Here is a 144,179-nt window from a genome sequence, read left to right as displayed (position 1 = left end):
CAGAATCCTCTGTGGCAGAATCTGTTTCCAGAGACCCGCTGTGCGGCATGGGCTCAGAAGGCGGCCGCTGTAATTGGAGGCGCAGAAGCAAGACAGCGACGGCGGGCAGCTCCAGAGAAAGCAATATGGTGGCAGCTCGGAGACGCAGCGGGGTTTGAGAGCTTTTCTTTTATTGTTATGAGCTGTTTGTTTCAGGTGGGAAAGACTTAAGCATGCTTAACTGTTGATGGAACAGAGGGGGAGAGGCGGGACGCACAGAGAAAGAGGAGGAAAGTGAATGGAATGAGGTCGTGAGGTGAAAGGAAGGACGGGAATCAAAGGCTCGAAGGGCAAGCTAAGATTTCACCCTATTTTAGCTCACAGAATGGTTTATAAATCTGACTTAATGTTGTGCGAATAGTCAGTCACTCGTTTCAACACTATTCTCAATGAGTTCATTCTTTTCCCACTTATATAAATTGCTCCTTTCATCACAAACGAAATTTTCATATATTCATGAGCCTGTTTCTAGATTCTTCTATTGCATAACCTCTTTATCTATTCCTTATTCAATATTAAATTGATAAAATTACTATAGTTTTATATATCATTTTGATAACTGGTAGGACAAAACCTTTCTCCTCATTGCACCCTTTTTTAAAAATTTCAAAATTATTTCATGTATGTCACGTGCTTTACTTTACTTTTTAGGTTTATTTCCAGGATGTTTTATCTTTTTGTTGCTATTCAGAATTTTCCATTATATTTTCTAATTTTTGTTTGTTGAGATGGGGAGGGTTATAGACTTTATGGTATTGATCCCTTTATGGAATTTTCATGAGTTTTTCCATTTGCTCATTTCTGTGGAGTTTGGTTTTTTTTTATAGCAGATTTTCTCTTTTCAATAATTTCTATCTAATTTATTTCTAGTTAACTTTATTAGCTAGACCCTGCTATCCTATCCTCTGCGATGGAGATCTGCATGCAGGCGGACTGGGGGGAGTGCTCCTGGAATGAACACTGTGGAGGGGAGAGAGGGGGACGAGATGGGCAGATAGAGAAGCGGGATGTGATGGAATGAGCATCAAGTCCTGAGCAACTCCCGTGGACTCTAAAGCTTAGAGGATCCTTCCGAGCTTTGGCAGGGGACCCGGGACTCCCAGTACCTGGATGCTGGCTGTCCCTGAAGGGGGCATGGCCTTAGGCCAGGTGACTCACGTCCAATGATGCAATTCCTGAGGGGAGCTGAGGGCTGCGGGCTGTTGACCAGGCGGCACCCCCGCAACCTTCCGGCAGCAGGGAAGTGAGTGCGCCGTCTGAAGTGGGGTCTGGGTACCACATTACAGCATTCGCTACACTCTTCACATGAAACACGGGGACATTTTTGTGTTGTGTTTTGATTATGGTCAGGGATTAACTGCCTTCCACGTTTAGGGACAAACTACTGCTAACACTTACCTGCACATTTGTGCTACCTTTTGTGTTGGCAATTAAACACAATTTCCCCTTTAAGCTTCTCACCTCTACCATCCCTCCATCCCCCCCCAACCCCGCCCCACGCTGCACCCACCCACTGTAACAGCTAGAAGCCTGGGAACTACGTTTGCCAGAATCTCTACCAGGAGGTTCCAGTTTAGGTTCCTCTAATGAGAAGCACCTGCCTAGGGTTTGGAGGCGAGAAAAGCAGTGGAGGCCATTTTATTGTTCCTCGGGCAGCGGTAGGCAGATGCGTGGGTTTCGGCAGAGATATCGCAGCAGCCCCTGGCATCTTCCTGTGCATATTCTGCCTCAGTTTGCACAGCATCATCCAGCCCAGTGGTTTTCAAAGCACCATCAGCATCACCTGGGAACTTGCGACAATGCAAATTCTTGGACCGACTCCAGACCTACGCATCCAGGAGCTCTGGAGGTGAGTGTTTTACTGAGCCCCCTAGTTGACTCTACACGCGAAGCTGATAACCGCTGAAGCCTGCTTTAAAACAACAGATCAGGGCCGAGTTTGCAAACTGGGTTGGTTATCAGAATTAACGGGAGTGATTCTGAGAACTACAGATTCCTGGATCCCACCACCTGCCTTCCATAAACAAGACTCTCCAGGAAAACGGCCTCTGACTCTGTATTCTTACAAGTATCCCCAGGTGATTCTGATTGTTAGTCCAATGTGGGAAGTTGGTCCAGTATTGCTTGGTGGCCTCCCAGTTTCTTGTTGAAACAACATTCCCTTTTCCTTACAGTTACAAAGGAAGAGAAAAACAATTTTATTTTAGTGAAAAGACTGTGACTTGTTTGGAAAAGTGTGAGCACTCAGCATAAAATCCCTTTTTAAAACTTTTACATTCTACAGTTCTGTATTTCTGAGCATGATCCAAGGATGGCTTTCATCATAGTCACTGTTGAAATGGCAGAGACGTGGGCTCCATTCAGACTTGTTGAACTGGATCTCTGGGCACGGGGCATGTTCAACACATATGTCAACACAAAAATTTGAGAGCCACCAAGCAGTTTTTCCCTAGTCTATTCTATACCATACTGGAATGTGTCACCAGATGTGCCGTCTATACTACAGGGGCAAGTGATAAAGGGAGACCTACAAAGAGGACTGAAACTAGCTCTGGGCCTCAGTTTCTTCCTGGGTGAGTGAGGGTGTGGAAATAGATTATCTCTAATTTCTCCTCCTGATCTAAAGTGCTGTGATCAGATTGTGCATTTATCAACCTACACACACAGCCACTTCCAGGAACCATAAACAACGTTATATGGTTTTCCTGGGGCCTCCTGCTTGACCCCATCATTTATTGCATTGACTAGAGGCAAATATTTCAATTTTATCACCCTTGTTGGTGCAAAACAAGGGGACAGAGTCAGAGAGGAGTGCTTCAAATATTTTGTTCATTCTTTAATCCATTTCTTACAAATTTGTTATTTTTTACTCAAAATATTGAAAATGATAATCATATTCTTAGATAATATTAGATGACTGAAATAGATTTTACTTTCAAATGAAAATAGTAAATACTTAAAGAAAACATCAAAAAGTCAATAATATCCAGGGACCGGCCCGGTGGCTTAGCTGTTAAGTGCGTGCGCTCCGCTGCTGGCAACCCGGGGTTCGGATCCCAGGCGCGCACCAACGCACTGCTTGTCCGGCCATGCTGAGGCCGCGTTCCACATGCAGCAACTAGAAGGATGTGCAACTAAGACATACAACTATCTACTGGGGCTTTGGGGAAGAAAAAAAGGAGGAGGATTGGCAATAGATGTTAGCTCAGAGCCAGTCTTCCTCAGCAAAAAGAGGAGGATTAGCATGGATGTTAGCTCAGGGCTGATCTCCCTCACAAAAAAAAAAAAAAAAAGTCAATAATATCCAAAAACATCCCATTTTATCTCAGTCTAATCTTATTCATAAATATTCTTTATTGTACAAATACAAGATATTAATATTCTATTAATTGCTAACGTGATTACATGTTTAACCATTGACGATGTTTATTTGACGTTAAAATGTGTCTTCTTAGCCTATGAATTAGTGATGATAAACCATCTAGACACTTAAAGGGAAACTAAAACCATGTGGAGAAGCATCTGGCACCATGTCTTGCATTGGTATTCAGTAAATGTTTCTTGAATGGTGATTAGGTAATCCACAAATTATTTCTGACATAAATAATGAATTTTCTTGTGTGTGAGGAAGATCAGCCCTGAGCTAACATCCATGCCAATCCTCCTCTTTTATTTGCTGAGGAAGACTAGCCCTGGGTTAACATCTGTGCCCATCTTCTTCCACTTTATATGGGAGGCTGCCACAGCATGGCCTGACAAGCAGTGCATCAGTGCGCATCTGGGATCCAAACACCGGCCGCCAGCAGCAGAGCACACGCACTTAACCGCTACGCCACAGAGCAGGCCCCACAAATAATGATTTTTAAAACCACTATTTGCATGATTTGAATAATGAACAGTAAATATTTTTATGGGCTTACAGAGGCTTCAGTTTTCTTTGTCTATGATTTTAATGTATCTTAAAATAACTTCCCATTGCCCTGAAATTACTCTTGATAAGTTAAAAGTTCTTAAGGATATGAAAGTGGCAACTGTGGGATTGCAGAAACCACATTATTTCTCTTTAATGGAATTTTGGTGCATGCAGGGACCATCTTTGAAGAAGGATGTATCAGGAAAAAATTGGGTAAAGATAAAATTTAGCAACCATCCAAAATTGATTAAAAGTTTTCATGTTGTTTTGTCATTTAATCCGGAATGATTTGCTGACTTTTCCTGTCAGTTTTTAAGATGCTCCCAAAAGCTAATTTAATAGTCACCTTATGTCTGGACTATTGCAGTCTGGTAATGTGTTATGAGCTAACGACAAGGGAAGGGCAAAGCCATGGCTAATGGTCATGGTCCAATGAATACAAGTCTATTCATCTTCAGGGCTCAGAACAGGATCCATCTGTTTAGTCAGATATTTTTTCCTAAATTAAGGAGAAGTCAGTCAGTTTCTTAATTTCAAAATTGCATCATTTCATTTTATTTTGACAGTTTTACTTTTATATTCATAGTTCCAGGGATGTTTGATATTGGTCCATTTTTAGAAATAAAAGTCTGTAGTGATTATGTTTTTGGCCTTTGAGTAGATTTCATTTTTTTACTGCTAAAAATAATACTGGTGCAATAAAATGTATAGTTTGTAGAAAACATGCCAAACATTTTAAAATGTATTTTTTGTAAATTATTCAATATGAAAATTCCTTGCTGTCTGTAAGAATTTATTCACAAATTTGCATTAGAAATGTTAATGAGGGGGCTGGTCTGGTGGCCTAGTGGTTAAGTTCACAGGCTCTGCTTCAGTGGCCTGGGGTTCGCAGGTTCAGATCCTAGACGCAGACCTATACATCACTTATCAAGCCATGCTGTGGCAGGCATCCCACATATAAAGTAGAGGAAGATGGACACGGATGTTAGCCCAGGGCCAATCTTTCTCAGCAAAAAGAGGATTGGCAACAGATGTTAGTTCAGGGCTAATCTTCCTCACCAAAAAAGAGAGAGAGAGAGAGAAAGAAATGTTAATGTGCTAAGCAGAAAGAGTCCTAATAAGACCTTTGACATTGTGCAACTCATTTTTTTAAAGAATGAAAGTTATTTTATATAAAAAAATTAAATTCCTGACCTAAGTTATATCTGAATATGATTAAACCATGCACAAAGAAAAAATAGATTTTACTTTTGACTAAAACTTTGAAATGATTTGTGTGAATCTGAAAAACACATCAGACTTGACTACAAAATCAAATGTTCCTTGCTAATATTTTGCTGAAAGAAAAAGGGTCTTTGTAAACTATCAAGGTTCCTAGAGAATTGAAAGATCAGTGATACCACCTAAAGAATAATGAATTGGCATGATCAGAGTAAGATGTGCTTGATTCTGACGCTGAGTTATGAGACAGACAGACAGCCCCAAGAACTGGGTTTCGTCCTAAGTTGCAGACTCATTTCAGGTAGAAACATAGGTCAGACATACTACTCTAATGATTATGGTGGACAAGCTTTTTCTGAATCAGGAAGAGTGGTGGTGGACCATCAGATTATTATATATTCTCTCATTGTATTGCCTCATCCTAAAAACTGCTTTCCTCCCATATTTGAATCCAGAATAAAAGTTTTAAAAGCAAGAAGAATCAGCATAGAAAGTATTTTGAGGAAAACTTCAAAGCTCTGTATTTACTTCTCACATCTATAATAAAATAAAAACATATCATAGTTTCTTAATCTTCCTTTCCATTTTGGAGTTTTCGTAGTACTCAAGGTGTGAAACTAAAAACACTCCACATACCTAAATTAATAAAAGAATAAGAAAACTTAGTTCCTCCAGCAAAAATGAATCATTTTTAAACATTCTCTTTCCAAAACGATTGCCTTAGACTGGTGGTTCAGAGTCTGGTCGCGGGACCAGCAGCAGCATCACCTTAGTGCTTGTTATAAATGCAGATTCTCAGGTCCCACTCAGACCTACTGAATCAGAAACTGTCAGAGCGGAGCCCGTCAGTCTGAGTTGTGACAGGCTCCCATGTAATTCTGATGCCTACTGAAGTTCAAGAACAACTGCCTTAGACTGGGGAACATAAATTAACAGAGCTGAAATAGGCCTGAATTTCCGGGGAGGCTCATTGATTCTCATTGGATCTCAGTCCTGCCTACTGGTCCCACCTGGGGATGTTTTCAAGACCTCAACCCAGATCGATTGAATCAGAATCTCTGTCTTAGCGTCAGCATTTTGCAGAGCTCGCTCGTGGTTCTAATGAGCAGCAGGATCTGGAGACGCCGTTATGGGTTTCGAGAACTTGTTCTATAGGTCAGCCGCTTGCTGCGTCTTCAGCATCGACTAACGTGTGGTTATTCCTGTCGCCCTTTTCTGTTGCCCCTGCTTCCCTGCTTTTCCTCGTGACCCCGTTAGCTGAAGCTACAGAGAGCCAAAGAAAGCATGGAGCAGCTGCCAGAGTAGTTTATATACGATTTGCTCCCATTTTGGAAATTTTTATATTCGATTTAAAAATCAGCCCACTATCCCTTGGATTATTAGACAGACTCCACTACTGTTCTCCTTGCTCTTAATCTTATCCCTTTTTAACCCATTATCCACATTGTAATCACCATTATATTTATAAAATGCAAATCTGATCATGTCCAATCTCTTAAAAATGGCTTGCAAGGCTCTGCTAAGCTCCTGCTTCATCTATCCACAATTCCCCTCTCCAAATTCCTTCTATGCTGTAGCCATACTAAATGTTTAGTTTAGTATGTTGTCTGAACCCCGCTTGTTTTCTCTTTCCTCCTGTCAGCAGAACACACGTTATTCTCTCTACTTGGAACATTACTCCCTGACCTCCCCATCACTCATTCATCCAAGTCTTGATATGGTTTCTTCCGAGAAAACTTAACTGCTCTTCCGTGCTTGAGATGACACTCTCTGAGGTGCCTTAGAACCTTACGGCACTTGGCTCTAGCTTGCTTACTTATCTAAAATTCCTGGTGGACTGAAAAATTATAGAAGGTATTGTTCATATATTTGTTGTTAAATTTTCACTCCGATATCTAGTACAGAGACTACATGATGTGTTTTCAGCAAACTTTTATTGAGTAAATGAAAGGATGAATTTAAAACAACCTCAAGACAGATAACATAACCAAATAGCAAATTAAACGTAAAGAAGAAATGAACCAAAGAAAAAACCAAAAAGGTAACGTAGAGTCGGGAGTGAAAGATGTGCATTAAATGTGCTCTGAAAGAGACAGGGCCCAGGTGACTGATCTCCAGGGTAAGCGTTCTTTTTCTTACACCATCCTGACACTTTAATCCTTTTCTTTCCATCTTGAGTGAAGTAACTCTCTTCTGGGAGAACATTTTGGAGATGCCATTGTCTTATTAAAGGGAAGCCCATATCTCTTAGTTAACATTTCCATACTACGTTCCTCGAGCACTAGATTCACAAGATTTTAACAGACATTTCACACAAAAACGTTCTCTTGTCAAAAAGTTTGGGAGGTACTAGGGTAAATTAAGTTAAGCAGCTTTCTTTAGTGCAGACACATCCAGAATCTTTATTATGCTAATTTACTCTGTATAAATCTCCAAAAGAGAAAGATAGTAACCATTTCTGTGGAATTTTGGGAGGTGACATCTTGCAGAATTTATTGTCAATTTATCGAAACAGTTTGAGAAACATTAGTTTAAAAGTATCAGTAAATTTTTCACTCCAAGTAAGTGCAGGGAAAAAGGAGAGGAGTGTGTTGCAGAAAAATTTCCTCCATCTCTCAGGAAACTAATTGAGCAGAATGATTTTCTGAACTATGTGAACTTTGTGATCTCAAAAAAAGAAAATCTATATATAAAATGGTTTATTTTTTATGTATTTTTATATTTTCAAGGTTATTTAAAAGTATGCATTAAATGCATACAGTGTGCAATTGACAAGTATAAGATGTTGATCTTTCTGTAACTACACACTCTTGTTGAGCATACAGTTCACTGTGGCACATAGTGCTCTGAATTGTAAAGACTACAAATGCATAACAGTTCAGAGAAAATGTTAGCAATGCCGGATGAAGTAGACAAGGAAAAGAGAAAGATACAGGAGGGACCTAAATGGGCCCTGAGGGAAAACAATATGGGACGTTTATGGAGTCTTGGAACTCTGGTTCAGATCATATTGAACAGTGGAAAGAGGCACCATTCTTTCCAAAGTTAGGCTTTGCATGTCAGTGGGTGGACATAGTGGGCACCCTACCCCGTGTATGCATTTACATGTAGGAGCCTCCTGGGAGAAGAGGCGCTGACACCTCGATCACTAAGCTTTAGAGGCCTCAAAGCCTATCTAATTGACCGGAGTGGAACCGGCGGAGTGAAGCTCGTTCTCCAACTTGAGCTCCTGCAAAGGAACTCACTTCGTCAGGGAAGCTGGACCAGAGAACTGCACTTAGTGCCAAGGTCTAAGTTATCTTAGGAAAGTGACTTTTCAGGCACATCGTGCACTTTCTAAGCAGCCATTCTGGCACTGAAGGGAAATATAGAGACTGACAGTTGACAGGTTTGTGCCATAGGAAAGAGCCACTAAAGAGCTCTGATACCTGGGGCCATGGAAGTCTTTAGTGTAGGACCCCTAACTGGGCTTAGTTTAGAAGGGCCTAGTGGATACTGTGTGTGTGTGTGTGCAAGTGTGCACATGTGTTCATGCCTCATCACTACTACTTCCATTGGGGAAATGTTCCTCTTCCATTCAGTGTGGTTCTGAGGGGACCTGTCAATCACATAGTCCCACCATCTGCTAGCCATAGGGATGGGCTCCAGATCTGGCCTAGTTCATCAGGATAAGCTATCTCCCTAATCAACCAGTGTGATAGTCCAAGGGGTGGACATGCAACTCAAGGAGGACCTCGCTGAGTCCTTCATGAGATTAGATAGACACTGGGAAAGAGAGAGGCTCTCTTTCTTTTGGTTCATAAACTATGGAGATATTGACCTGAGGCTGACAGCAGTCATCTTTCCTCCATGTGGAAATGCTTGTGTGAGAAGGACGTCATCACATAGTGGGAAGCAGAGCCCAGACGTAGAGAAACTGAGTCTGACAGCTTTGTTAGAAACCTGGATTGAAATGTGCTCAGTCTATTCCATGCTTGGACTTCTCAGGAATATGAGTCAATCTTTATTTATTTACTTACTAATTTGCTTACTTACTGAAGCCGGCTTGAATTAGCTTTTGGTTTCTTTTAGAGAGGGGCTTTTATTAACGGATAGACCATTCTTCTTTTCACAAGAAGGAGGCAAGGAATGGACGAGGCCACTGGCAGACATTTTCATCAGAATCTTGGGGAGCATGGCACTAGGCAATTCAGGAAGAGCTGGTTGATGTTTAGTGAGCCACAGACTTGAAGAATTGGTAGGGCCTCCAGCAAAGTTATCAGTGACATTTTATCCCAGTTGCACCACTGGGAAGAAGAGCAATCAGTCACTGGCAATGCCACATGGGCCATGGTCAGCTGATGGAAGAAAGGGGTTTGGAAATGGAGTTTGACCTCCAGGAGCTTTATTTGAGGTATTGCTCCCTTGGAGTCTGAGGTATAAGACCAATAAGAAATATTTCATAATTCACCACAAGCAAATATTGGAAATTTCTAGAAAAGGGAAGTTCTTACAAGTACTGGAATTTTTGTAAGCTAAGTTGGTAGAGGCTTATAGCTATTGTGATTCAAGGTACAGTTTTAAGTGTAACCCCAGACTACTCGTATCGAGAAAGAAGTGAGGAGAGGTCATTCCAGAGAAAGGGGACTATTGACAGTGGAACCCTGGCATATTCATAAGGCTTTGAGAAGACGAGACTGACAAGACAAGGTGAAATTTTGGAGGGGGTTGTGAGAAATAAGGCTGGCTAGTTATAAGAAGGCTGGGTTAAGGTGCAGCTTGTCAGAGAAGTTTAAATTGGGTATGAAGTAGGAGGTAAGAGGAGGGTTTTTATATCACCAAATATATGAATTTAGCATCACCTGTTTAACTTGCTTGCAATATACATACAATTATACTTATTTTCCAGTTAGTTTGAGTTTTCAAGTTTCCTTGTATAGCCTACCTCTATCTCCCTTTTTTAGATGTCCCCCTACACTACTGCCCGAATCCCACATGGAATTGTCCGAGAACCAAGGGGCTTGGTACAAAGCAGATTAGTTCTGCTTCCAAACACCAGACAGGAAGAGAGAACTATCAAGTCAGATTAGTCCACATCCTCCACAGGCATCTCTCACTGTAGAGGCTGTCTCTCCCCTCCTGCAGGCGTGCCCTTACTGGTCCAGACACCTGCACAGGCTGGAGTGGTGACCTTCTTTCAGCTTCAGGGATACAGATCTTAGATTAATATTTATTTTCTCAGACACTGTTTCCTAAAACAGGACACCGTACCACAGTGGCTGGGTCTAAACTCGTGCTGACTCACAAGGAAGCAAGAGCACAGAGATGTTCTTAGAGGGTAAACTCAAAATTCCGCAAGCTCTGCCTCCTGGCAGCTGATCATGAAGTAAACTTTACGGCTCTGCTGAAAATTAGCTACAAGTTTAACAATGCTGAGTGTTCTGGAGGATGTGAATAAACTTCAGGTTTTATAACATGCCGGTAGGAGTACAAACTGCAACACCCACCTTGAACAACAGTTTCACATCCAGCCAAGTGCCAGATGTGAATATGCTGATACTCCATAATTCTACTCCCAAAGTATGTGCTCAAGTTGGGCATGTTCACAGCGGTATTGGAAAAAGAAGGGGAAATGACCGAAATGTCCAGCAATGGAAAATGACTGCATAAATTATGATATGATCATACGATGGATTAAAATTCAACATTGAAAATAAATGAACAAGGGCTACACATGTCAACATGGATAAATCTCACAAACGATGTTGAACAACAAAAGCAAGTCTTAGAAGAACACGTGCAGTTTGAGGCCATATATCATTCTAAAGGTATGAAAAATGAACCAATATATAGTTAAAGGATACGTACATGCGTGGTAAATTAATAAGGAAACAGGAAATGATAAACACACCTTCAGGATCCTGGCTAACTCTGGAGGGGATGCAGAGAGCTGTGACCAGAGACAGGCATATGGGGGCTCCAAAGAACTTTGTGCCTCATAGAGAACACAAGTGTTTGTTTTATTCTTCTTTAAACCACACATGTACATGATATGTTTTGTGCACACCCATATACATACAAACACATCTGATTTCATAATTAAAAATTTTCTAAAGAATCATTGAAGTGGGCCCTCTAGTTATATAAGTGCAAGCCCAGTCGGTGGGTAACTCTTCAGGGCTCTCTCTTGACTCCCCGGCTTGCAAAACTCCAGGGAGGTGAAGAGCTGTTTGCATAAGAATCTCAGGGGCTTTCTGAGAGAGGAGAGACCAGAAGGCCAACTCCTTCCAGCTGTTCTCTGCGAACTACCACAGACGTTGGTGCGAACGTCGTTAGACACGGGGACAGCTTCCTCACGCGGAAGCCTTCCTGTGGGTGACCACCAGCCGCGTCTACTCCCAGTGGTTTCACCTCCCAGTCTCTCTCCGCGGCGACCATGGCTCCAGAGTGTAGCCTCTCATGTACCCGTCTTCTCTACACCATTGAGCGTGTCTACTCTTCCAACTTCTTTTCTCCTTCTCTCTTCCTTCACCTACTTCCTGATTTTTTTTACCTTTGGGCTCTACTTCCCAAATTCTGAAAGCTCAAAGTAATAGGGAAGAGATGGAGGGGGAAGAAGAGAAAAGAGAAGGAGACACTTCCAAAAACTGTTCTAAACATACTCATTGAGCCCCCCTGGGTGTTGGGGTGGTGGGGGGAGCCTCCATTATCAAATAAGTATAGCAAATGTAAAAAATGTTGGGTCTTCAAACACATGGATAAAGAGAACAGATTAGTGGTTACCAGAGGGGAAGGGGGTTGTGGGGATGGGCGAAAGGGGTAAAGGGGCACATATATATGGTGATGGATAAAATTTAGACTGTTGGTGGTGAGCATGATGCAGTCTGTACAGAAGCTGATAAATAATAATGTACACCTGAAATTACACAACGTTATAAACCATTATGACATCAATAAAATAATTTTAAAAAATAAAAATAAAAATGTTTTATCTTGTTTTGTAGCAGAACTTATCAAAGTCTTTAGAACTCTAAGAGGAGGATATAGTCTTGTTTATTTCCAAATTTGTTTGACAAAAATATTTCCCTGTTTTCCAAATGCCTATCTTGGGCAATACTATGTTCAGTGGAAAAATTATGAGAAATACTGAGCTTGAATTATAACCAAGAATGTTCTCATAGTAAAAAGAGAAGTTAAATATTATACTTTTTCTACATTAAATATTGGTAATAAAACATTTTAATTGAATTCTCCTACTTTGTACAATGGATTCTTTGTTGATACTGATTTAACAAATGCTCTATGGTAAACATTGCAGTTTAGTGAATAACCACCTTTTAAAAATGTTACATTTTGCTTTCTCCCCTAGTACTGAATGAGTCTCTACTCTGTATTAGATACTATCTTAGTGCTAGGGACACAATAGTGAACAATATAGACATAATTCCTGCCTTCATGGAGCTTATAGGTAAGAAAAAAATCGTTAGTAATTAGTCATCTCTCTATTAAATGTCCTTAATATAATAGCGAAATAAGAAACAAAGTTTTAAGGCCATTTTAATGTGATTTTTAGTTCCAAATATTTTTTTTCCAAGTTATTGCGACTCTATTCAAGTAAGAGCCTGAATTGGTTACCTGGGTATTCATTATTTGAGTTCCCCATGGTAAAAATATTGCACAGGGAGGAAAAAGTCATCATCTGATGAAATACGTTTAGAGCTTTTGCTTCAGTAGCCCCTGCTCAGACACCCCTCCTCTATTATGGGGAGTACATTATGTCTACATGACAGAAACATCTTTGCTCATCCAGGCTTTTAATTATTATATTTGCATGTTATGTCCTGATGTTCTATGCAAATATGATTCAAATCAACTATGAAGTAAAATTACCAATGTCATTGAGAATATAAGGTTTAATGCAATTGATGAAAATAATATTGGAAAAATACTATAATCAAATCCCTTAAAGAAATGAAGATCTGGCAGAGTAAGGATTGTTAACAAATAAGAAAAATATTTATAAGAATGATAACAAAATAGATATTCAGAGGTGAATCATTGAGAGAAGTGCTTGAGAAATTTGGTCAGCTCTCAAATATATTTTCAGAAATACCTCTTTATGATCATTCCATAACAGCCAAATATGAAGGCAGTCATACTCTATCACATTTTTTTGAAGGTTATTACACCAAAAGAGTCAACTTGCTTTACTCTTTGTTCAACAAATTAAAGCACAATTGAAATTGTAATCTAAATTTTATTAAACATACGTATTTTTAGAATTTTAAATTTCATTTGTCAAGAAAACATCCAGTCAACCTTGTTTATCATTACTTATTATGGATTTTTCTTCTTATTTTAAAAGGATTCACTTTAGGGCCAGCCCTGTGGCTTAGGGGTTAAGTGCATGCTACTGGCGGCCTGGGTTCGGATCCCAGGCATGCACCGACGCACTGCTTCTCCGGCCGTGCTGAGGCGGCGTCCCACATACAGCAACTAGAAGGATGTGCAGCTATGACATACAACTATCTACTGGGGCTTTGGGGAGGAAAAAAAGGAGGAGGATTGGCAATAGATGTTAGCTCAGAGCCGATCTTCCTCAGCAAAAAAAGAGGAGGATTAGCATGGATGTTAGCTCAGGGCTGATCTCCTTCACCAAAAAAAAAAAAAAAAAAAAAAAAGATTCACTTTAAAAGCCTTTTTCACTGTCAATTATTCTCAAATACTGAAGATTTCCTACACTGGTATTCTAGTTTAAATATATATCTAAAAGTCATACTGAAGTTTAGAGCCCTATTTTCTCAGTAAATGAGTTCGTGATTCTGGTTTGGGGAATCGGAATTAGCTGACTTAGCCGTGTGCCTGAGATTGTTAAAATATTGGAGCTTTCATCTTTAATAGGAGGGTGTTTGGCTCCAAGTACCATGCTCTTGACCCCAGAGCAATGAGAACAGCGAATCTCTGTGGTGGGCGGGCAGCGTAACGGCTCCCCAAGGATGTCTGTGTTCCAATCCCTGGACCCAGTGGATGCATTACTTTACATGGTAAAAGGAACTTTGCACATGTGATTACATTAAGCATCTTAAAACGAGGGTGACTATCCTGGATTATCCAGGTGGGCCCAGTGTAGTCACCAGGGTCCTTATAAGAGGGAGGCAGGAGGGTCAGGACATTTATGGAAAATGTAAGCATGGAAGCTGAGGGCAGAGAGAAGAGGTTAGGCTGCAGGTTCTGAAGATGGAGGAAGGGGTCGTGAGGCGAGGAGTGTAGGCAGCCTCCAGAAGCTGGAAAGGCAAGGAAATAGATTCTCCCCTAGAGCCTCCAGGTGACACACAGTCCTGTGGACCCATTTTGGACTTCTGACCTCCAGAATTGTGAGGGAATATATCTGTATTGCTTGAAGCCACTAATTTGGCGGTAATTTGCTATAGAAGCAAGAGGAAACCAATATAATGTCGTACGGAATTTTTCTGTTTCCTGCTCTGCTGAAAACTCAAGGAAAACATCATTCCCCATCCAGTTCCCTTTCAGAAGGAGCTTGGCAAGGAACAGAGAAATGGCTTTCCTTTTCTAACGGTTCCTTTTATGGGTCAGTTTGAAAGTCTTTTCGCCCATGAGGCTTTAAGTCCATCCCCTGGCCTCTCATATCAGGTTACTTTTATTTACAGTGACCGTAGGTCAATTCTGAATGTGCAATGGGGTGAAAGTAATACTTATGCTAGGAAGACAGGGATAAACTGGAACTGTGCTGGGACGGACGGTCACCCTACTTAAATTCCACTGCAGTACTCATTTCATTTTGCTTTTGAATTACAATTAAACACTTAGTTGTCTGTCTCCCCTATCTCCCTCCTCCTTCTGCCAGACCTAAGAGAAGTTTTCCTCGTCGTCTCTATTCTCCATAATTTGTTCGTTACCATCATTGCCATCATCATCATCGTTATCATCACCATCACTATTGTGATCATTATAATAGCTAACACTTCCATCAGACCTACTACATATCGGGCACATTGTGCATGTTACATGTAATAACTGAATCCTTGCAACAACTGTGGAGGATGGCACGAATGTTACGCTCATTTTATAGAGGAATTATTGAGGCATGGACAGGCTCATTAACATGCTCAGGGTCACACAGTGGGAGGTGGCAAGACCGGGGTTCGGTTTCAGACAGTTTGGCTTCTTTGTCACTATTTCTTCCCCAAACAGGACTTTTCACAGAGAAGGTGCACCTAGTCATTTGAAAAGTAAAGGACACCTATGTTCACAAACTTACACCCCTATTTCTAAATATTAATGGATAGGAACGTTTAGGAAATAAACAATAATTTCAATATAATAATTTGTGTTCTATCTAAACCTCAATGGAAAATTTTAAAAATAGCTATTCACCCAAAATGTTGTCCTTGGTCTTTTGAGACCTTAATTAAAATTATTAGAATTGATTTGGGGGAAATAGGATTATTGGAAGGAACATATGCGTTTTTATTTATTTTTTCCAGTTTTATTGAGATGTATATAATGGACATACAGCACTGTGTAAGTTTAAGGCGTACAACATAATGATTAGACTTACATATATTGTCAAATGATTACCACAACAACTTTAGTCAATGTCTATCATCTCATAGTGATACAAAAAACAAGAAAAGGAAAAAAATGTTTTGTTTTTCCCTTGTGATGAGAACTCTTAGCCACTAACTATACTCTTGACAACTATACTCTTAACAACTATCAAATATACCGTTTAGGAGTGTTAACTTTAGTGACCACGTTGTACATTGCATGCCTAGTAATTTTGTTTATCTTATAACTGAAAGTTGGTACCTTTTGGCCAGCTTCATCCAATTCCCCTTTCCCCCACCCCCACTTTTGGTACCCACAACTCTTGTTAACCACAAATCTAGTCTCTTTTTCTATGAGGTTTTTTTTTTTTTAGATTCCACATGTAAGTGAGATCATACAGTATTTGTTTTTCTCTGTCGACTTATTTCACTTAGCATAATGCCCTCAAGATCCATCCAAGTTGTCACAAATGGCAGGATTTCCTTCTCTTTTATGACCAAATAATATTCCATTGTGTATATGTATATATGTCATCAATGGACACTTAGGTTGTTTCTATGTCTTGGCTATTGTAAATAATGCTATGAACATGGGGGTGCAGATATCTCTTCCACATAGTCTTTTCATTTCCTTTGGCTATATTTCCAGAAGTGAAATTGCTGGGTCATATCATAGTTCTATTTTTAATTTTTTGAGGAATCTCCACACTGTTTTCCATAGTGGCTGCACCAATTTACAATCCCACCAACAGTGCACAAGGGTTCCTTTTTCTCCACATCTTTTCCAGCATTCGTTATCTCTTGTCTTTTTGATCATGGCTATTTTTTTTTTTTTGAGGAAGATCGGCCCTGTGCTAACATCTGTAGCCAATCTTCCTCCTTTTTTTTTTCTTTTTTATCCCCAAAGCCCCAGTACTTAGTTGTGTATCACAGTTGTAGAGTTGTAGCTCCTCTATGTGGGAAGCCGCCTCAGCATGGCTTGACGAACAGAGAGTAAGTCCATGCCCAGGATCCGAACTGGCGAACCCCGGGCCACCGAAACGGAATGCGCAAACTTAACTGCTGTACCACCAGGCCGGCCGGATGATGGCTATTTTAACATGTGCAAAATAATATCTCATCGTGGTTTTGATTTGTATTTGCCTGATGATTAGTGATATTGAGCACCTTTTCACATATCTATGGTATGGACAATTCATATATCTTCTTTGGAAAAATGTCTGATCAGGTCCTTTGCCTATTTTTTCATTGATTCTCTGGATTTTTTTACTAATGAGTTGTATGAGTTCTTTACATATTTTGGATATTAACCCCTTATCAGATATATGCTTTGCAAATATTTTTTCCCATTCCTGAGGTTGTCTTTTCATTTTGTTGATCATTTCCTTTGCTGTGCTGAGGCTTTATAGTTTGATGTAGTCCCACTTGTTTATTTTTTATTTTGTTGCTTCTGCTTTAGCTATCATATCCAAAAAATCATTGCCAAGACCCATGTCAAAAATCTTTTTTCCTATATTTTCTTCTAGGAGTTTTATTGTTTCTAGTCTTACGATTAAGTCTTTAATCTATTGGGAGTTAATTTTTGTGTATGGTGAAAAATAGTGATCCAGTTTCATTCTTTTGCATGTGGCTGTCCAGTTCCCAGCACTATTTATTGAAGAGACTGTCATTTCTCAATTGCGTATTCTTGGTTCCTTTGTTATAAATTAATTGACCATACATATATGAATTTATTTCTAGGCTCTCTATTCTGTCCCATTGACCTATGTGTCTGTTTTTATGCCAATACCCTGCTGCTTTGATTACTAAAGCTTTGTAATACAGTTGGAAATCAGCAAGCATAATGCTGCCAGCTTTGTTCTTCTTTCCCAAGACTGCTTTGACTATTCAGGGTCTTTCGTGGGTCCATTCAAATTTTAGAATTGTTTGCTATATTTCTCTGAAAAATGCCATTGGAATTTTGATAGCGATTGCATTGAATGTGTAGATTGCTTGGGGAGTATGGACATTTTAACAATATTAATTCTTCTAATCCATGAGCATGGAATAGCTTTCCATTTGTTTGTATCATCTTCAATTTCTTTCATCAACGTCTTATAGTTTTCAATGTACAGGTATTTCACATCCTTGGTTAGAATTATTCCTAGGTATTTTATTCTTTTTGATGCAATTGTAAATGAGATTGTTTTCTTAATTTCCTTATCTGCTGGTTCACTATTAGTGTATAGAAATGCAACAGATTTTTATATATTGATTTTGTATCCTGCAACTTTACTGAATTCGTTTATTAGTTCTAACAGTTTTTTGATGGAGTCTTTAGGGTTTTCTATGTATAAATTCATGTCATCTACAAATAGTGACAGTTTTAATTCTTTCCAATTTGGATGCATTTTATTTCTTTTTCTTGGCTAATTGCTTTGGCTAGGTCTTCCAATACTATATTGAATGAAAGTGGTGTGAGTGGGCATCCTTGTCTTGTTCTTGAGCTTAGAGGAAAAGCTTTCAGCTTTTCACTGTTGAGTATGACATTAGCTGTGGGCTAGTCATACACAGTCTTTATTAGGTTGAGGTACGTTTAGCTATACTCACTTTGTTGAGAGTTTTCATCATGAACAGATGTTGAATTTTGTCAAATTCTTTTTGTGCACCTATTGAGATGATTGTATTATTTTTTTCTTTCATTCTATTTGTGTGATATTTTATGTTGATTAATTTGTGTATGGTAACCGACCTTGCAAACCAAGTATAAATACCATTTGATCATGGTGAATGATCCTTTTAATGTGCTGCTCACTTCAGTTTGTTAGTTTTATTGAGAACTTTTGCATCTATATCTATATTCATCATGGATATTGACCTGTAGTTTTCTTTTCTTGTAGTGCCATTTTCAGACTTTGGGTCAGGGTAATGCTGCCCTTGTTAAATGAGTTTAGGAGCGTTCTCTCCTCTTTGATTTTTTTGGAAGAGTTTGAGAAAGTTTGGTATTAATTCTTCTTTAAATGTTTGGCAAAATTCACCAATGAAACCATTTGGTCCTGGGCTTTTATTCATTGGGAGATTTTTGATTACTGATTCAATCTCCTTTATAGTAGTTGGTCTATTTTGATTTTCTATTTCTTCCTGATTCAATCTTGGTAGGTTGTATGATTCTAAGAATTTTTACATTTCTTCTAGGTTGTCCAGTTTGTTGGAATATAGATGTTATGATTCTTTGTATTTCTGTGGTATCAGTTGTAATGTCTTCTTTTTCATTTATAATTTTGTTGATTTGAGTTCTCTCTCTTTTTTCCTTGGTTAGTTTGGCTAGAAGTTTGTCAATTTTGTTTATTTTTTCAAAGAACCAACTCTTAATTTTGTTAATCTTTTTTATTGTTTTCCTGTTCTCAATTTCATCTCTTTTTGCTTAATCTTTATTATTTACTTTCTTCTGCTAACTTTTGGGTCAGTTTGTTCTTTTTCTAGTTTCTTGAGGCATATAATTAGATTTTTTATTTGAGATCTTTCTTCTTTCTTAATGTAAGTGTTTATTGCTATGAACTTCGCTCTTAGAACTGCTTTTTCTGCATCCTGTATGTTTTGCTATATTGCTTCCATTTTCATTTGTCTCAAGATACTTTTTTATTTCCTCTTTAATTTCTTCTTTGACTCATTGGTTGTTCAGGAGAGTTTTATTTAATTTCCATGTGTTTGTGAGTTTTCCAGTTTTCTTCCTGTTATTGATTTCTACTTTTATACCATTGTGATAAGAAAAGATATTTGATATGATTTCAATCTTCCTGAATTTGCTAGGAATTGTTTTGTGGCCTAACATATGGTCTATCCTAGAAAATGTTCCATGTCTACTTGAGAAGAGTGTGTATTCTGCTATTGTCAGATAGAATGTTCTGTATATGTCTGTTGGGTCAGTTTGGTCTATAGTGTTGTTCAAATCTACTGTTTCCTTATTGATCTCTGTCTGGATGATCTATCCATTGTTAAAAGTGGGTTATTAAAATCTTCAACTAATGTTGTATTGCTGTTTATTTCTCCGTATAGCTTTGTTTTTGCTTTATACCTTTAAGCATTCTGATGTTGGGTATATAAATATTTATAATTTTTATGTCTTCTTAATGGATTGACACCTTTATTATTATAAAATGACCTTCTTTGTCTCTTTTTACCATTTTTAGTTTAAAGTATATTTTGTCTTATATAAGTATAGCTAGCAGTCCTTTTTTTTTTTGGTTACCATTTGCTTGAAATATCTTTTTCCATCCCTTCACTCTCAGTCTATGTGTGTCTTTAAGGCTAGCGTGAGACTCTTATAGGCAGCATATTATTGGATCCTTTTTTATCCATTCAATCTTTCTATGTCTTTTTATTGGAGAATTTAATCCATTTACATTTAAAGTAATTATTGATAGGTAAGGACTTACTATTGCCATTTTGTTAATTGTTTTCTGGCTGTTTTATAGATCCACTGTTCCTTGTTTCTTACCCTGCTGTCTTTCTTTCTGTTTTGATGTCTTTTGACATCAATATGCTTTGACTTCTGTATCATGTTTTTTATATAATAACTACTGATTTTTCTCTTGTGGTTATCATGAAGCTTACATAAAATATCTTAAAATTATAATGCCCTATTTTAAACTGATAACAACTTAACTTCAATAACAGTTCTAAACTTTACACTTTTACTTCTCCTCCTCCTGACAATTTAGGTTATTGATGTTACGGTTAACATATATTTTATATTGTGCAATCAATAACATATTTTTGTAGCTATGGTTATTTTTATTGTGTTTGTTTTTTAACTTTTAAACAAGAGTTGTAAGTGATTTATGCACCACTATTACCATATTACAGAATCTAACTTTTACTATATATTTACCATTACCAATGAGTTTTATTCTATCTTCTTATGTTTTTATGATGTTAATTATAGTTCTTTTACTTCCACGCAGAGAACTCCCTTTAGCATTTCTGGTAAGGCAGGACTAGTGGTAATAATGTCATTCAGCTTTTGTTTGTTCCAGAAAGTCTTCTCTTCTCCTTCTTTTCTGAAGGACAGCCTTTCTGGGTACAGAATTTTTGGTTGACAGTTTTTTCTTTCAATATTTTCAATATGTCATCCCATTCTCTCCTGGCCTGAAAAGTTTCTGTTTAGAAATCCACTGATAGTCTTATCGGGGTTTTCTTGTATGTAACTTCTCTCTTTTCTCTTGCTGCTTTCTAAATTGCATCTTTGTCTGTGACTTTTGACAATTTAATTATAATGTGTCTCAAAATAGCCCTGTTCGGGTCAATCTGTTTGAGGCCCTGTGGGCCTCATGGGTTAGGATGTCTGTTTCTTTCCCCAGGTTTGGGAAGTTTTCAGCCATTACTGCTTTAAATATACTTTCTTTCCCTTTCTCTTTTTCTTCTCCTTCTGGAATTCCCATAAAGCAGATATTGTTTCTTTTGATTATGTCCCAAAAGTCCCATAGGCTTTCTTCACTCTTCTTTATTTTCTTCTTTTGCTTTTCTAACTGGATAATATCAAATATCCTATCTTCAATGTCACTGATTATTTTTCCTGCATGGTTGAGTCTGCTTTTGAAGCTCTCTATTGGTTTCTTCAGTTTAGTGGTTGTATTTTTCAGCTTTAGAATTTCTTTTTTTTTTATGCTTTCAATTTCTTTGTTGAACTTCTCATTTTGTTTATACTTTTCCTAATTTTATTTAATTGTCTGTCTGTGTGTTCTTGCAGTTCACTAAACTTCTTTAAGAGAATTATTCTGTCTTCTTTGACAGTTCATAGATCTCCATTTCTTTGGGGTAAGTTATTGAAGCTTTATTAGTTTTTCTTGGTAGTGTTACATTTACTTGATTTTTTTGTAATCTTTGAGTCTCTTTATTGGTATCTGCACCATTTGAGTAAGTGGTCTTCTCCTCCAGATTTTACAGTTTGGTTTTCTGAATATGTCTGTCGGTAACATCATTGGGCAGGTGGGGCTTACTGTTAGGGTCTATTTTTGGGCAAGGCCACTGTCTGAGCTCTGAGGTTGGGGGTGGGGGGTGCCGCTGGCTGATGGATAGGACTACTGGCTTGGTTCTCTGCCCAAGCAAGGCTGTAGAATGAGCTCTGCAGTTGCCTGGGTTCTCTGGTCAGGCTCACTAGATGTCAGACTGAGTACTATCCCTAGCCATAGGTGGGGCTACGAATTATCTTCTCTGTCCTGGTGGAGCAGCAGAACAGGTCCTAGGGCTTGCATGCCTCATTGTTTGGGGACCTGAATCAGGCCAGACTGCACTGAATTCCCTGGCCAGACAGGTCACTGATTTTGCTCTGCAGATGGGGAAGGCAACAGGCTGTGCTTTCTGTTCAAGTGCCTCTGTAAGCAGTGGTGATGGATGGGCTATGCAGCTTCCAATGTGCTCTGGTTAGGTTCCCTGGTTGGGGGAGCTGAAGGCTGTATTCAGCAATGGGAGGGGTTATGAATTAGTTTCCCTGCCTAGGTGGGATAGAGGAACCAGCTTCAAGTTCAGCAGGGCTCTTTGTGGTCTTGCCTCAAGTCCAACCCACTCCCCGATTTCCCTGGCTGCATGATACCCTGGCTTTGCTCTGCAGCTGATCAGCTCTGCCTGCCCAACTCTGTGCTCAAGTATTGCTGAACTAGGCAGTTTCCAGGTGTTTCCAATCTGGCTTTTGGGGTTTGGAGGGGCCCAGAGGGGCTAGGAGGGGCCAGGAGGGGCCTGAAGCTACACTCAGCAGTGGAATGAGCTATGACTCAGCTCCCCTGGCTGGGTGGAGGCAGATCAGGCTCCAGGGTTGGCAAAACTCTTCATTTGAGGACCCGAATTAGGCAGACCTGCACGCTACTGAATTCCTTGGTTAGACTGTGCCGCTGTCTTGGCTGTGCAGTGGAGCAAAGATGCTGGCTGGGACTACTACTTGGGTGCTGCAGGTAGGAACTTGGTCTGTCAAGATCCAAATGCTGGTTGTTGCAAGCCCCTCCCCCTTCTCCAGCACAATTGGATTCCCAGTGGTCAAGGCCAGAAGATTCCCCTGCAATCCTTGTGGCGTGAGACCAGAGTTGAGGCTCCCAAGAAACAACCCACAATGCTGGGTGGCTGGATGTCCAGCATAGGCTCTCTTTTCCCACTAGAGGAACCATAGGCTCAAGGGAAATCTCTCAGCATAATGCTGCACAGGCCCAGGGAAGGGGCAATATGGCCAGTGTGTAGCCACTCTTCTTACCCTTCTATGTGGCCTGTCTTGGTCTCCGTGGTGCAGGGGGTGCTTCAGCCTCACCCCGTGTTCTAGGATTCTCTCAGTGGTGTCTTGTCCATGAATAGTTGTTAGTCGTTCTTCTTGAGCAAAGTCAGGAATGACCTATGTCACCATCTTGGTGACGTCTCTCCTAATTCATACTTTTATTTAGTGTTTTCTCTTATAAATATTTTATACAATAAATATATTTAAATTGTGTATAATATGTTATGTAATGAATATATAATATAGGTATATTAATTTATATTATGTGCATTATATTAAAAATTCTGTCAAAATAGATTAATATTTAGTATATTACTATAGCTGATGGTACTCACATTCTTGCTTCCATCAGTTATCTAGACAATGAAACCAACTCAGTGATTGCTGAATCTGAGAGTTTTCAGTTCTCATCTCTTTGTTATTATACCCTCTAAATTTGGAATGAGAAAATTGGACCCCTTGCTTGCTGGGCTTGAAGGAACTGTTGTTGCCGTTGTCAATTTGTAGCAGTAGATGCTGTTTTGAGGCACACTATTAAATGACACCACTTAGTGGCAACTCATTAGTACCAGGACACTAGATGCTGAAATAGTGGTACCCACAGGTCCCAAGGTAATGCTGATTCTCAAGCATATGAGATGAGTAGAACACTCATAAAATTATCTTTTAAAACTTTAGGCTAATGTGATACCCTCCTTTCTAAGAATGTGAAACCTTTTCACATATAGATAAGAAAACCTGATATTCTGTTTCAGTACACAGTTCAACACTGGGAAACAGGAAGGGCAGATTCTTCCTCAGCTTTTCTCCCCTACCACTTACCCCCTTACCACAAGAATAACAGCAGAATCTTTTCACCTTTTGTGGTTCTGTAGGTGAATCATTCTTAGCTATGTTACTGGAAGGAGATAGTTCACCATGATCTCATTTCATGCTTTCAACATTCCGTGATGTATCAGTTGATTCAGGAAATACATACAGAAAATCTGGTCATGAAGTGAGGAATACCAGCTTTTTTTTTTATTTTTATGTATTTATTAATTTATTTTTGCTGAGGAAGTTTCTCCCTGAACTGACATCTGTTGCCAATCCTCCTCTTTTGCTTGAGGAAGATTCACCCTGAGCTAACATCTGTGCCAATCTTCCCCTATTTTGTATGTGGGTCACTGCCATAGCATGGCCTCTGACTAGTGGTGTAGGTCTACCCCCAGGAACTGAACCCAGGCTGCTGAAGTGCAATGTGCTGAACCTAATGACTAGGCCACAGGGCCAGCCCCCTTTATTTTTGTTTTTAAAGGATATTATTCCTGCTTGGATATAACTTCTTTTTCAACTTTCCTGTATATATGGATTCATGAGGGATAATGCTAGCTAGCCAAAGTGCTAGGTAGGGCCATGGAGATGATTAACTTTGCTCTACTTTCAATCTAGATAGAAACTCCAAGTACAAATTTATGTTAGCATGATTAGCTGATTGATGCCTTTGGTATCCATGATCTAATATGGTCAATCAACTACTTAGTTATTCTATTCTGCCAGAGTCCACAAGAGCACCAGAGAGCAATGCAGGTGATGGTCCTTCCCCAAGGAAGATGATTCTTTCAATCTTGGAGCTAAAGCAAATTCAAAACCATCAGCAATTTGATAGTTCATGCATATGCATGACCTGTGTGAGCCTATCAGTAGTGATACTCTTGGAGGAGCATTTTTCCTAACCATGTTCTGTGGAACACTCACCACCTAAGAAGCTCCAGCAAGAAATGCTGCACACTGCATTCCTGTCTTCTTAAGTATTCACTGTGCACTGTTATTTACTAACAGCTGAAGATTCCTGCAATAAAGCAACCTGTTTAATTTTGTATACTTCATCCAACTTTGCTCAGAGTTATTCTTACAGACTGCTCCTCTCTCTCTCTATTTTTTTTTTTTTTTTGAGTAAACACCATTAACATTCTTTGGGAAATAGTATTCAAAGATCATGTTTGGGGAATACTGCTTGTGGCCATTTAAAAGTTAATCATATCTAAAGTAAAATTGGCCTTGCTAAGTTAGAAAGCTTCTATATTGATTTAAAATTATTTTACCTTGGCTTTTTAATTCTCTGACAAGATAGAGTTCTTTTAGTTACATTAAGTGTTATTAACCCCATTGTGTAATACTTAGAATAAAGAAGAAAATTGGAGTGTCCTAGTACAATAGGATGATGGACAAAAATTAGGAATTCTAAATCCTGGCTGTGTGCTAAAGAAGGCTGAAACTTTGCTTGGGAATTTAGGACTTGGTCAGCTGTCATGCTGGACACACTTCGGTCCACTGCACTCCTCAGTTCATAGAAGCTGAAAGCATGGTTAGTCTAATCCAAAAGTTAATCCCAATTGGCAGTAAGAGCTCTCCAGGAATTCTGGGCCTGACTCCTTATTCTCCAAGTCCCTGGACCAGATGCAAGACCAATGGGGAGTAGTGACTCAAGAAGATGATGATGAGGTTGGCAGTATCACATGTAAGTCAGGAGGAGAAAGCGTCCAGGTGGGTGTGCCTGACAATGTGATGTGCAATGTGCTGAATACACCATGGAAAGACTATGTGTGAGCAGAGAGCCAAAAGATGCCCCAGGGACTCTGAGAAGCCAAGTGAGTCAATTATGTGTACAAGAAGAGGACGGTTAGGTCACAGGGAGTATTCGATTGTAGGCTAGAGCTGCTTGGTAATAAAAACTGTAAATTTACAACAGACATGACAGCGGTATTTATCACACTTTCAGCATTTGGAAATGCTTGCTATTAGCATGAAAATTACAGCTCTGACCAGAAATTACCACTATTTGCATATAGTGCAGTTATTGAAGTTGTAGTCTTCTTGCAACACTTCCCATTTTATTGTCTTCTTCTTTGGCATGAAGTTAGGAAACTTCTTGGCTCTAATTCTCCAAAAGCCAGTAAACTCTTATTGAGAAACTACCACGTGCAGAAAAACTTGCCAGACAACACAGGGGAGATAACGATGTGGAATGAACTCTGCTCTCAAGAAGTTTATCCTTAGTAAACTTCAATTTGGGTGTGACTTAAATCTTTCAAGATTCTGAAATGCTTCACTTTGTTTAACAAATACTTATTTATCACTTATTATGCACTATGCACCAATCTAAGTTCTTTAAAAATATTCACTTATTTAGTCTTCATAACAATCCTATGAGTAAGATTCTACTAATATCTGCATTTTACAGATGAGGAGACTGAGGGACAGAAAGGGAAACTAATTTGCCCAATGTCGTATACTTAATAAGAGATGGAGATGGGATTTGAACCCAGGCATTTTGGCTCAAGACTCTATGCTCCAAATCACAGTGTTCTAATGCTTCTCAAAGATATGAAATGTGTGTTAATTCTGGTGAATCCCCCCCTTCCGGTGACCTATGCCAGATCAGAAGAGTTTTAAAGTGAGGGAGTGACATTCACACAAGCATACCTGGATAACTGATTTAACAAAGTGTCCAACAAAAGTAGCTGAAACTTGGCTGGCTTTTGAACAAATTGAGATACTGTAACTCAACCTCAAATGAGACTCATTTTCTATTTCCTTGAAGTACCAAAATTCTTTGTCCTATCTGCAAGCAGACTGACTATTTTGAAGTGGCTTTTTCTTACCTAGTTGAAATTCGACTGTAATATGTAGTCATTTCAATCAAAACAGTTAATTCGAATGTATTCACAGAAACAGACAAGTTGCTGGTTAGATTTATATTGGTGATAGGTTATCCTGAGATTATAGTATCAGAATCCATCATGATTACCAAGTAGCTTTGCCTTCATTACATCCAGAATAAGGAAAAGTGAGTAGGACACTCAATTGGGGAAGCTCTTGACACGGAAATAGCTGTGTTTATCCCTTCCAAGAATATAAAAAGAGGCTGTGCTCAAGTTAATTGGAAGAAGAGTCTTGAGATGCCTCAAGAAAGCATCTCCTCAGGTTTAGTCTCCAGCTTTCACAGTATTGAAATGCCATAAAGCCCTGGCAATGTTAAGGTTTATTTCCATTGTCCCTGAGGTCTCCAAGTGAAGTTCTTCAAAGTCTCAGTTCTTCCCAAATGGAGTCAGAAGAGAGAAAAGGAGAGACTCTCGCCCATCCCCAACTTGAGTGACCTCTTTCACATGCCACTCCACCCTAGTCACACAGGATGAGCCGATCTTTGGTTGATTATGGGTGGAAGGAGAAAGGCAAAGGGTTTAGGAACTGTAGCTTCAGTTGGATGAGGGTGGGAGGAACACATACAAGAGCACGCACCTGTACGTTACTGCTGAGTTGAATTTTATAGGTTTTCTGAGGCTCCTCAAGATAATCTGCTTGCAGAGAAGACAATGTGCTCACTTAGGTTGCAGTAAAAGAAGGACAGTTAGGAGGTTTTCTACGTATTACAACATTCTAGCTCCCTTCTTTTAGTTTTTTGATTAATGTGTATGCTGAGATTTAGTTGATTACCTCTTTTTCTCTGCCAAAACTCTTGAAAGAGTTACATATACTTTTTTTACACTTCCTAGCACTTCTCTTGAGCAATCTGGTTTCCACCACCACCACTCCACTGCCCCTGCTCCCCTCCAAGGTCTAGCGTAAGGATGGGGGCTGCTAATCACCAATGCTTCCTTCCTAAAGCACACTCTTTTCTTGGTGTCCATAGTGGTTCTCCTCCTACTATTCATGGCATTCCTGCTAAGTTTCTTTGGAAATGCTTCCTCTCCCAGCCAATCCTTTAAAGTTAGTGCTTCTCAGGATTCTGTCTAGGCTTATCTTTTCACTTTACACACTTTTTCTGGATGAATTCATTCACTTCCATGGCTTTAATTATAGCTCTGTCCAGCTCCATTTCTTGAGTTCCACTGACAAATTTCATATGCACCTGAAAAAATCAGCACTTCTGAGGCTGAGCACATTGCTTCACCCAACTGAAACAAGATCTACTTTTGTGTTGCTTATGTCAGGGATTGGCACATCCGTCCATCAGGTTACCCAACCATCTAAAATTCTCTTACATCTCACAAATTAATCCAAGATCCTATCAGTTCAACCCCTCAATATTTCTTGAATACTTTTCATATTCTTTGCAAACTTTATTTTAGTTCAGATCACTAATATCTTGCACTGAGCTTGTTATAACATCCTTCAGTTGATTCTCTACACAGTGGCCAGAATGATCTTTCTAAAATATTATCTGGACATGTCACTCTCTTACCTAAAAGCCTCAGTGTCTCCACCTTGCCCTCAGGAAGTCCAGTACCCCTTGGCCTGCTTTTCAGATTCTTTCGTATTCATCTACTGTTCGTCTCTTCAGCCCACTCTTGCAGATCCCTAACTTGCACTTGAAACTAGCCATTCACCTGCTCCCTCAGGTGAATCTCCCTTCTCTCTAAATCTTTTCGTGTGATGTTAATTCTGCTTAGAATTCTCCTTGTTTTGATTTCATTAACATTTACTTTTTCTGATTCTTTTCCATTTCTCTCAGTCTGGTTGTTCCACAGCCTTCTGTCCTGCCCTGACTATAGCAGTTACAATGTATTACAATTTCCTAATTACTTATATGTATTCCCACTAAATTGAAAGCTACTTAAGTTGATCTTCTTGACAGCTGGGTAAGTGATGGAGCTATTCAATAATATAGAGAGTAAAGGAAAAAGGATAGGGACAGGTAATTAGTTTAACACGTTTCTATCTGCTTCCTCTAATCTCTCCATTATGCATCTGGTGTATTTTTTTCTGATTTGGCTTTTATATTAACTTCTCATCATATATAAAACTAAAAACAGTACAATTTTTGTTGAGAAAAATTATCAAGTTGAGCCTCAAAGTATACAAAAGAATAAGTAAGAATTGTTTGGAATGGGAGTTATGAATTTCAGACAGAAGAATAGTAAGAAATGTTCAGATAATATTTGATGGTCTGAATCAAATTTGATATAATGTTTTTCCATAGATCACAAAAAAATTTTAAGTGTTGAGGCCTTAAAAACACCAGGGAGAAATCTATAAATATCCTTTAAATATAAAGTTGAAAGAGGAAATTCAGTAAGTAAATGTGTTTCTTGTTAGATCCCATCAGAGATCACTTTTGTTTTTCTTAATTAGAAAATTCAATAGAGAGTTCTTATTTTGGGATATCTTCATTTTCTATAATTGTGGTATTAATAAAATGTATGAATGTGAGCATTTCCTCTTGTGTTTCAGCTTGGTATAGCTCATATTCCTAAATCTTAAATGCCCCAACTTTGAAAAAATATTTTTGAACATAGCAGTGGTCACTTATTTACATGGATTATTTCCTTCTGGGTTGTATTAGATACTTTTATGCTCAAATAAGCCATTTATCTCCTCTATTAAATTTCTTTTGTGTTTATGTCTTATCTCACTAACTAGATAATTACTTCCTTGAAAGCTTCCATATAATTCTCTTATTTCTCTGATAGCAAATAAGATAGTTCCAGACACATAGCAGATATTCAATAAATATGCTTTGATTAATTGAGCACATCTGGATCATTCTTCTGTTTAATGCCTGCAATGCTAATCACCATCTGTGGTTCCATTTAATCATTCATATATAATTATATCAAAAACAAGCATGCTATGTCTGGTGATGCTCTCTTCCACGTCTGTGCCTCCTTAAAATTCATCCAGACCTTGTAGGTCGGCTTAGGTAAGACACCCTTGTACTCACACACACACACACACACACACACACACACACACCATTATTGGGGGGTTGAAGATGGAGGGTAAAACTGGTGTTGTTTTCTTTACAATGTTTTTTGCTATTGCTCCTTCCACAAGTCTCCTCCTCAGAGATATCACAGGTCTAGTCTTTTTTCATCCTGTTCTCATTCCTTTGAAATGTGAAAAGCTTTGGAAGGAGTATTTAATTCATTCTGAACTTACCAGGTACTTGTCATTCAGTGTAAATGCACTTTTGGGAGGTAGGATTTGATGAGCAGGAAAAAGGAAAGCTTGAAAGTAGGGGCACTACTGGAAATTGGGAGTGGTGTGTTATCAGAGGGAAATCATAGTGGATCAACGTCACCTCCTTCAGAAATGAAGACAGGCATATCTTGATCATAATGTTAACAGCTGAGGAGTTTAATTATTGTTGTGAAAGATTATTCACAAAAAGGACAGAGAAAAAGTTTTCATGGTGGAACACACCTTTCTAACAGCCTGTAAATGGCAGATAAATGTTGCTATTTGAAATTTAGAGTTTATTACTTAGAAGTTTACAGATTGTTCAAAGATGCCCAATCTTCCTGCATGGAATGGCTAGACCACCTCTGATTAATGCACTTGGGTCACACTCTGCAGTAATAAGACTGGGCCACACCTTTGTTGGGACATATTCTACAACCTATGGTGCTAACCAGGCACAGATCTGACAAGTCACATTCTATTCCTCTCTCACATATGGGATAGTATGATTGTTGTTCTGTGTTGCCTGCTATGGTTAGAGCTCTGAGTCATATTTCACATGACTTCAGACTGTAGTAAGTAAACTAAGTTTTATTGTTGGGATGTTGTTTGCAAGTGTGAATCTGTGCCCTTCTTGGGGTTGTGAAGAGAGAGTTGGGGCCATTGCTGAGTCTGAATTATTGGAGTTTAGACAGTACCAAGAGCGAAGCAAAACCTCTACAGAAAGGATCCTAGAAGGACAGAGGGAAGGTTGAGGGGCTTCTGTCCCATAGATTTGAAAATTAAGTGACTCCAGCAATGTGACCCTAAGGAAATTTCCTATTTTTCTCTCATGAGAGCCCAGTGAGGGCTTTAACTCACAGAAGGAGCAGGAGTCCTTGTGATACACAGTATCAGAACCCGTAGAATGTTCTCCCTGGAGAAGAGAAACTTGCAAATGTCCAGAGGAGTCTGGGAGCCAAATATGGACACCAGCCAGAGCTAGTGAAAACTGATGATTCTTGGAGCTTGAGGGCACTGAGGGTGGTCACCAGAGTGGGGGATTGGTTAGAGGGGCTACCTGACTTGAGGTCCTAACCCCACCATCTCAGTCAAAAAAGGGGGGAAGACTTTGAAATAATAAAAGTAATCAACACTTGTGTATTGCTTTATAGTTTACAAAGCAATTTTTCATACATCCCCACAACCCTCCAGTTTAGGGAGTACTTTATGGGATTCAGAGAGGTTAGATAATTTAATATAATTACTTTATTTAGTGTTAAAACTACAACTAGGACCCAAGTCTCTTTTTTGCTTTTTCCACGAAACCAAGTACCTTTGTCTACGCAGCCATGCCATTGGTTCAATGCCAAACAAACGAATGTATAGGAAGTGTTTCATATGAAGCATGTCTCTGTATATTAGTGATATGAGTTATATTAATAAATTGAATAAACATGTCAAAATCAGAGGCCCAATCATTCAATAAAGAAATATTCCCTAGTCTGTTTTCCGCCCTTCACGCCCGCTATATTAACATTGGATTTCATCTGCCATCTAGTGGAAGTTTGACAAACCCAATGTAAAAACTAAGGAACCGTTCCCAGCAGTAGGTTATCCAATCTATTTGTTTCTGAAATTTAATCAAAGTCTTTATTTCACCTTACACTTTTAAAGCACTTTTATATGCAGATTACTTTTTATCTCAAAAATTAGTAAGTGTTCTGTCACCTTGAACTTTTGTACACCCTAGTTCTTGACTACTAACATGTTATGTGACCTAGGACAATTCTCTCTCTCTTTTCCCCCCCAGAATCTCCATTTATTCTCCCACAAAATGAGGTTAAAATCTCTTTCAGCTACAATTCCATGTCCCTCTACTACATCTTGATTTACTAACAGTAAAAACCACTGTAATTTTTTTTTATTGGTGCTCTTTCTCTACTCCCATACCTAACTCTTCCCTACCTCTTACTCAGATCATTCCTATGGATCGGTGAGTTATTAGAAGATCAGAATTATGTGGAAGATCAACAAATGATGTTTTAAAGGATGGTTAACATATGTCACATATGTCACGGGAAAGAGGATAAAAAATCCTCATTGAGAGAACCATTGAATCCACATAAAAAATAACTTAAGGATAGAATATTTTTATATTCCATCGAATTATCACATAAAAATCTTATTTTATCTTCACGATAGCTCTGTGAGACCTTAGAGCTGGTCTTGTTATCACTATTTGCCAGTGAGTAAACAGAGGAACAGAAATATTTAGTTGATCAATCTCACAAAGGCAGGCAGTTGTAGAAAATGAATTAAAACTCAAGTCCCTGATACTGCCTGCAGAGCAGGAGCGTTAGGATCATCTTTAGAGTTTGTGAGAAATGCGGCATCTCAGGCCCCATCCTAGACTTACAGAATCAAATTCTGCATTCTAACTAGATCCCCAGGTGATTCGATGCCTGTTAAAATATTTTGAGGAGCACCAATCTAGCCCATGAACCGTTTACCAGACCAAGATGTCCTTGCAGGGTATTTAAGGTAGCCATGTGGGCTTCAAGGAGTGTTTGAATCAGTTTTAATCTAAACGAAACTTAAATATGGGGAAATATTGTCTCAAGTAAGAAGACAAATTTCAAAACCAAATATCATCAGATATTTAAAATATTAAAGTATTTTGAATAATTTCAATCAGATTGCTTTGGAAATATATAATCAGCGTGATTCTAGTGTAACAAGACCAATTTTTTTGTTTATTGTATTTCCATAACAGCATATTATAATTAGCATAAGATTTTTATAAAATCTAGAGTTTTCAAGATAAAAAGTACCTAGTTTAGCTCAATTTCTTCCATTTATAGATGAAGCAAATGAAGTCCACTCAGAAAGTTATTGGCAGTTAGGACTAAATTTGGAGCTCGTGTTGATGATCTGCTGCTCTTCAGCCAACACACTCCCCCTCGTATAGATGGATAATAACTTGTCTGGATGACCATTTCCCAGTGCCTGTTCTGCAGAACACTAGTCCTGCAAGGTGCTCTGCAAAAATATGTTTGGGAAATACTGGAGAACATAACTCGTTCTTGGCCATGCTTGGCACATCCTCATAATACGTAAATGAGAGGTCCTATCATAAAGATACGGGTCCAACTCCTCCCTCAGTTTGCCAAGCCCTGAATGAAATGCACTTGCCTCCTTCTCTCTGATGTCCCCTTCTGCTACATTTCTTTTGCCTCCAGACATTAAGTTCTCTGCTTTTAAGGGTTTATGTAATTAATTTGGACCCACTTGGATATTCCAGGATAATCAGAGCTAAGACATCTTCAGAGGGCCAATCAGCTTACTGCACCTGCCAGATCCTTACAGAGGTCTTTCCTGATTACCGGATATAAAGGAACTACTCAATCACTTTATCACATCACCCTCATTTAATTCATCATATGTGTCTTTATAAAAAATTGTTATATCACTTATTATAACGTAAGCTTCATGAGAACCAAGAATAAGGATCTGATGAACCTGGAATAATGTTTGGCACATATTAGGTGCTCGATAAATATTTGCTGCCTGAATTTTGTTTAAGCCACTAGATTTTCCAAATTTGTTCATAAAATTCAGCGTCTATGCTTGTCTAAGAAAATTAACATTCTGTGAAACAAGGCCATTTTTATATTCTTATATATACACATACGTATATACACACGCACACACACACGTACACACATATGCATGTGTGTGCATGCACATGAATGTGTATGTGCGTACCTGTACTTCTATTTATCTGCTTCAAAATTTCATATGTAACAGAACATTTTTGCCATGACTGAGAGGTTAAGGTTCAGACGTTTTAGGCAACTCCCCATAATAATCTATTTGCATTTGGAGTTTGACTGCTGCCAGCTGAAGCTGAATGTTGTCCTTATTTATTTACATCCAAGCACATTCACAGGAGTAAAGGGTCTTCTTTCTTGAGCCGACATGTGTCTTGTTTATCTTCCTTATATTGTGCCTGTTTGTCCTGGAGCCCTAGAGCTGTACAAAATATGCATAATCCCTCCATCATATAGCAGCCCTATTGAGAAGTACTCAATATTTCTCCATATTTGTTTTCCCAAGTTGGAATTCTGAAGTCACCACCCCAAATATTTAATAGAAAAAACTACGTTCCATTCATAAATTTAGAAAACATTGGATTAAAGGAATAAACATTGGATAAAGGAATATGGTATTTTGGAACATATATCATGCTTATATATTTTGTGACTATCCAAGCGGGCTATTTAGTTTGCAATATTTCCCAAATATTTCACCAGAGGACCAATTTTTCCCATATAGTATCTATTGTCATATCCCAGAATTAGTGTTGAAGGGACACCATTTAGCAAACATTACTATAGGATATCTTAATTCTCAAATACAAGGATCTTCAAAGTTTCCAAATTTATTAACACAGATTGTACATAGGCTGTTGTTGGCTCCAAAGACAACATAAAAACTTATAGCTTTTTGGGTATCTTTTATTATTCAAAACTGGTTTTGTTTTTATCATAATCTAACATAAAATCTGTGTGGCATAACACAATAGTTTATTTCTTTCTCATACCACATGCCTCAGACTTGTGAGCTGGTGGCTGCATTCCACATGGTCACTCAGGAAGCCAGGCTGATGGGAGGCCACTATCTCATGTGTTCATCAGCATTGCTGTCAGGTGTAGCAACAAGTGGCAAAGATCTGAAAGCTCTTCAGTGCTTCTGAGGAAGTGTTGTGTGGCACTTGCATCCACAGACACTCAGCCAGAATTTATTGCATGACTCCTCCTAACTGTAGGGGTCTGAGAGATGCAAGGGAGTAGGCAAAATATTTGGGGTCACCACCATCTCTGCCACAGCCAACAATGCTCCTTAACTTCTTTTTGTGAGCAAAATTCCCATGGCATTAACAGATTGATGTCTCCTGAATGTCATCAAGATTAACATAAATATTGTAAGATGGTGAATAGAGTTTGCCACAGAATGAGGAAGTATTGAGTATAAAGAAAGATTAAAACATTAATAGGATATCTGACATGTAAGAATGAGAGAAGAATTTCAGAAAGTTACAGCAGGAAATTCAAGGAATTAAAGTAATGTTTGGCATTTGTTTAAAAATGGTAGCTATGTAGCCCAGGAAAGTGTCACGTGGTACAAAAAGTTAATAAAACAAAGCAGTTACTACCATGATCAGATGATTAAGGTTAGCAAATCAATGAAAGCCACAGAATAGGAAGGACAACTATTTCAACTATTGAGTACTGTGTATCCAGCTCTTTCTGTGCTAGGCACTTTATATTCATGCATAGATTAAATGTATGCTTAGCTTACAGTTATTTAAAAAAAAAAAAAAAAAAGACCCAGAAATAAATTGTGAGAAGCAAGCAAAATAGCAACAGCCAAAGGTGTTTTATAAAAATGCACTTTGCATTCATAAGTAATTATTCTTGAGTAAAAGGAGTCCATGGTTGTAAAACTTTGGGAAACTTTGAACAGTAATTTTTCCTCTTGGAGATTTATAGCACATTAAAGGCTCTGAGAAACCTTCCAAGGAGAAATTAGTTTAATGTTGTTCACCCAAGTTTACCAAACTTTTTATCATATAGCTAAAAAGAATAAAGAAAAATTAACCTACCACAGACTCCTCAGCCTTGAGTACTACTGAGAGAGACAGTATTCACTGGGCTTCTTGTCTTGCTGGGTGTGCCAGGAAAGAAGGCCCTAACTGCTCCTCACCTGGGCCTTTTCCTAGGTTTATGTTTGTAGTGGTCAACCTGGGGGAATGAAGTATTGTCTCACCCCCACCCCCTAATGAAAAGAGGCCTTGCTTACTGCTTGCTCTCAGAGTGGTGCATCCCTGAAACAGTGTTTCTCAGCTGTGATACAAACCCACCATATGCACAGCATCCATTTTTGGACCTTACTGCATCTCTTTCGTAAGACTTGGGGTCAAGGGGAACTGAAAGCAAATAACCTGATACTCATGCTTTTTCCTGTGCTGAAAGTAACAGTCTTTTGTCTCTGTCCCCTGAGTGTCATGTGTCTTCTGCCAACATCCACAAACAGTGGAGGCTAACTTATTAGTTTGTAAGTACGGTATATTCAAATCCAGGATACAAAAGTACAACGTGGTAATAATAAACTTTCAGGTCTTTCCAAAGGTTGATTAATTTGAGTAATTTTTCCAGAGCTACTAATTTTATTTGACAGAGGAGAAATATGAGTTATTAGACAATCAACTTATAGTTGCTATGATCTACCAAAGTTACAAGGTCTTAATTAACATTTGAGTGCTCACTCTGTTTCATTCACTGTTGAAAGCACTTTACATGCCTTAAGGTGTTGAATCCTCAAAGTCACTCTATGATGGAGGTACCAGTATCTTCATTTTACAAATGAGGAAACTAAGACACAGAAGGGTTAATTAATTTTCCCAAGGTCCCAGAGTAAATGGTGGGCCTGGAATTCAAACCCGTGCACCAGAACCAAATTTCTATCCATCACATTAAGAGAAAGGAGATATAAGAATTTTTGACTTAGTCACAGTAGAAATTTTTGATTTAGTTATATTAGAAACTATAACAATAGTAACAAAAGTAATAACAAAAGACCTAATGGAAGAAAGATTTTGAAATATGAAAAACCTGAATTTGCAAATGTCTTCCCATAAGAATAAAAACAAATCAAAATTTTATTGTCCAACAAGTATAAAGAATGAGAAGAGAGCAAATGAGTTTTGAAGCAGAAGGGAGGGCACCATCAATTCAAGATATAGTAATAATTCTTATTTAATCATTTGGCTAATATCAAGCAGAGCAACCCCATTCAGATGGTAACATGGGCCTCTAATCCCAAAAGTCAAGAGTTCCATTGTTGTTTGTGGCAAAGCAATTTAATCAGCCAAAAACTGTCTATTCTGTGTAGCCTGAATTCTGGATGGCATATGCTTTACCTAGTTATGATAGTATACTACTAGTATAATCTTAGTGATATAGGAAACTTTCAGGTTAACCAAATCACTCAAAATAATTACCCATCATACCACAGTCTACAAAGTTTAAGCACCTTCTAGTACAAGGATCAACAAACTATGGCCTGTGGGCCAATTCTAGTCCACACTCTGTTTTTGAAAATAAAGTTTTATTGGAACACACTCACAACCATTTGTTGGGTATTGTCTGTGACTGCTTTTGTGCTACATTGACAGAGCTGCGTAGTGGCAACTGCTACGGAGCCCATATGACTCGCAAAGCCTGAAATATTTTCTATCTGGTCTTTTACAGAGAAAGTCTGCTGATTCCTGTTTTAATAGCTTAAGTGCATTTTCATCAATGACAAATATCTTATTCAGCATCTGTATAAAACTGAGTCAAATGTAGCTTTAATCTTTAGAAGTGAACCCTACTATTAATATGCGCTGAGCTTTGAGAGTTTTTGTTTGTATTTCTATGACATGATGGTGAATTAAACTGTTTGACCATAAATGTTAATCCCATTTGATGGTGTCAATGATTAAATCCACACATCAACTTGCCATTTCGTAGTAACCTCTAGGGACTTTCCCTTCCCCTAGAGATCCAGGGACTTTTTTCTCTTAACATTTCCCATGATAGACCTTGCTAACTGTTCATAGCATTTGTCTACACAGATCTTGGACCTATCTGTATATCTTTCTCAACCAGTTCAAGTCTTTCATTCTTTTATTTTTTTTATTTTATTGCCGTCACATTGGTTTAGAACATTGTGTAAATTTCAGGTGTACATCATTATACTTCTATTTCTGCATGGAATACATCATGTTCACCACCCAAATACTAATTACAATCCATCACCACACACACTAATCACCCCTTTTGCCCTCTTTCCTCCCCTTCTCCCCTCTGGTAACCACCAATCCAATCTCTGCCTCTATGTGTTTGTTTGTTGTTTTTATCTTCTACTTATGAGTGAGATCATATGGTATTTAACTTTCTCCCTCTGACTTATTTCGCTTAGCATAATACCCTCAATGTCCATCCATGTTGTCAAAAATGGCTGGATTTCATCATTTCTTATGGCTTAGTATTCCATTGTGTATATGTACCACATCTTCTTTACCCATTCATCCCTTGATGGGTACTTAGGTTGCTTCCAAGTCTTGGCTATTGTGAATAATGCTGCAATGAACCTAGGGGTGCACGTATCTTTACGCATTGGTGTTTTCTTGTTCTTTGGATAAATACCCGGCAGTGGAATAGCTGGATCATATGGTAGTTCTATCCTTAATTTTTTGAGGAATCTCCATATTGTTTTCCATAGTGGCTGCACCAGTTTGCACTCCCACCAGCAGTGTATGAGAGTTCCCTTCTCTCCACATCCTCTCCAACACTTGTTGTTTCCTGTCTTGTAAATTATAGCCATTCTGACATGCATGAGGTGATATCTCATTGTAATTTTGAAGAAATCATAGGAAGTATGCTCTTCGACATCGGTTCTAGCAACATATTTTCAAGCACCATGTCTGACTGGGCAAGAGAAACAATAAAAAAAATAAACAAATGGGACTACATCAAACTAAAAAGCTTCTTCACAGCAAAGGAAACCATCAAGAAAACAAAAAGACAACCTAACAATTGGGAGAAGATATTTGCAAACCATATATCTGATAAGAGGTTAATCTCCAAAGTATATAAAGAACTCATATATCTCAACAAAAAAAACTAACAACACAATTAAAGAAATGGACAAAAGACCTGAACAGACATTTCTCCAAAGAAGATATGCAGATGGCCAACAGGCACATGAAAAGACGTTCAACATCATTAACTATCAGTTCAAGTCTTTCTAAATCAAATGATTTCAGGCAACTACTATCAGTTGCTAAAAGAAACTTATTTGCCATCTAGGCCTTATACTGCATATACTGTTTGTAATTTGTTGTTTATTTAGCAAGCCTGTTGAATATTTTCTTCATGTTTTGCATGCTGAGTTACTCTAAACAAAAGAAACTTGTTGGTTCTGATCCTAATATAAGAACTATAGTATTGTCTAGGAAATTACCTTGATGCAGTAATATCTTCCAATTACACTACCAAGCACTATCCCAGAGGTCTTGGAACAGAAAATCTCGGAGAAATTTAGGTGACCAAATAACATAATTTATTAATCAATTTAAAATACACAGTGAGATGTTAGGATACAGAGATGGGATAGGGTGCAAGCAGGGTGGAAGCCCCACCATACCTGAATCCTGAGATACATAACATTCTTATGTCCTATCTTCTCTCTGTTGCATCAGCCTTCCCTGCTGATGGTGAGGATATTATGACCTGAGTTGGGGTTTGAGCAAGAGGGGTCCAAAATACAGAAGATCCTTGGTGTCAAAATCTACCCACTTGTATTGGAGAGACATGGGCAAGTATGACCACAGCTGTAGAGAACCAGTGACCTGACGGACAGCCATAGTTTTCATTTTGTTTTTCTCTGCATGTTATTGGCAGGGGACAAATGGAATACCTCTATGCCTCATATAAAGTAATGTATATATACATTTAGCGACTCACGTATACTTGGTAATTCTATCCTTTCCTATCTTCAACAAATGCCCTACTTTATATCTAACATGTCACACTAGCTACTTCCTTCCACACTTAGTTTCATCTATTCTTGTAATTTGTATTTCATGTTAGCAGAGCTGAATAATCTATTTTTTATTGAGGTATAATTGACATATAACATTATATTAGTTTCAAGTGTACAACATGATGATTTGATATTTGTATATATTATGAAATGCTCACCACAATAAGTCTAGTTAACATCCATCATTGTACATAGTTACAAAAAATTTTTTCTTATGATGAGAATTTTTAAGATCTACTCCCTTAGCAACTTTCAAATGCACAATACAATATTATTAACCCTGGACACCATACTATACATTACATACTCATGACATTTATTTTATAACTGGAAGTTTGTACCTTTGTACCCCCTTCACTCATTTTGGCAACCCCCCCCACCCCCACCTCTGGCAACCACCAATCTCTTCTCTGTATTTATGAACCTGTTTTTTAAATTTTTTTGGATTCCACATATACGTGAGTTCCTATGGTATTTGTCTTTCTCTGTCTGACTTATTTCACTTAGCATAATGACCTCGAGTTCCATTCATGTTGTCGCAAATGGCAAGATTTCGTTCTTTTTTATAGCTGAATAATATTGTGTTGTATATATGTACCACATTTTCTTTATCCATTCATCCACCAAAGGACACTTAGGTTGTTTCCACATCTTGGCTATTGTTATAATGGTGCAATGAACATGAGGAGGAGGTGCAGATTCTCTTTGACATAGCGTTTTCCTCTTCTTCAGATAGATACCCGGAAATGGAATGGCTGGATCATATGGTAGTTCTATTTTTAATTTTTTGAAGAACATCCATACTGTTTTCTATAGTGGTTGTAACAATTTACATTCCCACAAACAGTGCACAAGGGTTCCCTTTTCTCTACATCCTTGCCAACACTTGTTATTTCTTGTCTTTTTAGTAGTAGCTATTCTAAAAGATGTGAGGTGATATCTCATTGTGGTTTTGATTGGCATTTCCCTGATGATTAGTGATGTTGAGCATCTTTTCATATACCTGTTGCCCACCTGTATGCTTTCTTTGGAAAAATGTCTCTTCAGATCTTCTGCCCATTTTTTAACTGGGTTGTTTGTTATTTTTGCTATTAAGTTTCATGAGTTCATTATATATTTTACAAATTAACTGCTTATCAGATATATGATTTGCAAATATTTTCTCCCATTCCATAGACTGCCTTTTCATTTTGTTAATTGTTTCCTTTGCTGTGCAGAAGCTTTTTAGTTTTATATAGACCTGCTTGTTTATTTTTGCTCTTGTTGCCTTTGCTTTTGGTGTCGAGTCAAAAAAACCATCACCAAGATTGATGTCAAGAGACTTACTGCCTATATTTTCTTATAAGAGTTTTATGGGTTTGGGTCTTATATTTAAGTCTTTAATCCATTTTGAGTTAATTTTTGTGTATGGGGTAAGATAGTGGTTCAGTTTCATTCCTTTGCATGTGGCTCTCTTGTTTTCCCAGCACTATTTATTGAAGTGCTGGGACCCTTTGTATATTCTTGGGTCCTTTGTCATAAATTAATTGAATATATATGCATGGGTTAATTTAGGCTCTGTATTCTGTTCCATTGATCGACATGACTGTTTTTATACCAATACCATACTGTTTTGATTACTAGAGGTTTGTAATATAATTTGAAATCAGGGAGAGTGATGCCTCCAGCTTTGTTCTTCTTTACCAAGGTTGCTTTGGCTATTTGGAGTCTTTCGTGGTTCCATACAAATTTTAGAATTGTTTGTTCAATTTCTATGAAAAATACCATTGGAATTTGATAAAGATTGCATTGAATTTGTAGATTGCTTCGGGTAGTATGGACATTTTAATAATATTAATTCTTCTAATCCATGAGCATGGAATAGCTTTCCATTTATTTGTGTCTTCTTCAATTTCTTTCATCAATGTCTTACAGTTTCCAATGTAGAGGTCCTTCTCTCCTTGGTTAAATTTATTCCTAGATATTTTATTCTTTTTGGTATAATTGTAAATGGGATTGTTTTCTTAATTTCTCTTTCTGATACTTTGTTATTAGTGTATACAAATGCAACAGATTTGTATATATTGATTTTGTATCCTGCAAGCTTTACTGAATCCATTTATTCTAACAGTTTTTTGGTGGAGTCTTTGGGATTTTCTATATATAATATCATGTCATCTACAAATAACGACAATTTTGCTTCTTCCTTTCCAATTTGGATGTGTTTTATTTATTTTTCTTGCCTAATTGCTGTGGCTAAGACTTCCAATACTACATTGAATATAAGTGGAGAGAGTGGGCATCCTTGTCTTCTTCCTGATCTTCGAGGAAAATCTTTTAGCTTTTCACTGTTGAGTATGAGATTGACTGTGGGCTTGTCATATATGGCCTTTATTATGTTAAGGTATGTTCCCTCTATACTTACTTTGTTGAGAGTTTTTATCATAAATGGATGTTGAATTTTGTCAAATGCTTTTTCTGCATCCATTGAGATGATCATATGATTTTTATTCTTTATTTTGTTAATGTGGTATATGACATGGATTGATTTGTGGATGTTGAACCATCCTTGCATCCCTGAAGTAAATCCTACCTGATCATGGTGTGTGATCCTTTTAATGTATTGTTGAATTCAGTTTGCTAATATTTTGTTGAGGATTTTTTCATTTATATTTATCAGGGTTGTTGGTCTGTAATTTTCTTTTCTTGTGGCTTCCTTGTCTGGTGTTGGTGTCGAGGTACTGCTGGCCTCATAAAATGAGTTTGGAGTGTTTCCTCCTCTTCTATTTTTGGAAGAATTGGAGAAGACTGGTATTAATTCTTCTTGTAAGTTGGTAGAATTCACCAATGAAGCCATCAGGTTCTGGACTTTTGTTTGTTGGAAGGTGTTTGGTTACTAATTCAATCTCCTTACTAGTAATCAGTCTGTTCAGATTTTCTATTTCTTCATGAGTCAGTCTTATTAGGTTGTATAGTTTTAGAAATGTATCCATTTATTTAGGGTTGTGAAATTTGTTGACATATAGTTATTCATAGTAGTCTGTTATGACCCTTTGTGTTTCTGTGGTATCAGTTGTAATGCCTCCTCTTTCATTTTTGATTTTATTTGAGTCCTCTTTTTTTTGTTGGTGAGTCTAGCTAAAGGCTTGTTAATTTTGTTTATCTTTTCAAAGAACCAGCTCTTAGTTTCACTGATCTTTTCTATTGTCTTTTTAGTCTCTATTTCATTTATTTCTGCTCTAATCTTTGTTATTTCCTTCCTCTACTAACTTTAGGCTTCATTTGTTCTTCTTTTTCTAGATACTTGATGTGTAAAGTAAGTTGTTTATTTGTGATTTTTCTTGTTTCTTTGTTTAGGCATTTATAGCTATAAACTTCCCTCTTAGAACTGCTTTTGCTGCATCCTATAAGTTTTGGTGTGTTATATTTCCATTTTCATTTGTCTCAAGATATTTCTTGATTTCTCTTTTTATTTCTTCTTTGACCGATTGGTTTTTCAGTAGCATGTTGTTTAATCTTCACTTATTTGTTTCTTTTCCAGTTTTCTTCTTGCAATTGATTTCTACCATTTTGGTTTGTTACCATATTAAACCATTGGTTTCATACTATTGTAGTCAGAAAAGATGCTTGATGTGATTTCAATCTTCTTGAACTTATTAAAACTCGATTTTTCGCCTAACATATGATCTATCCTGGAGAATGTTTCATGTGCACTTGAGAAGAATGTGCATCCTGTTGTGTTTGGATGGGGTGTTCTTTATATATCTGTAAGTCATTTAAGGCCAATATTTCCTTATCAGTTTTCTTCCGGATGACCTATTCATTGACATAAGTGAGGTATTAAAGTCCCCTACTATTATTGTATTGTTAACCCTTTCTCCCTTTAGGTCTATTAATGTTTGCTTTATGTATTTAGGTGCTCCTATGTTGAGTGCATAAATATTTACAAATGGTATATCCTCTTGTTGGATTGACTCCTTTATCATTATATAATGAGCTTCTTTGTCTCTTATTACAGTCTTTGTTTTAAAGTTTATTTTGTGTGATATACGTATAGCTACCCCAGCTTTTTTTTCATTGCCATTTGTATGGAATATCTTTTGCCACCCCTTCACTTTCAGTCTGTATCCTTACATTTGAAGTGAGTTTCTTGTAGGCAGCATATAGAAGCATAGAAGCATCTTGTTGTTGTTGTTTTTTTAAATCTATTCAGCCACTCTATGTCTTTTGATTGGAGAATTTAGTCCATTTACAATTAAAGTAATTATTGATAGCTATGTACTTATAGTTGTCTCCTGTTATCCATAGGGGATACATTCCAAGACCCCCAGTGGATGCCTGAAACCGCAGATAGTACTGAACCCTACATATGCTATGTTTTCTTCTAAACATACATACCTATGATAAAGTTTAATTTATATATAAGGCAGAGTAAGAGATTAACAACAATAACTAATAATAAAGTTGGCTTTGGGGCCATTATTAAATAAAATAAGGGTTACCTGAACACAAGCACTGTGATACTGTGACAGTCGATCTGATAATCAGAATGGCTACTAAATGACTAATGGGTGGGTAGCATATACAACGTTGATATGCTGGACAAAGGGATGATTCATATCCCTAGCAGGACAGAGTGGACATCACGAGATTTCATCACACTACTTAGAACAGCATGCAATTTCAAATTTATGAATAGTTTATTTCTGGAATTTTCCATTTAATATTTTTGGACCATGGTTGACCATGGGCAACTGAAACTGTGGAAAGCAAAACCATGGATAAGAGGAGACTAATGTATTGCCATTTTGTAAATTGTTTTTTGGCTGTTTTGTAGTTCCTCTCTATTCCTTTCTTCTCTTGCTGTCATCCATTATGGTTTGATGACTTTCTTTAGTGGTATGCTTAGATTCCTTTATCTTTTGTGTATCTCCTGTAGATTTTTGCTTTGTGGTTATCATGAAGGTTACATATAACTTATACTTATAACAATCTATTTTAAGTTTATAACTACTTAAGTTTGAATGCATTCTAAAGCTCTACGTTTTTACTCTCCACCTCACATTTTATGTTTTTGATGTCATATTTTACATCTTTTTATCTTGTGTATCCCTTAACTAATTATTGTAGTTATAGTTATTTTTACTACTTTTGTCTTTTAACCTTCATACTTGCTTTATAAATGATTAATCCACTACATTTACTATATATTTACCTTTGTCAATGAGATTTATGCTTTCATATGTTTTCTTGTTACTAATTAGCACCTTTCTTTTCACCTTAAAGAAGTCTCTTTAGCATTTCTTGTAAGTCCAGTTTAGTGGTGATGTATTCCTTTAGCTTTCACTTGTCTGGAAAACTCTTTGTCTTTCTTTCAATTCTGAATGATAACTTTGCAAGGTAGAGTATTCTTGGTTGGAAGTCTTTTTCTTTCAGCACTTTGGGTATATTGTGCCACTCTCTTCTAGCCTGCAAAATTTCTGCTGATAGTCTAATAGGAGTTCCCTTATATGTAACAAGTTGTTTCTCTTTTGCTGCTTTTAAGATTCTCTCCCTGTCTTTAACTTTTGCTATTTTAATTATAATGTGCCTTGGTGTCTTTTTGGGTTCATCTTTTTTGTAACTCTCTGTGCTTCCTGGATCTGAATGTCTGTTTCTTTCCCCAAGTTAGGGAAGTTTTCAGCCATTATTTCTTCAAATAGGTTTTCTGCCCCTTTCTCTCTCCTTCTTTTTCTGGGACCCCTCTTATGCAAATGTTAGTCTGCTTGAGTTGTCCCATAAGTCCCTTAAACTATCTTCACTTTTTTTCCTTCTTTTTTCTTTTTGCTACTCTGATTGGGGGATTTCCACTGCCATGTCTTCGAGTTCACTGATCCTTTCTTCTGCTTCATCTAGTCTGCTGTTGAACCCCTCTAGTGTATTTTTCGGTTCAGTTATTGTATTCTTCAGCTCTGTGACTTCTATTTGGTACTTATATTTTCTGTCTTTTTGTTGAATTTCTCACTGTGTTCATTCATTCTTCTCCTGAGTTTGGTGAGCATCTTTATGACCATTGCTTTGAATTCTTTTTCAGGTAAATTACTTATCTCCATTTTATTAAGGCTTTTTTCTGAGCTTTTATCCTGTTCTTTTGTTTAGAACATATTCCTTTCTTTCTTTATTTTGCTTGACTCTCTGTGTTGGTTTCTATGCATTAGATAAAATAGCCACCTCTCCCATTCTTGAAGGAGGGCCTCATGTCAATGAGCCTTATTGTTTAACCCTGCCTTTGCTCTTCATTGTCTTTCAAACTTTTGTGATTGTCCAAGCAACCTACTTTATTTTTAATCACTCCCAGTAGTTGAGGGTGTGCCAAGACCTGTCAGTGTCCCAAAGGGGAGGATCTCAGTGAGCACCTAGGTTCAAGCTGATTGGAAGCCAGAGCTCAGGCTGCAGCTTTTAAAGTATGCAAGTATACACAGTCCTGTGGGACTGTAAGTGTAAGCCCTCCTGGCCACCAGAGCTAGGTGCTATGTAGGTGTCCCTAGGGCAGCAGTTGCAAAAATTGAGGCTCCAGACAAGTGTATATGCTCCTTTCTGGGATATGCCAGTGAGCTGTAGCAAGGCAGAGGGAGAATGCAAAGACGATGTTCACCAGCCTAAGTTCTTTGAAAGTATCTCCATAAGCCTCTAGATGTTTGCCAAACCTGAAGCCTACCCCTCAAGCCGAAGCTCCAGGACAAGCAAATAGACCTCTTTCACAGAATGATTGAGAGTGTGTTTCAGTCTGCTGTCTGTGCAGTGCCCTGGGAGGTTGTAGTGTGCCAAGAATTCTCTCTCTGTTTGTTACAGTCCCATGGGACCCAGGAACACAATCTCCCCTGGCATCTAGAGCCAGGCAATCAAAGTGAATCCCCTGGCAGCAACCTCAAAAACTGGGACACCAGATGCATGTAATAGCTCCCCTCTGGAAAATACTGGCACTCTGAAGCACAGCAGAGGGAAAGTATGAAATTGGCACCAACTGACTGGAGTGAGGCAAAGGCAGAGTGTAAAGATGGTGCCCACTGTGGGAGAGGAAGATGGTACAAGCCCGTTAAGAGCCATTTCTCAGTTTGCTATAGCCTTGTGGGTCTTATGGATAAGAGATCTGTTGGTTTTCAAAGCTAATTTTTGGAGGCTTATCTTTCAGGTGCAGGTCTTAAAAGTTGGGGTGCCCAAGGTGAGGTTCAAACCCTTCACTCTTCAAGGAGAAGTTCCAGGTTTTGAGTTCCCTCCTGAATGTGGATCATGGTGCTGGGGATGGGGTTTATGGGGACATTGTGTCTCAGCCTCTCCTACCCACTTTGATGTGATTTTCTTCTTATTTGACCAGTGTGTAGGACTTGCTTATCTAGTTTTTTGGTCTTTTCAGAGGAAATTATTCCATATGTAGCTGTAGATTTGGTGTGTCTGTGGGAGGAGATAAGTTCAGGATCTTCCTACGTCACCATCTTGAACTGGAACCAGAGCTGAATACTCTTAAATAACACAGCAAACGTATATACTACAACAAAATAGTACATTTCAGCAAGAAATTATTTGCAGAATAAATTTAAGAATCCAAGTGACCCAACTGTCCATTTAGTTGGTTACTCCACTGATACCTCTGTGGTCTATTTGTATTTCTACTAGACATGCTACATGAATGCTGGCAGCAGGGCTGGGATGGGAGGGGAAAGGGGATTGGATAAAGAGAAATTACTAAATTAGTAGCTAAGACAGATATAGTTTTCACCAACGTATAGGGCCATTATTTTTAAATGATTATTCAGATATCTATGGGGAAATATGCACCATTAACATATGTTGATATTTCAAACAAGTTCCAGCAAAGAAATTTTTCAGAATCCTTCTCCTTGGTCTATATCAAAAGCTGAAGATATTAAAGACTTTCTCACAATCTGTATTTTCATTCTAAGACGGCTCCTCAGAAATCTCTAGTAACTAGATTCTCTTCGTTAGTACTTAGGAGGTGGAGTTTATGAAACTACCTACCACTTAGTTCCTCTCCTCTTTCATGTAGCCCATCTTTCCATAAAGGCCATAGTCCTCAACTGTGTGGACTGAAGATAGGATTAAGGATTAGGGCAGAGCAAGAGCTGTCAACTTGGCTCTTTGAACCTGGAGAGTTCTGAGCTCGGTTCTCCTTTCTGCACTGGCCTTATTCACTCTTATAGACTTGTATAGACACTCATTCTCCACCACAAATAAGCACTGGCCTTTATAGTCCCCTCCCTTGCCCCTGCTCCTTATCCCACTCCAGACATCCAGCAAGCGAGCAACCTAGCCCAGTGTTTTGCCCAGAATAAAGCTCTGTAGATGTTATTATATTCCTTATAATTTATGTAATCTATAAAACAACTGGATCTTGAAGAGTACCTTTATTCATGTGGATAATTTCCATCTCAGATAAATTCTGGGGAATATCTGCAATTTTAATATCTCTTACCTACCTCTGATCTATCTCCTACTTTACATGCAGTAAATATGTCAAGCAGATCAAATAACACATTTCAGCAAATCCAGGGAGTGTAAAGTTAGTACCACTTCACCCTCTACCCTGCCATATAGATTAGCTTTATTACTGTCTGAAAATAGCATTTACAAGCTCAACAAGGCAAATGAAAAAAAACTTAGTGGAATATTTGTAGCACCATTTTCAGTCTGATGGGTTTCCTCTCATCTCTGTATGCTTATATGGCTTTGATCTCTTAAGTTCTTCTGTTAATAAATCAAATACCAGCAACAGTCAAATAAAACTGTTACACAGCTAGTCCCATTTCAGTATGACTTAAATAAGGGTTTTCCCAACTTTCTTGTGTATATGAATCACTTGGGGATCCTGTAAACTGAAGATTGTGATTCAGTGGTTCTGGGATAGGACCTGAGAGTGCATTTTTAACAAGTCCCCAGTCTATGCTGAGGCTGCTGGCTCAGGTTTCACACAACTAAAGAAAAAAGATTTTAAAACATTTACATTTGTCCTAGCTATGTTACAGTTCCCCTTCATGAGTGTGTAGAATGAAACATTTCTGAAATGTGTAGACATAAGTTTACTAGCATCTGAGAATAGCTGGGAAAAGAAAATAGGTGTAACATGTAAATAACTTATGAATAGATGATAACCGCTAATGTAAAATTATACTAAATATCAAACATTGAAGCCAAATACATTAAAAAATTAAAAGCAATTTTTCTAATAATGGAAGTATTTATTTTCACAAATATTTTAAAATGTAGCTATCTTTGAGCCACAAAAGAAAAAAGCAGAACAAATACATGTTCCTGTATTTGATATAAATATACAACACTAACTCAGTTTTAGTTTGTTAGCTCAGCTCACTGCGAATAACTCAGGAAAACCAATCATAGGTAATTCTGTTGGTATATGTAGAAAAACACAATGAATGGTGATCATTTAAATAGAGTTCAAAGTCCATTTAGAATGGTAGATAGGCCAGAAGGGGCGGGCAAAGAGAGAACAGCCACAGCGTCCGTAACACGCTGGACTTCAACCAGAAAACTGAAGTGTCTGTTGGAACACACCTAAAACACACTCCAGCTGGAAAGATAATTACTGTGTAGTTCAGATGTTGATAATGGGTTAAAAGATTGACAGATTATTGCACTTGTGCAAATCTAAACACAAATATCCAGCACTTTCACACAGTGAATTTTCAGGGATAACCAATTCGTCCATAGCTACATTTTTTCCTGAAATGATACTCTCTTTACCTCTTTCTGAGAACTGAAAGCTATATATATAGATTGTTCTCTCTTCATACACTTGTCAGCAACAATAAGCATTAACCCATTTTCAGATACTACAGATTGTCTAATGCATGTTAACCCCTTTACAGATGCTATAGATTTTCAGACTTACGTTATGAACAACAACTATATTTTTTGTGCTTCTTAAACATAGTTTGGGATGAAAACATGCCTCTCTACCAAATGGTGCAGTTTTTCTATGGAATAAAGTGTACAAATTCATCCATGTATACTTACAAGTATTCAAATGTTTACCCTCCCTGAACACCATACACTTTCTCTAGGGCAAAACAACTTACACATCTAACACATTCCCAAAAGTGCCCCCCTCCCACCTCAGCGCATGTGTGTGCATGCACACACACGTGCACACACACATAGACAGCTAAATCTGTTTTTTATATAAAAAATCTACCTCCCATTCTTTAGAGAAACTATTATTTTTCCTACTGGATATTTTTAATATAATCCACTTATCTTTGTGTATGGATTATCTTTCTTCTTGCATATATTATTTTATAGAATTTAGAGAAAAATGGTGAAGAATGATAAAGATTAGAATATAAATGTATTTAGTTAAGTAATACTAATGAGACATAAGTCAAAAGCTTTTCCCTGATACCTAAATACTATGAGAGGTATTTCAGTGTGAAGATTTTAAAACGTGAGTCATTGATTGGATATACAGATCTCACGTGAGGTGGATATGTATTTCCTCACTCAATTCTTTTGAAGAGTTTCTACTTTAGTTCTTGAACGAAAGAGGGCTGAACTGTGTAAAGAAATTTCCTTCGTATTTCTCTTAGATCAACATGTCTGTCTATAAATAGCCTAATGCAAAGAGAGTAGATTTTTCTCTTAATTATCAGAAGATGATGTCTAGAATCTCATCTTACATGGCAATATCTTTCTTTCTTACAGGGATATTTTTTCCCCCTCCCAATTAAATGGAAAGATGCTAAATCAGTATGCTTTGAGTAGCTTCAGATTTTCAAGAGATCCTTCCAAACTGGTGGTTGTCTCGGTTTGGGGTTTTCAATATTTACCCTGGCAGCTAACATGAGGACACCAAGTTATTCTTAATTTTAGTATCCAAACAAACCAGTTGCTAATACTTTGTTCCATAAACCTCTGTGTATAAAACACAAGACAGAATGTGGCCCATCTTTCCTTTCTATGAGAAGCTTTTTAGAAGGACTAGTGCTCTCTGCAATAAGTGAACCCTGCTAAAGAAAGCAGGATTATCTAATAATAAATGTCTCCTAATAAAAAGGAAAGATCCTTCACAGTCTAGAATTTAAGTCCTGCTGCTATAAAGGATGAAAGCAAATATGTTTTTGCTTTTCCTCCAGTTGTCTTGAAAAATTAGCCTGGAAGAAAGTGGTCAAGATTGAATTCAGAAAGAATATTTCAGAAGGAAATACGGATTCGTAAAGAAATATGAATTCAGATAGAATACTTCATATGGAAAATTAGGGTAAACAAACATTTCATGAGGCAATAGGAACTAGGCAAGGCATAGGAATTTAAGGAAGAACATCTTTTAATAGCTGAAACCAGTCTTTCTGAAGTGATTTATGAAAGCAAGAAATATTGCAACAAATAACCATTAATGCACATTCTACTCTTGGTAATCTTCCATACAATAATTCCTTTATTATCATGTACATCTCTTAATACTAGCACAGCATTCTGAAGTTGCCAAGCATAAGTTGTAGGTATCTGAGTAGGAAGATCAAAAGCTACTCAGATTTCCAGAAGAGCTGCAGAAAGTGGAAAATGACAAAGTCCTTAAACATAAAGAGCTAAAAATGATGTCCATTTGCTAATCCATGACGAAAATAGAAGCCCATATTGTTATAAAGAACACGGTTATAACGCTTGCTGTTTCTGTACAAAGGATTCCACAGAGAAAGAAACTTATGTGTAAGAAATAGCTCATAGGCCAATAATTTATTTTCCATTCTTAACTGTCGTTCAAAATAGTTGATGCTCATGAAGTGCAATGTACTGACAGTCCTGGGGTCCAATGGTCTGACAGGTCTGTTGCAACTGAACAGGGATGTTGCAGAGGCCATGCCGAGGGTGATGGTGTTTTCCCCTTGATGAGGAAGACAAGTTCAGGGTCCAGGATTTGTTTAGAACATCTACTCCTCTGCTGAATTTGCCACCAGGGAACCAATAAGTGAATCAGTACCAAATAAAAATATTTGGATCATTCTTCAGCCAGGTCTGTAGAAAATGAAATCAATTTGATTGTATACAAGATGAATTTTAAAAAGCGCTTTTTTTGTTCAAAGTATGGATTTTAATGACATCTTAGTAATCCTTTAGAAATGTGCTGCTGCTTAGTGCAAAAAAAAAAAAAAAGTCCCACCGTTTCTTCAACTACAAGATAAGGTGTGTTTTGCAAAAATAAAGCATATTAAATCTTCATTTTGTAGGTCAATGTTCACAAAGGTCCTGTTGTAGCTGGTGCATAAATATAAAAGACTCATTTGTTGCCTGGAAAATAGAAGAAATGTTACTACTCATCAGAAATCAGTGGAAAGATAAAATGAGTACTACTCAAAATCTATATATCCAAGATATCATATTTTCTATTATTTAGCCCAATTTCTCAAGCCCCAGAGACAAGTTCTCTGATAGACTTCATGAGTAATGCAATCATGTTCCCGTTCAAGAATACATGGAAGGCTGCTCCAGAAGTCTCAAGAGCTGCACAGAGCCAGATAAGGAGTGGTAGCTAATGAAATCTGCTCTGGATGAGCCTTTCCACTCTTTGCTGTCCCTTCAGACCATCTTCCATTTAGAGGTACATGTACTACTGCTTTTGAAAGGACTATTGGCTTATTCTCTCTGTGATCCATTCAGTAGAACCACACTTTAGCTCCACCATCTTATACTTTATTTCATCTTGCACATCCATCTCCTTACCTTTTCAATTGTTTATAAACCTGCCCAAAGGCATGATTTTTATGCTATTCAAAATTGAGGTTCATTTAAGGAAATCTGTATCTGTGATTCTTCTAAATCTAGTAAATCAAGTACATAGAAAAATTCTCTTCTCTACTTGTAGAGTAGAAAAGAAAGAAAAAAAAGATAGTTTTATAAAGAGCAGTAACTTTTCCTTATAACAGTCAAATGTGTAAGCAAAACTAATATACTTGTTGACAAAGACACTCTGGAAATCTTTCAGTTCTTTACCTTAATTTAGCCATGTATGGATGCAAGGAATCTGACATTCAGGGATCATTAAGCAGTGATGAAATTTATCATGTAATTTTAATAGAGAATAATACAGAAAAATTTTTACAACAACTACTATACTTCCTTTTGAAAAGTATACTTTCCCACTAGAACAAGTTGTTTGTTGTATTTTGGCTTTTCAGTGGATGATCTTTTCTGTTATATAAATGGTCATATGAATTACTTTGTTTAATCATAACTTATTTGTTTGTTACTGGACTAATGATAGGTCTTAAAGGTAATGCAATATTTCCTTTATTTATTATAACGTGAATAAATTAGGTTAGCATTTTGAACACATTGTGTCCAAATAGATTGTAGTCAGAATTGTGCGATCTTCTTTCCAATGAACAAATAGTGGCAGAAATAATCAGAATAAAAGATTGAATTGCTTTCCTAGACACAAGCTATTTATCTCACAAAAAAGAAATATTGGTCTGAAAATTCCACTTTATTTTTTTTTAATCTTAAATTTGATTGATTCACACTTTGAAAATGGACAATTTTGCACTGTTAATGTCCCCAGAAATTGGAAACTCATGAAACTGTATTAGGGTTTAGATGTGATAATTCATGTAAAATATTTAGTATGATCTTGGCATATAGTAAAAGCTCAATAGTTATCAGTGGCAGCTCCAGAATTTCCATATAAGACAGCTTAGAGTCAACAGTCTGATTGGAAGTACAGTAAAAAGACTTGTTTTGAAGTTGTGATTTTCATAGCAAATATGTTGCTTTTATTTCGGGATTTTTTTTTTTTTTTTGAGGTGCCTGGGAAGGAAGAGCTGATGGAAACTATGGGGAAGTGGAAAATCCTCCCCACACCTGTGCCACCTGTGATTATTAAAGAAAGTTTCCATTTAAGAAAGATAGGGTCAGGCATTCATTCCTTTTTACGTAAAAGGGGGCACAGGCACTAATATCTAAAACACAGAGACCTGAAGAACCTCTACAGTTTTGCCAAAACTCAAATCTTGTCCACATTTACCAGATTTTTTTCTTCAAATTCTGAGTAATTTGGTTTTACTGTGTTGGACACTGTTTTCTCCTATTCTCTTGTACTCTTATATTCAAATTTTAGCTTATGAATTTTAATTGTTCATCAAGGTTCCACATAAAACATCTAGGGTGCACACTCTGATTTTGGACAATGCATAGCCAAGATGTCTGTATGCAACAATCCTGTTTTTCTATTACATCAATGTTTATTTTTTAAATAGCATATTTTTATCTTATTTTCTCTAACATTTATTATTGAGTTTTTAGTTCTCTTATTAATTTGAAGCTCCCTAAATATCTACCATTTTACATTTTACATACCCTTTCCTAGCAAATGATTAATTAATTATTTGTGATTTTTAGAATAATTAACTAGCTAGAAATAATTGAGAAATGAAAAGTCAGAATTTTGCACAAAAGCTATATATGTACTAATTTTTCAAAAGTGACAATTTCATCTTTTATCCCATTCTTCACAGAATGAAAGATGTAATGTATTAATCTGCTTGATAGTTATAGGCCTTATTTACTCATTCAGTCTTCATTTATGTCTTAATTTACATTAAGAATCTCAAAACTTCAAGGATATAATATAAAACAATAGTAGGCTAGACATGTCTGGAAATATTTGCAGCCTAATTTATAACTCCTCTTTGATAAAATGAAAACAAGTAATATATAAACTAATGTTACTGAAGCAATAGATTTTTTTGGTATGTACTTACCTATTTTTCTCTCTTTGATCTGCATGCACAGTATGAAATCATAAAAGCAACAAACATCACCACACCAACACTGAGCAAGATCATTTCTATCAGGCCAAGGAGGCTTACTTTTCCAGTCACTTGACTTCTGAACATGTTTGCCTTCTCATCACCAATGGTACCAGTCTGTAATCAAGTTAATTATTAGCATTATTTGAGTAGATTAGTGGTACAAAATAGCATATTTTCATCTTATTTTCTCTAACATTTATTATTGAGTTTTTAGTTCTCTTATTAATTTCAATTTCTTGGTTAAGTTTCTTGATTTTTGTTCCCTGTAATGAATCATTTAAATTTTAATATGGCTGTTTCTCAGACATCTTTCACTCTTATAAACCTTTATAATTCAGATTTCTAATTAGATTAACTTTTTCTAAGCACACATTTTCCTTTTCAACAAATTCTACCCAGGAAAGTAAAATATGAATTCTAGAAACTATTGTCAGGGAAATATTTGGATAGCTAGCAAAATGAGATACCACCAAATACTCAAATTAAAAAACATTCCAGAGCATCATGGCAGAGTGAGCTCTCCCCGTAGACTCTCCCTTGATAAGATACAACAAAAAGGACATTCGCATACCAACAAAGGACACTCACACAACACAAAAAATGTCTGAGAGACCCACGCAGACATACATCTGAAGAAGAAGGTGCTGGAACCCCCAGAGGAAGTGGGGAGAGGTAAGGAGATATCCTCCTCCTCCCCATTCGGTTGGCAACTTTGGGTCCGCACGGCTCCCAGAGAGAGAGGGGAAAGGGGCAGCCCTCTGCAGGAAAACCATCGCTCTCCAAGTTCTCTCACAGCCTGTGGGAAAATCCCAAATGGAGGAGACGGAACTGTTGTGGGGGTGCTGTCAACATCTGAGCACCCCAGGAGAGCAGATAGCGAGGGAAGAACGAGAAGGCCCCGGGATTGGGCAGGCGAAAGAGCCCCTCCCCTCCACACACCCAGCGCTGCACAACTGATCAGCCTGAGAGCCCCCAGATCACAGCCAGCTCAGAATACACAGCTCTTGACCCCCACCCAGTGGTAGCAGGTGGAAACTGAAACCAGATAATTTTAGGATAAGGAAAACCAAGCCAGCACCAGCAGGCATGATACAAAAATAATATTAAATCTTCAGACCTGAAGGAAAATGACGAGCACACAGAAAATCAACCCTCAAGGCACAGAAATATATAACCTAAATGACAGAGAATTCAATATAGCTATCATAAAAAAGCTCAATAAATTACAAGTACAGATAGACAATTCAATGAAATCAGGAATTTCTTCAAAAAAGAGATTGAAACCATAAAGAAAAACCAATCAGAAACATTGGAGATGAAAAACACAATGGAGGAGATAAGGGAAAATCTGGAATCTTTAAAGAACAGAGCTGACAATATGGAGGAAAGAATTAGCATTATTGAGGATAGGAATGCAGAAATTCTCCAGATAGAGGAAGAGAGAGAACTAAGACTAAAAAAAAAAATGAAGAAATTCTCCGAGAAATATCCAACTCAATTAGGAAATGCAACATAAGGATTATAGGTATTCCTGAGGGAGAAGAGAGGGGGAAAAAGGAACAGAGAGCTTGTTAAAGGAAATAATAGCTGAGAACTTCCCAAATCTGGGGAAGGAGCTGGAAATACCAGTGAATGAAGTTAATAGAGGCCTAAATATATCAACAGGAAAAGACCCTCTCCAAAGCATATAGTGGTAAAGCTGGCAAAAGCCAGTGACAAAGAAACAATATTAAGAGGAGATAGACAAAAAAAAATTAACATACAAAGAAATTCCCATCAGGCTCTCAGCAGCTTTCTCAACAGAAACTTTATAGGCTAGGAGAGACTGGAGTGATATATTCAAAATTCTGAAAGACAAAAAACTTTCAGCCAAGAATACTCTATCCAGTGAAAATATCCTTCAGATGTGATGGAGAAATATAACTTTCCCAGATAAACAAAAGCTAAGGGAGTTCATTGCCATGAGACCTCCACTACAAGAAATGCTCAAAAAGGCCCTCATGCCTGGAAAAAAAAACAAAACAGAAAGAGGATACAAAGCTTCGAGCAAGAAGAAAAATACGTAGACAAAATCAGAAAAATTGCAACTCTCTATCAGAGTAGGTTAGCAAACACTTAATTATAAAAAGTAAAGATTGGGCCAGCCCTGTGGCATAGCGGTTAAGTGCATGCGCTCTGCTGCTGGCGGCCCGGGTTTGGATCCCAGGTGCGCATGGATGCAGAGCTTGTCAGGCCGTGCTGCGGCGGCGTCCCACATAAAGTGGAGGAAGATCAGCACGGATGTTAGCTCAGGGCCAGTCTTCCTCAGCAAAAAGAGGAGGATTGACATGGATGTTAGCTCAGGGCTGACCTTCCTCACAAAAAAAAAAAAAAAGTAAAGATTAAGGGAAGGAAAACACCAAAAATTAATATAACCTCATCACTTTAAACACACACTCACAACACAAGATGGAATAAGTTGTGACACCAATAACTTAGAAGGGGAAGAGGAAAGGAGTCAAATTGACTTAGTCGAAGGAAATAAGAGGTCATCAGCTAATGGACTATCTCATCCATGAGATTTTTTATACAAATCTCAAGGTAAGCACTAAACAAATAATCAGAACAGAGTCACATACAATAAATAAAGAGAAAACTAAAAGAATTATCATACAGAACTACCAAACTAATTGGTAGTCTGAAACACACGGGATGAGAATCAAAGGAAATTCAAAAGAACCAGAAAATGAGTGAAAAAATAGCAACATTAAGCCCTCATATATCAATAATCACTCTAAATGTAAATGGATTAAATTCTGCAATCAAAAGACACAGAGTGGTGGGATGGATTGAAAAGCAAGACCCAACAATATGCTGCCTTCAGGAAACACATCTCAGCTCTGAAGACAAACATAGGCTCAGAGTGGAAGGATGGAAGAAAATACTCCAAGCTAATGCAAACAAAAGAAAGCAGGTGTTGCCATACTTATGTCAGATAAAGTAGACTCCAAGATAAAACAGGTAATGAGAGACAAAGAGGAGCAATATATAATGATAAAAGGGACACTCTACCAAGAAGACATACCAATTATAAAAATATATGCACCCAACACAGGAGCGCCAAAGTACATAAAACAACTATTAAAAAACCTAAAAGGAGATATTAACAACAACACAATAATAATACGGGATCTTAACACCCCATTTACATCAATGGATAGATCATCCAGACAAAAAGTCAATAAGGAAATAGTGGACTTAATAGACTTATACAGAGCACTCCATCCAAAAACAGCAGACTACACATTCTTCTCAAGTGCACATGGAAAATTCTCAAGGATAGACCATGTGTTGGGAAACAAGGGAAGCCTCTATAAATATAAGACTGAAATCATAAAAAGCATCATTTCCAACCATAATGCTATGAAACTAGAAATCAACTATAAGAAGATAACTGGGAAAGTGACAAAGATGTGGAAATTAAACAACATGCTACTGTACAACCAATGGATCATTGATGAAATTAAAGGAGAAATCAAAAAATCTCTGGAGACAAATGAAAATGAAAATACACCATACCAACTCATATGGGATGCAGCAAAAATGGTCCTGAGAGGGAAACTCATAGCAATACAGGCCTACCCTCACAAATAAGAAAATTTTCAAATAAACAACCTTAAACTACACCTAACAGAACTAGAAAAAGAACATACAAAGCCCAAAGTCAGCAGAAGGAAGGAAATAATAAAAATCAGAGCAGAAATAAATGAAATTCAAACCAAAAAAACAGCAGAAAGGATCAATGAAACAAAGAGTTGGTTCTTTGAGAAGATAAACAAAATTGACAAACCATTAGCCAAACTCACTAAGAAAAAAAGAGAGAAGGCTCAAATAAATAAAATTATAAGTGAAAGAGGAGAAATTACAATAGATACCACAGAAATACAAAGGATCATAAGATAATACTATGAAAAACTGTATGCCAACAAATTGCACAATCTAGAAGAAATGGATAAATTCCTAGACTCATACAACCTCCCAAAATTGAACCAAGAAGAAATAGAGAATCTGAACAGACCAATCACAAGTAGAGATTGGAAACAGTAATCAAAAACCTCCCAAAAAATACAAGTCCAGGGCCAGTTGGCTTCTCCGGAGAATTTCACCAAACATTCAAAGAAGACTTAGTACCTATCCTTGTCAAACTATTCCAAAAAATAGAGGAAGATGGAACACTTCCTAACACATTCTACAAGGCCAACATCACCCTGATACCAGAGCTAGAGAAGGACAATACAAAGAAGGAAAACTACAGGCCAATATTGCTGATCAACATAGATGCAAAAATCCTCAACAAAATATTGGCAAATCGAATACAGCAATATATTAAAAAGGTCATACACCACGATCAAGTGGGATTTATACCAGGGACACAGGGATGGTTCAACATCTGCAAATCAATCAATGTGATACACCATATTAACAAAATGAGGAAAAAAAACACATGATCATCTCAAGAGATGCAGAGAAGGCATTTGACAAGATCCAACATCCATTTACAATAAAAACTCTCAATAAAATGGGTATAGAAGGAAAGTACCTCAACATAATAAAGGCCATATATAACATATCCACAGCAAACATCATACTCAATGGGGAAAAACTGAAAGCCATTCCTCTGAGAACAGGAACAAGACAAGTGTGCCCACTCTCACCACTCTTATTCAACATAGTACTGGAGGTTTTGGCCAGAGCAATTAGGCAAGAAAAAGGAATAAAAGGAATCCAAATAGGCAACAAAAAAGTGAAACTCTATTTGCAAATGACTTGATATTACATATAGAAAACCCTAAAGAATCCATCAGAAAACTATTAGAAATAATCAACAACTACAGCAAAGTTGCAGGGTACAAAATCAACTTACAATAATCAGTTGCATTTCTATATGCTAATAATGAACCAACAGAAAGAGAATTCAAAAAGATAACCCCATCTACCATCACAACAAAAAGAATAAAATATCTAGGAATAAATTTAACCAAGGAGGTGAAAGACCTATACAATGAAAACTACAAGACGTTGTTGAAAGAAATTGCTGATGACGTAAAGAAATGGAAAAATATCCCATGCACGTAGATTGGAAGAAGGAACAGTTAAAATGTCCATATTACCTAAAGCAATCTACAGAGTCAATGCTATCCCAATCAGAATCCCAACGACATTCTTCACGGAAATAGAACAAAGAATACTAAAATTCATATGGGGCAACAAAAGACCGAATAGCTAAAGAAATCCTGAGAAAAAGGAACAAAGCTGGAGGCATCACAATCGCTGACTTCAAAGTATACTACAAAGCAATAGTAATCAAAACAGAGTGGTACTGGGGCCAGCCAGGTGGCACAAGCGGTTGGGTGTGCGCGCTCTGCTGCGGTGGCCTGGGGTTCGCTGGTTCAGATCCCGGGCGCACACTGACGCACCGCTTGGCAAGCCATGCTGTGTTGGCGTCCCATATAAAATGGAGGAAAATGGGCACGGATGTTAGCCCAGGGTCAGTCTTCCTCAGCAAAAAAAGAGAATTGGCAGATGTTAGCACAGGGCTGATCTTCCTCACACACACACACACACACACACACACAAAAAGAGTGGTACTGGTACAAAAACAGACACACAGATCAATGGAACAGAATTGAAAACCCAGAAATAAAACTACACATCTATGGACAGCTAATCTTCGACAAAGGAGCTAAAAACATACAATGGAGAAAGGAAAGTCTCTTCAATAAATGGGGCTGAGAAAACTGGACAGCTACATGCAAAAGAATGAAAGTAGACCATCTTCTTTCGCCATACACAAAAAGCAACTCAAAATATATCAGAGACCTGAAATTATAAAACTCCTGGAAGAAAATATAGGCAGTACACTATCTGAGATTGGTCATAAAAGGATCTTTCTGGATTCCATGTCTACTCGGACAAGGGAAACAAAAGAAAAAATAAACAAGTGGGGCTTCATCAGATTAAAGAGCTTCTACAAAGCAAGTGAAACTAGGATCAAAATGAATAGATAACCCACCAGCTGGGAGAAAATATTTGCAAATCATATATCCGACAAGGGGTTAATGTCCATAATATATAAAGAACTCACACAACTGAACAACAAAAAAACAAACAACCCGATCAAAAAATGGGCAAAGGATATGAACAGATACTTTCCCAAGGAAGATATACAAATGGCCCCAATAGGCATATGAAAATATGTTCAACATCACTAATCATCAGGGAAATGCAAATCAAAACTATAGTAAGATATCACCTTACACCCGTTAGAATGGCTATAATCACCAAGACAAGTAACAACAAATGTTCGAAAGATTGTGGACAAATGGGAACCCTAATTCACTGCTGGTGGGAATGCAAACTGGTACAGCCTCTATGGAAAATGTATGGAGCTTCCTCAAAAAATTAAAAATAGAAATACCTTATGATCAGAAATACCTATGATCCAGCTATCCCACTACTGGGTATCTACCCAATGAACCTGAAATCAACAATCCAAAGAGGTTTGTGCACCCCTATGTTCATTGCAGCATTGTTCACTATAGCCAAGAAGTAGAAGCAACCCAAGCATCCCTTGACTGATGAATGGATAAAAAAGATGTGGTATATATATACAATGGACTACTACTCAGCCATAAAAAAGACAAAATTGTCCCATTTGCAACAACATGGATGGACCTGGAGGGTATGATGTTAAGTGAAATAAGCCAGAGAGAGAAAGACCAACACTGCATGATTTCACCCATATGTGGAAGATAAACTAACACATGGACAGAGAGAACTGTTTGGTGGTCACCAGGGGCAAAGGGGTTGGGGGGTGGGCACAAGGGGTGAAGGGAGGCGTTTATATGGTGACTAACAAACAGTAATGTACAACTAAAAGTTCACAATCTTATAAACTATTAAGACATCAATAAAAAAAATTCCAAAATATGTGTAAATACCATTTCAGTAACACTAGATACAAAACCTCCACTTGTATCACTCAGTTCTCCAAACACCTGTGTAGGTGTTAGTCTACTATATCTATAAGATAAGCCAATGGAATTCCCTTTGCATGTCAAAGAAGGCAATAAATGACAAGATAGGATATTTAGAAAGTAAACTATAATCCTCCTCCCTTTAAACATGTTATACAGCACTCTTCAGTATACTAGCCTTTATTGATCTTTTGAACAGTCTTACTGAAATATTTCACAGTTTTCCAAAGGATGTTTCCTAGTGACAGAAGGAAATGGCAAGAGTCAGCAGCTTCAATTCCTCTAGAGGCTTATGTAACGCATTTCCTAATTCTGTGGCTAATTGATTCCATGGTTTATAGCACAAATATCTTGTCAGGCAATAGGATAGACTGCCTGCACCTGCTCTAACTTGCCCTTCATAAGCTTGGTCGGCTTCTATTAGCACTACAATATTCAGTGAGTCTGGAGTTATTTGGAGCTACACATATGCACGACTCTTTCCTAACAAGCACTACAACAAGAAAAAAGTGTCTAAGGGATGCATTTTGAAAATAATCTAAAATTATAGGAAGCACTTTGTCTTTCTAAAAGAAAAACACTGAAAACTAACACAAACTTGATAATTAATAATTTATAAACTCACCCATATGGGCACTGGAAACACATACAACTTCAAGTACTATATATATATATTCAATTTTAAAACATCAAAAACTTTTTTTATATACAAAAGAAGTTTACTGGTTTTCATGACTAATAGATAAAAATACTAACCTCGTTAAGCCAAAGAATAGGCACAATATAGTTCTGCTTCAACTTCTTTAATGCTCTGTAATGTACATTGGAAGTAATTGTGAAAATATATTACACATATATAACAAAGCTTAGTAATAACTAGTGTAAATAACTGTTGAGAAATTAGTTGCTCTTGCAACTTGGTTAAGTTTCATGATTTTTGTTTCCTGTAATGAATCATTTAAATTTTCATATGGCTGTTTCTCAGACATCTTTCACTCTTATAAACCTTTATAACTCAGATTTCTAATTAGATTGACTTTTTCTAAGCACAGATTTTCCGTTTCAACAAATTCTACCCAGAAAAGTAAACTATGAATTCTAGAAACTATTGTCATAGAAATATTTGGATAGCTAGCAAAATGAGATGCCATCAAATACTCAAATTAAAAAACATTCCAAAATATGTGTAAATACCATTTCAGTGACACTAGATATAATTCTAAATTACAAATAAAAGTTATCCTAAGCATGTAATAATGATTATTTAATATAAGTCAAAAAGAAGTTGAAATTTTATATTCTTCCCACTTACTTTCATAGATTTACTCAGATTCTTACAAGAAAATACTAAATCTCACATAATGATAACCTTGGTCAAGACACTTACTCAATTTTCTTCGCGGGCTTGACCAACATGTTGACCTGCAGCCGTTTTGCAAATCGTAAAGTGAATCCAGTTATCTAAAAAGAGAACAGACCAAAATAATTACCAACTTCTTTTTAAAACACTCCTTTATAATATACGAAACTTAATTTTACTGTTGTATAGAACTTAAGGTGAAACTGTACTACTTGAAACTTGTGAAATTTATTAATTAATTGAACATATTAAATATATTACATACATAACTATCCATAGTTACCTTGTGTGTATACACACACACACATGCATATATATATATACACACCTGCATATAAATGCATATACACAATTTCTTGGCCTAGACTAATGTCAAGGTTTTAGTTAGATTTGTGATATTTACCAGAAATGGTTTTGGGGAATCAACAACAACAACAGGACTAAAATGTAAGAGCTCATATGGTTAATTTAATTCCTGAACCATGTGTAGTCAAATCCATGTATTGTCAGTTTAATTATACTACTACTCCTATCATTATTTAAACTGAAACATGACTATGAAAATGCTGGCATTTGTTTTAACTTTTGAAAAGGAGAGTGTTAAAATAATTTAAAAGTTGAAACTGTTGCACTATAGGAATTTTTGTAGATTTTCCTTGACACTAACTATAATAGATCTTGCTTCAGATTCACATATACTCATAAAATCTCTTTAAATTGCTCATAACAGTGTCTTTTCATATAAACAACACTTGCAGTTCAGTATAAAATAAGCATAAAATAGTAATTTATATTACTATTGTTTTAAGCCAATTAGACTCATTTCCATCATTGGTATTCCTGACCTACGAACCATTAAAAATGCTTATAAAGTTTCCTATGCTGAAATACTAAAATTGAATTACCTTGACATTTCATAAGCAACAATAGAAAGAAATGTAATTTATCGAGATTGTGATTCAATAAATGTGAACAATAAATGTGATTGACAAGGAGAGAATGTATTTTTTTTTTCATTTTTAAAAAACAATATTAAACGAATCAGATCAAATAATATATTTGCTTACAGGTTCAACATCTAAGTATGTGCTATGTTCTTCTTCATTTGGATTTAAACCTTCAAAATGTTCCCCAATTTCAGGACTCGCGTGTAGAAAATGAGGAAGTGAAATGTACACAGGTCTTCCTGAAAACAAGTTTTAAGAGACAGTGGGGTAAATCATTTTCCTCATTTCACATACCACTCAGAAAAGCTTTCCTTGAAAATAAAGCTTTTTAAATTAAAATAATACTTAGTTGGGTTTGAATACTAAATGGGGGATGAAGGTGAGGGAGAATTATAACAACTGATCACTATTGTACAAAAATAAAATATAAATTCTATATCATATTACTAACCAGTCAGTTGATGTCTTTTTCATTCCTTAGATGGTAATTTTCAATATGTAAAGTTTAGCTGCTGAACATAAAGTTTCAACTATATATGTTCATGTTTCAGGCAGTAATGTGTCTTTGGACTGAGAATTAATTTAATTTAAAAGGTGTCTCTTCATTCACACCCACTCCAATATGAAGAAGGTGAGCAAAATAAGAGACTCCAAATTTCGTGTTTAAGTCAATTATTGTTTCAGAAACATACTGAAAATATATTTATTTACCATTTTCTAGGGAAGAAAAAGCTAGAAAAATAGCAGATGAATAATGCTCAAAGTATTCTGGGAATTATTTTCATTTTACCCTAAATCTATAAGGAGCACAGGGATTCTGCATAGCAAAGGAAACCATCAAAAAAAAAATGAAAAGGGCCGGTCCCGTGGCTTAGCGGTTAAGTGCGCGCGCTCCGCTACTGGCAGCCCAGGTTCGGATCCGGGCGTGCACCGACGCACCGCTTGTCCGGCCATGCTGAGGCCGCGTCCCACATACAGCAGCTAGAAGGATGTGCAGCTATGACATACAACTATCTACTGGGGCTTTGGGGGAAAAATAAATAAATAAAATCATTAAAAAAAAAAATGAAAAGGCTCCTATGGAATAGAAGAAAATATTTGCAAACCACATATCCAATATGTAGTTAATATCCAATTATGCAAGGATCTCATACAACTCAAAAAAACAAATAGCTAAAAAAACCCAAAACCAAATTAAAAAATGGGCAAAGGACCTAAATAGACATTTTCCAAAGTAGCACAGGGAAATATCAGTATTCCCTAATAATAACAAAGTTTTGCAACACTGAGACACAATTGGAATCTCAAACAATACAAAATCAAAACAAAAATTTCCTGACGCCACCCTTACTTTCTGCCCTTATTGCTTTCTTACTTTAAATTTTCGGTGGAAAGGGATCCTGGGTAAAGATTACATTTTAAAGAATACTGCAAATCACGTCATGGACCATGATACTGAGAACACTTACGCACCTTCTTTGCATTTAGCAATGTTTAGCACACCATATAATGTACAGTTTTTTGAGATAATTTGTTCTGTGCAGAAACAATGGTTGTCTGGATTTTGAAGTGGAGATGCAAAGGCCTTGGGGGGGAGAACAAATCTATACACAGGAATTCCTTTCAGATTAATGTCAGCTCCAAACACGGCGTAGACGGACCTAAACACAGGTAAGAAAGAGCTTCATTCCAGGAACTTGAACTACATTCTGGAGATCTTATTTTTAGATTTATATTCTTACTTTAACTTAGAAAAATTAAATATACTCCAATTAGAATTCTTGTTTAATTCTTAGGAAAAAAGTTCTTGTGAAAATTGAAGGCATGCCAGAACTGAATACCTGAGTATAAGCTGTTCTTCCTTTTGTTTTCAACATCTACTAAGAATAATTTTTGCTTGTGAACTACCATGGAATATTTATACTGAAGACATTTCTCATAGTTAATTTCCTCTATAGATTAAATATTTATGTGACTCCTTCAAATCCTTTACTTGTGCCCAGTTTAAATGAAATAAAAGTAAAATTTTATTCTTGCAAAACTTACTCATGGAGAGAAAGGCCACTCACTTGCTGGGGTGTGTGCATGTGCATGCTTGATATAGATCTCCTACACCTCCAGCATTTACCAAGTGTCCACCACAACCTAGGCAGTGTGCTGGGGCTTGACACATATTTGTTCTAATCCCCAGACAACCCTATATGAAGAAACACTGCTCTCTTCAATTTTATAGATAAGGAAAAGACTCAGAGATACCAAAAGGTTGCCCACAACCACACAGTCTTTAGGAACAGGGCTAGGATTCAAGCATACTGGTGCGGGCTCCAAAGCTTGTGTGTCTACTAGGCCCCATCAATTTGAAAAGATGCTGTAGTGGCAGCAGAGCACATTAATTAACCTAGTTCTGTGACAGTGGCATCATCTTCTCCGGACATCTTTAGAAAGACTGGGCATGCCCTTCTATACTTGACTGTTATTAAACATACTACTAGTTTAGTAAAATAGAAAAAAAATAGTTCTTGCTTAGAAATGACAAAGAAGAAAATGAATTGTATTATGCAAACTATCCTTCTACATCCTTCAATTTTTTTAGAGTTAATAAACACATTATGAATTCCATATTGTATTTATTCTTAATAAATCCAGTATAATTTCCCTAAGTGTATTTTATTTTTCTCAAATAACATTATTATTAAGTATGAGCTTCTTGGTCTGTGTTTTGTCACTTGGGGAGAAAAATTCTGACTCACAGAAATACATTGGTGTCTTTGTCTTACCTGCAAATGTCAGAGGAAAAGAATTGCAACACCCGGGTCTTCTCAACAAAAGGTGGAAACGAGGCTGCATCTGTTTAAAAACGAACCCAGTGGCAAGGGATTAGATGTCATGCGCGTCCTAGAAAAATCTAGAAATCTCTATTCCCACATGGTCAATAGAAATATAATGCAAACTGTATTGTGATTTTAAAATTCTTTGGCACCCACATTTTTAAAAAGTAAAAAGAAATGTGGGGCCAGCCTGGTGGCATAGCAGCTAAGTTCGCTCATTCCACTTTGGCGGCCAGGGGTTCGCCGGTTGTGATCCTGGGCACGGACCTACTCACCGCTCATCAAGCCATGCTGAGACGGCATGCCATATAGAAGAGCTACAACTATGATACACAACTATGTACTGGGGCTTGGGGAAGAAAAAAAAAAAAAGAAAAAAGAGGATGATTGGCAACAGATATTAGTGCAGGGCCAATCTTCCTCAAAAAAAAAAAAAAAAGAAGAATTTAAAAAAAGTGCTTCTGGGGCCGGCCTGGTGGCTTAGCAGTTAAGTGCCAGCACTCGGCTACTGGTGGCCTGGGTTCGGATCGCAGGCGCACACCGACCCACCACTTGTTGGGCCATGCTGAGGTGGCATCCCACATACAGCAACTAGCAGGATGTGCAACTATAACGTATAACTATCTACTGGGGCTTTGGGGAGAAAAAGGGAAAAAAAAGGAGGAGGATTGGAAATGGATGTTAGCTCAGGGCCGGTCTTCCTCAGCAAAAAGAGGAGGATGATCTTCCTCACAACAACAACAACAAAAAAGTGCTTCTTTAAGAAAAAAAGAAACAGATATATTTTATTTAATCCAAAATATCCAAAATATCATCTAAACATATAATCAATGTAAAAATTAACAAAATCTCAAAATCCAGTGTGTATTTTATACTTACAGCACATTTCAATTTGTACTAGCCACATTTCAAGTGCTAAAGAGTGACATGTGGCTAGCAGCTACCATATTCAAAAGTCTGTATACTATACACATCCATTGGTACTTTCGTATTAAATTTTCCCACTTCTTAAAAATAAGTGAAGGTTTAAAAAAATAATGGCAAAATCACATTATTAAAACTGTGATTGTGTTTGTTTTCTGAAATCCACCCCATCAGCAGAGGGGCAATTTTCTTACCATAAAGTTCAGTCAGAATTCCTGTTAGGATCTTATTGTTCTTACTTTTGATAGAGATTCATTCATCTGAGCTAATGGCTGATTAAAATTTCTAAAATCATTTATGAAAATTCTCTGACAAAACAAAATTTCCTGAAAATGGTTTGAAAACATATCCATCAAACTAAAACTAATCCATCAAACTAAAAAGGGCACTTGTTGAGTTTATTAAATTTCTGCTGTGGTTATGATTCATGGCACACACTGGCTCTGTGAAGAAATAACTAGAAAACTCCTCCATTTGCCCCTCAAATGAGTATCACCAGAGGGACCACCACTGAATGTGTTTGTTCAAAATGGTAAGACCCATCCTTCAATTATGAATTCCAGGTTCTTTTTCTGGTAAGTGCCCCAACCTCGTGATCTCATTAAATTTCACTTAGACTCCTGTGATAAGTGAAATATAACAGAAGATCCCAGTGAACTTGACCCTGGCATTGAGAGAATTCGCTATTAAAGATTAGCTTAAACTCCCCAGATGGATCACTGAATGGGCATTGCCTACAACTGCTTTCCTGACACCTTAGCCATTAAAGAAAAAGAATACATTGAATGGCTTGAAAGAGTATTTTCTGAAACATCATTGAAGATTATGTCGTAATCAGACCAACAATTACCACGGGCCATGACCACTAGATAGCTGATATTAGCATCAAATATATATCAATATTCAATATATTGATCAAATATATATCAATATTTTCACTTAATGTCTCTTCAAACTTATTTGGAGAGGGTAGAGGAGGCACTTGAAGTCATGATGAAAACACATTGGAACATTTTCTGTCATAAGTCTCTTTTCTCTAGTGCCCTAACCAAGAATCTCTCTCACAGATCGCATCAGAGTCCCCTGCCCTGTCCAACGTACCTCTGTTCCTAGTTTATTTTACTGCTATTTTCCTCTTAGATACTTTTAACTTCATGCCCATGTATTTATATTATTGTCATTAATTAATCCTCTACCTGCTCTTTTAAAATTTCTCTACTTCTTAGCTTTGGACAGAATTGTTTAATGATTTTTTTTCTTAAATTCATAAAGAATCCTTTAGTATTTAGGAGAAGCACAGTATCTTTCTCTGAAGTATTATGCTTATGCAATTATTAGAGTTAGTCGTATCGGGACACTTGACAACTTATTTGGAGAAATGCTTTCCTTAGAAAGGAATTTCTTCACCCACTCCCATGGCTCAAAGCACTTCAAAGCAAACACAACAGTTTTTGCTGTTTTTTCCTATAACAGAGAGATAACAAAGTTAAATAAACATGCAAAACTCAACAATACCTTTGGAAAAGGAAACATCCCCTGTGTTTCCTTTTTATTGTCTTTTGCATAACTTTGCATTAACTTTCTTCATCTTTGTTGTGTTGTTTTCCTACAGGGCATTGCCCCACCAGCTTTGTAAACACCATGCTTCTGCCTCTGCTGCTTAGTCCTTGAAAGCTCACCTCTGACTTTGATTACCTCATGGTATTCGACTCCCACTGCTTTTTAAAATCTTAATTCTTAAACTAATAGGCATGTGTGTCCTTTCCTTTTCTTCAGGGAGAATAAGAAGTCAGATCTAACCATGCTGTAAGTTCCTAGTGCTTTCTTTTTTCCCCCATTCTAATTCAGAATGTCCATTTTGCATAAATTTTTTATAGTTAGTAGACATCTAACCTTGCTTTTTGTTGTTGTTCTTTTCTCTCTCATTCTGACCATCCTATTCAAAGTAGATCGCTCTGCCTTGCAATGTCACTGACCCTGCCTCAGCTTGAAACCCCACTTGGAAATATGTTTTATCTTGATTTTTTAATTCTTTCAATTTAAAATTTTTATCTGTACAGTATTTCAAAAGATGTGAATAGTAACTACTTCTCTAATTTTTTTTAACCCCTTACTTCCATTGCTAGGAAGGCACTTCATTAAGTAAAGTTTTTACAAAGCAAACGTTTTCCTAGTAATGCAGCAAAGGCTAATCCTTGATGGTTAATCTTCACCAATCCCGTCACATTAGACAAGTATTTACTAAGCCTGTATGTGAACAGAGACTCTGAACTATGTTGTGGGGGTACAACGATAGGCAAGTGCATACCCCCCACCTCAGAACACTGTAGGTATGGTGGTAGGTTTGTGGGAGAGAGGGAGGTGGTTCATTGGGATTATTACCACAAAACGGATGCCCTTACCTGTGCCATTAATCATGTCACAATAGCTTGACCAATAGGAGAGATTCCTTGGAAATAAAAAGAAAGAAAATGAAGAAATATTCTCAAGAGTGCCTTTCTCACATTACTTTGTCTATTATGATTCAATATTTCTGCTAAAATAATAAAGATTATACATGTCAAATGCTAAATTTAAGAAATGTTCTAAATCATTCGGTCTATATTTCATTTGAAGCTTTCATTCATCTTGCTGAGATAAATTAAGTGCCTGATACCATTAAGTGGCCAGATTATAAAAACAAAAACTGCCAAATGTTGTTAATTAGAAACAACTTGGGACAGACACAGTTCTTTGAGAAGAAAATTGAGAAACAGTTATCAGAAGTGTAGATCTCTACTTAGGAGAGAATTTTTTTCCAATGGGAGAAATGAATTATTTGGTAGTATGTTGAGTGTTCAAACTGAATAGGAGGAAAATATTAAGTAATTGATGGAAGCTCAGTATGAGGGAGAAGAGGAGAGCGGGGAGAAGGAAAGAAAGAGAAGCAGATGCTTGATCAATAGAGATTGGAAACATAGATAATTTATACATTTTCCCCCTTTTAACTCTTACATGAGCTGGCTTTAAAGTAGGACAAAGTTTATTAGTTTATACCCTGGTGTCTAGATAGTATATATGTATATATATCTGAAAGCAATATAAAACAATAGTAGTAATAGTTTCTCTGCATCTTCAGCCACTTTTTGGTGATGGAAAAACTGTTTTTCCCGTTCCTAACATACCATCCAATGAGATGTCAACACAAGCTGATGCTTCGTTCTTAAACAGAATAAGCTGTTCTTCACTCTCAGTGTTGCACTGATCAATTAAATTAATCTTATCATAATCTTAAACCGATGTGAAATTCTTACTCCAATTAGGAGCACTTAGCAATGCTCCTCAAAACCTCTCTATAATGTTGAAATAGAGGAAATGCTCATGTTTCTCATTATACAAATAGTGATGTGACTTCCCCTGAAATGAGCACTTAGAAGTGTTTGTTTTCCTCCACTAGACTTTTCTATAAAAATCTGTGTCTATGGACTCTGTAGAAAAAAAATTACTACACTAGTGAATATTTAACTGCTGTATACAATTTTAGATCGGGACTCAGTTGGAGGCAATGGTTACTTATATTAATACAAACATTTTATCTCTTCTGATTTTGATTATTCTTTTCCAGAAAATAACTGGTCTAAACCATATTTATTAACTTTGAGGAGAAGAAAAGGCAGCTTCCCTCCTGATATTTATTGGGATTCTTCTTATGGTACACCTATATTAAATTATGTATCCTCCAGATGAATAGGCAGGAGCTAGGAAAAGAAAGAAAATCATGGCCATATGAACATATCTCATTCTATTACTACTTCAAAGGGGGCATGCTATTTATTTTCAAGTTTAATATGTAAATTTTAGAACTGTACATGAAATACTAATTCCATTTTTTGCATTGATATAGGTTTAAAAAAGCTGAGTTATCAATATAGAAAATTATTTCAAGAAATTTTTGAAAGGGAAATCATGAAAGTGTTTGCCTGGATTCATTACACTTCCATCTTTATAAACACATTAAGTCATGTCACTAGAATGAAGAATTTTTATTTGACATGCTGAAATAAAAAAACAGTAAACTATATGTTTCTACCTGCTAGATGATCAGCTGATGTATTGATTTTCTTCCTTTTCATTTGTGGTTATCTAATTGTGCGGGTGCACTGTAATGCTGATTATGCAGCAGAGATGGAAACAATCCCCTTGGATTTCTTTATGCAGGAGAACCTGTGCATAAAGTAAACCAAACCCTAAAGCAGGGCTGATATTCAGCGGCCATGCACTGGTGTGACCAGTTGTCACAACTAAAGGGTTAACACCTGGCAGAACAAGAGATTCCAGGTCTGAGGTACAAGCAGGTCTGTTCCATAGGTTGGCGCCTGTGCCTTACCAGTTGTTGAATGAATACCACTCCTGCCTTAGGGTACCCTAGTAACACACATACACATACACATACACACACCCTTTACCTGGATACTTACTTGCTACCTTTATAAGTGTCAATTATGGCAACTTTGCTTATGTTGTCTTTTCCGGTGAAAACTTGATAAACTCCATCTGCAGTATTGTTGTACTGAAAAGATATGTACAAGAAAAAATGACTTCTAGAATAAGCCGTATCTTCTAAATTATTAAATATGTAATTAAATCACTTGCACACTTCTCAAACACTGGGTTTTCATAATTATTTTATATGGTTTGAAATATATATGCAATAAAGTTTTAAAATTATTAGTTGTTAACATTTTAAAAAGATAGACTATAACAGTGCCTAGAAATAAGTTCTAGAAGATGTAACAAAGGAAGAAAACAGGTATCAGAAGTTGAATGAGGCAATTCTGATCACTCCTATTATATTGAAATGAGAGAATATTGAACAAAATCTATGACAACAGGGGTAGATTTTTAGAGGTATTCTAAATGTTATGATCTTTAATAAGTGGTTACTGAAAATTAGGTATAAAAAAATTAAAAACAGAATTAGCCAAGAAAAGAGTTACAAATATTTGAGTTGAAAAATAATAACTGAATCTCTGCTTCTTTAGGGCTTTCTGCATTCATATTTAATTGAAAAATAACTAATCGTAAACACCGTCTACAAGTAAAATTACAACAATGGACTGGAGAATATGACTTATATTACATATAGTGTCAAGTGAAATTATAGTCAAAATTGCAATTCAATAGTCAGCTTGTCCTATTTATAATTCAAAACATTAAGCTACAACTAAGTACATCACCAAGTTCACATTTTCCTGAATCTCCAAACTGCCATGTCACGACATTTGTGGACCACTACAAGTTCTTATTAACAAACTCCACTAAAATACTACATTGATGATTTATCAATCTCGTTGGCTGCAAATTTAGGCTAACTTTTAAATTTACTTGGAAACAAATTTGTAAGGGGTTTAAAGAAGGAGGAATGATAGAATGAATCTATTTAACACAAATAAAAATTGGTATTAAACTTGATTTTTTGAGAAGGGAAATCAAAACCGAAAGTAGTGTTCTAGCCTTACTGGCTTACGACCTAATTTTAGACAAATTGTGTATTTATCAAAGAGTGGAAACCTGATTAAATGTCAGCTTCTTAAATTTAATTGTTAAATTCAGATAAGTAAATTTTCCCAACTAGGAAAGCTGAAGCCATGTGAGATAGGGACTTTTAAAAAATTAGTATATACCCAGATCAGAAAGAGGGTTAACACACTAAATTATAAAATTACGAATTGCCAATGCCATTATGTTTATCCAATTAAAGTATAACAATATCGACACTTATATTTGATACTCACAGGATAAAACACACCAACTGTGGTAGGCACAGGGTACGGAACCAAACTCAAGAATGGATCCTTATAGCCCCACAAAAGTTCTTTCAATGTTCTGGTTTGAAACATAGAAGATTTTGACTTTTTGATAAGTGAGTTGAGTATCACTTGAACAAATGGATTTTCATAGAGTTGAGCTGCAGCCTACAAAAAGAAAAAACAATCCCTGTTTAACACCAATTGCAATACCAAATTTTTAACAAATAAACTGAGTAAATACTAGAGTTAAGTGTAATCAAAAAATTTTTTAACTGTATCTTTAAAAATTACTGCCAGATCTTGCCAGAACTAAAAGTGTAATTTATCTAATCCCTAGATGATTACATTTCTCTGCCTCAGTATCCCTCACAAGAAGAAAACATTCAAAGTTAAGTCCAACTTTTTTTCAATGATACCCTTTAAGTGGTCTTCTAATTCAGTTGATTTGTACATGATTTTGTCGTCTTTCCAAATGACCATAACTCCATTTAAAATAATGACATAGGAACACATTTTTATAAAATGACAAATATTACCTAATGATATAGTTCTAATCATGAGATCAATCATAGTAGATTATAAAGTATTTCAAAACAAATAATTTTGTTGTTTATCTACTCACTGCTACAGCCAGATTGAGAACAGTGAAAGTGTCATTCTCTGTTCCAACTGATAATGAAGGTTCAAAGATAGCACCATTGGGCTGTACAAAAGAGACGGTGAGGTTCTCAAAGTCGTGGGTTATGTTTTCCTTGGCTAGATAACGAACTCTGAAAAATAGAAGTAAATAAAACTCAAAATAATTGTCTCAAGTGGACATTAGGTCTCAAATGCCATTCATTCATGCAACAAGTAATTTTTGAGTACATAGAATGTCAGAAATTATGCTAAACAATTGGAATAAAATGATAAATAAGCCAATGCTGGGTGTCTAGCAAATTAGAGAAGGGGGTCTTAAGTTTGCATAGCAGGGGAGATGTCATATATGTCATTATGGGAGGTTACACAGAGTCTGTGGGAAAACACAGAACAGATATCAATCCAGGCTTGGGATGGTCACGGCAGGCGTCAGGATCAAGACACATTTTGGTGGCAATTCCACATAAGTGGTCTGAATGACAACTAGAAGTTTAGTTAGGTGAACCAGGTAGAAAGTAGATGTATAAGATAAGAAGAAACAACACAGTGTATGTTTAGAAACGCAACTGGTTGAATTTGGTTGGATTACAGAGTGAAAGTAAGGAGAGTGGTGGAAAATAAAGCCCCTGAAATGAGCAAGATCTCAAATATAAAAGAGTTGCATTCCATACTCAAATGTGTAGCCTTTATCCTGAGGGTAAGGAGGGGACAGAGACAGAGAGGTTTAAGCAGAAGAACATTAACTGTTGTATATGAGAAAGAATGCTCAAAGTACATAGCCTATCCAGCACTGGCTTTTCCACATTTTCCAGTTCTTTAATGTGAATTAAAGATAACTAATGGAATATAATTCCCATTTTACAGACCAACTCCCCTCCACTTGTCCCTCGCATATTGAATACTTATTAGTTTTAAGCTCCTGGCTCTAACGCCACTAGGTTGCGAAAGTACCAAACTACTTTTTAGGAATGTGGTGAAGGGTGATGATTACAGGGAAAAATCTTTTGTGAGTACAAGATATTCACGGAGATGAAATCAGGTGTACACCGTTCATTGCACTATCATATATTTGAATGTCTATTATGTAAAGTGAGGAGATAACTAAGGCAAAAAGTGAAAAAACATGGGACTGAAATGTAAAAAAAATCCACACATTTCACAAGGGTATGATAAAAATGTAAATTCCTGTAGGGGAGGGACTCTGAGGGTTTTATACCCCAAGCCCAGGGCCTAACACGGTGAGTTCTCGATAAATGTTTTTTGAATGAATAAATTAGTTAATAGCCAACATTCTTTTAAAAGGGTATTCACACTCAGCTAAAAAGATTTTTTTAATATAATTTTATTAAAACTTTATTATTTATTCTTCTTGGAGTACTGTAGACATACAAAGAATATAAAAATCTGAAACAGCACACAGGACAGTCTATTATTAGTCAATTACTATTTCTCTCAGATAATTATATTTTAAAATTATATTACATGTTATTCACATTTAAAATTTAAGTATTTTAAATTTCAGGAACATTTGTGTATATATAAAATAATTGAAATAATAGCAAAATAATTGTGATCCAAATTCCAGAGCTTACTTAAGTGGTACTTACAACATTTTACCAGTAGATGGCACTCACTAAGAGAAAAATCCTTTAAACTGAGGCCTGTGTTTAGAATGTACTTTCTTTTTTTTTTTTTGTGAGGGAGATCAGCCCTGAGCTAACATCCGTGCTAATCCTCCTCTTTTTGCTGAGGAAGACCGGCTCTGAGCTAACATCTATTGCCAATCCTCCTCCTTTTTTTTCTTCCCCAAAGCCCCAGTAGATAGTTGTATGTCATAGTTGCACATCCTTCTAGTTGCTGTATGTGGGATGCGGCCTCAGCATGGCCGGAGAAGCAGCGCGTCGGTGTGCGCCCGGGACCAAACCCAGGCCGCCAGTAGCGGAGCGCACGCACTTAACCGCTAAGCCACGGGGCCTGCCCCTAGAATGTACTTTTAAAAAGACAACATAATCACTCAATTTTTTTGCTTAAAAATAAGAACGTACACAGGTTTTAGAAAGTGTTGATTAATAAGTTCAAAGGGAAGAATTTGCCTTAGATTTTTCCCAAGATTACTTTCTCTGTACTCCTGCCAAAGCAAAGTAACTTAAAAAAAAAAATAAGATTTCTGTTGGATCTGAGAATATTCTGAAGGAATTACTGAGTCTTCACAGAGATGGTGCAAGTTGGAATATATAGAATTAAGATCTCAATCCAGGCAATGTCACGCTTCGACCCATGTCATACCTTATCAATCACACTTCCACTGAACACAGTTTAGCAGCCATCAGCCAAATAAGCCTGTGATTCTGTTTGAGGAGGAACATCCTCCAACACTTCCAGCTTCCACTGGATTCAGGGTGTAATTCATGGGGAGGCAGGGTCACTTCAACTCATGGAAGATTCTCAAACTATTAACTTTTTCTGAAAGGTAACTAGCTGTTTCTCATTATCGAAGGCTTCTGAGCAGACACTAATGACTCCATTTTGGTGACATCATGAGACAAGGTGACCCCTAGTTGATCAGAAATCCCTTTAACATTGTTCTACAAATAGGACTTTATCATTTATAAACTTTAGCTGCAAATCCAACTTCTCATCTCCAACCCTCCCCTCGTTGCCTCTCCAAGTCAATCAGATATAACTAATCCATCCCCCTTTTGTTCCTTAGAGAGAGATGCTAAAGCCTCTAAGAATAAATATATGTTAGCTGTCACCCATCGGAGCAGGACTAGGACTAGGCTCAATATTATGTTTAGATTTCCCCATATCCTAAGTAATATCTTTACAAGTAAAAAAAATAAATAATCCCCCCAAACAAAAAATAAAACAGAAAACATGCTAAGTTCTCAAGTTCTAATTACTATTCTCTTTCCTCACATGTATTCAGTTCACTCCGGTCATGATTTTTAAACAATTATGCTTAGGTTCTCATGAGGTCACATGTGAATTCCAGATTTTCATAGGTGCACATCAGAGCTATGACAAGATATTCATATAGGCTTTTGATAATAACATAAGAACTATAAGACCATGAAAAAATAAAAATATTTTCCAGGGTAAGATTATTTTTTTGCAACAACGAAGACCAAGTCTTCCTTGATGGGGGTGTGAGTAGTCACGACGTGGGCATAGACAGGAGACTTGGGGTCATTGCTGGGACAGAGAAGGCCCCAAGGCCCCCTGCAGCTTTTAGATCACGCTTGATGGCAGCAGGCACTACCTCTCACAAATTACCATTATTTCATTATATTTTGAGAGTGAGTTGTCAATCTAGAAGCATATTAATTCATGGAGAGGAAATAAATTATAGAATTCTAGACTAAAACAGATAAGATACTAAAACTATGAATCATAAGAAATTATTACAAAATGAAATTTTGTAATGAGAATTAATGACGGTGTATAACTAGTTGTAATTATCCTTGAGGGAAAGTCATACATTTGTATAACAAAGGATACAGCAGGACTTACTATGTTCCCATATGGATGTCATAAATATAGTCCAAATCCTTGGTTAAAGTGTTTTTAGCACCTCAATCTCTCCTTTTCTTACTTTGATAGTTGGAAAAGACACATGATCTATACTTTAAATAGGAGAAAATGTATACAAAAATCTAGGAGTTACCAGTTCCTAGGTTTGTGTGAACATGGACCAATCACTTCACACACCTTGGTGCCAGTTTTTTGAAGTTACAAAATGAAAAGTTCTGGTTAATCATTTCCCCCCAGTTCTCATTGTCTAAGATTCTATTCAAAAGGGTATTAAACTATTAGGGTCTGTAGGATAAAGGTATAGCATATTCAGTCTCAGTATAGGAGAAAACACAAGAATGAAATTGCTGAATAGATATAAACACCCATATGACCTGGAGATTAGTTTGTAAAACTCACTGCTGAGTCCAGCCCAAGAGTCTCTGATTCATCTGGTCTGGGGTGTGGTCTGAGAATGTGCATTTCTACCAAGTTCCCAGGTGGTGCTGATGCTGCTGGTCCGGGAACCATACTTTGAGAACCACTGATACACGTATACATCCAATTTTAGGATTTTAAAATACTCTGGTATTTAAAATTCTGATAGATTTTTTTTTCTAGTCAGCATGGATATTTCAGAGTTGTTGAGTACAAATGCCACAAGTGTAAAAATCTGTAACTTAAATGTAGGGCAGTTATTTGATGCTGGTAAATTTATAATAAAATCTGTATTTCTTAGAATCATTAAATACTTAGATTAGGATTCTATATAGGCAGAAACAGAATATTTCAATATATATTACTGGCAAGAAAATAATACGTACATTTCAACACAATGGCATTTGTCAAGTGGAAGCCTTTCCAGAAATACCTACGGTCAAGGAAGGAGTGCCACTGATTTGTGGGGACTCACCCACCTGTACGTGTAGGGACCTCTTTGCTTGAGCTTAATTTTGCCACCATTGACTGTCACTTCCTGTGGATTTTGCACATCAAAGATCCAAAATTGTCTGTAAACTTCTGTTCCTGTTTTAACCCAATTCTTAAAAGCAATTGTACCTTCTTCAAGGACAACTTCCTATGAAAAAGAAAACAAGTTTGGGTTATTTCTCTGCAGTAAGTATGGGCACTTCTGGGAGTTTGTAACCTTTTGTTAGCCAATGAAAGGACCAAGCTAAGTACCTTGTTCATGAGAACCTTCACAACCTAGCTACGCACTTGCAACAGAAATGTTCTCAACAAATTATAGCAACCTCTTTTGGTTAACCTTTCACGAAGAGAATCAATGTGTAATAACGCAGACGTCTGCAGATTTTAAGGCCAACCACTGGCAAGCTTAGGGCGACCCTATGACAATATAACAACAGTTAGTGACACAATTTATTAAGCAAATTTTATTGAAGCTGTTCCAAAAAGTTCTTATCAGTGAACATTAACTTCTCTTCTGCCCTCAGTGAGATGGATTAATAATGCAAAACAGAAAAATCTAGTGGCAGTGGAAGCTTTCTCCTTTTCTTCCAAAGTTGCAGATAATCACTTAACGTTTATTAAATTAAGAAAACAAACACTTATGGATGAAAACACAAATTTTGACTTCTTCCCTTCAAAATCCTGCTCAATATGGCTTCCCTAACTCTCAAGATATTTGCAGCAACCCAATAGCACTTATTTCCAAGAATAGTACATATTTCCAAAAATCACTTGATTACGGCTGTTGCAGGACAACAGTACCCATCGACATGACTGGCAACTTGAGGGTAATTATTAAAATGTCCTCAACATCTTCCTACGCATGGAGTATGTAGACACGAAGGTCGAAAATATATTGTCCCATTTCTCAAGGATCTTATAAAGTACTAAGAGACAGAGTCATATATAGCTGATTTTAATCTACGAGTTAGATTCCTTTACCCTACCCCACCCTGACCAAGTATTTGTGAATACTTCTTTGAAAAGTATTTCACAGAATATTAGCCTAAAGAGACCCATGAATGTGGGAACAATTTGACCTACCTGTTTCCTTCACCTGGAAGTGTCAATGTCTAATTCATTATGTTACTACTTTTTAAATAAAAGGATGAAATAAGGAAGTTGTCCTATTATTCTTTTGTGGAATCCATTAAAAATTGTTGATGTCCCTTGTAGTGAAGATAAACAAGTAGAAAAAATACTAGCGACAGAATCAGAAAACCCTACATTAGAAAGCTGTTTCCTTGCTCTAGGAGCCGTGGGACTGAATAGAGAGTCACCAAATCCCTGGGGGCCAGTTTCGTTATCTGTAAAGTGAAGGCATTATCACAGATGCTTTCCCAGTTTCTTTCCATGGCCATCACGCTCTGAGTGGGAAGTCTATGAAGATGTAGTAACCAGAGGAAAGAAAGGTGATTCTGTAGCAGACAGCATTTCCAATGAAATACCTTGGGAAGAATGCCCAGGAAAGAAAGCTCCAACCTGCCACAGTGTGTTAGAGGAAGAGGAAGACACGTATTTCACAGAAAGGAGCCTAAAGGGACCCAGGAATTCAGGGACAATCTGCCCTATTTGTTTCCGTCACCTGGAAGCATCAGTTCATAGAACGATGGATTGGGAAAGGACACCGAACACTCTCACGTTGTCTAGTGGAGCACTGAGGCTCTGAGGAAACAGGTGGCTGGCTCCAGGGTAACGCAGGCAGATAGCAGCAGCATCCTGATCAGAACTCCCGTCTCTGACCCTCAGACCAGTCCTCTTTTACACTATGCTATTACATCTTTTTTTTTCCTGTCACCTCTGTACTTAGCTGGTAGAAGTCAAATTAAATTTCATATCTTCGGGATACTTGACTTATTGCTTAATGCAGAGAATAAGAGAATTCCTTAGAGAAGAACAGAGCACCAAGCTAAAACACTGTTACAAAACTCTGTGCTGTTGCAACGCATTTACCCTGGCACGTTGGAGCCGCTAAAGTGATGTTAGAGCCTATTACTTTCTACAACCAATTGTCCTTGAAAAACTTGTTTATTTGCTCTTAAAAAGTCTTATTTCCGGGCCGGCCCCGTGGCGTAGCAGTTAAGTGCGCGCGCTCCGCTGCTGGCGGCCCGGGTTCGGATCCCGGGCGTGCACCGACGCACTGCTTGTCAGGCCATGCTGTGGCAGCGTCCCACATAAAGTGGAGGAAGATGGGCACGGATGTTAGCTCAGGGCCAGTCTTCCTCAGCAAAAAAGAGGAGGATTGGCACGGAATGTTAGCTCAGGGCTGATCTTCCTCACCAAAAAAAAAAAAAAAGTCTTATTTCCATACTAACAAGCCCAATATTAAGACAAAATCGCATATAGATAGTTAAAGTGTTATGTCTATTCTTCTAAATGTAAAGGCGTTTAATAGGATGCTAAAGCTGAAACCTGTATAGAAGCTGAACGCTACCCATTTCAAGAGACTTTATGAGGGGAAAACACACACCAACATACACACATACATGTGATTACTCTCACACTTTAATAATCTCAAGGAAAATACAATATCAATTGTTTATCATGTATTTCTCAAGGCACATTTTATTTCAGTTCTTAATGAAAGGAACTCAATAAATGCTTACAGAATTGAAAAAGGATTGTACTAGAATGTGCTTGGCAGGACAGAAAACCTCCTTACCTCTAATGTGTGTGCTTTTAATAGCGAAAGACTTTGTAAGTGTATCATGCCTTTCCTCTAAAGGCCATCAATCATTTTGCCTTATTTGTTGATCTGGAGATATTTTAAAAAATGAGAAAGTTGAAACACAGAGTTGACTTGTATGTGTTGAATAATAAACTGTTAGGGTCATCATCTAACCTCATCCATTTTTTTCAGAGGTAGAAATGGGTCCTGGAGAAAACAGATGCCCGATTCAATGTTTTATGACAATTTAGTAGTAGATAATGGAGAAATCAGGTCTTTTCACTCCAATCTTGTGTATCTTCTGTAACACCACAATTTGTTTAGAGACAAAGAGAAAAATACTGAAGCAGTCAAATAGGAATGCATTTCTTCTGATCCTAATGCTATTATATGTAGTATTAGAAAATTTTATAGCCACTTCTTGAGTACCAAGACTAAATGTCACAAGTTCCTCTAATTCTAAAAAGGAGCAAAAGATTTTATGTCCTTTGTGAATTTAAAAGGCCTTGATTTTAAATTGGATTTGGACTATCCAGCCTATTTTGCAAATCTTCCACTAAATTTGAAGTACAAAGCTGATAATTATGTGCACAGAAAAAGTAATATAATTTAAGATCCTCTCCCTTGGCTAATGTGTACCTCAGTATCTGTCCCTGACTTTAAGTATACAGACTATCCAGCCCCAGTAATGACTGGGTCCCAACCTGATGACTCTCACATGACATGGTCTCCAGCTGGGTTTAAAGCCATTGACCTTGAAACTTCTATTTTGCTACACTAATTCGAAAGCAGATATTTGTGAGAGTAATATCTTCTGTTCACCTCACTTGATTACTGCTGTTGCAGGACAACAGAACTCATCAACACGACTGGCAACTTGAGTGTAATTATTAAAATACCCTTGACATCTTCCTATGCATGGAGTATGTAGAGTACGAACGTAGAAAATATATTGTCCCATTTCTCAAGGATCTGATAAAGTACTACGAGACAGAATCATATATAGCAGATTTTAATCTATGAGTTAGAGTCCCTTATCCTACCCTACCCTGACCAAGTATAGAGGCTTCCTCTCTCAAAGCTTAGAGTGGCATGGTTAACAATGAAACTAGATGCTATGAATTTGATCCTCAGCTTGGTCACGTGCTAACCATTTAATCTTAGGCAGGTTATTTAATTTCTTTGTACCTCAGTTGCCTTATCTGTAAAATGGGGATAATATTAATAACATTAGGTTGAACCAAATGAAATTAGTATTTTTGAAAGTCAACGGGCCGGCCCCGTGGCTTAGCAGTTAAGTGCGCATGCTCCGCTGCTGGCGGCCCAGGTTCGGATCCCGGGCATGCACCGACGCACCGCTTCTCCGGCCATGCCGAGGCCGCGTCCCACATACAGCAGCTGGGAGGATGTGCAGCTATGACATACTATCTACTGGGGCTTTGGGGGAAAAATAAATAAATAAATAAAATTATTAAAAAAAAAAAGAAAGTCAAAATAAGTTGAATATGGTTTAATTAAATATTTATCCTCACAGGTGGTTATAAGGATTAATAAATGTGAACACTTAGAACAGTGTTAGCACATAGCAAGCATTCAATGAATGTTAACTATTATTATTATACAAATCCTATCCACCCTTTAGAGGGAGAATTCTAATATCATTTCCCCCCCAGACTGCTTTAACTGCTTCATTCATAGTATTGCTGTCTAACTCAGTCATGCGGCAATAACTCATGTAATATCCTGTGACATTTCTTTTTCTGCTATTTAATCACTTTTACACCATATCTCTCCAGTGAAATCAGAACTTCCTTAAAAAGCAGAAACATACTGAAAGTAGTCTTCATTCTCCCTGCTCACTACCACAACTTGTTCTATTTAGGACCAGAAAAAGTGGCTTTAGGCTCAGATTATCAAGTCATTGATTAAAATCCAGAATTAAATTTGCTGAAACAGATTGGATTTAATATGTTTCTGAAACTCAGGAAATTAGCCTCTAAGAATTAATGTAAGAACCTGAAATGGGATATTTGTATTTGGCATGAAAAGTAAACTATGTTGATATTAAATTGGGCTGGAGAAAGAAAATTACACAGGCTTACCTGCTATTTCTTGAAACATTGTTTTTAAGTGATTTTATTATTGGAGTTAATATGCAAATATGTTATTTATTTAATATAATTTATTTTAAAACTTCTATTTTAACTTAAAATTTGTTTTGGATTGTTTCATGTTCTCATATATTGTCATTAAATTTAAAACAAATTCTACCATCTTTAACAACTAATACTTCAGGCATTTCTTTTTGAGCTTTTTAGAGACTATAAAAATGTATAAATTATTTTATCATATCTGGAAATATTATAAACATGTATTATGAAATTAATATAACTATAAATTAATTTATATTATTAAAATATGGACTATTGATTCAAAAGTCTAGTCATTTTAAAAAACATAAATAATTATTATTTCAATTTATTTTATCTGAAAGCACTTTTAACAAGCTACTAAAGGATCATTCTTTTCAAGAATGGGGAAAGGAAATGATGGTATAACTGAATGATGGTATAATTGAACATTAGCCTTTTAATAGGAAAAAAAAGAAACCTTTATTTCTCTTCTTGGTGTTCTATAGTTAATATCATAGTGAAATTAAATTAAAAATTTTTAAAAATTACCTATGTTATACAATATTCACTAAACATTTACCAAGTGATATTAACAATGTCAAGAGATTAATTATCTTTTGTAAACGATGGCAGAACCATGACCTTTTTCCAAAGTCCTTTGGTAGTCTCTACATTTCACATTCAAGGCAGCTCATGCCATTGACTTTTAGTCTCCCTAGTAAGATTGCATAAACCTGCTGGCTCCACACAAATCTATTAGGAATCGTTGTAAAAATACTGGTAGGAAAGTTTTCAGCTATAATCCATAAAAAGCATGAAGTCTCTGAAAATCATCCCTTGTAAATAAAGAGTAAAAATATATATATATATTAGAAGTAAAATTTCTGGACTACTTTAGACCATTTCAAATACTGGTGTCAGAGTGCCATCTTTTAGAATTGGTAGGTATCATAGAGTTCCACCTCTATACTTGATAAATGAGATAACAATATGAGATGATTTTCTGATCTTTTTCAATTAAGCACTTTCTTTTTTTTTAAATGGTGCTTGTATACAGGTAATAACTTTCCCAATTTGCTATAAGTCAATTAAATGAAGAAAAGAATCTTCAATGAGTTTCAATGGTTTCAAACAAAAACTGCACAGCACTAAAACGTATCCGTATTTGTATAATACCAACATGAACTTCAGTGCCCCTGAGGCAGGGGTAGGAACCTTGGTTCCCTGGGTTCACATGTAATTCAGAGATACGCCTACTATAAAATGCCAAACAGATACATATACCAATCTTATCTTAAAAATAGTTTTGTAAACTAAAGAAAAAAGAAACAGTCTTATAGAAACAAAGAAAAAGTCATAGCATTTTTATATGACTAAAATTGACAAGGTCAACACGGCTATATGGAAATCTGAGAGCAAAATCAGGCTTAGTCTTAAATGTACCACAGACTCTGACCATTGAAGGGATTCTGATGGTAAGTCTTAGTCTATGGATATGGATATGTTGCTAGGAGACAGTGTAAACCATCATTTAGTAGTTTTTTGGAACTCATTCTTCCCTCAAATTTCAGATTTGTACCTCTTCCTTCTCAAGTCTAGATCCATACCACTGCCTTTTATCTTGTAAAAGATTGCACAGATAACCCTCATTTCAAAAACAAGGGAAAATGCTCTATTTCTTTATTTCATCCCCCCTTTATTACTCTACCCTACTGAAATTATACTTTCAAAATCATTAGTGACCATGTTCTAACCATTATTTCCTTGATTTTCATCTACATGAAAACGATTTATTCTCTTTTCTTGAGTGCTAGCCTTCTATTAACTTGCAAAAAATTATACTCTTTTGTTTTTATTTCTTTCCCTTTTCTGTTTTTTTCTTCCTACCTCTGAATTCTGCACAACTCCCACAGTAATCTCTCTGCTCTTTTGTCTCTACATTCAAACTCTCTAGAAAGCAAATCTACTGTTTAGTTTTATCTGTGGTCTCTATAGTAATGATCAAATCTATTTCAGTTCTGACTTTTGAAATACATACTGATGTTCATATCAAACTTAGAAAACCTCTGTATTTTATTCTCTTAAGGTATACACTTCTATTGGTAACTCAACTGGACTTCCAGTTTGTTATTTTTACTCCTCTCTCTCCTAATTTAGTCCCTCTATCCAATCTGCCATTGCATCCCGTCACCCATCAGTTCTTTCTTTGTACTCCACCACACTAGATGGAAGTCCCTTTGTTATGTAATGTGCAGACTGTGCAAAGATCCTTCTAAAAGGGAGTCTTAAATTCTCCTTGCAAGTGGTCATGTCCTACATAGTTTTTCCTTGTTTTCTTGTTTTTGGTCTCCTTACTTTCCAACCCTTTCTATTGTAGAAGCATAGTGTATAAGACTGTATCATCTAGCCTCTGCCTTCAGATTGCCTAGGTTTGGAAACTGATTCCTCCTTCTCCTTTTGGCTAGGTGAGTTGGTAAGTTGATTTAAAGTCTTGTGACTTTATGGGCCGGCCCCGTGGCTTAGCGGTTAGGTGCGCGAGGTCCGCTGCTGGCGGCCCGGGGTTCGGATCCCGGGCGCACACCGACGCACCGCTTCTCCGGCCACAGCATGGCCGCATCCCACATACAGCAACTAGAAGGATGTGCAGCTGTGACATACAGCTATCTACTGAGGCTTTGGGCGGGGGGGGAATAAATAAATAAAATCTTTAAAAAAATAAAGTCATGACTTTAATGAGTAAAATAATAGTACTTTCTCATAGATAGTTGTGAAGATTAAATGAATTAATATGTATGAAGATCTTAGTAACACTAAATAAATGCTAGCCATTTGATAATATCGATCTCTAAATGCAGGTTTTGTTATGTCTTATACCTAGTGAAAAACATACACCAACTACTATTGCCTATCACATCATCAATTAACTATTCTGCCTGATTTTCAAGCTTCCTAAATCTGAGCCCATGTTGCTTTTCCAATCATCTCTCTTGTTAATCTCATATTTTGGCACAATCTCTATATTCTTCCGGCCCTCTTCACAGCATTTAGTTGCATTTCCACAATCTTTTCCACACCATTAATCAGTCCTTTGACACCTTTATTATAGCCCTCTTTGGACTTGGAAAATTCTATACTTCTTCAAAATCCAACTCAAATCCCACCTTCTTCCTGAAGTTATTGAATACTCTGAGATTTCTCTTTCTAAGTAGCACTTATTTTTCCATACTATACACTCTAGAATTCAATTCTAGTCTCACAGCTCTCTCTCTCTCTTTTTTTTTTTTTACAATGTGCTATTCCCCAGTTAAATCTTATGCTTGTTGAGATAAAAATGTATTTCACTGTCTCTTATTCACTATACAAAAGCAAATTTTGATGTCTCAGAACTCTTATTTTCTCATGATTAACTGCTATGAACTGAGGGATAAATATTAAACAATTAAAATAGATGCTAGCACATCACATGCCATCTAACAGAGTCTATATGTACTGATATTGCTGAATGAAGAAGGAAAAAAAACACATGATCAGTTACTGATCATCAATTATGTATCAGAAAAAGTAGTCTTCATCTAAAATGCTGTGCACTGGGAGATTATTGTGATTTTTCTATTCAGCAGACTTTTATAAAAGCTAAGTTATAGTCCATGTGGTAGCACAGACACTGATCCTGTTCTCCCTCCACAGAAGATCCAGAAAGGAAGCACAGTTGATAGAGCAGGGTGTTGGAGCAATGGCAATTCCATCTCACACTATTAGATAAACCCTACCTCACCATCACTTGTCTCTCTCTATTGGACTATATCAAAATTAATGTCAAGAAAACTGGGAATTCCAAGGCAAGGGATGACTCAATTTACAATATTTTTTTCAGTGAAATGCATGGGGTTGAAGATCTCAATCTATTAGCAATAGAAAAAATAGAAATGACTATATTATTGAGCAAATGTAGCATGCAGGTATAGGAATTATTATCTTAAAAATGTGCCATTGTCCTATCTTTTATAGTAAGACAATAGCTATAATGGTACAGTGAGATGATTTCTTTTAATTTTAAAACCTTTAGCATTTTTAGCTAAAGAAAGGAACATCAGAAAATAATACCTTCTTGTCATGAGTAACTAGATTTGAAATTAATTCTTCATGTTAATTTGTCAATTAAGTCAATGCTTCAGTGAAATAAAATGGTAATTGTTTATATTCCTAGTAAGAGCAAAATATCAAACACAGATGAATGGATGAGAGAGATAAAGGTCTTGGGAGTAACAGAAATTTCAGTATGAATTGGTAGGTAGGTCTAGTCCATTTTATGATTCAATTCTTGTTCTCCATTGTGCCCTATGCTTATTAACCCTCGGTCTAGGCCATTGACCTCTGGCCAGGCTGAGAGTTGAGGTCAGCACTTCGATATGTTTCTTTTGGCCAATGTTATGTTTAAAAAAATAAACATATGTGCCTTCGGGCAGGGCACACACTCGAATTCACAATAGTTCCTGTTCTTCGTGTTATCTTGTTCTTGGGAGCTTCACTTATTTTTTTTTTTTTTAAATCCGGTCTTCAAACTCCTGGAGCCATTGGAATTTCCACCCCTTGATTTAGGACTTCAGCAGACGTGCTTCCCATTCTAGTCTTTCCTCTCTCTATCAGTGAAAGTTGGTGAGGGTGAAGCTGATTAGAAGGAACTAGGATGGGAGATGATTCTAATTTGTTGTGCAAAACCTGTCTATCAAGTCACTCTAATTTTAGTTAAAACTATAGTCAACTTGTTGCAAATATACTGGGATATGTCTTATATAACATTTCTAACAGTATTTTCTAAGAGTCAAATATAAAACTTCATAAATGGAAAGTATTTATAAGGCAATCGTATATTATTACGCGTATCCTAAAGAGTGGTAGTTTGCCAAACAAAAAAAAAATTTACCAGTTTTACCAAAGATTCCTGCTTCAATATTAAATCATGTTTGTTACATATATATGAAATATGATTTTACTTTTCTCAATACTAACCAAAGTGCAACTACTTTTATAAATGTACCCTCACAAAATACACTTACTTATTTCTCATTCAAAAGCATATCAACATACTTTTTGGACATAATTAAAAGCACTATTTCTACTAACCTGCATACCTATAAATAGCTTTTATCAGAATTTGGATGTTTATACTTAAGATAGCAATGCATTCATGTTAAATCTGCATTCTACTTATAACATTTCTCTATCATGTAGAGTTGCAGTGTTCATAATCACCTTAATGTGGAAGACACACAATTGTCAGTTACCATGAAATATAAAACAGGCTCCCAAAGCAAAAAAGGGACAGAAGATAGAAGGAATCAGGAGGACAAGAAATATCCTTTAGACTGTTTGTACCTTTTTAATTTTCTTCTCAATAAGCATGTCCCCAACTGGCATTAGAATACCTCCAAACACGGCCAGGACTGCACCAATGACAGCGCCTGCGATGAGCCCACAGTTTCTATCACAGCCCATTTTTCTTGTTCAGGGGAAACCGAGGTTCAGCACCCGCTCCTTTCAAACTCCCAGGTCTGATTAAGGCAGTTTCCAAGAGGTCTGGTTCTATCATTAGAAAGAGATCACAAAACAAAAGCTTAAATATCAGTATAAAAACATCAAAGTACAAAGAAAACACACAATGGAAGCAGATCATTTTGCCAGCTACAAACAAACAAATGCTTTTCTTTTTAAGAAACTGACTTTCCAGGTCCTCCCCTTTCTTGCTTTTAACTATCTACCAGTGGTAGAAATAATAAATATTGTCACATACAGCATATCTTCAAAATTCTCTTCTTTGTAATTTTCTTCCTCTGCGTGATTAACATAGTGGAATCTTATATATGGAGAACACTCTCACTGTGGTCTCCCCCTCGTCCACCTTCCCTCAGCCTGGGACACTTGGCTGCATCCTCACCCTCTCCTCTGGCTCTCCCACCAACACAGCCATCCACACCCTCCCCGGAGCTCTCCTTGCAAACTGAATGTGGGGAGACTGATGTCTTCTCCATCTAAATACCAGGCAAGAATGGTGACAGACGTTTTCTTTACTATACACATTCACAAATTAACAGCAAGATGTGGATTTTACAGGAAGTGATCTGATGAATCTCAGAAACAATCAATTCTTCTTAACCATTTGTAAGCTATGTGTTAAAACAAAAAAGCATGGGTAAATTGGGAAATACACTGTCAGAAAATTAATACTAGAATACTCTCTAATATCACCAAAATTATACTCACTATTAAAAGAAAATCCCATTTTCGTGAACGCTAAGCTCATGCCTGAATTGTTTCTTACAAATAGTGTTGAAAACTGAAATATTTTAAAGAAGTGTGCTTCACTTTCAATTTCATTGTTAATAATTCACTTTTGGATAGGTGCAAACAATTTGAAGAAAATATATATTGTAGAGAATGCTTAGTTTTAATGCTAGGCATTGCTTTCTTAGTATTCTCAAATTTTTTTTTTTACATTTTCAACTTCAGTATTGTTCATTTTGTCACAAGCAATTGATTCATGCCAATTCTGTTAAAATCAACTAGTTTGTACTGGTATGTATATCACCAAGTCAATCTTATTTTTTATATCTTTGTATAATATGTGGTTATTTCCTAAAGGTTGGACGAAAACGATTTGTGGAATGAGTGGATCTTATCGTAACAAAGTTAATAAGAATTTATTCTAATATTTGAAAACACATTCATTTGAGCTATTTTGGTTGCAACTGCATTTTTCTTTCTTTTTTTCTTATTTTTTGTGAGGAAGATCAGCCCTGACCTAACATCCATGCCAATCTTCCTCTTTTTGCTGAGAAAGACTGGCCATGGGCTAACATCTGTGCCCATCTTCCTCCATTTTACATAGGACACCGTCACAGCATGGCCTGACAAGCAGTGCATCAGTGCGCACCCGGGATCCGAACCCTGGGCCGCCAGCAGTAGAACAGGTGCACTTAACCACTACACCACGGGGCCGGCCCCGAAAGTGCATTTTTTTAAATGGGGTTGACTTGACATTGATGAACAGTCAGTACATGCTTTGTAGCTTACAAACAAATATTCCCTACTTCAAAATGCCCATGGCCAAGGAAAACATAAATGCCCATGGAATGGAGGCTACAGACAAAAAACAGGCACACACAGAATATTTTTGTGAACATTGTCAGCATAATAATAAAAATGATATTTTGTTATGGTCTCAGATTTTCCCTCCACAGCTTTGTTGTAACTGAAGTACCACTTGTATGATTTTATTAGTATTTATTTCCACTTGAGGAACCATTTAGTTTTTCAAATGTATTAGTTGCATAGCGAAGAAAATAATGGTAAGAAAATAAGGAAAATAAGACTTTTCCCCAAAATGGAGAAAGATAAATGTTACAAAATTTTTTTTATGGCAGTTTAGTTTTACTCTTTCTTATTCTTTGGGATTTCCTTTTACGTATGCCTTATACCTAGGATACTTCCACTTAAATCAGGATGCAACAAACTCATTCACACTGAGTCCTGGTAGTTAAGAAGCTTGAATAGTCATTAGTGTCACATGTTTTTTCCAATGTAAATGAAAAAGACATAAGCCTAAACAAGTGATTTATTTTTCCAGTGGAAGTCTGTGTCTCACTGAGCAAGTGGGGTTGGCTTTTTATTAATTGCTTAGGGGTAGAGTGTGGAGAATAGCTTTCCCTGACTTCCGAAAACATGTAGCATGTTATCTCCTCTGGCTTTGGCCAGGGTTGTCATAAGGCAATGGAATAAGTTATTTAAAGCTGATAATAAGGATTGGATATTATCAAGTAGAATTTCCTTTGCAAAGTATAATTATACAGCACCTTAAAATTTTCTTGCAACATAATCTTTTAAACAACCATAATAACTGCTAAGTAGAGAATATCATCCTGGTGTTCTGTATACTGTTAACAAATAATCACATTCAGGGTAGATTATTAAGTAATATTTTGCTGAATGCCCATTTTATAGACCATCCCCCAACTCTCATTTGCAAATTATGCTTAAGGTAGCCATCAAAATACAGGGAACCAACCTGGTGTAATTGAGGTTAGTAGACAGACCAAACCAAAAACGGATTTGCCACTCTCTTGCCAGGTGAGCATGGGCAAGCCACTTAATCTCTCTATCCCTCAATTTCCTCATGTGTAAAATAAGATGCTAAGATGAGATCAGCAGTTTTGAATTTAAACAGCTGAACTGGTTCTTCACTCAGATTCTTACATGGAAGACCAACAGGCAGAGTGATTGTGATTACAGCAGTGGCAGGAACCCAGAGACCCTGGTTCCTAACTCGGTGTCCCCACTCCCACATGATACTCCTCTCTCACCTTTAGGAGCTCTAGGAGAATCTCTGCAGAAACCTATATCTTTCAAACCCATTTAAAAATTGGGACAGGAAACCCCCAATGTCAAATTCTAGTTTTGTTTATATGACATCGTGAATCTATTAAAAAAATACAACTTTCTTGAGTCTATAGGGATAGCAATTATATCCTCTCAGTTTATAGATTATAAATCCTATTCCTTTTGTAGAATTTGTGAGTGTATCTTATTCCCTTGGGCTATCTTTGAAAGAAGGAAGAATAGTTTTTCTTTTTCTGCTGTCAAATCAACGGAGTGTTTCTAGAATGAATTTCTGAGCATTATGCCTTTCCACTGTGTTGGAAACCTGGTAGTAGAAACTGGGAGACTGAGCTATAAGAAGCCTCTCCAAAAAATAAGTCAGAATACCAGAGACAATTTCCAGAGAACCTGTGATGATTCCCCTGTGTGGAGAAAGCTGTGTTCCCTGGAAAACTCCACCCAGAAAAGGCCTGGCCTAGAAGCAATATTTCCTGGGACTTGAACTACAAAACTGGAAGAAGTTTCAGATTACAAGGGTACTTGTGCCATTAAGGAGTGCCAGGACCTGGGTGACATGTTCTTACTCATGAGCAAGTGTCTCAGCTTTCCCATTCTATCCATAAGCCTTCCTTCTACTTTTCCTCAGACTAGAAAACCAGACCACACACCTCTGTTTTCCACTACACGCACTTTGTTATTCTTTTGATACAGTCTTCCTTACCTAATAAATATAGTATCTGCCCACAAAACCCATTATTGGAATTTTGGGGGGTAATTAATTAAATAACAAGTTGAATATGAATGATGAAAGTTAGCTTTCAAAACTAAAGTCTTTTTCACACTCTTATCCTACCCCATATCTAGATGTGTTCACAAAGCCATGATTTCCTAGACATGAGAAAGTTCCCAGATTTGAATCCAAGCTGGTTGAAATGGGTGTAATCCATCATTTAAATCCAGTTATGTTTCATCATGTGGAAAGAGAAGGTCATTAGACCAGTACCTTATAAACTTCTGTTTAGAGAGAGATTCTCGTTTTGAATTAGATTTTACATGGAATCCCAATATATAAATATAGTGAAAAGACAAGCTATTTTGATAAAAGAGGGCAGGAACTGTGGCCCTTCCCCTTCCAGTCACACCTCACTTGGGTTCTGAGTCACCCCCACAGAAACTAAGGGCTCTGCAGAAAATTTTTAAATAACTAGATTAGGAGATCTCTAACATCTTTTCAAGTTACCACAATCCTTTTAATTTATATGTGGATTTCCATCCTATCAGAATATACTGGAGGTAAAACTACATAATAGAAAAAAGTTTATAGACGTCTATAATATAAAACATAATAATACTCTTCACTAAATTATACTTTTGAAATAATACAATTTAAAATTTATTTTGATGGTAGTCTTAAGAAATTAAAACAATAAGTACATTGGACCTCATATATTATGCTAAGGATCCCTCTAGAAACAAGCCTATCGTTTGGAGTACTTTTTGGAGTACTTGATTACAGGGATTACTACAGGTTTGAAATCATTCTCTTAGAGTCATATGGGTTTAAATAGGATTATCTAGAGCCATTCTTGATCTTTGAATCCTAAACAGAAATGCTATTATCTTTTTTTTTTCACCCCAAACTCTACTATAAACAGCAAGATACTACATGATTTGCAATGGTTAAGATTCTGGGCTTTGAAGTCACTTTAGGTTCATTTCTGGGTCTTAATATTACAGTTTCTCTGTGGCTCAATTTTCTCTAAAATGGGTATATTAGACATCAAATAAGATAGCCCACATCAAAGAAATATATATAGTTTATACAAATAGGAATTATTATTTACAAAACAGATTACAATAAATCTAACGAGATAATTTATTCTTTTTATATATAGGAACCTAGAATATCATGCCAATGGAAAGGCAGCTACTAGCTTAGAACAGTGCTACTTGAAAATTTTAGCCATGACTTGGGCCAGTGAAGTAAAACACCTTGTGACTAAGTTAGAAAATAGTTACAGAATTAGTTCCTTTAGGAAGGAAACATCACAAGATTCAAACGTGTTTGAGTAAACATGGCCAAACATTTTCACAAAAAATAAGGGTGGCAAGTATAACTTCCAAGGTAAATTACAAATTTTTCAGTACACTCTGTCCAAGTACCTCTCCAATTATAATTATGATACTCCTCCCAGGCTAACTTGTTATCTGATGATTGTATATTTGATTTATTGTTCTGGTTTAATAATGATTCAGGTAAATGAAAAAATTTCTACATATTTTTTCTCTCATAAAATTCAATGGACCACTGGACTCCCTACATAATAAAAATTTTTTAAAATTTCAGTTTAGTTATTTTGTGAACCAATATTAAAAGCAATGTTTCTTTCAGATTAAAAAGACATTACTAACTTAAAACCACATAGGAAACAACTGAAAAGTACATGCAAATATTTTAAAAACATCTTTCACTATGTTACTTGATAATTCCAGAAAGTGTTTGAGATTTACTCTAGAGAATTTATGCCCTTTATAGTTGTGTATAAATTCACTTACTATAATTAAATTGAAACTTTCAGTTTCTCCAAAATGATTAATCCTTTACTTAAACTTGGTATCATCATTCAAGAAAATAATTTGCTGACATTTGTAATAAGCTTCCTAAATAGCCAAAAATATTAATTTGGTTTATTTTTATTTTATCAAATTTTACATAATTTACACTAATTAATTAAATCTAGAATCATGATTTGTAATTAATATAATTTACCATTCCCAGCAGCAATTACAATATCTTTTTTTATTTTTAAAAAATGCTTAATAAAAACATATACAAAACATACATTGCCGTTAACAATGTAGATAAAGTCAGGTTCATCAAAAATTGTGCAATTCCCATAGAAAATTAAACAAACTAATGACTGTGTAAAGTAATAAGTAATTAACAATTGCATACTAGAGATCATGTGGATATAAGAGTGGAAAGTTATTTATAACAACTAATCTTACTATATTGATTTTTATTTATGATGATTTTAATTCATAATTTAAATTAAAAATCATGTGTAGCCTAAGTATACAATGAAAGTTTTACAATAATCAAATTGGATTGAAAATCATTTTAAATATTAACAAATGTTTACAGATAAACATAGATTTTAAACATCAAGAAGTGAAATGTCATTGACCACTGCACAGTCTTAATATTTTTTAAACATAAAATGTAGTAAGATTGATAACTTGGAAAGCGACGCAAACCTAATTTTTAAATAAAGCCCAGTGACTTTAAGACAATAGTTAATGCTTTTTGTTGTTGTCATTATATAACTTCTTACTAGTGTTTATATAGTAGTGTCATCTATCATTTGGAAGATAGAAGTCTTTTTCATTGAAAAAAAAAATCATATGACTTACCTTTAAAAAGATTAAGAAGAATTTTTCAACCAAATGCTCCAACATTTGAACAGACAACTCCTAGTAGAACCAAATGGTATTCTGCAGAAAAACCTTGCACTGAAATCCTCATTACATAAAGTGTGTGAGTTTAAATATGCTTTAAAAAAAAAAAAAAAAGAAGACTACACTGTCAGATCCCAGTGAGTGGTTTGTTGCCAGAGGAACTGAAAAAACAAAAAAAAAAACCCACACACATCACACTACTAGCAAGGCCCTTAAGGGTCTATTTTGGGGTCTGGTGAGGACCAATTATCTACATCTGAGAGACCCAGCAGCCTTTTTGTTTTGGCCGTTTTCCTGTCCAAGTAAGTCAGAGGCCAGAGAGACAAAAAAAAAACTGACTTGCTGAGCTGCCTCTAATATATTCTGTTTTATTACACAATCATTATTCTAGATGATGAACTGGATCAAGGGTGGAAAGTGTGACTTGGGGAGAATAATTAGAGTCTCACTTCTCCCTGCCATGACTTAGCTTGCTAAACTCATTTCATGAAGTTGAAATACAATGCATTTTTCTATACAGCATTAATCTGAACTGTGTTGAGACGAATAATTTTGAAAACAGCTGGAGACTGTCAATCAGCAAAGATGACAAACAGACTTTAAAAAAAGAAATAGCCTTTTGTTTCAACTGAAAGTTCTAACTGCATATCATTTTCTGTTAATATTACAGAAGTTGCATGAGCACAGCAAAATCTTCCCATGAAAATAAAAAGATTAAATTTCTCTTAAATTTCTTCAATCAAAATACCACTATTAAATAACATTTAAATAGAATTACTCTTTAGGATGACCTTTTAATACAAAAAAGTATATACTTAAGTTACTTTAAAAGAAAGTCATTATTTTTAAATCTAATAAAAATAGAAGGCCTTCCACTTTGGGGAAAAGAAAGACCCTCAATATTAACAATCTGTTCTTACAAAGCAATTCTCGGAATCATACAGGCAAAAATCAAGATCTTCAGGTTAAACTGTCATCTATCAGACATCCCAGCTGAAAAACTGCCTCCAGGTCAACCTAGAAATAAAGCAACCCAACGACAACAGGCAGAATATATTTAGTCCATTATATCATATTAACCCAGTCCTTATCACTGGAGCGCTGTGCTGTCCCTTCGGGTATGTGGTGAATCCTTCATTTGTCAGCAGTGGAGTACAACTGGAAAGGAATCTGAGCTCTCTTTTTTTTCTTCAAGCATTGCTTTCCTTTTCCAGGGTATTTTTACTGACACATTTATTTAAAAATTAATAATAAGTTATAAACTCCCTTAGGTAGATTGGGATTGTTTTTCAAATTTCAGACCACTTAATTAGAATCAAGTGGAAATGGCCTTGTGTAATCTCATTTTGATTTATGCTTTTCATTTTAAAAGAATGACTTACAGAGATTTCAGAAACCTTAAAAAGATGATTCCCTTGTAACTGTGACCTTTTATCTTTGTGATATTAGTAAAAAGTTAGTATAATGGCTAATTTAATAAATATTTTGATTGAGAACATTTTATTATATTTAAGCTGCTTTGATATATTTTCTTCTCAACCTTAATTCTCATATACACACACACACACCCCAATACGACAATTCAGAACTAGCTCACCAACACAGGAGTTCAGATAGGACCTATTTTAAAGAGCATATTTTAAACATATTGAAATGCTGGTTACATTATAACGAAAATATGAAGACTATTAGAGAAAGATATTTCAGAAAAAAATACATGCAAAATCAATGCCTAAATTGACACTGAACTTACTGGGATCACTATTTAATCAGTAGCCTAATGCCATCCAATCCTGACTGTCTCTGGAGAGGAAAATGTCACATTCTCCCCTGAGCAGTCCAGAGAATCAAACCTACATTCCCTGAGGCCGCTGCTCAGCTCAGCGTTCAGTCCTACAGACAACAGGTCCTGGGGAGCTCAGCACACAAGACCCGGAAAGCCCACAGCCAAGTAAAATCTGCAACCATATGTTTAGATTTTGAGCAAAATATACACCCTGAGCAATAAGACAGAAAAATGCTGCACCCATTTCAGAGTAAAAAAGGTTGGGGTTTTCATTTTAAAACGATTATGTACCCACAATATTGTGAAGGGATGTGTTTTCGGTGAGGGTATCCCTTGCCTGATGGAAATCTACAATGGTGAAACCAGCAAACAGTTAGCCATTGATGATTAAGCAGCTAGTAACTATGGGGGATCGGAACTGGTGACCTCAAAATGTGTCTCTGCCTGAAAGACAATTTGGCCCCTAGCCCCACTAACTGACCAAAGGAGTTTGGGATGGGAGGACTGCCTCCAGAACAGGCCATCAACATAGACATCTCCAGGTACCTTGAGAGTCCTTGCTAAGCCCATTCTTAGTTCTGGTTACCCATTGTAAGAGACATTTACATTCGTAAAGGAAATCTCCATTTGTAAAGATATCTTCTTCCCTGTACCAGGAAGAAAGCAGGGGATGGCCTTACCCAGAAATTTATCAGAACTGAAGATGAGGACTTAGATCTGCATGATAAATTTACCCATTGTTAACTGCCACTGTTTAGGCGATATGCTATCTGCCATCCCCCTGGAGCCAGGGTCACCATGGTAATGGATGTTTGAGCTATTTTTTTCAGGAATTGAACCCCTTGTTCACTTCAGGCTGGATTTAGACCACCAACCTGTCAACTGGGCCCACGCAGACATATGTCCCATTAGCGACCTTTTGACGTCAAGAGGTTGGAACTCCACCCCCAGGGCATGCTAATGCTGCCATTGTGTGAACATGCATCTTAGAAAGAGGCATGAAGCCTGACTGTGCTTTCATAGATCATCAATTACCTCATCTCTCCTCACTTACAATCATTTCAGACCACCTTGCCCCCTACCCCATCAATATCCCTGAGTCCCTATTTTCAGGGAAGCGGATTTGAGATTAATTCTCCCGTTTCCACACTTGGCTGCGTTGCGATTAATAAACTCTCTCTCTCTCTACAATCTTATCATCTAGGTGATTGGCTTTCTGGGCAGCAGGCAAAAACAGACTTGGTGCAGTACCAATAGCACTAGATAAATGTAGGAGAATGAAGGTAACAGTGTTCGGTATACTCAAGACAGCTCAGACACAGCTCCTCGGAAACTTTTTTTTTTTTTGGTGAGAGACCATATAGGGTTTGGAATCAGACATAAGTGAATCCTGATGTTACCAGGCACTAGTTATATTGACTGAGGTTAGGAGTTAAATAACTACTTAAATCTGATTTTCTTAATCAAAAAATGGGGAAAACTAACTAAGAAGGTGATAATAAGAACTAAATGAGGCTTGATGCGGGCCTGATTACAAGGCCCTCAAAGGTGCTTCCTTCCCACAGGCCCCTCCCTCTCTCCCTTCCCTGCTTTGTTGTCTGCAGATTACACAGTACCATCAGACGTACATTTGACTCATGTACCATCAGACGGACATTTGACTCATGTTTTTGTCCTGCTTCTGCTTCTGCTAGAATGCTGGCTCCACGAGGAGGGGGACACTTGCCTGTTTAGTTCACTGCTGAGTTCCCAGAGCACAGACCAGGCTCATGCTGGTACTCAGTTGAATGAATGGACACACACAACAATGATCATAACCGTAATAATATTCTGAAAAGAGTGAGGATGACCAGAAATCAGAGGTTATTATGCTGCTTGTTCATACCATGATTATGCAATGGTTTGGTGGGGATGAAGAGCATCTGCTATGAAAGTGAATGGACCCGAGTTTGAACTTGGAAATCATCACTTCCTCGAGTGTCTAACTTGTTGCTAACTACTTTACCTCTCTTAGTCACAGTGGAAATATCTCCCTCTCAGAGTTGTTGTAAAGATTGAGAGTGATAATATGAAGGACTTAGTGCACAGCCTGACATATAGTATTTATTTAATAAATAATTGCTATGGTGATCATTGGCTATTAAGCAAATTTTTATTTTAGGGAATTTATTAAATAATATGGACAAGTAAGAAATATTGAAAATTATAGAAAAGTATAAAATAAGTCTTTTTTCAATCCCCAATTCTATTCCTCAGAAGTAACCAATGTTAGGTGTGTTCCCACACCCCCAGCAATTTTATGAATTTTAAGCCATATACATATGTATATGGGATAACATACACTGAATCATACTTTCTGCAACTTGCCTCTTAAGTTATATGCCTTGGAGATATTCTCAGATCACGGATAGAGTTAACTCTTTTTCCACTATTGAAAAATATTCCATAATAAATGACGTATTGTCTTTTAAATGACCAGTTTCCTATTGAATGAGATTTTGTTGTTTTTTCTGTTGTTGTGTCTTCGATCTTACAAAAACAATCCTAAAACTTCATGTGCATATAATTTTGTTTACCTGTCATAGGACACCAGTAAACAGCAGAAAGTGAAATTTCTGTGTCAAAACTGCGTACTTGTATTTTTGGTAGGGAGAGTTTTACCAAATTTCTGTTCGTACATGGACTTAACAACGTGCAAGAATGCCTATCTCCATACATTGCTCACACTGGTTTATACCAAACTTTAAGTTTTTAACAAATAACTTTTTAACAAATACTTTTTTATTGGTAAATATTTGAGTGAAGTTTAATCTGTTTTCTTAAGTATATTAGCCATTCATATTTTGAAATATTTGTGATAATATCCTTGTTCATCTTTTTTTCTACAGATTTATTTGTCTTTTCCTTATTAATTAGCAAGGAAATAGCCAGTCTTCTGACATTTAACAATTTTTAAAAATTTTTGACTGTTTTTAACTTTATTTTTATTGTATTTTTAAATTAACAAAATTTTCAATATTTATGTCATTAACTTTCACAGTAATTTCCTTTTAAGTATTGTGTCATCCTTTGAAGGCCTTCTCCACTTCAAGAATATGAAAACTGATAAGCTTTCTTCTAGCATTTGTATGGTTTTTAAAAATCCTTTATAACAGCATTTTTAGATAAACTGATTCGTGGAATTTAACACTCATGAAGTAAAAGAGGAAGAGTAAAGTAAGTTGAGTAACATAAATCTTGCAACATATTTGAAAAGCAGTGGTAGACACATTGTAGGAGTTCTAGAAGAGGCATCACATGACCCACTTCTGATCACAGCTTTATGAACAATAGGATTTGTGAACTGGGCAGCACACAGTCATCGTGTTCCTGATTTCCTTTCTTGTCAAAGCGGAGAACTACGGGGTCTACACTCTCAAGCTGAAGATCAAATCAGATGGCAGAGTTAGATTTAAAAATGTAAAGCTAGGGGCCGGCCCCGTGGCTTAGTGGTTAAGTGCGCGCGCTCCACTGCTGGCGGCCCGGGTTCGGATCCCAGGCACACACTGATGCACCGCTTCTCCGGCCATGCTGAGGCCGCGTCCCACATACAGCAACTAGAAGGATGTGCAGCTATGACATACAACTATCTACTGGGGCTTTGGGGGGGAAAAAATCAAAAATGTACAGCTGTACGCAGCTTCCATGGAGTAGCTAAAATTTTTTAAGTAATTCATTTATTTTTCTATAGTTCAGCAAGTGTAAAGAAGAATTTTACTATAATGTGCATTGCAATTCTAGATTGCACAGTTAAGCAAAGACATAAATAAATGATGATGATACAGCAGAGTTAACACATATTGGGGGCTTACTATCTCCAGTTGTTGAACTAAGTATCTCACATGTTGCTTTGTTGACCTGTCACACCACCTTACTAGGCTCTGTCCACAAGTAGCTGATATCACACAGCTAACACTTGCCAAAACAGCAATGAAAACCCAGATAGACTGACTGAAGAGCCTACACTCTTTTCTGAAAGTAATTCTTGAGCAATACCTAATTTTACATATTCTTTTTTAACACATTTGTAGAAATTGAATAATTTTAAATAACCTGATATTATATCGAGAGGAAAATGATATCTAAACACAACAAATAAGGAATGAACAGTGAACATATTCTATTTGTGACAATAACAGAATTATTTTTAGATTAAATAAATAAAATCCATTCTAAAGACCTGTAAACTATCTCAAAACCTTAGTTACGGGTGTAAAACTGTAAGGTAAAATTTGTTTTATCACATTAATCCTTGGGGATAACTAACCATGAAGATTTTATACACACATACATATTTATGCACATGTATGTACACACATGATTATATATGTGCATATATATTTATGAACATATATCTATTTTATCAGTTGCTGCCTTGTTCATTTATAGAAGTATTAAACCAATGGCATGTTCTACCTGCTTTATATGGTGAGGAGGGGCTTCACAGGCAGGAATAAAAAATAAATAAATATATATGTACATCATTTAAAAAGAGAATATTAAATGCACAAGACCTAACAGTATAATGTAATGCCAGTGAAAGCTCGAGAGATTAAAATGGAAGTTTCTAATATCACCTTTAAAAGAACATTTCAAGTACATTATTTAAGCTAAAATGCAGAATATCAGGATAATTAGTTTCAACTTAAACCACGTGGTCTAATGAATTGAAACACAGGATGAAAGCAGACATACTGTATCAAAAACATAAAAAACATGCTTACCCACATGTTTACTAGAAGCCATGGTAGGAGCTGTGTGTGAAAGGGATGAGAGGACGCAGCTCCATATGTGTGGATAGCTCTCATGTGAGCAGGGCCAGATCAACATGTAAATTCCATAGTCTGTTTAAAAATGTTGGCACACCTAATCTGTACTTAAACAGTTTGTAAAGCTGACTTAACTCTCTAAGCAGAAGAAAAAATGTCAACATTTAAATGATACTAAGAAACATAAGAAAATGTTATAATCAGTATAGTTGTCAGGGTAATTTGTACTCATACAGTAGATGGGAAATTATTAGGGGGAAAAAACCCAGAAATATTCAAGTAAAATTATGAGTCTTCAAAGTACAATGTCATAAAACAGTAGGAAAAAAAATCAATCACTAACAAAAACAAGCATTCAGTTAATGAACACCAAATATAAAAAAGGTTGAGAAAAAAAATTGTGCTATCAGGGCCAGCCTGGTGGCACAGTGGTTAAGTGCATACGCTCCCCTTCACTGGCCCAGGGGTTCACTGGTTTGGAACCCCAGGCTCACACCGTCACACTGCTTGTCAAGCCATGCTGTGGTGGCGTCCCGTATAGAGTAGAGGAAGATGGGCACAGATGTTAGCCCAGTGCCAATCTTCCTCAGCAAAAAAGAGGATTGGCATTGGGTGTTAGCTCAGGGCTGATCGTCCTCACACACACAAAAAAATTATGCTATCAATGAATTAGAAACTTCACAGTGCAGAAATATAGAAAATTCATTGAATTGAAGGTACAACAAATTTTAGTGTTGATAAATAATCTAGACTACAGATCTTAAATAGGGGTCTTAAAAATTAAATAAATAAAATAATTTTAAGAAGCGTTAGGAGAAATCAATTTATATTTGCATTGGCTCATGGCTTGATCAAAATGATGTGCTTTTAAATGCTAAAATAATATCAGGTTTTTTAATTCTGTTTAAACTCCAATAAAAAAGTTGAAGAGCATGTTGAATATACAAAAACAGAAAAATTTCTATAAAGAAATCAGATGGATAATGAGACTGAAACTGATTTTGTTCCATTTAATTAACAAAAAGAGACACACTAACCACAATGGCAAGTCTGTCTTTTATATATATCTGATAAAACTTCCAGAAGCAGAAGTTTTCCTGGAAATGTTATGGATCATTTAAATTGCTTTCTTTATATCATATTTCCATAAGTATATTCTAGAAATCATAAACATTAGAATCCAGACAGAATAGAAAGTGGGAGACTACTAATCCATAATGCATAAGACAGATATCATATAAATTCACAATAATTCTAAAATATCAAAACCCTTCAACTGTCCTGCATGTGTCTCTGTGATAGCTGGTTATCTGCTTGAATGAAAGAAATTACAACTTGTTGGGAGTAGAGTAAAGCCTTCCCCTTGGAATCTCCACACTTAAGTTGTGAATAATAGAGAAATTTGACTTACCTGTTAAACTTCATTTTAGCCCTGAGACTTTAGCAGCGTTAAAGTTTGCGTCGACTTACCGGTCAGTGACAATGAACTTGATAAAGCAATTTACCTTGTGGTTAAGTAGAAAGCAATCTGCCACCCTTTCTAACTGTAGTAGGTAGGTTTAGGTAGTATCAACCCTGTCTTTATGCAAGTGTCTGTTATCCTCATTGTTCTCCAACAAGCAACCAAGGACTTAAAACATGTTTATTGTGATCACCCCCTTTCAGATTCCTGAATGTCACTTTTCTCTTTTGTTCTGGCATTGTGATTTAAGTAAACAATAGTAGATATGGAATCTGAATTGCTATGGAATGTCACCCTTAAATGACTCTGCTAGCTCTGCTAGTTTTGTGCTGGTCAGTTAGTACATCTATTCTCTGAGACTCCTAGGATATAACTGTTTTTTGGCTTTTGGGGCCCCGGGGCCCTCAGCTGTGGTGTTTAGGTAAGCAAACTATCCTCCTCCACAACGCCTCCGGTTCACGAGTAAAGATACACATGTGAATTGAGATGCTCGTGTTGTGGAGTACGTTTCAGCGTACCCCGTAACACTCCTTTTGTTAACAACACCATGCTTTCCTGTTCAGAGTGAATACGCTGAGATTATCACTGTTTTCCCAAGCTGCACGTACAAGGCTTGGAGAAGCATCCTCCATGTATTGAAAGACTAAAAACATTTTCTGGACATGATCCAAAATCATGCCCTAGGCCTGTTTTTCCTCTCATTTTCTACCACTCCTCAGGGAAAACTGGGTAATCACAGTCGGTGGGAGGAAAGAGGGCTACAGTGAGTAAAATTTCGAGGTGAAATAAGTCCATAAAAACATGGAAACCACACCATTTCCTGCAACTCAAAATTAAAAACCATTAAATATTTCTCATGTTATAAAGAAGCATGTTCCAAAATATTATTTTTATAATAAGCTTCAGTATATGACTTCTCTCTTTCACAAGCTTCTCTGTTTTAATTTTTCCTTCTTTTCTCCTTTGGTTACCCTACATTTATCTGTGCTAATGATCTTTATTTGACTATTTGACATCTTATCTTTATCTTTCTAATATACTTTCATAATGATACATGGTTTTAGGTATGCAAATTTGGTATTGCATCCAAATTAACTTATTGCAGTTGTACTTACAAAAGCACAAGTGAGGGGCCGGCCCGTGGCTTAGCGGTTAAGTGCGCGCGCTCCGCTGCTGGCGGCCCGGGTTCGGTTCCCGGGCGCGCACCTACGCACCGCTTCTCGGGCCATGCTGAGGCTGCGTCCCACATACAGCAACTAGAAGGATGTGCAGCGATGACATACAACTATCTACTGGGGCTTTGGGGGAAAAATAAATAAACAAATTAAAAAAAAATTAAAAAGAAAAAAACAGCATAAGTTATCATTAAATTAGCAGAAACTATGAGTTCATTTAGTCTCTCACTTTTTTTGTGTGTGTGTGAGGAAGATTAGCCCTGAGCTAACATCTGTTGCCAATCTTCTTCTTTTTGCTGAGGAAGATTGGTCCCGGGCTAACATCCATGCCCATCTTCCTCTACTTTATATGGGATGCCGCCACAGCATGGCCGACGCGGTGCATTGGTCCACAACCAGGATCCGAACCCACTAACCCCGAGCCACTGAAGCGGAGGGCACATCCTTAATCGCCAAGCCACCAGACTGGCCCTGGCCTTTTACTCCTTTTGTGAATATGCTCACGTTATCCATTTAACAGATATTTCTGTTTTGAAAGGCACCCAGCCTCCAATGGCAGTTCAATACACAATCATGGGTTACAAATATTACCAAAAGATATTTCAGTCAAAACTGAACCTTATTCTGCCACTTATTCTCTTAACCTTGTATTTACCATCCTATGCGGTAGAAACTATGTAAATCCCTCAAACTATGAAGCTCAAAAATTAAAGATTAAATTTGTGCTATTTGCTAAACTTTCTCTGGCTTATCTGCCATGTCATTTAGGTTAGAGAAAAAAATACTGTGATGATTTTGTTTTTAAGTCTTTGATGCAAATTAATTACTTGGAAAACCTTTTCTATGATAAAAGATTCCACCACTGAATATGTCACTTTTTGAGGCAATCTTTATTCAGTCCTAGGTGACTGGAACTGAGAATACTGAGAAAACTGAAAACGGACAAGGTCTGTTTTTGAAAAATTCCAATACATGAGTGTTAAAGACATGTTTTGGGGGATTGGTTTTAATTTTGAGTTAAAGATAAAACACAATGAATAAATCTGACTAAATTCAGCTATTTCAGTCAACTAAATCATAATCTTTCAGGGATACATCAACATGCTTAAGAATTTCCCGGAGGAAAGAAAGATAGTACCATTTCAAGAACTTGACATCCTCAGGTCCTGTCCTGCATCCTGTGTAGTGAGGAACAGCTTGTGTTCCAGAAGCCATGAGTGGCTGACTTCGCTTTCAGAGATGCCCTTCAATATTGAATTCAGAAGGAAAGATTCAAAAGCTGCCTCCAGATTTTGATTTATAATACATGCATCAACATGATATTGCCTCTAAAAACTCCAACGTTCTATTTAATATTTTCCTTTATTTAACTAAACAGGGAGTGTCATAAGAACATGCATTTTCCTTCAAGACTCACAAAGCTCTGCTCCTTTGCTCAGCATTGGTGGGACTCGATCTTTCAACTATCCCTCTCACCTCCCCATCCTCCATAAATAAGAAGAGGGAACAGGTACCCTTGCAGCTGGGGGCCACCTTAGAACCTCGAGGAATGTCAACTTGGGTCAATGACAACACCCAAATAAAGGGAAGAGCAGAGAGAGTTGAGAAGAAAGAGCCAGCAGTTTGATCCAACTGTGCCTGAAGAATACTAACTCTGGAGTTTACAAAAATCCCCATATTGATGCAGTTAGTTTGAGTTGAAAGCACCCAAACCAATACCCTGAGATTCTACGTAAAATGTGGACTTTAGATCACATATATTTTAAACAACTAAAACATCTAGCCAAAGTTTATTGAATGTGGTCAAGAAACATGACTTAACCAGTAGGTATCTGAAAAAAAAAAAAAAGGAAGAAAAAAGTATCCCTACAATATGGTTTTCTACACCATGCAACAGAGATATTAATATAATATTAAGCACATAAAATACCACATGACTATATTTTACTCATCTATATATCTCCAGACACTTGAGTGTCCTACCCATAGAAAGTGTTACAAAAAACCCCAATTCATCATTTATTTGTTCATTCATGAGTTGCAAGGGAGTAGGTCACAATGATACTCCTTATGATGTGCTCATGGGAACTGTGTTGGTGTTGTTTACTGTTATACCCCAGGTTCTAAAAAAGTGCCTAACACCTATAGGTGCTGAAATATTCATTGAATAGATGCTTAAAGAAACTACGTTATAGGTATCAGAGCATAGATCAAAAAGAGACATGGGTATGGTAAATATTTTGGTAGGAGAGGAAGTACCTTTGCTTTTCCAGGATATCTGATATTAAGTTTAAAAGGACTGATTATTTTCCAGATGTGTATTTTTTATAGTTAGTAGACACCAGACATGTAATGGAATAAAGAACAGATATAGTCTGCTTCAAGCAAAAATCTGAATGTATTGAACAGATAAATAATCTGATTCTTCCACTAGAGAATATCCTTCTGAAGGGTTTTACTTCTTCCATTCCACAGATGCTTTGTAACTGCAATACAAGGATGAACACCATGCTCCTACACAACAAGCTTTTCCCAAACATTTTACACAATCTAATGTACAAATTGTGTTTACCAGGAATAGACATATTGATTAAAACGAAGTTTTCTAAAATTTATTAAAATAATTCAATCACACCAAAAACCATGATTAAATGTTAAATGTAGATCATTAATAAGTCATTATATTGGGGGGGGGTTTGGGCCTATTAGAAATTCTTTCCAAGTCTCCTGAATATGATATTCTACTGTCTAATCTTTTATATGTCAATCTACTAACTCCTTATAGACTAACATGTAGAATGCCTTGCTAATAGTTTGATTCCTTTGAGTTGTTCAGTGGATTTGTTCTGGGCTGCTGATTTATTTTTTTAAAAAACAGTGGGGCTTTATCTGACAACAAAATGCATCTTTGTCGAGGGTGCCAGTGTGGACTAGTCATTGGAACCCTAAACAGAGACCCCTGGGAACTGGCTTTTCTGTTCTAATGGCAATTAATTCCAGAAAAATAGCTTAAGTTCCTCCTTTGTACTTGTTTCCGTCCATGAGATGAGACATATCATCATTAACATGGGCATTGCCCAGTTGAACTGACATACCATACTAGATGATACAAAAAAAAAAAAATCAATTGCAGAACTCTGGAGAAATGAATAAAGTATAAAGAAAATATAAAATATTGCCAACTGTATAATTGTCCCATGAAAACCTGAGTCAGACTGATTCTTTTACTCTCAAGAGAAACTTTAAAATGATGAACTCTTAAATATCAAAACAAAATGCACAAATGCCAAAACCCAGGAGAAAAGGAGAGTAAATAGAACCTGTAGCGGGCCCGTCTCAGGAGAGGTTACTGGCTCTTCCTCTGCTATTGACTATGATAAATACACCAACATTGGAATCAATAGGGAGATAAGATAAGTACAATGCCTACATATGAAGAGGTACAAAGAAGATTACAGTTTATACATAGCATGAATAGGTAAAAAAAAAAAAAAAAGAGTGTTATTAAAATCTGAAAACATGCCTAAAATCAGAAAGGGCAAAATAGTTGAGAATGTACCGTAGGCAGAAAATGCTCAAGGATGAGAATAGGTCCCCTCCTGCCTTTTCCATTATTGCAAAAATGTGCTTTACAAAGAAATTAACTTTCTAATACATTTGTGTGTCAGATTACCTGGTATACTCCTTAAGGCATAAGATTTTAAAGAGAAATAATACAGTAACACATTTATTATCTTTATATGCAAATAAGGAGTTAATAATGTAAAAGGATAATATTAAAACATACTACGTATACATATATAGATAAAATTAAAGATTATTTGGATAGAACTACTGATAGAAGTCAAATTTACAGAGCTTTTTTATTATTATATAAATTACATACTATACTAGTCTTGCTTTCTCGTGCTTGTAATTTAACACAGATCATATACATATAAGCAAGCTTAGGCATTGGGATAGTAACCAGAAGACATAATAAATTTGAAATAACTAAAATTACATAGTGAATTGAAGCCAATTTTCATGTAGTTGCTATGATAAACTATAAATTACTATTTTCAAAATTTGGTAAATTGTAATATTATTTAGTTTGATTTTGTAGATAATAAAAAATACTGAAATGATAGAAGAGCTTATCTGAACATTGCTACCAGCAAAATATGGAGATTTGGCACAGCTAAGTTCCTTTTGCATTCACTGATAAATTGGGTTGCCATAGCAAGCCCATCGTCACTGAGTTTCTAAGCAACCTAAGACTCCACAGACTACAGATACTTAGGAGTCCACTGAGTTTTCATCATCTCTAAGGGAGAAATATGAAAACTTGTGGTACCAAAATCAGTGGAGGATTCCCTGATTACCCAGTAGAGCAGTGACCCTTATAAAACGCTTCCTGTATTGATATCCATTTAATGTATTAAATAATAATATTTGTATTGGGAAATTAATCGATTACTCAAAGTGCTAAGTGGATAAAATTAGGTACATAAAATGGCCAGTACCTAGCATGTGTTGGGCAGAAAAATATTTATTTAATGAATAAAGAAGATGCAACTTATAATCCAACTTTCTAAAGACAAAGTTATTTACATAATGCTGGCATTCGTAAAGTCCTTGTCTTTTAATATAAAAATATATGTTTAGTAACATTACTATACAGCATGTCATTTCAATTTTTTTTTTGTTTTCTAGTTATTTACATTTAGGTAACATACATAATTGTAAATCAGTAATTGCTTGTGATCTTATATTGAAATATTTAATAATGGCTTGTCTAGAAGGCTTAAATAACAATATTTACTACCCAAATGTCAAATAGAATTATATAGGACTGAGGTACAAGCAAGGCTATGAATTATTTCTTGGAAGAACTTGTATTAACAATTCCTATCCTTGTCTATGCTAAATACTTTCTTCAGTCCCCTTTCTTGCCCACTGAGGCAAACCACTGCCTCCTGTGCTGTCTTTTAATTCACAAAGCTCGGTTCCCAACTATTTAAGATAACCATAGTGAAATAAAGTGAAGGCATACAAATATTGTTTGTTCCTACAGAATGTTGTAACACAATGCAGGTCAAAATAAAATGTCATCAATAGAAATGGTTATATGTGACCGGTAAAATGATTACTCCTGGAATCTGCAAAACTTTACCTAATTCTAGTACCTAGTTTTCTATGCCTCCCATTATCATTCTATGTAGCTAGTTCTTACCATGAAAAACATCATAGCAATGATTTGCAAATCGAAAACTGGCTTTAATATAATGAGTAATTTTTTAACATTACTTCCTATATCCTGTTAGCTGTTGCATCAGAGTCAGTAGCCCAAGTCAGGTATGCAATATGACAACTGAGGGTAAAATAAAGTTGCAAAGTCACCTCTCAGACGAGTAGCTACCTGTTGACTAGAGCCACACCAGGAATGCCAGAAATAGAAACTTGCCTGTGACTTCTCCTGGTTACAGTTGACTGTAAGAAGTGGGGAAGGATAGATTCTTCCCTCTCCAAGATTGGGACCACAACCACTCTGCCATACAATCATAATATAAGAGAGTCCGAAACTTACATAATGATATTCATTATAATTGCATTTTTAGGTAGAAAGTGACTATCTACAATTTAACAGTCTTCCTGAGCATATATATTCTTAAGAATAAAAGATAGCTGCACATAAATTGGCCCTTTTAATACGTTGTTCTGTTAAGATAGTCCTCCATTGCTGCAGGTATATAAGCACGTGTATGCTGGAGGGTTTGGATAATTTCAATATTTTGGAAGGTCCTCATCACTTAGTATTGCAGTTACTACTGACAAGATCATAGTAAATTTCCTACACCTCACCAACTCTTTCTACTTTCTTTTAGATACAACTTCTTATCTAAAATGTTGGGACAGGGTGCCTGAGTGTCTATAATATCTCATACACTCTACTCCCTGAGAAAAAAGAAAAATGCAAGTATTGTTTAAACTGGACAAGATCAAGGCAAAAATCAGACCCAAGTAAGAGATTTTAGAACTGCAGGCACCAGTCTTGAGTCCTACATTGTTAAGCTAGGTAACATCCTAGGGATTACATAGGCGTAATTACCCGATAGACGTCCGACGAAAAAGTGCAAGGCCACCAATGTTAACACACTTTCAAAATGCTGGTGAGAAGACAACGGCATTAACACTGATGACTCTGGCTATGTTTGCCCCAAGTGCTGGGTCAAATCACAGCTGTACATCAGCCAGCCCCACCTCCAGGTCTCCCAGAATGGCTGTGGAATCTTGAGTGACACTCCAGTGAGGCAGTGGGATTTCTCAACCAAAGTAAACCCTGCAGCCAGTGTTTGCCAACCTCTCCAGCTTGAAAACAAGCTGCTCTTCACCCTGGTTTTCTCCTTCAAAAAAAAGAAACAATTACTCTGTGACGTTTAAAAGAACACAGAGGCAGCTCCCTCTCCAGGGACATCCCTACTTATTTTCTCATAGCAATTCCCTTGACTCTTTTCATCCTGTGTCTTTGTTATAAGACTTTACAGCTCCCCTAGGAACCACATAACAACATGCACATTGGTCTTTATGATAAGAAACAAAGCGTCGATGAATATTCTAGTTTGTGGAAAGCTAGAGATGAGAGCAACATTGGACAGGGCTTGGCAAAATGAACAAATTCAGGTTTACAATAGTTATGATGTTCTTTTGCTATATAAGAAAACTAAGATAGTGATATTTGGTGATATACTATTATATATGCAACTCATAAGAATAAAAATAATTAAAAAAAATAATTAACACAAAAATAAAAAGACTCTAAAAGCAAATCAAGCCATTACAGTATACACTAAATTAGACAAAAATCTATGATTTTCCCCATATCATTTAAGGCAATTAATGCATCCTCATACGTGTGCATCCTCATACGCGCACATGCCACTATGCACCCAGAACACTACCACAAAAAAGGAAGAAAGCCTGATTCCTACTGTGAGGTCTTCTGTAACGTACTTTAAATACTTCCATGTAAAGTATAATGTGTGAGTATTGCGTATTTTTTAATCCACCTTCTCAAAGTGGGCAGCGACCCTAGTTGTGAACATTCATTCTAGAACTGTTTGACTTAGCATGCAATCAAATTCCATAATTTAGTTATCTTTATCTCCTAAAAACTGGAAATTTGTGTAATAAATGTAACAATCAGGTTTTCACTGGTGAAATGAATGGTTTCAAGGATTTATGAATTGGCTAGACATATTTCTGGCTAACTCCCTGCCCTTATATCATAGGCTGTGAAAACCCACCAAGCCCAGTTGCCTAAGACTCAGTTCAGAAATGGCCCACTGCCTAGCCTTTGATTTCAGGGCATTCCTGGCTGCGTGGACTGGGACTGGATGGTTAGCTGAATTCGTCATTAGCATGTTAAGTGTGTGCCTCTGATGAATCTTCCCTGCAAGAACTATGGGACACTTTAAGGTCAGAGAGCAGGGACTTCACGGAGCACATGGAACAGGTTGGGTTCCTGATCGCTACCCGACTGTTTTGGTTGGAAGCCAATCTGAGCAGGCTTTCACTATACCTGTTTTGGGGAGGAGATCAACATCTTTCCCTGTTACTTATTGAAGGCTACCAATATTTATTAAGGTGACCCAATAACAGCATGTGCCCAAATTGGCTTGCAGAGTTTAGCCAACACTTACCTTCAAGGAGCTCCCATTCTAGAAATTGAGCTTACACACAGAGGACAATTCTACGTACAGATTCTAGGGTAGAAGACCACAAAGCCTCCTAGGCTCACAGGACATCCACACTTATTCAGATATAAATAGCTGCGACTCTTAGTTCAAAGACCTCTCACCCACTTCTATGTGTGACACATTTTTCCTCTCTAGTTCATAACCCTCATATTGCAGAAGTTGAAGGAATCTTAGGAATCATCTAGTCCTGATCATTTAACAGATGAGGTTTCAGAGACCCAGGGAGCTCGAAATGCTTGTCCTACATTGCCCTAAGGGTTATTAAAAACAAAAACAAGGAGCTCTCAACTAGAATGTTGCTTTCTTTCTCTCATGTTTCCATTTTCTCTGTTTTTTATCTCTTTCACATGTCTTCTCCCAGGTTCTGGCCTGGTATTTGCTAAAGTATTGCTTTAATTTTTTGTGTATGTCACTATTCTTCTTTGTTCTTCTTTAGCAATGCCAGTCAATTTAATATTAAGTTCCTGGATAATTGGAATAATTTACACCTCCTTTTGATTCCCACACACTGTACCCTGTTACTAGAATAAAGTTAATTTTTTAAAACTATTCTGGTTCCAGTGCTCTTTTGACTTTTCAAGTTTTCTCTTAAATATTTTTTAAATTTTTAATTATTTAAATTAAATTATTAAATATAAAAAGAAAATATTTCTATTTAGTATATTCTATTTCTGCCCCCTCATGTGGGACAACTTGAAAAGTTCTGAGAGGGGATATAGAAGAGGACAATTATTTATTAACAGATTACCATGGATCAGGTGTCATGCTAAATGCTTCCATGTGTCATTATTTAAATCTACAAAAAATTCTATAATTAGATATTATTAACCACATTTTTACACAGAAGATAACTGACAAGGAAAATTAAATAAATGCTGAGATTTCCTGCATTAGTATGAAATAGGTGACCTTGAGTTTGTGCATCCAGGTGACAAGTAATATCAAAGATTAGTAGGAAGCCATAAGGACACATGGATAAGTATAAGCACTTTCTTGCCCATATCTAAATCCTTACATTTCCTCAACAGAAATCTCTCAGCAGATGCATTTTGCTATGCTACTTTGATGCTTTGGAATTATTTTCATTACTTTTATATACAGATTATAGTTAAAACAAATTTATTCACACAATTATTTAATTTAATAAACTATTCCTCCTTGGCATCAGATATTTCTGGGTCTAGAGATTATGAAAATAAAATAAATAAAACTCTATCTTCATGGAGTGATGCTTAGACAGACATAGAAAAATTGTTATAAAATAGAACAAAAGGGAGTATAATGGAAGGTTTATGGCACAGTGGAGGACCTGCAGAGGGAGAAGGGTTAAGAATGAGCGATGACAAGCTTCACAGAGGAACTGATATTCCAGCTCCTTCCTCAAGCCTGAGTCAGAAACAAATTACCATGTATTGCCCAATACAGACAGTGAAGGGGTAAAGGCAAGATATTTCTCATCTTTAGAAAGATATAGCAATTTGTACTAGAAGCCACTGATTTCTAGGAAGAAAATATAAAAAGTTCTCTTGGCAACATCAAAATCGATAAGATTAGAGAAAATCCATTTCAAATTAATTGAGTGCCTGCTGTGTTCACACACTGTTAGAGAAAAGAATGTAGTTTCACTTTAGAATTCAAAAGCAATTCATAGTAAACTGCCAAAAGTTATAACTTTGCTTGCATAAAAAAGCACAAGTAAGAACTAAAAATTCTGCTTCAAAGCCGAAAGTTTTACTTAATGCTGAAAAAAGAAGAAAACCATACTGGATGGATTTTACAAGCATCTTTGTTTTGTTATTTGGCACTGTTATAGATAAAGATTCTTTTAAATTTAGAAAATGAAGGCAAATATGTTGATTGTTATAGAAACATATGAACTTAATTTGAAAATAGTGAAGACTAAAAGTAAAGGTATATATATAACTTTGAAGGCACTTTAATGATTTTTAAACGTAAAACTAGTCAGACTATATCAAAGGGTATTTATGACAGTTACAGATTTATTTGTTGTATTAAGTAAATTTTTAAAAAATCTTAGTATATTTGTATTTCTCTTACTATGGATAAAGCATATCGTCTTACTGCGAATGCTATGCAGTTAGAGAAAGCAAACATTCATATTCAGACCTAAGAGAAAGCAAACATTCATATTCAGACCTAAGGAAACAAGAAACCTGAGCTCATATATATATATAAATACTAATTTACAATAAGATGGAAACTTAGGTAATACATTCTTATTTAAAGAAATTAAATGCCTGGGAAAGTTTATTTCCATTTGAAAGCACAGAGGAAAATATTTTTAAATAAAATGTTTTTTGTTCTTCTATTGTTTCTTCTATTTGTTCTATTTTTCACCATAAATCATTTTAAAATATAGGTAGCCTATATTGGAGCACTGTGTTATGGAAGTTGGCTTTTTAGAAAAGTATTGATTTTCTTCTAATCTCCTTTATTCCTCTGACTTTAAAAGTCTTTTGACAATCCCAGATCACTCATTTTAAAATGCATTCCCCAGGTACCACCCAAATATAATGATTTCTGTCATCTTCATTTCCAGGCTCTACTAACCTGACCAGACGCAGAGGCGACGTGAGGATAGCACTCTCTCCGCGTGTAACCCTCGCTCTGGCCTGTCAGGCAGAGTCCTGGAGTCTCTCCCTCTTCCCTGTTGCTCAACTGCATTAGGTAATAAGCAGCAGAGTCCTGCTCTCCCTGCCAAATAGGTAACACCCAAAGTCCCTGGGGGCAGTAGCCAGATTCCTCGTTCCCTGAACTTCACTGAGTTTCAACATTTAAACCCAAGAAAAAATGTTCGGATATATGGGCGACCTCCTAGAATGAGATGACTGGGCAAATAATTATTCAAATATCATTGTAAACACCACACAAATGGTATCTTGTGCCCCTTCCTCCTTCACGCTAAATACATCCAAAGCTATTTCTGGTGAGTACTTTTAAAAGTCATTGTGCTTGTCTCCAGAATCTGACTGGAGGGCAGGTGACACAGTTTTGTTGTGTGTTGATTGACTTTCAAAATACTCACATCACCATATTTATTCCTTGTAATATCACTTTGCATTTAATTTGTGAAGTGATAATCTTATCAGAAGCACATTCCGCCCCCCACCCCCGCACCACCCTGAGCTAACATCTGTTGCCAGTCCTCTTTTCTTCTTTTTCCTCCCCAAAGCCCCCAGTGCATGGTTATATGTCCTCCTGGTAAGTTGTTCTAGTTCTTCTATGTGAGCCACCACCACAGCATGGCAACTGACAGATGGGTGGTGTGGTTCCATGACCAGGAAAGGAACCTGGGCCGCCAAGGTGGTGAGAGAAGCAAACTTGAACCACTAGACCATCAGTTTTGAAACCACATGTTTTGAAAAACCCAAATTGTGTCATGTTATACTAATGGCTAAGACTGAGGATGCTTACTACAGGCTACACACTGTTCCAAGAACTTTATAGGGATCATCGAAATTAATCTTCATAACAACCATTTGAGGTAAATATTATTATTTTCCCAGTACTACAAATGGCAAAAGTACCAAAGTACTGAAAGGCAAGACGACTGAGAGGCTGAGTAACTTGCACAAGGTCAAAGAGTGCTGAACTATGGTTGTATCGACCGGCATGCGTTTGTCTGCAAGTAACAGAATACTCCAGTAAAAGTAGCTCAAAATACGGGGTAACATTTATGGACTTGTCAAATAATAAATAGTAGGAAATAATTATCAGTTCCCAAAATGCTAGCTTTTCTCCAAAGAAGCCATTTTAAAATATTGGGCCGTCATACCATCTTAATAACAGAATTCTTTGCTCAAATTGCATGTGTGTGTGAGTATATGCAATCAACTCAAAATAAAGACCACAGAAATGCCACAGATCTCTCATCACCTAGAAGAGTATATTTCTTTAAAGGGAGAAAATGTTACATGTTAAGGTTTCAAAATCAAATCCAAGGTCACAATAAAAATCAAGTCCAAGTTTCCATCACTCCAGGAAACACAATTGTCTATCGTGACAAAGAGAATGGGAAATATAAAATTAACCAATCTGCAACAAAGAAAAGCTATGCTGGTAACCTGGAAAGGGCTTTCCATTTGTTTTTACAGAAAAGAACTGTCACAGTTGGAAACTTTGGGAACAGCTGTATATTACTGAAATGGAAACGTGTTTCACAGTCACAAACTCAGGCGTGCAAAATGAGAGTATATTTTTCTAAATTTCATTTTTACCTCCACCCTCCATTCTGTCTAATCCAGCATATTTCATGTAGTCACTTTTAAACAACTTTCCAGTTTTGTTATTTCTCAGTCATTTCAGGTTTAAAAGTCAGTTACATTTTCCTCAGCAGGTCTTCTATTCAGAGGAGGAGATGGCAACACAGAGCATGCCCTCTAAACTCATGGCTACGGCTTTCCCTTGTCCTCGGCATGAGCTCTTTGTGGATGATGGCTCTTTTTCTCAGTTTATTACACAATGTACTAGGGCCTTGAGCACAGTGTTAGGGTCCAAGGGGCTCCATGAAGCTGCTTATAAACATAGCTGCCTATACACCACACACAGCCCATGATACTCCACTGCTCTGGTGCCACAATTGATGCAATGTTTTCTCAGGCTTGTTCTCCCTGAGCAACACCTCTGCTTTGAGATCCTCACACTTGCCTGTGGGGTCGAAGAGGAGGAAGAGCTTGCCTTCAGGAATGAGTCTGCAGCAGGGCTGATCACAGGGGCTTTCTGGGATTCATTCCCATCGAAGTGTTCCCACTTCTACCCAAGCTTATGGTCCTTTTATCTATTTTGGTATGGCATTGAGAACAACTGTTTCAGGTTGACCATAACTACTTTCCAAATCTTTATCAAAACTGAATGGTAACATAACGTCAGTTCCTTGTCTCCACTAAAAGTCTTTCCTCAATTGGCAGCTTCATATCTTTCAGTCAGAAAAGAAAATGAAGAGGGTGGGAGGGACAAAACTATGTGGATTAATATCTCACGATATCGTTTTATCATATTGGAAAAACTATAAATTGTGGGAAACTAACACATGATAGAAGTTTAGCTAAGAGAGAGAACAATGGAGACTGAAGTCCTAAGAATATGTTCACAGAACTCTTAGATCCTTAGTCCTCCCTAGAAGAGTAGTTGAATATTTAAGTAGAAGGAAGTGGGATTCTTGGCAAATAAAATTAGGTAATCACATAAAGCATCTAGCACTGTAATTGGTGTGGCTGAAAAAGGGCATGTGAACAACCTAAGCCTGGTTTGGCATGAAGGTTCATGTCCACTGCTGGAGGGAAGTGTATCTAGACCAGGTCATAGGAGACCTAAATGGCTGAGCATAGTCTGGCAGAGAATATTGAAGAAGGGAAGGACAAGATGATTTTAAGGTTTAAAATCATGACCAATACCTCTGGTTAAACGTGCTCATTGAATACATTTTCACTTGCACCTGAAATCTCATGAAAAGAAAGTAATAGAATTTACAAAAACATGAACAGATGTGTTCAGCCTAAAGATTTAGATGAGAGAGGCCAGAAAAGAAGCCAATGTTTAGAAAACAAATGGACTAATGATAATTACCCTCAAGTGTCAGATTCTAAACATCTAAGCCTAGAGCGGAAAGCCAATGAGAAGCAAAAAGAATCTGCCAAATCATCCCAGATAGGGTCACGGGTTAGCAGCATGGGGTGCCATGGAAAACAGGGTCTGACTTGGTTGAATATCTTTAAAAGTCCTAAACCCTAGATCTTCTCCCCACATGCTCTGCACAGCCTGCCTATTCTCCTTCCTACCTTGTCAACAGGCGGGGTGTACTCTCATTGCAAACACTGAGCGGAGAACTCTGGACATAAGAACAGGAGGCCCAGCTAGGGGCATGGGGGAGATCTGTGCTGAAATAAGTTTAAGTGGAAGTCCACATACCCATTCCTTGTCCACTGCCACTTCCAGAACTCTAGCAAGCTAGAGATTACAGGATTCCTTTCTGGGGGAACGGACTGGTGTAAGAAAAAACACTTGATACCACTTTTTAGTGGTGCTGGGGGCAGTGGGGGAAGACAATGAAACGGCCAGGACCTTATCAGATCCTTCTACAGCAGTACTGTCCAATAGAAGTAGAACATGAGCCCATGTTATACATATTTTTGAAATGTCCAGTAGTCACATTAAAAGTATAAATAAATAAGTAATGTTAATTTAATATTCTATATTATTTAGCCTAGTATCATAAATACTATACTTCCAATTATTATAAAATTATTAATAATATATTTTACTTTTTTTGGTACCAAATCTTAGAAGTCTGGTCTTTATTTTACTCTTGTAGCACATGTTAATTTGGACTAACTACATTTCAAGTTCTCAGTAGTCACCTATAGCTAGTGGCTACCATATTGGACAACGCAGCTCTAGAATGAGATCTGTATTTATTGGCCACAATTTTAGATATAAATGGACAATCACCAGACATCTGAGGAACACCTCTGACATGCAGGACAAAATTTATAAACAAATAAGCAAACAATAAGGATGAATATAAGAAAAGGGAATAAAAAACACCAAATATTTTTGTGATTAATGTCTTCAGACAACTAAGAGAAGATACTGCATCATGAAACTAGTGAAACAGAAAACGATGAAAGCATAAAAAGCAGAGAAATAAAAGGTAGCAATCTGGACAGTTTAGACAATGATTGGAGAAATAACACAGTCAGCAGAGCAGCTGGGACATCAGAGTAGCAGCACTGGCGCACAGAGGAGCCATTACAGCAACGTTAGAGCAGTAGAAAAGAGCCAACATCCAGATGATGGGATTGCCAGAGAAAACAAAATAAAACCAGAAACAAAACAGGGAAATAAGATAGAATGGAATCTAGGACACAAATCTCCAGAGTATAAGAAGCCAGCATCTACAGCACAATGGATTGTGGCCATAGGCCATGGCCTTCCTGCCTATCTTCACAATGTTGCAGCATCTCAAGAATAAACAGAAGATCTTGGGAGTAATGTCACATACATATCAGAAAGACAACAGACTTTGATAGCAACACTGGGAATTTAGAAGTCAAATGAGCAATCTTTTCAAAAATCTGAGGGAAAAGGAATTCCAACTGTTATTCTATGTGCACACAAATTTTCAAGAATGAGGATAAAGACATGTTAATACATGCAAGGTCCCAAGTGTTACTTTTCTTTTACCCTTTCTTAAGGAGGTCAAGGAAGTTGCAGAATATAAACGCCAGCAAAACAAGGGAGTAAACAAAGAAAGCAGAAGACAGAGGATTGAGGAAATAGCTGATCTGGTAACTGAGAGACAAAAGGAATTTCCAGGAAGAAGTTAAAGGAAGTTTCAGGGTAAGAAATTTGTCACAGGCACAGGAAAAAAACCCACTTAATTTTGGATCAGGACAGAGGATTTAAGGAGGCAATCATCATCACCAGAAAAAGTAAATTGTACCAGAAAGAAAGTACTCACTATATACTTTTTCTGAGCTCTGCTGCTCAGAAGATTTATAATAATAGTGTAAGCAGTAAGTAACATGAAAAATGCACTACATTAATTGGGTTGCCAGAAGAGAAGTACCTACTTGGAGTGTGGTACTATAAAAACTAGCTCCTTCTCTTCCACAGGAGAAAATCAAAGGCTAATGTGTAAAACAATTTTTTTTTTTTTAAATCAAGGAATATCACAGTAGGTATGTTATCTAGAAATCACACAAAGTGTTTTCTCTTGGAAAGAAACGTGGGGGATGGAGAAGGTGGGGAAAATAGGGCAACTGTCTTTATTTTTTCTTTAAGTTTTAAAATACTTTTTGACTGTTTTTTTCAGTAACAAACATTTGATAATCAAATACATTTTTAAACAAAATTATATTTGAATTGAGCTGTGCTCAACAATTGCTTACCAATCCTTTACTTTTTTTTCCATCTTGTGACTCTTACCTTCACTCTCTTGGTTCTGCTGTGTTCTCTTTATTTTCTTAAGAATTTCCCTGTAAACCTACTTTCTCAGGATGCAGCTTTATTCTCTACTTTACCAAAAAGATTGAGGCCATCCACTGCGTATTTTCAACATCTCTACAAAAATATAGGACCTGCTTCACCCAGGTACTAAAATCCCTCACCTAGAATCCTTAGTTCTTGTGAAGGTATTTTCATGCATGGGTAGTTGGTCAAATTAATGTTTCTGGGAGGGGATGGGTGCTAGAAATTTCTGTAACCGCCATTTTGCTGACATCATTCCTGTTTAGTCTAAAATTTTTATTGAAGTCTTTACAAACAGTTGCAATATAATTCTGTACATGAGAAAATCAACACACAAAAATTTAGTTCTTTGTTTGGAATTTGACCAAGATATTACAGCCAATTGCTTACCAGCTCCCAGTCACCTACCCTGTAAATCTAGAATACTTTCCCCTGTTGAATTATCTTCACTTGTCAATAATTTTAAAAACATACTTGGGAAACTTTAGTGTAATAACATATACAAAAGAAAGAAAATAAGGCATAGATTCAGATAACAGATGATCAAGTAAACTTAGATTGGAAGATTTTTTGTAGTTTATTTGGTACAACCTCCTCATTTTAGCTAGGAAGCGGAGATACGACATTAAAAGTCACCTTCTCAATATCATAGATAGTAAGAGAACACGGACCAAGTTCATATCTCCTAATTCTAAAATCTGAAAGGGATATTAAGAATGATTTATCTAAATGATTTATTTTTCAGATGTTGAAACAGAATTCCAAATTGTTCATATACATTTTGGCTTTTAACATCTTATCCATAATATAATTTTGCACCCATTTTACAGAGGGGAAAACTGAGACACTGAGAGGTTACATAATTTATTTAAGGTCACAAAAGTAATATGTAGCACTTGAATTTAAATTTATCCAATGCCATATAGCCTAAAATTTTTACACTTGGGAACTACTATCAGGGAAAACTGAAGAGTTTTCATGAAACTTTGCCTTTTTGGGAGAAATTATAAAGACTAGAAGTAAAAACAATTCCAAACATTGGGTTAAAAGGGAGGAAAGGTGTTCAGGAACTCATTTATTCATTTAAACACTTCCTGACCATTGACGATATCCAGACTTTGAGCTTGGCACAGGCATACAACAATGAATAAAATACAGTTTTTAATAGATTGTGGTTTTGTTGAGATGAGATGGACTAGAAAATAATGGAAGAGCTTCAGTGAATAAATAGACATTTTCTAATCACACAAGAAGGAGAAATTTCAGTATAAGCAGAAAGAAAAGTGTGCATATTTTCAGAGGTGAGAAGGAATGGTATATTTGGAAAACCACAAAAATTGCTCTTAGCAAAGTAGGAAAACAGTGAGGCAAATGGGTGGAGACCAGATTTTCAAGTCCCTTGCATGATATTCTAAGAAGCTTGAACTTTATTCTGTAAGCAGAGTAGAACCATTAAGTAACTGTAAGTAGGTAAAGTGACAGGATAAGGGTTTTCACCTTTAAAAGGTCATATTAAAAGCAGTAAATTGGAATGACAGTCCACATACAAGACTAATAAAATAATGCTAAACAGACACAAGGCTCTAAACTAAAACTTGTACTCAGTCTAATGAAGAGAAGTGGACTCACTCTAGACAGAGTTTGGGTGAGGGGGGTACTTGCAGTGCATGGTGGCAGCCGTGGCAAGGAGAAGCCAGCCCTAAGAGCTGTTATCAGAAGTGGCAGAAAGACTTCTGCTTTTTTGATGGCACTCTGGAGCATAACAGCAGGGGTAGAAAGAGGAGAAGTGAGGAAGGCTGGATAAGAACTGAAGCAACTGTCCCAACAAAAGCAGAGACGAAACACCAAGGGCCAAGGAACTGAGACACTTAGCACTTCTTTTATACTGGCTCTGATTGAAGTGACTATACTATCAAGCCAACAAATAGCAGAACAGATAACAATGGCACTCACAGACTTCAGATGATATTAGGAAGTATTTAATCTCCTAATGTCTCATTTTCCCCACTTCACATTGCAGACTGGGGTTTGGATCCCAAGGAAGTGCAGAATCAGGGCAGCACTTCAGCATCATGGGAGTTGGGAGGATAGATGTAGGGGATAAGGGTGGGGAAGAAAGGTCAAGAGACGGAGGGTTCTGCTGTGAAAGGCCGGGGACCAATAAACAGGAGACACTGATCATTTGATTTACTTAGTCTAGAGTCAGAAACCAGACTCAGTTAAAGGAGGACCTTGTCAGGAAGAAGCAATGAATAAAATGATTATATGAGCCTGCTTTTTGGTGAACCTGTTTATAAGTTATCTTGTTTGGCCAGTGGGTATATAAAATGTAAATACATTATGACAATTTAAAGAAGTATAGGATAAAAAGAGAAAGAAAATTTGAGCCTAAAGCCAGTGGAAAACAAGGAGACTCTCCAAGAAATAATCTGGGTAGTTTTGCAATTAAAAACAATCACCACTCTTTCCCTTAAGGCTGATATGCTCTGGAGAAACAAGGACTAGATGTAAGGAAAAAAGAGAAGCTGCCATTTTATTCTAGTGTAAGTACTACAACAACTATTTTAAGAATATCTATGCTGTGTAAAAAGTTTGTGGAAACACACCACGTGCAGGAATATGTCAGGTAAGAAACCTGATTGATCCTAATCCTCTTTTATTCCCACTTCACATAGGTACCTGCTGCTAAAGTGGCCACACAGAATATTCCTTTCACCAGTACAAAAAGCAGTAATATCTGTGCAAACTTCCAGACAGTAAGATTAAAGAATATACGTGTCCAAAAGTACATTATGCAAATTTGACCCTACATAAAATAGAGAAGACTGGACCCCAAGAGTACTATCTTAATTTCCCAAGCAACTGATGGATATTTTTATACGTGTTGGTATTATTCCCCTTTTATTATTGTTAACAAGGAATTAAATCAGTCATCAGGATCCTGCTGTAATTTACCTATTGAACCATTCAGATTAACGGTTCCGAAGTGCTGCCATTGGCTCGCTTAACCCACATACCGGAGGTCCATGATAGACATCCTGCAATCTTTAAAAAGATTGAAACCTTGTTAGGGGCGAGCTCGGTGGCATAGCGGTCAAGTTTGTGACCTCTGCTTTGGCGGCCCAGGGTTCGGAGGTTTAGATCCCGGGCATGGACTCATGCACCACTCATCAAGCCATGCTGTGGCAACATCCCATATACAAAATAGAGGAAGATGGGCACAGATTTTAGCTCAGAGCTAATCTTCCTCAGCAAAAAGAGGAGGATTGGCAATGGATGTTAGCTCAGAGCCAGTCTTCCTCACACACACACACAAAATTTAAACCTTGTTATTTGATTAAAAGTTAAACTGCTTAACTGGAATTTTAACATCTCAATTTCAGTTTCCTGTTCAGTAATTATTATCTCTGGCTCACATAAAAGAGAGTTACATCTTTCTTGTACCTCTGGAAAGTTACAAGATGAAACTTTACAAGATGAAACCTCTGGAAACTTACAAGATGGAAAGGAAAGATGAAATAGAATTATGCTAAAGGGTAAACCTTAAGAAAAAAGTGAAAAATGAGCATCTTTGATCATATCTTCAAGGGTAACTTAAGGCAAACTCTATAAAGTTCAACTAAAATAGCTTTTCTTTATTAACAAGATAATGTGATAAAGCAGAGGTGAAAAACAAATCACTATTTCTTTTGCATTGCCTTTATCATATTTTAAGACCAATCAAAAAAAAAAAACAGATTTTCCAAGATGGAGAAACTTAATCTTACATATAAGACTGAAAGCTTGAATTTATTATGCATCTCATGTTTAAAAAGCATATTCTATAAGTCAAAGAAACTGGTATATTTAACAATATTCCAAACATCTTGAATATTATATTATGGAAAGACCTTTTTTCCATGTATGACTTACGGAATCAAGCTTCATTTATAGCCTTATCTCACTTCCCTATCTCCACCCCGAGACCCAACCCTACAACACTTCCTTGACAGACTTATAACAAGTTACAAAGCAAATTAAAGGCAGAGGACATTTGTAAATGTTTCTGCTCATTTTAAATCCATACATTACTGAAATATTGAATCTTATTCAGTCATGAACTTGAATTACTTACTAGATGTTCTTTTCTTTAAGCAAAACTTAAATAATGATAGTAGATTCTGTAAAAGGGAAAATAAGATTATCCCATTTATTTTAGGAAGTGTCTAGAATATCTAAGTAGAAAGTTTATGTGTGTGTGTGTGCGTGTGTATATATATATATATATATATATTTTTTTTTTTTTTTGGTGAGGGAGATTGGACCTGAACTAACATCCACTGCCAATCTTCTTCTTTTTGGTGAGGAAGATTAGCCCTGAGCTAAAATCTGTGCCCATCTTCCTCCATTTTGCATGTGGGATGCTGCCACAGCATGGCTTGATGAGCGGTATGTAAATCCGTGCCCAGGATGGAACCTCGAACCGCGGGCTGCTGAAACGGAGCAAGCGAACTTAACCACTACACCATCAGGCTGGCCCCTGGCATATATGTATTTTAACTGCATTTATATAATTTCAATTGAGATGGATGTTTCCAGAAATATGTTAACTTACAATAATTCCCATCTCCAAGATTCTACAATCTCTGATCATTAAGCTTTTTATCTATGTAGTAAGTGGAAAGACCCCTTAATTTCTTCACAAGTAACTTTCACTAAGTAAAATTAAAATTTCATTCCATTTATTCCATATCTGCCAATGGTATATATTTTTATTTACATAACAAATTAGTTTTTATGGTATAAGTACAAAGAAACTAATTAATTCCCTAAACAATATGTGCACATTATAGTTATTATACACAAATTGATCTCTTCTTGCTAGCATAAGAGGAATAAAATTTTGTATTAAAATACCCAATCTGTTGAGCATACCATAGGGCATAAGGAGGAAATTACAAAGGAACTTTATTAAAATCTTATCACCAAAGTAGTGAAAAGTGGATTTCACAGAAGTAGGTTTAATTACTGAGGTAACAAAGAAATTTGTCATGAGAAAGAGAAAAGAGCCCCTGAAATCCAGGAGCTGGCCCGGGGCTATCTGTTAGGTCTTGTTGTTTCTGGACACTGGCTGGCACTCACAGCCTGGCCTTGGTGTGCTCTTGTTGAACGTAAACAATCTCACAGAACATAAACTTTAGACAAGGCCACTCTGTGATCATGATGGATCAAGACAAAAACAAGATGCTCTGTAATTGTGTCTGAATATAAACCAATTAGGAACATTGTCTGAGCCACAGATACCACACATTCCCCTTTCCCAGTGGATATGAGTCACAGGGCTGCTTTACCAATTGCAGCCTTAGCCAGTCTTGTCTTCTCTCTTCCTAGATAAGATTTATTAAGACACTCAGTCATAAAATTTCCCTGCTTCCCAACAACATCTAATTCAGAGCAGAGCTCTGCTTCCTTAGACCTTCTTCCAATCACCCAAAGTCCAGATTCTATAAGAGATTCTTTCTAACACCTTGTAACTGAGTCACCCTCAGTTCCCTGTGGTACACCTCTCCCTCTGCAATGAGTAGTGAACTCACCTTGTTTAACTACAGGTGTGTTCCTGGTGGTCTTTGGCTGAAGGGCAGTGACAGTAAGAAGGCATCTAAAAAGCCTGGCTCCTCATACCAGTGTCACCAGGATGCTCTGACATATTTGGTAACACAATCCCCCAGAATTTTGGAGAAGACTAAATGTAACTTCAAAGAAGAAAACTTAGAAGATGCCATAGTGATGAGGAACAGGAGAGATTATTATGGGTATGCAAAATGACACTGGAAAAAGATTTTGAGGTTAGAGCAGCTGTGTCAAATATGGAATAAAAGAACATGCCAAAGTGAGGGACACAAGCCGGGGTGCAGGCAGGGGCACATCCCCAGCTGAAGGACCATGAAACACCGACGAGCTTTATAATCCTGCTTCAAAAGAAGCTAGAGGAGAATTTTAAGTCTGTGTCTCCAAAACCTCACTAAGGGGAAGTCTCAGCCACTACACTGAAGATATACTCTTCTTATATCTACAAAAGAGGACATAAGAATAGCATAATATAGTTAGGGAACCAATGACCCTCCCAGTTAAGGGCTATCGAGGTAATAGTAGGTGAATTCTAAGTAACTTCTTAGAAGGGATTAAGACAAAGTTTGTGTTTAGAAGGGAATAAAATTTTAGGTAATCAGTGAGGTGAGAATTACAGGGTAAGAATGTAGACTAGGAAAACAATAAGAGTGATGATGCTGCTGCTGCTGAAGATAGTTACAACAATACGATAGCAGTGAATTTCTCAACAGCAGGCATTATGAGTACTGAGTTAGGCATTTTGGGTTATCTTCATGTACACCCACTTTTGAGAACCACTGTGCTAAATCTTTGATTTAAACAGCTGTTAAAACTGAGCCGCGTGCTATAAGATAGTACCTGTCACTCTCCACACCTCTCACTCACTGTCCTTGTTTTCCAAAAGGAAGGAAGGATTTCAAACCAGAGCAGACTCGGGGCTTGGCTTATCCATCGTAGTGCATGTCCTTCCCTAATCTTATCCTGCCCTCAACCCTTCGCCTACATAGCAGGCACCTGCTGGGTGGTCACGCCTGCAACCTGAACCAAGTTCTGATGTGTCTCCCTTCACCACCAGGTCACAACCCAGAAAATACGCAAATTAATGCTCCAGTCTTTTTGCAAGTTTTTTTTACTGGTTCTAACACTGGATCATTTCACTAAACTCTTTCTCATTCTTGAAATTTTCAGATTACTTTTTTAAAAAATTATTTTATTGAGGTCATATTGGTTTATAAGCGTGTAATTTCAGGTGTACATTACTATATATGTTTCTGTATAGACTGCATCATGTTTACCACCAATAGTCTCAGATTTCTTTTGAAATTACTTTCCTATCACAATTTGAATCCTTAACTTTGTTTTTCATTTATTTATGGTTTTATTCCCCCAATGACACTGGCAAATGTTTCATTAATCTGTAGCCCCTGAAAGAGTAAAATAAAATACATTCCTTAAGTATTCTTAGCCTAGACTTTTAATTGGGATAAAATGGAGAAGCAACAAAACAAAAACCTGATATTTCCCCTCAAGTAGCTCACAGCATGGCCAGGGAGATAGACTGGTAAACAGACAGTTATAACACGTTGTGACACCCACACCCAGGTGGGAGATGGAATGGTGGGTTAGGGAAGGGTGTCGAAGGACAGTTGGTGGAGGAAGTGACACCTTCCTTGAGAGTTACGGAATATGAGGCCAGGTGAAGAAGGTGGGAGAGGGAAAATGGTCCCAAGGCATTCCGCCAAAATAGAGATCCATAAGAAAACATACAAGTGGGGAAATATAGATAGTTTGGTCAGGCTTTGGTATAATGTATGAGTTTTGGAAAAACAAAACAGGACACTGGAGAGGTGGGCACAAATGACATCATGAAGCCCTAATATAACACAAAATATACCAAACTGAGGTTTGTGCTTGAATACCTAGGAATCCATTCTCTCAGGAATTTATCTTGAAAGCAGTATAGAGCTACTCAAGGATTTTAGGGGAGGAGCGCATGATAAAATTTGGGTTTAGGAAAATGGCTCTGGCACAACTTGGAGAATAGATGGGAGGGAAGACCAAAAGAAGTCTTTTGAAATAATCTAGGCAGGAAATTACCTGGTCTGAATTAAGGCAGTGGCTGGGGAGGAAGAAGTTGGGGAAGATTCCAGAAATATTTAATAGAGATAGGGAGATATTTAACAGGTAGCATGAATAGCTAAACCTTGGTGAGTAATTAGCTAGGTAGAGGGGGAAAAAGTCAAGAATGAGTCCTAGGTTTCAGGCTCGAGTAAGAAGTTGAAAGACAAGAATGGAGGGGAAATAATAGGACTAGATTAGGGGTGGGATGAGATTAGTTCTATCGGGTACTTCCGCTCGCTAGCTGCAAGATCCTGGGCCACTTTCTCAATCTCTCTGAGTCTGTTTACTCATTCTAAAAATGAGGATAACATTACCCATTTTAAAATTATTGTAAGAATTAAGTAATAGTTAAGCCAACCCATCTCCAGCATTTGTCACGTGCAAGGCACTTGTGTAAGTATTTTACATATAGTAATTCTCTTATTTTGAGCAAGTGACCTATGAGGTAGGTGCTTTTATTATCCCTGTTTTACAGATGAGGAAGCAGAGGCACAGAGAAGTTTACTAACTTGCTCGAGGTCACAGAGCTGGGAAGTGGCAGGTCCAAGTTTCCAACCTTTTCAATCTGGCTGCAGAGAGTGTGCCTCAACCAAAAATTTGCAATGCCTCTCATTAAATACTAGGCATTTCGCATAATGATTATCCGAGTGCCGTGCAGGCACCGGTAGGTTATAATTAGTTATTATCACTTAACCCATCCATTTGTTTAAATAGTATTTGTGGAGTATGTGTATATGCATACATTCTGCTGAACACTGGGATAGATTCAAGCATAGTAAGAGACATCTATCTTGGGTTGTTTACAATTTAATTTTGAACATAAAATGCACATGATGATGCAGAACACAATGACAAAAGAGGTTAGATACTTTCAACTCAAGAGGTAGAGCATCCACATCTAGAACTTGATCAGAAGGCACGTAGATATATGAGTCTGAAGCTCAGGGAAGAGATTGGGGCTATTAAATGTAGACTTGGATCTCTTCAACATGCAGATTATGGGTGAAACCATAAAATAGATAAGATCACTCTGTAAGTGTTGATGGAGAGGAGGAGCCTAGAAAAACTGCAGAAAGGGAAATGAGACTGACAGTTCAATGGCGAGGTGAGGCGAGGCTATAAAAGCTCACAATTTCATGGGCCTCAGAGTCCTCGCATGTAAAAATCAGTGGGTCTTGGTTTAAGAGTGTGCTAGAACTATTGCCACTTCTAATGTTTGCAGCTCTTGCTGTGAACAAATGCGAACATTCAGAGAGCTGCTCAAAGTCGACTTTCAGCCTTAAACCTCAGGGAAAAAGCCAAGCTTCATAGCTGTTGCTTTGCCATGGTAGATAATTATTAAGTAGTTTTCTTTTCACAAAGGCCATTCAGATGGTTTCAATTGCTTTTATTGATTGTATGGGATTTCAGCTTTAGAAATGCCCTTGCTGTTGCTATGTACAGAAGTTCTACATGGGAGATCTCAGAAAACAAGACGGCATCTTCAACACTCAAGACGAATATTAATGGGCTAGAGAAGATAAGGGGAAGAGTTATAGTAAGCTTTCTTTCTGTTTGTCTCTTAATACTAGGATTTACTGTTTGCCTTCCCTGATCCTGCTTTTCCTGACTTTCTATGGTAAAATACAGAGTTTTACTGAACTACTGTTAATAGGACTGCAGGATAGGGTTGCGATACACCGAGGTTTGAAAGACTGAAAGTGAAGAAACTTGCAAGAGGCTCTGAGTGAGGTCATGGTGGAACTCTGAGCAAGGGGTTGAGGAAGAAAACAGAAGATGACTGCACCTCTCCCACCAGCTGGCCACCGCCTCCACCCCAGAGAGGGTTCTGGGGATGTGTGACTAGGCTGGCGAAGAGAAACTACTGTCCATGCCCTGGTTTCCCATCAAGTGAGAAGCGGAGAAATCACAATCTACCTGGAGGCAAGGTTAGCAGACCTTGAGGATGACCATTGGACCCAGAGCGAAACTGACTGAGCTAAGAGTTTTTTTCCAGCTTTTTCCAAAACTTGTATACATAATAGTGAAGACATCTCAAGAGGATGAACACAGAAGCCAACATATCTAAACTTTGCACGCAGATTGGGGAAAAGGATTAAGACTTCAGTGGTATTAGGTGAAACGAATGAGCTTTGTGGACTCAACTGAGAAAATATTAGCATCTGTGAGTTTACTTAGTGTAAGGTGAATTATAGAATATTTCTTTACTAAATTCCATAATTGATTTTTTAATAGATGATCTGCCCTATATGACAACACACACAGACACACAAACTCAAACATGCTGGGAAAAGCAGGGGGGGTGCTGGGTGGTAACATTCCATGAAACTACCTACCTGAGGATTTCTCACACAAAAAACTGCACGGATCTATATGTGTAGCTTTATGGTAGAGATTTATGTCAATTTGAATATTTAGAAAAGAGTACTAAGCATAACAATTAAACTAATTGAACAAAGAGAATTTTTAATTGTTTAAATGATTAAAACTTCTTAAAATGCTAATCATAGTCCTTAGTGGAAGGTGAACATTTTGGGTTAGAAAAGATTTAGACATAATATTTTTGAATAAAGCATAAAATCTATCTATGGAGTGCTAACTGTGTGTCAGGCAAAGGACATCACTGATACTAAGTTACAGATGACCCCTGCCTTCATGGAGCTTATAGCCCAGTGGGAAGTGCAGACTCAATGCAATAGCCAAGGTCTGTGAGCAGAGCCCTTATCACTGTACCTCCCCCTTATCACAGCCCATGTCGTCCCACATTGCCATTGCCTGTCTGCATCTGCTGAGATATAACTGTTGACCAAGCAGCACTTAAAAGGATGGGGCTCATAGAAACTTGAGGTCTTCCCCGCAAGAGACCAAGCTAAAATTTAGATTAGTGATTTTTTTTTAAAATTTTTTTGCCATTTCAGACAAAACAGTTCAACAGGAAATAAATTCAGGAAGCTATCAAACCTAAGTCTTAGAGTGCACACTGCAGTTACATTATTTTATTCTGGAAGGTTTCCATGTGTCGTATGTTAGTAACTTAGAATTTTCAGAGTAAATTATGCATTTGAAAAGGCAATGGCAAGGTGCTAAGAGTGGGCAAGGAAAGGAACCCTGCCCAGACTCTTCCTTCTGCTCCTGTGAAGGTAACGTTAAGTCCCTTGTTTGGGTTATTTTCTTCGGGAGATTGATGGTTCATTAACGGGTCTGTCTGTGTGCAGTTGACATGGTGGAAACTTTGTTTATGACTAGTTTTACAATTTCCAATTCTTTCCAGGAGACTTCACTCAGTCTTGCATTACTCAATCGCCTCTGGCTAGGAGCAAAGGAATTTACCTCAGGAGGTAATCCATGACTTTACTTGGAATGCAATGGCATATCTCATTCATCTACCCCCATGCCCTAATCTTTGAGGCTAACCAGACCACCTAATACTTTTTCCTTTGACATTTCTATAGAATACTGAAAGTAGCTAAACTGATATATAAGGGCCCCACACAGGCACTTCCACGCAGTAGCTCTCTACTGCCCACGGGTCCTGTCCCCATGCTGAACACAGAATAAAGGTGCACAAACCAACGAGCGGCTTGTGTCTGAAAATTATTTTGCGACTTGCGAATCAGCGGCCCCACATCTCAGTGGTGGAGAAAGTGTCCACAAAATTCGACCAATGTCTTCCTCATTTACTAAGCGATTTATTTTTTTAACTTTAATCAAAAGGTTTCATTCCATATAAACAAAATTTAGAACAGCCACCTGAAAAAAGATCCTGGATCTTTATAAACATCCAGCACAATACAGTTTCTAATAATGGTCTCTAGAGCCTACAACAGTGTCTGACACAGTAAGTGCTCGTAAATATTTTTCAACAAATGTGTCAATGAATAAGTGAATCTGAAAGGTAATGACTCCATCATGTATTCAACCAAAATACGTTCTGGCTATTTTCGGGTTTAGTCTCGAAGTGGGAATACTTGTTGAAAAGATCCTGCTTACTTACTAAAAGTTGATACCTTTCCTAAAAAGATATTGTGTTTAGAGTCCATGCTATGAGATCGCTGTACTGACTAAACTAACTTTTATTGCTTCATTTTTAAAATTCCTAGAATAAAGACACCTTACAATGGCATCTGTTACATTTCAAACAGAATAATAATAAAGATCCTGAATAGAACAAAATGAGCCTCCAAATGAATTTCGATTGGACTGTGTTCCTAATTTTTAACCATGACGTGACTACTAAAATCCTATTTGATTTCCTAAAAATTAAAATAGAAGTGTAAGATTTATATTTGAAAGATTTAATGAGAAAAAACAACATTAATTATGAGATGAAACTAATAGTTTTTTTAATAAAATAAAGAAACTGTCCTTTTTCCACGTTTCAACTTCCCAAGCACTGAAGGGTGAACAATGCTTTTCTATTTGAGCACATTCTGGAACCCTGGTGAGTGTAGCCAAGCTGTCTGCTATGTCCCCTCCATAATGCTTGCCAATTTTCTGTCATTTCCTCCTTCAGATGACAGTGTTTTTGTGACAAAGGTCTCTGGCTATATTTCAAAACATCTTCAACTATTTAACAGTCTACCACTAAGCACCTATTGAAACGTGTTCTTTATCCTCCACACAGCTAAATTTACTTTACACAAAGCAGAATTTACCTTACCCTTCTCCATAAAGACTGGCTAGAGAGCTCCTTGTGGAATCAATGGCATACTAATCGCCCTTTGTAAAAGAAAAGAGTTTCCAGTGGCTTAGCCAATTTCTGTACTTCGACATACAACACACCAAACAGTTAAACTATTTACTAATCTATACTTTTTTATATTCTCTGTGCACTTACACTAGCTTTAGACCAATTTCTTTTCCTGGTGAACAATTCACTGTGATGGGGAAAATGACTTTGGATTAGGCATTATTTAGGAGTCACTCCCCCTACTCATTCCAGATCACTCCTTTTAGATTGTAGGAAAGTAGTGACACACTTTAGAATTTTCATCCAAAAAACAATCAAAAACATATAAACAACTGACCAATAAAAAACATTTTCCCTTTTCATTCATTTTAAAGCCTTTTTTAATTTCAAAATTTTGTGAATTGTTTTCAAAGAATTTAACTGTGAAGCTTAATTTATAAATACTAAGATTAGATTAAATTCCTTAATTAGTAATCTTAATCAGCAATTCGTGCCAAAAGCAAAATTAGCCATAGTCACATCAACAGCAATATATTATTATGTATTTCTTCACTCTAAGAAAAACATATTCTTCCATTTAATTGGCCCACTCTGCAGTCTTATATGGTCTTAGCTACTGATTTGTTAGCACTTTACAGGCTTTTTTCCCCCTTCTTTTTTTTGCCTAACTGATTCCTCTGAGTTCAGATTACCTTTTTTCCCAGGTGAAAATTGTTTTGTTATCCTGAGGTGTTTGCTTTCTTTCTTAAACTCTCAGAATACTTAATTGCAAAGTTGTCATTGTCCTTTACAAAAGGATCCAATTCCAAATAATTAGTGTTTGTGTTCTATATCATTTGAAAATATTTCTCCTTTCCCCTTGTCAGGATTACAGGAGTCTCATATATTGCCCCACAAATCCCACTTTCATTATTTAGTCAGGGACACCTGAGAACAAGACAGGCCACCTGTTTCTCTTCATCTGATCCAGATCCCACCTGATGTCCGAGTTCTCTCACAGGAAGGGAAGAAGTTAATGCTTTTGTTAAGAATCAGCCTAGAATGCTTTCCCCAGAATTCAGCACAGCTCCAAGCAGTCTTTCTCCAAAGAATAGAAGGAAGTGATCTTCTTTAAAGGTAAAGAAGCCTATCTGATTCATTCCCAGGCTTTGTAGAACAGCTGGAGTGTCAGAGGGAGCTGCTTTTTCTATATCAGCATCAAGTTTTGTCTCTGAATAAGTAGATCCTTAAGTTTTCTTTCTGCATAAGTAGAATGCAGAAAGGACTACAGTCTTTGCAGTGATTCCTGTTCTTATTCAGCGGTATTATCAAACATGCCATGTAACAAAAAGTCGGCTATGTAACAAAACCCCCTTGCCCCAAAATAGGATATCTGGGCCCACAGTCAAGACAATTTCTATGATCACTAATTATCAATAAGTTTATATATGGAAAGATTTATTTTCTTCTTTCCTTATAGGAGTCAGCTTGTTAAGAGGATGGGGTCTTTAAAATTGTTTCTTAAATATACTTGTCAGCCTTGACAATACACCAAAAAACATTTTCAGAGTCCCATGAACAAAGATAATTAAACTTCTAGTCTTGTTAAAAAATTGTTTTTCCAATTTGGAAGAGAAAAATCAAATTGGTCAGATTTTTAGTCTCCTTTTCAAAAGAGTAATATTTTTAAAAGCCTATAAGAAGGTAAACAGAAATTTAAATAAAATCAGAACTCAGTCTAGATTAAGACATTCCAGATCAATTTAGAGAATCTGAAGGAATAAAAATTTCTACTGAAATTATATTTTTTGAAATAATTAGATGTTTAAGTTTTCTGATACTTTCTAAATAAAAGGCATGAAAATGTGTCGATGTAAATTTCATAGGCTCAATCTAAAGACTAGTGGAAATGTAAAAATTTAAATGTTAAAAGTCCATTTCTTCATTCATTTAGTTGAAAAATTATAAATCTGTTAAAAGAAACATCATAGACTAAATTATTACAGCAGACAGTACTTTTCTTAAAGAGTTAAAAATAATAGTAATTATTATTTACTAGATGATAACCTATCAACTACAAAGAAATTTATGGCCACAATCCTAAACAAAAATAATTTTGCTCACCAACTTTTGGAGGAGCTTGCTTGCCCAGATGTAGGATCTTGAGACTGGCTTCAGAGAGACTTGTAGAAAGAGACAGAAAATAAACACATGATTTCCACAGCACAGCAGCTGAGAACTCAGAAGTGAGGCACAGGGTCTCCACCATTCATGTGTCTCTAAGGTTATCCTGACATCTGAAAGCCATTGACATCCTGAGCCTTCCAGCACTTCTGACGCATGCCTAACACAAGATAAATTTAGATCCCTGACACCTGAGCCAGATGAAGTGCAAGTTAACGAAAAATCTCAGTTATTTTGTGCTTCAGCTGAGGAAAATAAAACCCTTAATCCTTTTCCTGTTAAAACCTGTTTTGCCCCTTAAATATTTGCTGTGCTTATGAAACATGGGAATTCAAATAATCACCATTAATAATCAATTTGCTTTTCTCCATATTACCATGTGTTGTTGTAGTATAGAGACAGATTCAAATTTTCCTTTCTTGATTAAATATAAAGGAAACATAATAGTGAATATTAAGTGTTATTTATCCAACAAACATTTTTTTAGTAACTTCTGCAGGTGAGTCCTTGAAATGTGAATATCTATTTGGTAAACTTTTTAGTATTTTTTCTGCTATATGGTTCCAATAATAATTTGGTCCTTTTTTGTTTGCCTCAATTAATGAGGCAACAAGTGTCATGCATTGCCAGGGTGGTTTGGTTTAAGTTAAGCTTTCGGTACAGTTGTATAATGTGGTTGATTTAGATTGAATTTTCCTTAGTGCTATTGATAAATGTATGACTAAGCCCCTACCCTCAGCCTGAGCAGACCCTATGATTCAAGTTATTACTCTGAAGATATAATGCCAAGATTTCTAAAAATAAATCAATTTCTGGGATTCATATGTTAAGAATCTCTAGATCCACATTAAAACAAAGTGAACAGAGGAACTAGGAAAGTTATACTGCTCTCCTGAGATTTTGAGGTATTAAATAGTTTCAGTCAATATTATCTTTTAAAGAATGGCATTAAAAAATAATGATGGGGGCTGGCCCAGTGGTGTAGTGGTTAAGTTTGTGCGTTCTGCTTTGGCAGGGGGTTCGCCGGTTCAGATCCTGGGTGTGGACCTACTCACTGCTCGTGAGGCCATGCTGAGGCAGCATCCCACATAGAAGAACTAGAAGGACCTACAACTAGGGTATACAACTATGCACTTGGGCTTTGGTAAGAAAAAAGAAAAAGAGGAAGATTGCCAATAGATGTTAATTCAGGGCCAATCTTTCTCAAAAAGAAAAAAAAAGAAAAAATAGGTCTTTCCTTCCTTCCTTGTGGTTCTCTTTAAAAAAAAAAAAAAGATGGATTTTGGAGTTACCACTTTCTAAAAGAAAATTATTTGTAACCAGTAGTACTTACCATCCCAGAAAAGAGAATAACTGTTTTTTCAAATTATTACAACTATTATTTTCATATTTTAATAATAGGTCCAAAGGATTGAGAACTGTCTACGTGCTTGGCACTTTGCTAGGTAGAGATCATATAATCTCGTTCTCTTTTCCTAATCTCAAAATATCCTTTCAAATCAAGTTAATATTTTTAGGTTCCATTTTATAGAAAAGAAAGCTGAAACTCAAAAGGAAGAGTATTGACAATATACACTTGGCTAAAAGTGGTTCAGGTAAGAGTCTAACCCATATAATTTTGACTGAAAGTATGTTTCTTTCCCATCCTATGATATAATCACAGGTTAAAAATGAGTTTCATCCATCCTTGATCTGTATCAGACTAGTCATCCGATGAGCAATTCCAAAGCTCCTTTAATTTTTTTTACACAAAGTCAGAGAAAGCACAGAAATGGTCCCTATGGAGGATTGCTATGATACCGGGAAATCCCCAGAAGCATTATGGCCCCAACCCAAGGAAAGGGTAGAAGATCTGTAAGGCACAACTCCAGCCAGAGATAATTCTCATCTCTTGCATTTATGTTTTTCAACTTGTCCTTTTTTGGTTCGTGTAAGCAGAGTTTGACCTACCAGAGCCTGGAGGGCCAGTCCTCATGCCCACCTCTTGGCCATAACACTATGTTTAGCAGTCAGAGGTCGGATAAGTGGCATAAGGGAGGGATATCCAGGCAAGGAGTCAGCTGGTGAGGTCAGGTGATCAATACCAGGGAGATCCTTGCCTGAGAAGGAGGGCCACATATTCCTAAATATCATGGAATGTAACCATCTTCATTACAGAAAACAAAGTGTTCTTTCCTGTGTGTAAAAAGTTTTTCTTTTACTTGAACTAGGAACTTGTTAAACAAAGGTTTTATCGAAGAAGTGAGAAGAAAAACTAAAAATCCAGTGAATGCAAGATCACACATATTTTCTATGAATTACAATAAATATCATAGAACGTCTCTGATATTTTTAAACACCATCATCTTTGAATATGGCTTGTGTCCTATAAATAAGAAGTCCTGAATGTCCTTTCCATGAGGTATATATTCATTATCATTAAACTGTTCACTTTTTGCTGGGCATCAACTTATGATGCGTGGATGGTAAGGGAGAGGGAAGAATAATGGTGGATTGAGCTAAAAAAAGACTATGGCTCCAGGGTTGTTAACTAGGACGAGATCTCTGAACTCCTTCATCCAGAGAATCATCAGAAGTTTTCTTCACCAACTATCTTGAAAATTAAACATTTTATCACAGAATGTTAATTAAACCTAGGACTTTTCTCCCCCCAGTTGGTTGTCTTTCAAGTTACAAACCGGAAGTTTTGAACTAGACAAAACCGATTTTTGGTTTTTGTTGCGTGGTGAGTGGCATAACTTTAAGACATTAAAGGGGAACCAACAATCCTGCTGCTATAGCAGCTGTTGCCAGCTGTTGAAAGAATGTTCCTCATGAGACATTATTGAGGAATCTCCCATTTTTGTGTGAAATTCTTTTCTCAGAACAAGAAATTAAATTCACGTGTACATAAGCAAAGCATCATCGATACGGTAGCAGTAGTAGTACTCATATTTTCTCTCCTTCCCAGCGCCTCCCAAGGCTTGTTTCTCTGATGCCTTCAGGGTGCTAGCCCTCTTTCACCTATCTTTCTTCTTCGTCCAACCAGCATCAGCCAGTGTGCTTCCTGTACTATTAAGAGAATTGACTTCATCCTTAAGTATGTCATGATGAATGTGTTTGAGTCTTTTAAATTAATAATATGATGCTTTAGAAAAATTTCTTTCAGAGAATTCAAATTTTAAATCAAAGATTTGCCACTTATTTATGTATTTCTGTTCATTGCGTTAGAGTTATCAGTAAGTCTACAGTTCTTGAATCTCTGGCTCTTTAACATAACAGGGAAGGAGTAGTTTGTGGCCTTGGGAAAATTTGGCCTCAACTACTGTACTTGAAATCGAGAATATTCACCAATATATTTAAACACATTAACCTTGCTAACTTGTTTTTAGGAGAAATATATTTGGAAAATGCGCTTGGATTATTATCAGCTTGCTTAAAGTGTACATTCAGGATCTGAAAGCTATTGGGGGCTAATTTGTAACCGATTTTATTAGCACACTTTTCTTACCAGGGTTTTCTGTTTGGATTTTGTCTGTTTGCTTTCCCATGTTAGCATGGAATACACACTTTTACTCAAAGACATTCTTCATAAGGAGCATTTTCCTGCAGGAGAGTTGTGACAAAGCCTTAATATTAACATTCTCTGCTTAACTTGTTCTCCTCAAATCTACACACGTGTGAAATGCCTTTATTCTACACATCAGCTTAAGGTGAAGCTTTGAGAGGAAGCCACTTCCTCTCAAAACTGACTTTAGGGAAGAGTGTTTGCCACATGTTTGTTATTCAAAAGTAATAAGGATTGATGGAAATCCATACTATTAAGAACAATTTAATGGAGGAGTGCTCTTAAGTCTTTGAAGCCTAAAATTATTGCTAAATTTTATATCCTTATATTTTTCCTCCTTCCAATGTCATCTCTATCAGTTGTAAAAGCCTTATCAAGAATTTGCATGAAATATTATAGCTCCAAAGCAGCATTCTTCCCTTTTAAGTTGAATAAATGGTCATTTAATCATTTATTAGTGCAACAGCAAGATATATGGAGATTTTGTTTATGTGTACAGCATTGTGCTACTCCCTTGGGGGAAAAATAGTAAATAGAGAGCAAAGTTTGTGCTCTCAAGTATCTTATTGCTTAGTGAAGGAGACAAGCACTATTTAAGAAATCATAATGTATTATCATAAACTGAGATAAACTGGGATAAATAATGAAGAAATGTTACATAGCGGTAAGGTAAGCTGAGCAGTCAGAGAGGCTTCTCTGAGATATCTCTAATTTCCCTATCTCATATTTATATATATATGCACATATCCATCCAATATCCGTATATATCCATGTACATACACACATATGCATACACTATCTATACACATATATATGGAGACACACATAATATGTATACATATATATTTATGTGTATATTAGGGCAACCTCTCTGACCTTTCAGCTTAGCTTATCACAATGCAACTTCCCTTCACTATTTATCTCAGTTTATGATAATACATTACGATTTGTTAGATACTGCTTGTCTCCCTTCATTAAACAATAAGATACTTGAGAGCACAAACTTTGGCTTTTTATTTACCATATAGCTCAAATACATATATACATATACATCATCTGTATCTATATATATATACACACAAATATCTAAAAACGAGTGGGTTTTAGAAAGTATTCAAAGGTAAGGGACCAACAACTGGAAGGAGCCTGCCTTGGACAGGAAGGAGCATGGTAGATTCAAGTAACCAGAAGCAGAAAGCAGAAGACCAATGTGGCTGGATGAGAGAGGATAGAGAAGGGTAACAGGAGGTGATGCAGAAGGGTTAGGGAAGGGCCATAGCGATTTGTAGGGATTTATCCTAGGAACAAGGGGAAGCCTTTGAAGAATTTTAGTCAAGAGAGATACATGATTGGATATGAATTACATTTTAAAAACAAACTCTCAGGGCCAGCCCGGTGGCCCAGAAGTTAAGTACACGTGCTCAGCTTCGGCGGCCCCGGGTTTCCCAGTTCGGATCCCAGGCGAGTGCTGAAGAACTGCTTGTCAAGCCATGCTGTGGCAGCCTCCCATATAAATTAGAGGAAGATGGGCATGGATGTTAGTCCAGGGCCAATCTTCCTCAGCAAAAAAGAGGAGGATTGGCATTGGATGTTAGCTCAGGGCTGATATTCCTCACAAAAAAAGCACAAAAAACAAAAAAAACCTCTCTGATAGCAGCATGGCTAATGGATTGAAGAGAGGTAAGAATGGATGTGGGGAAACCAGCAAGGCAACTATTGCTGACTTTAATGGTAGCTTGGCCTAAAATGGATGCTGGAAAAATGGAGGAAAAAACATGGATGAAAGAAATATTTAGAAGGTAAAATCAACAGATTTTGGTGGTGGTGGTATATGAGGAAAGGGGAAGAAGAAGAATTGAGGAAGTCTTCAAATTGAAGCTGTTCTAGAAATCATTCTACACTCACTCTTCAGATAAAATGTGAGAATGCGTCTTGCTCAGTGATTGGCACACAGCCAGTGCTAAAAAAAACATTTCCTGAATGAAAATGGAATAAACACACGACTGAGTGAGTGGAGCAGGAGTGAATAGTTATATTGCAGCAATAACATATCTGTTTTGTTTGGGTTATCTTAGAATGCTTTCACAAGCAACGGCAGGGAGAGTCACAACACACCAAGTGACACTTCAGAGACTGAAAGTCCAGAGAGATATTTAATTCTCACTGTGGAAGGACCAAAGGAAACTGAAAGAACTCGATACTAAAAGGAAAAAACTTTTAAAGTGACTTAGAGAAATTGTGCAAGAGTCTTGCACACGTCTGGCTACGTGTACAGAGCTTGTAATCTAATGGAAACTTGGGTCCCCGTGGACCAAGAGCAAATAATATCCACAGGACATAAAGTCCTTCTTCCAGCACAAGCAAACAACAGGCTGGTAGCCAATTATGGTAGCAGCCAAGCAGATGTCCCACTGGTGTTTAAATTAGACACAGAGCCTTGGTTTGTTATAATTATTACCTCCATGCTGTAGCACTCTCTGTTTATAAAATTTTGTTTGATGTTATCACATAATAATCAGCTAATAATCAGACAATTCTTACGTACTTTCTTGGTGAGCAATTGCGGAAAGCAGTGTCTACTGCACTGTAGCTCTGTCCTCTTTTAAGAGAAATGGGAGGATGAAGTAGGTCAATCAATCCTGAGGTCAATCAAAAAGTTCTAACGAAGCTCTAGAATTAAGACCTTTAGCCCTTAGATCATACATCACATATGATTTCTCTGTTCCTGCATATTTTTTTCATGTAAAGATCAGACACCCACCTTCTTGGCTGTCTTTTCCCTGACCACTTTTGCTTTCTTCTTGCTCTATCTGCATTCTAAATGTAGGTATCTACTAAGGTCTAGGCCTGTCCTTTCTCTTTTCTTCCTGCATCTTCTCTTCCTTGCCAACGTATCCTGCTCTATGGACTCAATTTAGCACCCATGCACAGTCATCCCCAAATCTATTTTTTACCCCTAAATTCTATCCAGATAGTAAAAGTAGTTAGCATTTTTGAGAATTTTGTATATATTTATAAAGTGTCTATATCACCTCATTTAAATTTTTTTTAAACTCTGGAGATAAAACTAATATTTACCATTTTACAAATTTAAATGGAGGGTTAGTAAAGTTAGGTAACTTACTTTGCTGTCACAATGCTCTGAGGAGCCAGATTTAGGCCCAGATCTCCACAGCTCCAGGTCTTGAGCTCCTAGACACTGTGCTGTGATTGACTCCCTCTGATATACTTGCATGTCACCCTTCTGTGGACATCACCCAGCCGCCTTAAACACATGCCTTCCCTTCCCTGTCTCTCAGTCTGTGTTCTCAGTCTCTGTAAATTACATCACTGGGCTTCCTGTCACCCAGCTTGAAACTGTTCCTCAAACACCCAGTCATCTTCCATTTCGTGATAACTCTGACTTTACTGTACATTTTCCATTTGTCTCCTGTGTTTCATTTTCACTGCCTCTACCTAAGTCGGGTTTGGATCACCACCTCCCTTGACCATTGCCATGGTCTCCTAACTGATTTTCCTGCATGCAGAATTACTCCTCTCTCATTTATTTTTCCCACTTCTTTCAGATTAATCTTTCTAAAACACAGATTAGATTTTGTGATTTATTTATTTAAAATAAAACATTAATAGTACCCATTGCCTACAGAATGGACTTTAAACTCTTTAGACCAGTATTGAAGGCTTTCAACTATCATTTCTATTCCTATACGAAATCTATTCTTCAATGAAATGGTCCCTGCATTCTTACCTTGCATTTTCCACAGCCTCAAATATTTCCTCTGTCTAGAATTTTCAATTCTCTACCTAAATGTTACTCTCCAAATTCAATGATCCTTCGCATGGTGTGTACACTGGAAGCTTTATGAAACAACATGTTCAATCTCCATCCCAGACAAATTTTATTGGAATTAATGGATACTTCCCATATTTAAAAATTACTATCTGTGCTACCATTAGCCCTTATAGTTACTTTATGCAAATGAAAGGAACCACTTCTTTAAGAAATTTTGCTAGACTCTACCAAGAAAATTATTTATTATTATTATTTATATATCATATATATATAATATTATCACATATACAATGCGAATGGCACCCTTTAGTATTGTTCAGTGTACAACAAGTATTACCATATTTGGCAGCCTACAGTAGTCTTACTTCAAGATTAAATGAGAGCATCTCCTCTTTGTGATGTCTTCTTAAATTCCCCTTAGCCAGCAAAAGCTCTACCTGTATTGACCTCTCACAGTATTGTATATGAGACTTTAATTCCCTGTAAATTTAAATCTTATTTTATCATACTTAGCATATATATTTAATCTTGGATGGAATTGAGGGTTTATTCGTTTAATTTAATCCACAGTCCCTAGACACTAACCAATTGTTTAACAAATGGGTTTCATATGAATCATAGTTTTAGAAAGACAGATCTCTGATTGACAAATGTGGTGGTTTTATTGATTTTTTTATTATACCTATTTCCAAAAGGTATTTAAAACAATAATAAACAACATAAAATCAATGGAGACATGAAACAAATAACAAAGAAAATAATCATGAAAGAGGGGAGATGCGTTTATCCCAAAAAATTAGCTGAGGAATGTTAGTTCACTCAAACCCAAGCTTGGTGTCCCCTGGCAGCCGGAACCACAAGGGAACTTGATGTGTTTCAAAGCTCTCATCATAAAAGAAAATTTAGCTGTTCTTCAGCAGAGGTCAAATTTCTTTATGTACCAAACTCTAGATAACTTGATTAAGTAGATCTTCATAAGAGATAAACATTAAAATGGGCAGTGTCTTCAAAGAGTTTTAACAAAAGGTTCAGAAGAAGAAAATATCTTCAAAGATTCAGAATCTAAATGAGCTCCTGTGGTTTGGCCGTTCACCACTCCTCCATCTTTATCTCTTACCATGTTCCGCTTTGTGTATGCTGCTCAAACCATACTGACCTTCCTGGAACATGTCAAACTACATCTCCCTCTGGACCTTCTGCCGGCTGTTCCCTCTACTTAGAACCCTCTTCTCTCATATATTTGGGTGCTGGTTCTGCTCCCTCTCTGCATTCAGCTTTTCTGCTCAAATGCCCTCTCTCTAGGGGCCAATATATTTAAAATAACAATCTCTCACCATACTCTATCTTCTAATTCCACTTTATTGCTTTTATTATGCTACCTGATTTTATTACATATTTGTTTGTTTGTTTGTTTTTCTCTTTTGGTGAGGAAGATTGGCCCTGAGCTAACATCTGCTACAAATCTTCCTCTTTTTGCTTGAGGAAGACTGTTGTTGAGCTAACATCTGTGCCCATCTTCCTCCATTTTGTATATGGGACACCGCCACAGCACGGCTTGATGAGCAGTGTGTAGGTCCGTGCCTGGGATCTAAACCAGCGAACCCTGGGCCACTGAAGCGGAGTGAGCAAACTTAACCACTATGCCACCGGGCTGGCCCCTGTTTGGTATTTTTAAAATCTTTAACATCTACCATATGAAAATGTAAGCTCCTTGAGGCCAGGAAATTTTCACTGTCTTGTTTACTGCTATATTCAACACTGCTTAGCAGAGTACCCAGCACATAGAAAGCATACTAGAAATATCTGTTGATTCGTTAAATAAACTATTTTTCATATATTTATTTATTGTACTAATTCATAACTAAAATGTTTAAGATTTAACACTGAAGTTTTATTCCATGAAAGAATTTCTGTGGAGAATGGAAAATCTATAGTCCAAGAAATAGCTTTCTGGTTATTTGTTTTGATACAGGAAATGATGTGAACTATTATCAAACAAAACAAAACAAAACAAAACCCTGATGTAGTAGTTTTCTATTGCTTCATAACAAATTCCACAAACTTAGTGGCTTAAAACAACACTCATTTTTTATCTCATAGTTCAGTATGTCAAAAGTCCAGGTACGGTGTGGCTGAATTCTCTTCTTAGGGTCTCACGTGGCTGAAATCAAGGTTTCTGCTGGGCTACATTCTCATTTGAGGCTTGGGGTCATCTTCTATGCTCACGTGTTTGTTGGACAAAGTGAGTTCCTTGTAGTTGTAGGACTGAGGTTCCTGCTTCCTTGTTTGCTGTTGACCAGGGGTTGTCCTCAGCTCCTGGAAGCTCCTCTCAGGCCCCTGCTGTATGTGACCCTTTGACAACACAGCATCTTA

The 144,179-nt window shown here is 36.8% G+C and overlaps 1 protein-coding gene across 5 annotated transcripts; it reads right to left on the bottom strand.

Moving 5' to 3' along the window:
- Nucleotides 1-50,811: 50,811 nt before the first annotated feature.
- On the bottom strand, nucleotides 50,812-134,460 carry CD36 (CD36 molecule (CD36 blood group)). 5 transcript variants are annotated; one of them, XM_087444172.1, is made up of 15 exons: nucleotides 114,486-114,561; nucleotides 110,419-110,561; nucleotides 88,489-88,695; nucleotides 78,261-78,421; nucleotides 73,814-73,961; nucleotides 73,177-73,356; nucleotides 71,860-71,951; nucleotides 69,805-69,851; nucleotides 66,428-66,497; nucleotides 65,124-65,311; nucleotides 63,771-63,889; nucleotides 62,731-62,804; nucleotides 62,100-62,154; nucleotides 54,277-54,441; nucleotides 50,812-51,808 (listed from the first exon to the last, which is right to left on the bottom strand). In XM_087444172.1, exons 3-14 carry the CDS (start codon nucleotides 88,606-88,608, stop codon nucleotides 54,277-54,279), a joined length of 1,419 nt encoding a protein of 472 aa, XP_087300298.1. In that variant the 5' UTR covers nucleotides 88,609-88,695; nucleotides 110,419-110,561; nucleotides 114,486-114,561; the 3' UTR covers nucleotides 50,812-51,808. The 5 variants fall into 5 exon arrangements, with proteins under 5 accessions (XP_087300298.1, XP_087300329.1, XP_087300236.1 ...); XM_087444203.1 differs by lacking the exons at nucleotides 110,419-110,561; nucleotides 114,486-114,561 and adding an exon at nucleotides 134,407-134,460; XM_087444110.1 differs by lacking the exon at nucleotides 110,419-110,561 and having other exon boundaries at nucleotides 114,486-114,583.
- Nucleotides 134,461-144,179: the final 9,719 nt, after the last annotated feature.

Source organism: Ceratotherium simum, chromosome 1 (genome assembly GCF_057802395.1).
Source record: "Ceratotherium simum simum isolate JZ-2026a chromosome 1, ASM5780239v1, whole genome shotgun sequence".
NCBI lineage: Eukaryota > Metazoa > Chordata > Mammalia > Perissodactyla > Rhinocerotidae > Ceratotherium > Ceratotherium simum.
This window is presented reverse-complemented; position numbering and strand designations above follow the sequence as displayed.

Bases quoted from the DNA above. Each gene is read 5' to 3' on its own strand.
- CD36 (XM_087444203.1), bottom strand. From the start codon at position 88,608: ATGGGCTGTGATAGAAACTGTGGGCTCATCGCAGGCGCTGTCATTGGT. The intron at 66,498-69,804 runs GTAAGGGCATCC...GTTTTTAAACAG, and splicing joins TGACATGATTAATGGCACAG to ATGCAGCCTCGTTTCCACCT. The intron at 62,155-62,730 runs GTAAGTGTCTTG...TGTACATTACAG, and splicing joins AAGCCCGCGAAGAAAATTGA to AGCATTAAAGAAGTTGAAGC.